A 139,769-nucleotide genomic window follows, 5' to 3' on the forward strand; every position below is an offset into this window, starting at 1 on the left:
ATTTCTTTATTGTTGTGTGATGAAATTGATTATTTTAAATTATTTAACTAGAATCTTATTAATAATTTACTATATGATTTTGATATTTTTGTATAACTAATATCTTGTTTTAAACTTGATATGAAAATATTATGATATAACTAGATAAGATTTTAAATTAGTATTTTATTAATGGTTGATAATTAGAAAATAAAACAAGGATAAATACATTTTTTAAATTTTATATCTTAGATTTAAGATGAATAAATATATTAAGTTAATTAATAATTTATTTAAAATGTTAAAATTTAATTTATAAAAATAATATTTTAAAAGAGAAGGGTTATAATAACATTGGTGTAATTTTTACTAAGTATTACATCGCTCAATAACTTTATATTAAATGTGAATTTTATAAATTCAACCGCTAGATTGAAAGTTTTTTACTCTTAGATCATATATACAAAATTTTATATGAATTCAAGATGATTTGATACTCATTCTTGTAAAACAAAATTGACGTAATATATACATTTCAAATAAAATATGAGCACTTTGATTACTTTTAAGTTTTTGCTCAATTTTAACAAAAATTGATGTCAACATATAAAGTGATATGAACTTTCAATCTAACGGTTGGATTTACAAAATTCACATTTAATATAAAGTTATTGAGCGGTGTAATACTTAGTAAAAGTTATATCAGTGTTATTATAACCCTTCTCACTTAAAATATATAAATTATTACTTAAACTTTTAAATTTATAATAAATAATTTAAATTGTATCATAATATTAATTTTAAATAGAAATAAGTAAATTATTAATTATAAAAGTAAGTATATATATAAATAAAGATTAATTAAATATAATATAATTATTACTATTAGTAATATAATTATTATATATATTATTATATATTTATAACGGTCCGGATACACCAAAATGAGAAAGATTCAAAGATAATATAAGTATGAGATTGGATAGTTAAGGATGATTTAAATGAATTAATTTGTATTATTTATACTAACAATATGCATCTGCTTTTTAGTAGCTTATCTCATCATAACTTCACAGTTTAGCCTGCTTGACTTGGAGTAATATAGGGATGGGTGACCTTTTGGAAAGTTTCCAGAAATTTTGTAATTAAGGACAAAACATGCTAAAAAGTTAAGTATTGTGAAATAGAATTCTTGAGAGGACAAATATGAGTGGTTCATAGCGACCAAATTTGCGACGTCTATAAAATTTAATAAAATAAAAAATAAATATTTAGCGACCGATTTATTCGGTCACTAATTTGGTCCCTTATACTTCAACGACCAAAATCATTGCAATCATTTTACGATCGAAATTTTCGGCCACTCAATAGTGACTGAAAATTTTTCCGTCGCTAAACAGCTTTGCGACCAGGGTTTTAGTGACTGCTTAAATTCGGTATCTAATTCCGTCGCTAAGGTAATTAAATAGCGACCAATTTTAGCAATTTAGCGATTGATTTTGGTGGTCGCTAAATGCCATATTTTTTGTAGTGATTTAAACGTTGACAATTTCAAGACACCATAAGCAAATGAGCATAACATTGATAATCCATTTTCTGGGTAGAGACTGAGTTACAAAGGCACGTTACCTATCCACCTTGTGAACATGGTGAAACATTTCCTCAGGCTTGTTCTTGTTAGCTGTGTCCTGAACCCTGCAATTAATTAGTTATAATAATATCAAATTCAGGAAACTCGCAAGAGACAAATGTTTCACCATATTATGTGTTTTTTCTTAAAAATTGAATGCTCATACCTTAATAGTTGCAAACGTCATTCGATTAGAGTATGTCCTTGTGTATCTGCATGGAAGAAGAGAAAAATATAGAAGTGAAATCAAGGTAATAATATGATTGAAAGAATACGGTGTATCTCCTTTTCTAATATTAATTTTTTCCTTGCAGTAAAGAGCGTTTTTTAGGTGTCCCAAAGTATATTGGAGAGGTCTTGGGACAGATAACATGTCGATTCCTAATTGCAAAAGTATTTGGAAGATCCAATATATATGTATTCGATTATCAACATGAGAGTTATCAGAAGCATAGCGGAGACTAATTCGATCAATGTTACACCCTCGTTACAATCATTACAAAGAGTAACATCTAACTGTTACAAAATAATAAAAGTTCTTGAATACATTTAATGATGAGATCCTCACTGATAACATTTTTTTACCTATAAATATACTTGCATTAGACTTTCATATGGTATGTAACATATACAATACACTCAATTACTCTTCAAATACTTGCTAACTTAAGTATGATAAGTCCTTTTATAGATACAAATCACTAGACATCTAGAAGTTGAGGATCGAGGACTTCCATTTGAAGACTTCTTGCACTAACTTTCCGATATGAACACAAAGTATACCTTAGCAAATGGTATTTTCTTTATACACAAACTTTTTACTCTGATGAGCACATATAAGTAATGTAACTCTAACGCATTTGCTATTTGATTTTGCTCATAAAACAAGTGAACATTTATTATATCAGGGCAAAAGTTTGATGCCTACCCTGCAATTTGTCCTTGTACAAGCCATGGCCTCCAATCTTCCATAATGGAGTAGTTTAGAGCCCTAATCCATGCTTGAGTCGATATGAAAGGAACAGCTGCATCATGATCCCCACTGTCAACCAAACATCAATTACCACATGAAATTAGATAGTTGTTAATAGTTTGATAAAATCTAAAAGAAAAACACTAAACACATTTAAACAACAATTTTTAAAGAATTAAAATCAAACTTGTGATAAAAAAAGGTAAACTTAGATGTGAAAAATCTTCACCTGTATATTAAGGAACGATATAGCCTTTTGCACTGAGATTTACATGAAACTCAAAGCTATTAGAAATCTGCTGCTTAAAATCAGTTAGGTAACAACGTTGCCATTCGCCTATAGTTCCCTGTAATGCATTCATATGTATGATCTCCATTAACTGCTAAGGCTTCTTTGGTGAATATTTGACCCGAATTTAAATATATAGAGTTGAAATTTGAAAGTAGACTTAAGTATTTGTTTGCCAATTAATGCAACAATACCAATCCACTTAATAGAATAAATAATATATTATGTCAAACCTCTCGAATATGCAATGACTTGCGAACACTCTCATAATTAGCCCATTGATCGGAAAGGGGATCATCAGAGATCTAAAATAAAGTAAAAAGCCAAAAATCAAATTTGAAGTATATTGGATAAAAAAATATGCAAGTCTATACAAGGTATGGAAAAGTTACTTTGCAAGAATCACTAGGTGGCAAACTTCTCAGCTCAGCTAGAGATCTCCTCCATTGAGCTTCGAGTTTCTTGGTAAAATCATCCTTGTGACAGTGTTCCAAAATGTTTTCCCAAATTAATATTTGAAAGGCACTGGGGATACGAAGTAATAGTTCACTATTCGGTGAAAGAACAATATGATCTAAATAACAAAGATATTGAAAAGATTATCATAATAAAAATGAGATGGTCATTAATTGCCTCATCAAAGTAGTTGATATCTCTTAAACATAGTTCATTTCTGGAATCTATATCCATATACTCACCTCTGCAATTTCTCTGTAGTGACTGTCCATAGGTATAGATAATCATGAAATTATTAGCATTTGTTCTAGCATTTCTTTTAATGAACTAACAGTACATAAAATTATTGATATGACTCCTTTGAAATATAAATGATAAGAAAATAATTTCATGCAAAATTTAAGTACAAACACATCAGCAGTCTAGGCCAACTTTATTAGAAAAAAAATACAATGTAATTAAGTAGCCTTATTAAACAGTTAAAAAAATATTGTCATTACCGCATAGAGTTCATCAGAAATAAGTCCCATTCCATGAGCGAACGGGATTTGATAATTCATTTCATTGTGTGTTGTTAAGGGGTTCCCTAGCAGATATCCCTGAAAATATCTTAAGATCAATTTAGGCTTCAAAATCCATAAGAGGAAATAATGACACAGAAATGGTGTCCAATATCAAAACCTACTTTCTAGAATTTTATTCTCTATAATAAAAGCATAAATAAAGAAATTGATTGCAAACCTGAAGATTTATCTGTGGTTGGAGACCTATTTCATTATCTGTTAATCAAGGAAATCGAAGAATATATCAATTAGTTTTATTAAAATTAGTATGAAAACAAGATAATTTGTGTCTTTTATATTTATCTTTTTAGAATATTTTGATAGAAAATATTAAAAAAAAAACTAAAATATGAAGATTTCAAAGTAATTGTATTGGATTCTTTTTATTATTATTATTATGATTATTATTATTATTATTATTATTGTAGAGAGTGAGTAGTTTTAAAAATTATAAAGTGATTAACACAAATTTAAGGGTACAAATGGTTTGATAAAAAAGTAAAGATAGTTATTAAATATTTCAGGTATAGATATTTTTTTAGGAGATTTTTGAGAAAAAATAATTATAACAAAAAAAACGAAGATTTAAAAGTAGATAATTTTATTGGATAGTTTTTTCTTTATTTTTTATTATTGTATAAAGTGATTATTTTTAAAAATTATAAAGTGATTTATATAAATTGAAGTGTAAAAGTGTTCATAAAAAAGTAAAAACTAAAAAGATAGTTATTAAATGGTATTCTCTTTGTAATAGGTATAAATAATATGCATGTTAAGTTTTTTTTTCTATGTTAATTATAGGTTAAATGATCAAGTTTGTATTCTTTTATTAAAGAAATCTGGTAGAAAATCTTCTTTCATTTTTGTAAATAATATTTATGATTGATGATTAATATATTTTTGAGAATGCGCGCAAAAGGAAATAATATTTGTAGATAAAACTGATGACTAAGTTCAACAATTAATTTATCATTTCATATAGTTTTGAAAATGATATAGGCCAAATCTTGATAGGTCGATGAAGGTCTATTGTTGAATCAAATACGTGTAGAACATCTAGTTCCTAAAACGCTTAAAGAACTCACTTGAATATCTCGTTTAAGCTAATAGTTTTAATTTACCAAAAAAATGTTTTTATAAAGGTTAAATGATTTAGTACATCATAAAGAGAACATCCAGTTACTTTTTCAAATAGTTTTTAAGTTTTTTTACATATTAACGGTCTAAGAAAGCAAGTACTTGCACGTTAACAAAAAATTTGCACTTTAATTATTTCAACTTATGAATTCGCGAAACTTAAAACAAATTTGTTCTAAGATTATAGATATAATTATTTTCTTAGTTTATAGGTGTAACGGATAAAGTCCGGAACCCCATGTTTGTAACTTTTCCTAGTCAAGCATTAGGGATATGTACGTAACTACAAAACCCTAAACTTGTGCGGTTCGACTAGAATATTCACATAGGTCGACTAGAATAATCATATCCGACTGTTACATAATAATCAAAGGTCTTGAATATACTTAAATGATTGAATTTTTAATGGTAGCACTTTCTCATCTATATATACTCTATTTCACCTTTAAACGATACATGACTTTTACACAAAGTACTTGAACACTTTGATTACTCATTGGCTTTGACATCAAAGACCCTTTTGTAGGTACAATCACCATGCCACTTGTAATCTTGAAGATCGAGAATCAGATACTAAGGACGAGGACCCAACCGAGGATCGAATACTAAGGACTGAGGAATTGGAGTTTGAGATTCTAAATCAATATTTCTGTACATTTGACGACCACTGTAAGACCGTAAAAAACTTATTCCTATGAATTCTTCTGACTAGAACTTAGGTGCTTGGAGTAGGATGATCACCCAATAAAAACCTGAATATGCCAAATAACATTCGTATGTTGGCTAATTTGTAGAAGGAGTTACAAAACTGGCACGAATAGAGTGAGATGCAATAAAAGAGACATGAGGAAGAGATTATGGGTGTTAGTTGGACCTGATCAATCCGACAAACCTGACAATTTGAATTAAAACAATTAAATTGGTTCAATTTTTTTTGTTTGAGTCCAACATGAACCAAACATGTTAAAATAGATGTTGATTAGTTTGGGTATCAGATTTACATATTTAAAATCCAAGTCAATTTGAACCAAATAAATTAATTTTATATTGTTATTTTTTATTGTTTATTTGGTTAACAATTAATATGTTTGTATTATTTTGAAGACTTTTTTTGTGTTACGATATGTAAATTTTTTAATTCCTTTTTTTAAATACTTAAAAGAAATTAAGAAGAATTATATTATAATATACTGAGTGTCACTATAGTGCACATTTGAAATCCTTAAGTAGGTTAAGAAAAGAAATCAAGAGAAACTATATTGCAAATCTACCAATTGAGTTAAGTTTTGACAATATATCAATTTAGTTAATGATGGAAACTATACTTTGAAAAAAATATTTTTAATTCAAGTTTTTAAAAAAAATCTATGGATATCCAATGATACGAATCGAACTAACCCAATCAACATCAGATTGGTTTCATATGGGTTAAGCAAAAAAATTTATGAAATCTAAACCAATCCAAATCAATTAAATTTAATTGGTTGGGATTGAATTTTCACTCAAACTCAAACCAACCTGACCCATGAACACCCCAAGAGGAGATGACCCTCCTTAGGCAACAGAGTTCTAAGTTGCGATACTTGATCGAGCAATCGCAGTCTAACACCAATATCATTACACCTAGCATATCGATCCCACCTGGCAACCAGGTTCATCTAACTCGTCTGATGATTCTATTTTCCCTTTCAAAATCCTAACAACTGAGGTGTTGTATACTAGGGGAGCTCGAGTTGCCCAAGCCTCTCAAGAAGATGGAACGTTGGCACCAATGTCTCAGCAACTGGGACATCGACACCAATGTCTTAGTTGACCGGTACATTGACACTTCGCTTTGCTGTTATACAAGAGGAATTCCATAAGCACCTTTTTGCTGATGAGATCATGAAGGTCCCTTTCCCAAGGGGGTGAAAGAACTTGGGGGTGGACTAGTATAATGGGTATAACAACCCGATTTTCACAAATTATATGAAGGCTCAAAGCCCAATAAGGGTGATTTAGTAGCCTAGAATGGGTCGTTCCAAACTGGAATGGGCCGTTCCAAATTACTAAAAAGGCCTATAAACCCTAGTTGGGAACGGGTCGTTCCAAACATGGCCGTTATGAGCTAAAACTCAACTCCAGAATGAGCCTTCCTGGTTTAAGAACGGGTCGTTCTAGATGCGAATTTAACACATGACGAATGAATCTAGAACGGGTCGTTCTAGATCCAAAACGGGCCGTTCTGGCCACTTCTGACGTCTATAAATAGCACACTCAACCACTGCTCCTTGACACACTCTTTGAAGACCAAGGAGAACCAAGAGAAGGAGATCAACTAGATTCTGCTCTAGCTTCATCTTCTACTTATCCAGGTAAGGGGGAGTGAGAAACCTCGCTCGGGAGTGTGAGAATAATTGTTGGGTAGCAGGATTGAACCCCAATCCCTTACCTGATAGGAACAGACACTTTATGAAAGTTTTCTATTTTTCTTTCTAAATGTTCTATTGCATTCCTTATGTGATATCGAGTGTAAATATGTGTTTAACTGTGAAAATAAACAAGTTTTGATATGAATTAGAGTGCTCTGTGGGTTCTTGAGAGAACCCTATGAGAAATAGGAAAAATTATAATGTTTTGTTTTACTTTCTGAGTTTTTTTGTTGTGTTTCCTAATGATTACTGAGCATGAATGTATATTTAATTTTGAGTTTCAATATGTTTTGATAGGAATTAGAGTGCTCTATGGAGATTATGTGAATATAATGAGACAATGTGAAATGTGAATATGAGATATGAAATATGATGATATGTGATAATGAGACATGATATATGAGTAACTATGACAAGTAAAGTGATGAGTCCATGAAGTGTGAATGTGTGTGACATGCTTCATGTGCATCTATGTGAAGGGTACGATATGGAGTATACAGTTAGGGAAGGCCCTCCTTGTGTAACAGCTTGGGGGAGTCCTAGGGCATAATGCGGTTAGGATGTCTCGATTTTGCCCGTTTGTGAGCACGAGACGTAACTTGTGCAGCTTTGTTATCTTGACCAGATCCTAGCAGTACATCCTTCTAGTTTAGAGTGTATAGGTAGCTCCCTACATGTACTTCTAGAATACCTTAGGTGTGTTGTTTAGGTAGCACACCAGTGATATGTAATATGTGATTGGCGCCACATGCATGCATTTATGAGTCGAGTCTATGACAACATTGCATGATAAATGAGTGTGCATGTGATACTGATTGTGTATGTGTATTGTTTACATGTGATTTGTGCTTGTGACTTGTATTATGTTTATTGTGTGTGTGTGTGTTATCTAACCTTTATTTCTTCACTTGAAACTGAGTGAGATGTTTCTCACTCCCTTGTTGTTCTATGTGTATTTTATTGTATTGCAGGTGATCATCAACATGAGGATGTTGGTGATGAGGCTTAGGCTTTTGTTGGGCGTGCTCTGATAAGATATGTTACATTGGAGCGTAGCTAGGCTTAGTTTAGAATTTCATTATTTTTATTTTGTTTTGGAAAATCTCGTGTTTCATTTTCTTATAAATTTCACATTTGACTATGATTTTAAGTTTACGAATGTGAATTCTCTGCTCTTGTGTTAGTGGAACCATTGTTTTAATTCTAAAGATTTTATTTAACCCAAGGAGATGTTTTTATAATTATTTAACCATTTAGTGGTATCAGAGCCTGGTTGATTCAAAATGGACGTGTGTGTTATGTGTTCATCATGATTCTTTTGTGTACTCTAACAGTGCTTTGCTTGTTGTGTACTCTGACGGTGTTTTGCTTTATGATGATGATGATGATGATAATGATGATGATGATGATGATGATGATGGTGATAATGATGATGATGTTTCCCTTGTGTTGTTGGTGTTGTGCTTAATTGTGTATTGTTTTCTCAGAATTTGGATGATTTGTGCTTGTGATTTGTATTATGTTTGTTGTTGTGTGTGTGATGTCTAACCTTTATTTCTGCACCTGAACCTGAGTGAGATGTTTCTCACTCCCTTGTTGTTCTATGTGTATTTTATTGTGTTACAGGTGATCATCAACATGAGGATGTTGGTGATGAGGCTTAGGCTTTAGTTGGGCGTGCTCTAATAGGATATGTGACATCGGGGCGTAGCTAGGCTAAGTTTAGGATTTCATTATTTTTATTTTGTTTTGGAAAAACTCATGTTTCATTTTCTTATAAATTCTGCATTGGACCATGATTTAAGTTTACGAATATGAATTCTCTACTCTTATGTTAGTGGAACCATTGCTTTAATTCTAAATATTTTATTTAACCCAAGGAGATGTTTTTATAATTATTATATATGTATGTTGGGGTAGAGGTTGTCAAAATGGGACCTCTATTCTAAATAGTCATGTTAACCTATATGTATCTCAAGTTAGCATGCTTATTAGTACTGATGTAATCATGTGCTAATTATTCTCTACTTCCTTGAAGAGGGCGGTGTTAATGTGGTTTACTCGTCTTCCATCTTGCTCGGTCAACTCCCTTTAAGTCTTAGTCTCTCAATTTACCATGTTGTTCAATATTAGATGACCTCATGCTATTACCTCGATCGCCCCTATCAATGTCAAGTGTAACGCCCAATTCTTACACTCAACAGTAAAAATTATAATATACTTATAATATTTCTGCAATTATAGCATTAACAAAAAAAAATAAAAGTAAAGAAAAGAATATCTTGTGAATTTAATAAATGACATATGGTTCTAAAATATATAGAATAACGTATTATTTTACACAGCATTTCTTTCTTTCAATTCTATTACAATAATAAATAAAATTATAACAGATTCATCAAATAGCCTCCACATTCTCATTTCCTTCCAAGAAAAAGCTATATCAACTGCAAAATGATCTGGAATCCCAAGTAGATCCATCTATTTTATAATATTTTTAATTTTAAAAACAAAGAAAAGAAAGGAGTAAGAACAATATCCAATAAATACAATAATTCGAACGAATAAACATAATTATTTATAAACAAAATTTTAACATATATATATATATATATATATAAATATATATACAGATTTAAATATTAGATTTTCTTGATACAATAAAATTTGAATTATACTTGTAGTGACTAGTCAGGATAAATGAGCATCATTATAATACCAACCAACAATAGGATATTTCACCTCCATTTCTTACTCATTTAAATCCCCAAGGTTAAACCTCCAGCTACAAATAATTCAAACTTTATCTTCTATGGCCATAGAACAATATTTATCTTCATAAATACGTGAAGAAATAATAACAATTTGAGTCAGAGAGACTTTAACAGAACTATGTCATAGTTGATAATAAATATATTTATTATAAAATAATTAAACAATATAAAATGTGAATATATTAATAATTATTATGGATAAGGATAATCATAGAATAAGTAATAGTAATTAAAGGTTAAACAAATATATGAGGTTAGAAACACCCCACGAAATAATAAAAATAATATAAATAAATAAACATAATAATTAAAAGTTAAGTGGTTAGATGAGGTTAGGAACACCTCACTGAATAAATATAACCATAACATAGATAAACATTATAATTAAAAGTTAAGTAGTTAAATGAGGTTAAGAACACCTCACTGAATAAATATATAAATATAGTAATTAAAAGTTAGGAATTAGATGAGGTTAGTAACACCTCACTAAATATAAGCAAATAGATGAGGTTAGGGATACCTCACTAAATAAATAAATAAATAAATATAGTGACATAAATAAATATACATAATAGTATATAAGATTTTAAAGAGATAAGGTTCTCCTCCCCCTTACCTAGATAAACAAGAGCTACCACTTGAGCAGAACCTCCTATGTTAGATTCCCTCTCTCTTTCCTCTCTCTATTTCTCCAGAATTTCCTTCTCTCTAGAATTCTAAATTTTCAAAACCTTAGGCCCCTATTTATAGAAATTTTGAAGTTACTATGCACTATGCACTATTCATTAAAATAATATTATAAATTACTATGTACTATGCACTATTCATTATTATATTCAAATTTATTATAAAATTTGAAACTCGTGTCCCTCGCAGCCGCCCCTTCACTGTGCAATTGCATAGTAAAATACTATTCATACATACGTATACATAAATAGTAAAATACGTATATATAAATAGTAAAAATATGTATATATAAATAGTAAAATACGTATACGTAAATAGTAAAATACGTATAAAAATATGATAAACCTTCTAATAATCTCAATACATAAAATAACCGTTTTCATAAAATTTTGGAATGTTACAGTATTCATAAATACGTATACATGAATAGTAAAATATGTATATGTGAATAGTAAAATACATAAATAAAATAAATACATAAAAAATATTTCTTTTCATTGACTAAAATTTGGGATGTTACAATTCTCCCCTCCTTTTAGAAATTTCGTCCCCGAAATTTTCTTGAAAATAAAAATAGGTATGCTCTTCGCATTTTGCTTCCTAATTCTCATATAACTTTATTGATGTACAATTCTATCAATCTTACCAAGAAATATCTAATATTAATAAATACAAGGTGAGCGAACCTATCCATTAAAATCCAAATAAGATCAAATTTCTTAAGCATATCAGATATAACTACAACTAAGTTCATAAAATCTTATTTTCAAATTATGACATCTAAAGACTGTAAAAATATCAAAAGATTCTAATGTTCCACCTTAAACTTTTGACATACTATATACTAATATACAATTTTTTTTTTTTTTTTTTTTCTCCTTAGATCATGCTTCCCCTGCGCTACTCTGATATATTTTAGTATTTCTAACTGAATGTTAAGAGTACTCTTATGTTATTTTTCTAAGATCATCTTCCTTAATTCGAAATTACTAGGCACATAGATTCCATCTTCAAACCTCAAAACACCATCAACTTCCAAGCGTAAAGGGTTATCTATACCTCTACCAATCTTTTCCACTTGGCTTATTAAGAAAAGATTTAACCCTTAAGTCCTCTAATCACACCCATTAATCTATTAGTCCTCTCAACATACTCAATTTAATGCTCCTAGGGGTGAACTTACACATCATGCTTAAGCTTCTAATCTCCTCAATCAAATTCAACCTTTACATTTTCAAAAATGAAAAATGAATGATCATCCTATTTAAGGCATTTGTCACCATATTACTTAAATTTTTTAAGACCCTCTCCAAGGATAAAGTACTTAAACGTAAGTTTACTAGATACGTATGATCAATCTCTAAGTCTTACCACCATATCTATATCCAAGGCAACCTCATATCTACTATCTTGTCTTATAATTTCATGTCTTGCCATCAAAATGAATCAACTAATTATGTTTCTCTAATTTCCTTCAATAGTCCATTCTCTACTCAAGTCATACCTAGTTTCACTCTACTAGAAGTAATCTCACAAATCAAACTTACAATCTTAATATGAGCTAAAAGATATCCCTTAACCATAAGAAGAGATATATAGAGTTTTTCTACTCAAAGTATCGACCATCACATTGACTCTTTCTGAATAACAACTGAGATTAAAATCTTAATCCTTAACAGTTTCTAACTATCTCTTCTGTCTCATATTTAATCCCTTTAAATCAAACAAATATGTGAAATTCTTATGATCACTAAATATCTCAAACTTAGAATCATACCAGTAATGTTTCCAAAATTTCAAGCGTAACTATTACAATTTCTAATTCAAGGTTATGAAAATAATTCACCCAAACCTGTCTTCAAAGCATTACTATATTACCACATAACACTTACTATTTCATAAAGGCAATTCTCTCTCCTTGGTTAATCCAGACACAGGTAATACTATCTTAGAAATTATCTCAATAAATCTCCTATATTAATTAATGCAACAAAGCTCCTAACCTAACTAATTGACCTAGGTATCTCCCACAACTTCTATCATAAATAGATCTACGTTATATCTCCACTAGAAATTACACAACCTAGAAAATTCACCTCATAAAAATTCATACTTAGATAACTTGGCATAAGCTGTCTTGAATATATTTTCATCCTCAATTATAATACGATGATATCACATCCTAAAGTCAATCTCACAACCTTCATTAATTCACTCCTAAGGTCGTCCATCCTCATATCAGCATACATGCATATCAAATCATATTAGAATACCTACTATAAATCTTCATATATACCATTCTTAAGCATGTATGAATCAATTACTGTTTACTCCGTATAGCCTGTACATGAACAACCTTTACCACATAACATCATACAACCTTAAAGAAACTTTTGATCCACAAGATAACACCTCAATATATTAGAATAAAATCGATTTCCTAATAACTCACAAATATCATGACAACATATATATCTCTTTAACAACTATCAAAGAAAATGATACATAGAAAATTATATAGGCTATCACCAAATGATCTCAAACCAATCACCAAATAATCCCAAACCTATCACCAAAAGAAAGCTAACAGGATAAGTTATCATTCTTATAAAGACTTGAAATTCTAAAATGATCATATACTTAACTAAAAATTTCAAAAATTGTAGTAGATTAAATCAGCACTTAACAGCTAGACTTTTGATCACTAAAATATTCATAACGAAAGTTCTAGATCTCCATTGTACCTGATTTTGGTGCCCTTGACAAGTAAACATCCAACTTACAACTTTTATGAAATTCATAAAATCCAACTCTGTCAATATAATACTTGTACTGGCATCACAAAACTGCAGCTAAAACATTCCCTGCATTGATCAGCAAAAGAGTGCACCAAAGTCTAAAGCCCCAAAAATACCTTAAGATACTTCCAAATCATTATTTAAATTTCTTCCTACAATCTTGAACCAAAATAACTTTCATATTTAGCACAAAGAACTTAGAAACTAAAATAAAATCCTCTTACAATCTAACCCATAAAAAAAATCAATATGTAAATATCAAATTTAATAAATCATTTAATAAGGTTTAAAAATAATAAAAGAAATATAAATTAATTCCAGTAAAGGTGGCAGTGCCTCCTAGTTAGGAATAATTTATAAATTCTAAATCATATAATAAAAATAACAAAGATTCACACTTTGATTTTTATCAAAAATATTTAAAACTCCAATTCGCAACATACATCCTCTTTGGATTTAATTACTGTAACTATAGACTTCATCTACCAAACAAGCATAGTAAACTCATAACTCACGGCCGATTGGATCGACCGCTCTGATACCATTAATGTAACGCCCAATTCTTACACTCAACAGTAAAAATTATAATATACTTATAATATTTCTGCAATTATAGCATTAACAAAAAAAAATAAAAGTAAAGAAAAGAATATCTTGTGAATTTAATAAATGACATATGGTTCTAAAATATATAGAATAACGTATTATTTTACACAGCATTTCTTTCTTTCAATTCTATTACAATAATAAATAAAATTATAACAGATTCATCAAATAGCCTCCACATTCTCATTTCCTTCCAAGAAAAAGCTATATCAACTGCAAAATGATCTGGAATCCCAAGTAGATCCATCTATTTTATAATATTTTTAATTTTAAAAACAAAGAAAAGAAAGGAGTAAGAACAATATCCAATAAATACAATAATTCGAACGAATAAACATAATTATTTATAAACAAAATTTTAACATATATATATATATATATATATATATATATATATATATAAATATATATACAGATTTAAATATTAGATTTTCTTGATACAATAAAATTTGAATTATACTTGTAGTGACTAGTCAGGATAAATGAGCATCATTATAATACCAACCAACAATAGGATATTTCACCTCCATTTCTTACTCATTTAAATCCCCAAGGTTAAACCTCCAGCTACAAATAATTCAAACTTTATCTTCTATGGCCATAGAACAATATTTATCTTCATAAATACGTGAAGAAATAATAACAATTTGAGTCAGAGAGACTTTAACAGAACTATGTCATAGTTGATAATAAATATATTTATTATAAAATAATTAAACAATATAAAATGTGAATATATTAATAATTATTATGGATAAGGATAATCATAGAATAAGTAATAGTAATTAAAGGTTAAACAAATATATGAGGTTAGAAACACCCCACGAAATAATAAAAATAATATAAATAAATAAACATAATAATTAAAAGTTAAGTGGTTAGATGAGGTTAGGAACACCTCACTGAATAAATATAACCATAACATAGATAAACATTATAATTAAAAGTTAAGTAGTTAAATGAGGTTAAGAACACCTCACTGAATAAATATATAAATATAGTAATTAAAAGTTAGGAATTAGATGAGGTTAGTAACACCTCACTAAATATAAGCAAATAGATGAGGTTAGGGATACCTCACTAAATAAATAAATAAATAAATATAGTGACATAAATAAATATACATAATAGTATATAAGATTTTAAAGAGATAAGGTTCTCCTCCCCCTTACCTAGATAAACAAGAGCTACCACTTGAGCAGAACCTCCTATGTTAGATTCCCTCTCTCTTTCCTCTCTCTATTTCTCCAGAATTTCCTTCTCTCTAGAATTCTAAATTTTCAAAACCTTAGGCCCCTATTTATAGAAATTTTGAAGTTACTATGCACTATGCACTATTCATTAAAATAATATTATAAATTACTATGCACTATGCACTATTCATTATTATATTCAAATTTATTATAAAATTTGAAACTCGTGTCCCTCGCAGCCGCCCCTTCACTGTGCAATTGCATAGTAAAATACTATTCATACATACGTATACATAAATAGTAAAATACGTATATATAAATAGTAAAAATATGTATATATAAATAGTAAAATACGTATACGTAAATAGTAAAATACGTATAAAAATATGATAAACCTTCTAATAATCTCAATACATAAAATAACCGTTTTCATAAAATTTTGGAATGTTACAGTATTCATAAATACGTATACATGAATAGTAAAATATGTATATGTGAATAGTAAAATACATAAATAAAATAAATACATAAAAAATATTTCTTTTCATTGACTAAAATTTGGGATGTTACATCAAGCAAGGTAATGACAAGTTTCTTAAGGCCTTCATGGATAAGTTTGGGAAAGTAGCTTTCAAAATTCCTAATCAAGGCGAGGAGGTTGCCTTGCATTAGATGTTGATAGCTTTAAGGTTGAGTCTTTCCCTAAATAGTCTATATAAGAAGTCAGCCCTTTTAATGGAAAAACTTCATAAAAGGGTTGCAAAGAATATGCAAATGGAGGAGCTTGTTAACTTTTGAGAATGTTTCAACAAGGAACAAAGCAAGGAGAAAATTGAGTCTTGAGGTGACAAGAGCTAGAGAGATCTATCTAGACGTATGCGGGAACACAAACAACCTAAATTTTCTCACTACACTCCTTTGAATGATAGTCAGTTAAGGATTTTGGATGAAACGTTGAGTAGTGATTTGATATCCCAGTCAAGTCAATCCCTACTCCTCAAAAGATCAATTGCAACAAGCATTATCAGTATCATCATAACAGACCATACCATTGAGGAGTATGAGGCCTTAAAAGATAAGATCGGAGAATTGATTCAATTTGGGCACTTACACAAGTTTGTGCAAAAAATCGATACCAGATCTCATGACCAAGATCAAAGATACAAACATCATGAAAGACGATATGATAAAAGTGATAAGCCTTGGAAAAGTCTTGAGCTAGCTCCTCAACAAGAAGACATTCTAATTCTAGGTTGTTCGAAGTGATCAACATAATTGCTAGGGGATTTGTTGGAGGTGGGTCAACCAATTCTACTAGGAAGTGACATCTTCATTTTTTTAAGGCAATGAATGTAGTAGCATGACAACATTTACGAAAGAGGTTGTCAATAACCTTTACTGACAAGGACTTCAATGGTTTGGATACTTGTCAAGATGAACCTATGATGATTATTATAGAGATGTTAAACTTTCCAGTAATGAACACCCTGGTAGACCAAGGTAGTTTTGTTGATAACTTGTATATTTCAACCTTTCGACAATCATAAATCCTTTAGTCAAGCATCAAGCCATATAACGACAAGATCGTTGGGTTCTCAAGGGAGCTAGTTTACATGAGAGGCTATGTTGATTTGCTTACTACCTTTGACAATGGCAAGAAGAAGATGAGGACGATCAGTATATGGTACATATTGGTTAACACTAACACCTCCTACAATGCTTTGCTAGGGCGACCCTTTCTTAATGAGTTGGGAGCTATAGTTTTAATACTACACCTAGCAATGAAGTTTCCTTCCTCGATTGGAAGGATCATGACTATCCATGTCGACTAGAAAATAACACGGAAATGTTATGATCATGCCTTTGGTAAGTCAAGTTAATTTTGACAACCCACCTACCCAGGCTAATGAACCCACATCCTTGGGAAGAAAGAAGATAAACTTAATGGAGTTATATGCTAGAGTAATTGATGAAGCTCGACTGAAATCGATTGAAGAGACTAAAAAATTTTGGTTGGGACATATAGAAGGCTAGTGTACTGACATTGGTACACAACTCAACGTAAAAGATAAAGCCTTATTTATCAACACATTGAAGGAGAATGTTGAGTTATTTGCATGGTAAGCTTTTGACATGTTGAGCATTGATCCCACTTTTCATTACCATCACTTATTAATTTGTTGTGAAGCCCATCCAATAGCCCAAAAGAAAAAAATGGATGAAGGAAGAAAGGTGGTTGTGAAGACTAAAGTGTTTGAGTTGTTGAAAGTTGGTTTTATTCAAGAGGTGTAGTACACCACTTGGATGGCCAATGCAATTTTGGTCAAGAAGAGCAATGACAAGTGGAGAATGTGTATTAACTACACTGATTTCAATAAGGCTTGCCCTAAAGATACTCACCCTTTGTCGAGTATCAACAGAATTGTGGACGGGGTTGTTAGGTATCAAGTACTAAATGCCCTGGATATGTGTACTTGGGATATAATCAAATTACCATCTACCCTTTCAACAAGGTGAAGATTGCCTTCATGAAAGGAGGCTAATTTTTGTTATCATGTGATGTCTTTCAAACTTAAGAATTCGGGTGTTACTTATTAATAGTTGATGGACAAAGTCTTTCAAAAGAAAATTGGGAAAAATTTGGAGGTATGTGTTGATGATATGGTAGTCAAGTTAAATAGCATGGCTAAACGCATGAACAATCTTGTTGAAGTGTTCTCTAGGGTGAAGAAAAACATAGTATGCACTTAAATCCTGAAAAGCGTGTGTTTGGCGTAAATGGAGGAAATTTTATAGGCTTTTATTTTAACTGTGAGAGCTATTAGCCCAACCTTAACATGTGTCACGTAGTCATTGGCATGAAAAGCCTAACCAATTTAATAAAAGTTCAATGACTAACTGCCAAGCTAACTTCTTTTTCTTGTTTCATGCGTGTTTGGTTGACAAGGTCAAACCCATGTTTACTTTGTTGAAGAAAAAGAATGCTTTTGAGTGGATGTCAGATTGTGAAGTGGTTTTCCAGGGGTTAAAGGAAATCTTGTCAGCACCACTAATTTTAGCAAAGCCCAATCGAGATCCACCTCTTCTTCTTTACTTGTCTGCTTCATATGAGTCTATTAGTGTTGTTGTTGACTAGGAAAGAGAAGGGGGCAAGTGCTTGTCTATTACATTAGTTGAGTACTAGAAGGTGTTAAACAAAGGTGCTAGAAGGTAGATATTTTTGCTTTAACTTTGGTGACGATGACAAGAAGTTTAAGGCCAGATTTTTTAAGTCACCAAATGATTGTCAAGACTGACTACCCTATAACCAAAACCCTTAAAAATTTAGAGCTTGTAGGAAGAATGATCATTTGGTCTGTGGAATTATTAGAGTTTGACCTGACATACAAACAAAGAGGTCTAATACAAGCATAGTGCCTAGTCGACTTTATAAATGAAATGACCATTGGACCTTTATGAAGGCCAATACGGACATTGTTTATTGATGCTTCATCCAGTAAGAGGTAGCGGAGATGAAATTCTCTTGGAGGGACCAAAGAGCTTAGTCATTAAGAAATCTCTTTAGTTCGAATTCCAAGCTTTAAATAATCAAGTTGAGTATACAACAATTATCATGGGTATCAAATTAGCTTTGGAGAAGGGGGTTGAACACTTGTTTTGCAAGATTATTCGCAATTATTGTAAGATAATTGAAAGGTGAGTATCAACCCAAAGATGCTCAGCTTTTAAAATATTATCTTGTGGTTGATAAATTGAAGGGCAACTTCTTTGAATTTTGGATTGAGCATATATTTGATAGTGCACTTGGGACACATATTTTAATGCATTAATTTGGAATGATTTGGCATTTAATAGTGTAAATAATTAAAATAATATATGTGATGTGTATTAGTGGGTTTATTTAGTAATGTTTGTAAATTATTATTAATTTGCACAATTTGACCCACTATTACGCTCTATTCTTGTTATTGGTGTCCCTAAAAAGATAAAAGAGAATTCTACAACTTCTCATTTGGGAGCAAAGGCCAATTCGAATGTTAAGTGACCCAAAAATGTATTGCAATGTTGCATCCTTGCACAATATTTTATTTTTATTTTTAGAATGTAATGTTAAGATTTGTTTAGTGATGTAATTAGTTGATTTAGTGGGTTAGGCCTTGTAAATATTCTGATTAGGCCTAATACATTTCTCTATAATAGGTGTTGTGAGACTTATCATGTACACTTTACACTCAATTTTCAATTTTTAGAGTTGTTTCCTCTACAGGTTTCTCTAAAATCTCATTTTTTCTCTCACAGAATTTTCTCTTTACATTTTCCTATATGAAGGATTTGCAATATCTTGATGAAGATGAGTGACTAATTTGTTCATTCGATTCAAGGTTGTCAGAACTCAAAAAATTTCGATCTTGCCCACAAATGGTTTGGACTTCCATTTTGAAAATCTCATCAATTAAGGAATACTTGGAGAATAAATTAATCCTTAATTAATGGATTTGAAAAGAGTTTGAAGGAGTCGCCACTGATGTTTTACTTAACATCAGAAAAAAAATATTTTCAAAAATACCAAAAATGGCCTTCATAGCCAAAATTAGGCTCGGGGGTTGGTTTTGTGTAAGAAAGGTGTTAGACATCCTACAATGCCCTAAATCGGTACCTTATGATGAAATTAGTGCGATAGAGGATAATAGTTTAAATATTTGGTTCCCTTTATTAATGGTTATTTACATGCTTAAATTTAAATTACACAATTGGCCTTAAGACGTCTACATGATTTTTTTTATTTATGACAATAATTAAAATAGATATGGTAGATGATAGAGAAAGAATTTGATGAAATACTTCTTGAACGAGCTTTATAAGATGTACTTCCAATGTGGTGGGTTTCAGACACTTTTTGGTTGTCTTACACATTACAAATTGTCTCACAAATTTCAAGAAATACAAAATGAGGGAGAGAGAGAGAGAGAATTTTGAGCCATCTAGGACTCTAGTAAGTAATTTTTTGGTCTCATTCTGGTCCTTGAGCACTATGCATGAGGGTCGTATTTATAGGCATCAAACCTGATCGGAATGAGTTGTTCCAATCATCAAAACGGGACGTTTTAGACTAGTTGGTTATGAGTAATTTTTGAATCTGGAACGGCCCGTTTCGAAATTGTAACGACCCGTTTTTGATTTAACATTATCTTGTAACAACCTGGGTCAAAACAGTCCATTCTAGATTAGGAATGCCCCATTTTGATCTAGGATTTTCTGGCTTTTTTAGCAGTTTGGAATGACCTGTTCTGAGATCCTAATTCATCCTTTTGGTTTTTGGGCCTTTTGACATCTTGTTGGCCCGTTCTATCGTATTTGGGCCTTTGGGATCTTCTTTGTCTTGTGTTTAAAGGTCCATTTCTTTGTTTTCATGTCCGGACGAAATTAGGTGTCTACAAAGGTTTCATGAATTACGATAAAATTCAAGTTCTCCATCTACTTTTATTGTACAAATGCTCTTCGTCTTCTTCTCTGTTTTAGATCTATTTTTTGCTCTTCATGATTGTAGACACCCAATTTCGTCTGGGGGGGTATATAAACAACAAGATAGGACATCAGAGGGCCCAAAAGCCCAAATCAACTATTTTTAGTGGCCTAGAACGGGCCGTTCCAACATCGGAACGGGCCGTTCCCAGGTCCGGAACGGGCCGTTCTCGAATTGCCATTCTAAGACTTCTAAAAGGCCTAAAAATTTTAGGTTGGAATGGGCCGTTCTAGACCAGAACGGGCCGTTCCATACCAATCAAATGGCCTAAAATTTGTACCCCAGAACGGGCTGTTCTGAAAGCAAAACGAGTCGTTCTGGTTCCCTGGAATGGGCCGTTCTGATTTCAGAACGAGCCGTTCTAGGGTACAAAATAATACATAACGTTCGAATTCGGAACGGGCCGTTCCGGCCCATATCTGATGCCTATAAATAGAAATCTCATCCACAATTCTCCAGACCCCAAAAATTTCGTCCAAGACTCCTTAGAGCACGAAATTTCTCTCTCTTTCTCTCCTATTGTATTTTTTGAGATTTGTGAGGCATATTGTAGTGTGAAAGGTTTCCATAAAGCACCTAAAACCTCCATAGTTGAAGATCCAATAAAGCTTGTTACGAGGTATTACTCATCAATCTCTTATTCTATCTTTTTCTTCTTTTATTTTACATATTACTATAATAAACTCAATTATGTAGATATCTTAGGGGTTCAGCGTGTAATTTAATTTTCATGTAAATAATCATTAATAAAGGGGATTAAATATTCAAACTATTAATTCTTATTACGTTATCTTCATCATAGGGTATCGATTTAGGACGTTGTAGGGGTACTTAATACCTTGCCTACACGTAACCGACCCCCGAACCCAATTCTAGTTATCAAGGCCATTATTGGACTTTTAAAAATCTTTTCTTTTTCCAATGTTTTGAGTAAAACATTGGTGGCAACTCCATGAACTTATTTTCAAAACCATTGATTAAGGATTAGTCTGGCGTCCGGGCATTCCTTAATTGATGAGATTTTTAAAAGGATGTCTAAACCATTAGACGCGAGATCATAAATTTTTGGGTTGCGACAGATGGCGACTCCACTAGGGACGTTTTAAGAGGGTCAGGCCCATTTAATTGATGAAGTTAATAAAATAAAAATAATAGTTTAAATATTTTTCTCCTTTACTTTGTTTGCTTTATTTGTTTGGCTTTAATATCTATTTGCTTGTTTAAATTTTGCACTTTTTGAGATAAAAATTGTACACAATCCTTTGCACACAATAGTTCCCCCTACACCCGGAGGCATGAGGGTAATAAACATAGGGAGTGGTTGACGTACGACCGGCCCAAGTTTGGCCTTGGAGCCTGCGAGCCTTGTCAGAAATCACACTCAAGGTGATAACCGGTTACTCTAGCCCGAAATACTGCGACAGACCTTAGAGTTTGCCAGGTGACGGCGACAGAGATACTGGGTCCCTATAATGGGGGCACCTTTGGGGCCTTAAGACCAATGAGATTAGAACTATCCTATACAATGCACTTTTTTTGCAGGGACCACAGACCAAGGATTTAAACGTGACTGTTCACGGGTGTATATTTGTTTGAGCATATGTGTGTTGCATTTGTGGTGTTTTCTTTTTGTTCATTTCAAATAGAGAGGAATTATAAACAAATAGATATTAATAAAAAAAATATGATAAAAAATTTAACTCCCTTCTATATACCCTAACTCTAAAGCATCATATAGGGTAGTCTATTTAAAAAAAAAACAAAAAATATAGCAAAAAAGAATCATGCATCGTAACCCTTAGTCAAAAACATGATAAAATTTAGGTAAAAAATAAAAATCATGCATCTCCTAGGATAGTGCATTAGCATACATTCATTAGAAATGGAAGGCACATATAATAGTATGCAAAGAATGTTCTCTAAATAAAAATCAATGAGAATGATATCCGTTGAATTACTCATGTGTCTTTGCATCTTATTTTACGTTTCATATAGATAACACGCCCTCCTTGTAAATAATAAATAAGAATAAAAAGGAAAATCTAATTTGTGCGTGTTAGCCGAATAATGGAAATTACTGTAATCAAATACGAACCTTGACACATCAAATCGGGGAACACTTATTAGTAATTGGGGGCATCACACGCCCAAATCGATGACTCAAACGCGAAGACTTTCCCATACGGAAATGACAATTGCCGAGATAGGAAGAATGATCAATAATGGATGAATCCTTGCTTCTAGGGAATTACAAGACAAAACCAATTAAAGAATAAAGGCATTGCATGACAAAAACCCGCTAGGATGAAAACCCGTAAAGGGTGTCTTAGGCAAAAATTAGGGTGAAGAAAAAAGAATCAAAATCCCGATAGGATACGTCCTATGCAAAAGTTACGGACATATAAAAATAAGAAATGTCTATCTAAGTTGGAATCGAAAGGTGGCTCGTGTATTCCCTTTAGAAAGCAAGAATTCATAAAGGTTTCACTCCGAAGTCAAAACACCCACATTCAAGCGAGTGAGAATGCGTTCTTAACGTAGTTCAACCAATCGTCAACCATGCCTCTCTAGGGGGCAACCTCGGTTAATCTCTCTGTGTATGAATCACGAACTCGGGGCATGCCCGGGCCTTCGAGCTTTGTTAAAGGGGTACGTGTAAATTGAAAATTCTGTTTTAATGCCATACACTTTTCTACTTCATTTCTTTTCTCCCTTTTATCTACTCTAAGCCTCGTCAACAAACCTTAAATGAACAAGTACATTTGAAATAAGGACGTCATCAGAAACAATGGCTTAATACGCAATAAAAAACACATAAAGATCAATCAAATTGGGCATGACTTGTGGATAAAAGTCCAAATGAAATCAGCACAAGGGGCATCCCCCTTTAATGAAGGAATGAAAGATGATCACAAATGCTGCAAAGACAAAAGCCTGGCAAGAAACCCACTAAGGGGGCTGCGCAAAAATTAGGGCAAGGTCCGCTAGAAGACTCACAAACAAAAAAGAGTAGCCTAGGCAAAAGGGAGGATCAAAATAAAATGTTCGCTAGGGAACACATCTCAAGTAACCCAGGCAAAAGTTAGGACAAAGCAGCATCACGAGCTGAAAACTGAAAGGCGGCTCGGGAAGATCATTTAATCAATATGAAATCCCAAGTCATCGCTTAACTTTAAAGGAAATAATAAGCCAACGTGGAAAATGATTTCCTCACTTTGAATGTGCTTGTTCATCAGCCTAAACCACTAGCCTACCTCGACCAGTCATTCTTCTAAAATCATTTTTGAAAAAAAATCCTTTCTAAAAAAAATTCTGCAAAAAAATATATGTATATATCCTCTTCCTCTCTTTCCTCTTGACCTATATGGCATTAAGATAAATTTGAAAGATATACAAAAAATGCACAGTGAATACTCACAGAGGGAAGGCTGAGATGTCCTCAAACAGAGGTTAGAGACGCTTGACCACACATCGACTGGATAGTCAAGGAGCCACTGAAGCTTGGGCTCAAAAGAACATATCCCGACAGTAATCAAGATTGGCATGGATAGAAAGAAATTGTCAACATTAACCTTAACACGTACAGGTTAATTTCTCGACAAAATAAGTGTGCGCACTTTCTTCCTATCAAGAGGTAGTCCTTGGAGAGGCTTGCACAATTGTATATCAGAGAGATAGTACAGTTGCATGGAGTACCTTCCAGTATTATTTCTGACAAAGATCCAAGGTTTACTTCCAGGTTGGCAGACTCTGCATCAGGCTTTGGGGACGAGGTTGATGTTGAGCTTTGCTTATCATCCACAGATAGATGGTCAGTCGGAGAGGACAATTCAGTCACTGGAGAATCTCTTGAGAGCTTGTGTGTTGGATCATCTAGGTAGCTGGGAGGAGGTGTTACCATTGGTAGAGTTCACCCACAATAACAGTTATCACTCGAGTATTGGCATGGTGCCTTTTGAGGCTTTGTATGGCAGAGGTGTAGGACTCTATTATGTTGGTATCAGGAGGGTGAGTCAGTAGTGGTTGGTCTAGAGTTAGTTCGTTAGACTACTGAGATGGTGAGATAGATTTAGAAAAGGTTGAGAGCTACCCAGAGTCGACAAAAGTCTTAGCTGATAGGAGGAGGAGACCTCTAGAGTTTGAAGAGGGAGAGCATGTGTTTCACGTTTCACAGTTGAGGAAGTACATCAGAGACCCGAGTCAAGTGGTAGAGATGGATGAGTTTCAAGTTAGAGAGAACTTGACCTATGAGAAGAGACTGGTAGCTGTGGTTAATCACAAGTTGAAGGAGCTTCGTGGCAAGTCCATCAGCTTGGTGAAGATTCTTTGGGATACAGCTACTGGTGAGGCTACCTGGGAGGTGGAGAGTCAGTTCAAGGAACAATATCCATTCCTCTTTTCAGGTAAGCCTATTTTCGGGGATGAAAATTCCTGTTTGTTGGGGGGTATTCTAACGTAGTAAGTTATTTCAAAAGGCCCAAAAGCCCAATATGGGTGATTTAGTAGCCTAGAACAGGCCGTTCTGGAGGGAGAACGGACCGTTCCAAACCCCAAAGCGGGGTGTTCTGGAGGGAGTACGGAACTTTTATAAATAAGGGTTGTGTGGTTGAGGAGAAAGTGAAGTTTTTAGAGAGAAGTTTTAGAGAGAAGGACTCTGGATTAAGAAGCTTGCTTTGGGAGGATTGAAGTTTCGGGTTGAGCTTCGGAAGGGAATTTTACTTCTTCTCAGTTATTGGCTATTTTGAGCCAATCTTCAGGTGAGGGAAGCTAGAATGTTTGTTGTTTAAGTTGCATGTGAGTTTAGAAACACAATTGGTGCATGAAAGTTGAGGATCCATGGCTGGATCGGAGAATTCGCTCATTTTTCGGGGTTTTTGGTGAATTTGATGCATCAGATGGGTGCATGTTGATTTTGAGTTTGTTTTGTGTTGTATGGAACTTATGCATTGTGTTTTTTGTGTTTGCATATGGTTGGATTTGTTAGTTTGGATGAGAGTTTTGAACTCTCTGACTGGGATTAGGCTAGATGCAGGTTGAGCGCGTCAGGCGTGGAAGAGCTTAGGGCTCTCGAATTGGATGTTAGGCCAGGCGTGATTTGGTTGCATCAGGCGTGGAGACTCTTAGTAGTCTCTGTCCCAAGGACACCGAGCGTGAGTTGAACGCGCCGGGCGTGAATATGTTTATGAATGAAATGATGATAATGCATGTTAAGTTGAAGTTTTGGATCATGTATGTATGATATATGATGTATGGTGAGGTGTGATTCATATGTATGCATAGTGATGATATATATGAATGTTTAAATATGATATGGCATGAGTATATGTTCATATGTGTATGATTGTTGATCATAATGGTGGGTAGACCATATATGATGTATGATGCATTATCGCATGTGATGTCTTATGACATGTGTATGATTGTTGATCATGGTGGTGGGCAGACCATGTATGATGTGTGATGCATAATTGCATTGATGCCTTATGGCATGAGTTTAGCCTAGGACTTGAGGAGAGGAAAAATATTTTCGAACTGGAAGAGCTCACATAGAGTCTCTTGAGAGTGGTGCTTGGATAGGCCACTGATATATGAGAGTGGTGCTCAGGTAGGCCACTGGATTTGGGAGAGTGGTGCTCAGGTAGGCCACTAGGTTGGGTGAGTCTCCTCTAAGTCCTTAGCTAGTGTTGGAGCGGGGTATGAGGTCGAGGGTTATTCCCTTAACCAAGTACTCGGGAAGGTGCGTGGATCCTTGCGGATAGTCGGTGGGCGAACTCCACAATTGACTTGGTTATGCATGCCAAGGTCATGGTAAGCCCGTACCCAACTGTGTTATGCCTGACGGTGGATCTGGACTTCCAATTGTGCAAGTGACATCATCCGAGTAAACCCGAGTGAGGATTATATCCTGTTTAGCTGTGACCGAGCGGGCGCATTGGGCGTGAAAACGGTTGGGGTGGTTTTGGTAGGATGGGATGTCACTTATACAACTTTGTTGTTAGGGAGATCTCCTAGGTGTATGCGTGACGACGCATTAGATGATTGATATGCATTGATATCTGTCATGAGATGCATTTATTGCATGATTGTTAATATGATGAAGTGTGTGTGGTGTCTGGCTTCATGATTGGTGGATTGTATTTTATGCATGAGTAGTATTGGATAGAGTGTATGTTGTGACTCTATGAATATGATTAATAGTTGGATGATTGTGTAGTATAGATTATTGTTCTATACTTGTATAATTGATTTTTGAACTCTAGCTTACCCTTCTGTTTCCATGTGGATGGACTGTGATGATCATACCTTGTATGGGAGCAGGTCAGGGCTAGCTTGGAGTTGAGGTGACCGCTGCGAGACGGAGAGTTTGATCCTCGTGTTAGAGTTACCATTTTGGGTAACAGTTTTGTCTGTGCTTGACCGGTACTAGGGAATATTGCTTTTGGGATGACTGTATATATATGGTGTTTTATTTTATAACCAGAAACTTAGTTATTTTCATTCTTATTTATACCTGTATGTATGAGTTATCCAGCTTAATATTTCTCTTAGTTCACTAGTAGTAGTGCGATTCCACTAAGTGTAGAAACCATGGCGGGTCGTTACAAATAATGCTCTCTATGATGACTATTGCTTCCTCTGGTGTCTTATAGTTAATGTTGCTCCTAGTTGAGACATTTAGGATAAGCTTTGTGTCAAATAAGAGTCCATCCAAAAAGGTACACATATGATCCATTTTGTCTAACCCATGACTCAAGTACTTCTTCAATAGATTATGATATCTATCCCACACTTCTGATAGTGACTCATCTGCCTTTTGTCGAAAGTTATTGATAACCCATCTTGGTTTGCTTGACTTTCTTGAGAAGGAAGTATTTCTCCAAAAAAATTTTGGCTAACTCTTCCCATGTAGCAAAATTGTTGGGTGAGAAAGATTGCATGCCCCAATAGCTCGCTCTCCTAGAGAGTAAGAAAGGGAACATTACGAATATGATAGTGCTATCTAGAACACCTTGATATTGCATAGTGTTGCAAAACATGATGAACTTAGATAGATGGGTATGAGAATCTTCATTGTTGGCTCTAGAAAAGTGATTCCCCCTTATCATGTTAAGTAATGCTAGCTTAATTCTGAACTGAGTGGCTGCGGTTCTTGCAATGTTATTAAACTTGAGGGGACCATGTGCCATGTGGTCATCCATTGTCTTCCTCACTGATGGTGGTGGCGGAGGAGGAAGATATGCTTTTTCTTATGCCATTAATTTAGGTACTATGATGTCTCGAATACTTGTTGTTGTCTCCTTCACAGAGTGTTATTTCTTCTGTAAGTCCTTTCAATCTCTAGATCGTAGTACAGTTCTACAATCACAGTTTCACCTCGCACGACAAATTTTAGGCTAGAAAAGAGTAGGTGAGATGTAATAAAAATTAAAATAACAAAATCAAGAAAAACATAAATTAAGAACCTAATTTAGTACTATATTATAATTAAACAATTACACACAAGTCTATGTAGATTTGATAAGTTGGGCTTCTATCTAATTTATTACTTACGATAATTGATATATTTGCTAAATGTATAACAAGTACTCAAAAGGGTTAATTCAAAAAATGTGGTTATTCTTGAATTATTGGACACTCAAGAAAATAATGTTCACAACTTCAACAATTATGATCAATGTGTTTTTTTAGATGTATTTTCTTTAATAATAATAAGAAATATATATTTATTTATTTGTAATTTATATTATTTAAACTTATTTTGACCTTTAAATTTAATTTATACTTTAATCCTTTTTTAACAATATTATACTATACTCATATATATATATATACATTAAAAAGTATTTTTATAAATTAAAAAAATAAGAAAACTTGTTGAGAAGTGAACCCCGTACCCAATTTCTCAACGTAATATAAACTGTGACATTTTGAAAAATGTTTCATAAAAGTGGCATTATGAAGTTTAAAAATATTGATTGCAACATTCTGACAAAAAAATTCATTAATTGATCTAGTTCAATTGCATAAACGGTCGAGCAAACCGTTACTCATTTCTTCCGTAGGAATATGAACAAATGCTATGCGTCAAAAGAATCCTCGATAGACCATTATAATGTTTATCTTTGACCTAAATTTCTTTACATCATTTAAACGAGTTTAATGATTTGAACTTAATAAACCAAAAGCCTAATACATTTTGAGCAAACCCAAACGACAGCCAACATATACAACGACAACAAATGTAATTGAAACACATAGGAAGACTATCAATTTTTTTTTTCTTCCCAAATTAATGAAACATATAGCCTATTCAATTTCTTGGTTGAGAACTAATTAAGTTGAACTTAAATAAGGTTTAAAAAAAAATCTACACACAAACCTTTATTTTTTTCATCAGAATGCGTGTTTTTCAGTTGATTTTAAACTGATATACACTTTATCTTCTCAACATGTGATTTTGGACTTTGGCTGCAGTCATTCTCCATTTATCAACATAAATTATATGCAAGGAAAGCCAATTGTATTGGAGCACCTTTCTAACCTCTACCAGATTATATGCATGAGTACAAAATAGGTTTTTTTTTTTTTTTTTTTTTTTTGTTCTAATTCTCATTAAATTTTTAAGAAAGTAAATTGGAACCTAAGTCAATTTGGCATTTGTGAATGGTCGATAATGAGATGATAGTAGGTGACTTAATAAGTTCAACAATATTCATTAAAATAGATTTTTATATATTTTGATATCATTTTTAAAAAGTGCAATGGATTAGAGTTTAACTTAATGCATATTTAGAACAGAGTTGAGAATGTGGATTCAAATCTCTCTCTCTTCATATCTGAATAAGAAAATATATAAAAATAATTATATATAACTTTTTTTAGATGCAAAAAATCACGTCATTGACGTGCAGTGACGGATCTAGAAATTTTAGATAGTGGGGACAATAATTATTTATATATTTATAGTACTAAAAATTTTACATGCAATTTTTAAAAGTATAAATATATATTATAATTATTTTTTACAAACTTTTATATCTATGCTTATGATTAATGATAAAAATAAGTTAGGTCAGACTATGTTATATTACAATTTAGTAGGTTTGAACTTAATTTTTTTTAAAATACATGTCCTAAATATAACTTATTTATCTATCATAGACATTTTTTAAATGTTTGATTAGAATTACAATCCTAAAACTATACTTTATAATAATTTAATACTAATAAAAACATAAAAATAAATATGTTAAATTGTATAAAAATCAAGTTTAATTTATTTATAATATAAACATATTTTTAATATCTAATATAATATTTTAGATGAATACTTATTTCAAAACATATTTTATAATAAAAATTCTAAATAGAATATAAATCTTCCAAAATCTTTCCCATTTTGATTTTTTTAATCAAAATATACAATCTTACAATTTTTACTATTTTAATTTTTTTAAATCGATGTATGCGTAAATAAAAGTACAAAAGGTAAATATATATGCTACAAATTTTATTTTATCAAAAGTTAAACTTTTTAAAAAAATTAATTCGTTATATTAAGGAGTATTCTTTATCACATATAAGAACTAATCTCCTTCGAAAGTTTGATAAATATCAAATAAATAAACAAATCCTTTAAATTTATATTTTATACATATGATTTAAATATATATATATTTATTTTGTTATAATATAACTTTTATTTTTAAAAATATTATTTTTTATATAAAAAATATGTGTGTCAAATGCCCACTCTCTTCTACATGGGTCCATCTCTGTTGACGTAAACATATTTTTAATCTTATAAAATTGATTTGTAAGTTGCTTCTCACTTATATATATTATTATGATTTTAATTTTATATGAAGTGAGATCTTCAACATATTTTTTTATTATTATCATAAAAAAAGTGTTCAGAAAAAAAAAAACCAACCCGAAGAAATTGTATGAGCGGGATATGCTTTTCTTATTTAGAACGAGTGACACGCGAAGAGATTTATGTATATAGAATTGAAGATTCGATTACATTTTTAAATCCAACCTGCTACACGTATATATAAAATTTAACAACCACCTTTGTTTTTGTTCAATATCCCATTTGCCACTTCTAAAACTTCACAAGAAAATTCAGCTTCTGGAAATAAGCATCATTTCTAATGTGTTGGAATTTGCACCTTATTCTTCTACTTGCTCTTGCACTTTTCATACAGATATCATCTCAGCTTGGAACCTCTCGTTCAAAGGTAGAAGTGCTTCCTGGCTTTGAAGGGCCTCTTCCTTTTGAACTTGAAACAGGGTAAGAAACAGCAATTCTCCTTTTGGTCTAAAGAAGTTGGCAAAACATATATAAATTCCAAGTCAAGATTGGATTTATTAATCTAATTTGTTCACTAATTATACTTAAATTTTTTACTCCACCAGTCTCACAATAACTGTAGTTTAAGATTTGTACACATATATTAAAGATTAAAGATGACAATAAATATAGTGCTTTTTGACACAATTTTTCTAAAATATACCACCCTTTCAATAAATGCATTATTTTGAATTGTAGTAGTTAAATAATTTATTAAAGGAAAAATTAGGAAAAAAACTAATTAATATTATACTAAAAAGTGAAAAAATCATTCATTTCGGGACATTTTCTAAATGCTAAAACTTATGTCATTGTAGGATAGAGAAAGTATTTAATAATCCTAATTTGTTCTTTTTTGACTTGTTCTATGTTAAACTTTTGACAAGTGTGTCAATTGTCGTAAATAATAAAATAATAAAATAGATAGAAATTCGAATATCAAATTCATAGAGAACTGTGCTACAATTAATTAATCTAAAAAATGCTAATTAGGGGAGTATATAAAAGATTTGTTTGAAGTACACATAATAGTAGAGAACATATTTTTAGGATTTCAATATTAGAAAACAGATTAAAAAGATAGTTATAAATTAATAAAATATGTCAAAGAATGATATCATTGACCTTTCTCAAATAATTTTTCAATTTCAGTTATTATTATATTAATTTAACAACCAATGAAAGTATTTTAACCCAATACCTTAGCTAAGAAATTTTAGGTTTCTTAATAAACATCTCAATTACTTGGTGAAGTTAATTAAACAACTTACATTAAGAGTAGAGGTTTAAAATATCAACTAATAATTTTTATCCTATTTCTAGTAATAAGTATTATTAGTGATGTTAGATTTTTGTTTTAAAAGAATTTCCTTATCTTAATCAATTCTATGAGATCATGTAATGGGTGATCAAGCAATTGAAGACATGAACAAGTATTAAGATAAGAAAAACAACAATTTACTAAATAAAAACTATCATTGAATAAGAATAAGAAGAATTACATGTAATCAATGTAATCAAAGTCAACTACGTCAAATCCAAATAATAGGATGAACTAGTCACTCATGGCTAACAAAATTGCTCAAAAGAAAGAAAGAAGACGTTAAAGAACTTTGTGATGTCTCTCATTTCTCACTTTGCTCTCTCTAATCCAACTTCAAATGCTTTGTGAATGAATGAATTCTCTCTTTATATGAAGTCGCTTTTATATAAATTTTCCGATGGAATTTTTCCTCATTTCGACTCATTTAAGCGAGCTCATTGATAAACTTTATAAGTGCTTGATGTGTTGGCTTGCTTGAGCAAACATTTTTGTTTTGTGGCTACTTTATAAGTGTTTCAACCTCTACTTGCTCAAGCGACCATGGTGGGTCGCTCAAGCAAGCAATAACTTTAGACCCTCACTCTAAGTGAAAGGTCTCGATATTTCTTGAATCATCTAAACCTTCCCTCGTTCAAGCGACGATGATGATTGGCTTTGAGCGAGGCCCTTATTGAAGTCTTTGACTAGTCTTTTCTTCCTTCTTGCTTTCCTAAGTCTATACCACAAAAAACCTAAAACTAAAAGAATGCTATTAAGATAAATTAAACTAATCTTTAATATTTATTTTGACAAAAATAGGACTAAAACCATAATATATGTTTAATAATTACCTAAATTAATCAAAAGTTATAAACATATTTGACGATAATCATTATGCCCTGTAGACCCCTAAAATTGTCCTGGTCGGAAATAAAGCTTGAAGACTCTCGAAGACTGAAGGAAGATCAGCTAGAAGGGCTCCTGGAAGGCCCTAGGAGGGTTCTCTGTAGGTCTAGAGGTCTTAGAATAGCTCAAAATAAGGAAGTGGAGGGAATGAAGCCCAATACGGCCGTACTGAACTTAATACGGCCGTATTGAAGCTTCAATACGGCCGCAGTGAACTCAATACGGCGTATTGAAGTTTCTGAAACTTCAATACGGCCGTACTGAAATCAATACGCCCGTATTGAAGCTTCAATACACCCGCAGTGAACTCAATACGGGCGCATTGAAATTTCTGAATTTCAATACGGCCGTATTGATTCTGTAGGCCGTATTGCGCCTATTCCCTATAAATATGACGTCAATTGGACGTCATTCCACACTTTTTCACACAGTTTCAACTCTCTCCTTGAGTATTCTGGGGTTTTTGAGCAGTGTTCTGCCCTAGAAATCACTCAGAGAGTTGATCCGACGAAGTTCTTGAGCCCCGAGCCATTTTGCTTGAGGATCGAACCTAGTCGAAGGGAAATCCTCCGGATTTCCGTAGTCAAAAGTTTTTAGGAAGGAGCGAGCGAGCTTGTAGAGCGAGGGAACGCCAAAAAGCTTCCCAGTTTTACGAAATATATAAAAGCACGCTTCAAAGGTTTCTTCTTAAAGTCCTTCCTTTTACTGCTTTCTGTGTGCATATTTAAACTGTCATCATGTAGATAGTTAATTTATAATTGCTTAGAATAAATAGGGGTAATTTAGTAATTTTGCACTGTTATTTTAGAAATAATCTGTCATAGGGAACCCGAAAGGGGCGCTGTGGGGTGCTAACACCTTCCCCACGCGTAACCGACTCCCTTACCCAACTCTGGTTATAATGGCCAAAGTTGATTTATAAAATCAATTGCCTTATCCCTTTTTCCAATGTTTTGAGTAAAACATTGGTGGCGACTCCACGAACCCCTTTACTACGAAAACCACTAATCCATGGAGGGTCCCGCTTGGGATTAACATGGATTGGTGAGACTTTTAATAAATAAATTGGATAAGATCGACAAGGTCTCAGTTTGAGAACAAGTCATTCTAATAATCCAATACATTTTCAAAACTAAAATAAAAGCGAGCTCGACCGTCTTCGCGACCGCCGAGGCCCGTTTGGGCCGGTGGTGACAGATGGCGACTCCGCTGGGGAATCTTCGAGAGTCAGTCCCATTTAGTGACAGATTATTTTTAACAAATAATAGTTAAAAATTACTTTATTACCCCTCACTTGTATGATAACATGTTTATCTATTTGGCTTTAATAACTGTTGTATTTTTAAATTTACGCAATTGTTTGAAATAAAAACTGCACACAAACCTTTGCACACAACAGTTCCCTCTATACCAGGGGGCATGAGTGATTAACCATAGGGAGTGGATGTTAGTACGGCCGGTTGTCGAATGGGTCTATAGGTGCCCGTAGACCGTTGTCGGAAAACATCACTCAAGGTGATAACCATGAACTTGAGTCCGACGGTGCGTTGGAGCTTTCCATCGACCTACGATGAGAGGAATTGGGTCCCTATAATGGGGGCACCTTGGGGGCCTTGGACTGGTGAGAACAGTTAGAACCTACCTTGAATATGCACCTTTCTGCAGGATACCCCTACCTCGTGATTCGCTCGTGACTGTTCGTGGATGAGTGAATTGTGTGTGCATTTTTTATGTGACATTGTATGAGCATATATTTGCACCTTTTAAACATACAACATTCTTGTTTACAAAAAAAATAAATAGAAATAAAGATTTTCTAGTACATGGTGTTAACATCTGCCTCCATTGCATTCATATAGGTAGTTTCCCTTTTCACCCAAAATATACAAAAAAAAAATACAAAATAACTCAAAAAGAAAAAATACGTATTTATCCAAACCAAGCAATATCATGCATCATCTTAGGAATATCCCGAAAACATGATAATGCTTAGTTGAATAAACACTATGCATGCATATTCATCGCCATCATCTCATATCATGCATTGTATTGTAGATTATGGAGAGGTCTAGGGAGGTGCAAAGGCCATTAAAGAAAGTGGACTTCCTATTATACCGTGCTGAGAGGTTGGATCACCTCTGTACCTTGATGTCAAGAGAGGCCCGCGTCGAGTTTGAGAAATCTTATGGGCGAGTTCTCGATTTGATGAGGATTTGTGTGGATCCAGCTTTTCTGAGAGCATTGGTTCACTTCTGGAGTCCCGATCTGCACTGTTTTGAGTTCCCCCAGTTTGACCTGGTTCCTACTCTAGAGGAGTACGAGCTCATGTTACGGTGGCCTAAATCAGCTGGGGTCTACCTTTTTCAGGGGAACCATGTGGCCGTAGAGAGAGTAGCCACTCAGGTCAAACTACCACTACGATCAGCTGCCTTAGTAGGGAACGGCAGTATCAAGGGTTGGAAGCTTGCTATGATCGAAGACCACCTTTCTTCCTTGGCTAGTGAGGGAGATTGGTTAGCTTTCAATAAGACTCTTGCGTTAGCCGTGTTTGGGACGATCCTATTCCCCTTTCACGCTAACACAGTGGACCATGCTGCGATGGACGCTTTCTTTGCTTAGGACGTGCATATGAAGAGTCCCGTGCCCGCTATTCTTGCCGACACCTTGCTATCTGTTCATCTGTCTCAACAGAAGCAAGGGAAGATCATCCGATGCTGCACCTCCTTGTTATATGTGTGGGGCATCACACATTTCTACGCCTCTAGTCACATGGGGACTTTTCCCGATCCGTTAAGAAGCTTCTCAAAGATCCCCGTCTGCCGCCGATATGCTTCCGAGTGGAAGGATGAGATGGAACAGTGGAGCATCGAGCACTTCACGTGGGTTTGCCCTTGGTTCCGTCCGAGCCATGTATTGACAAGATGCGGCAGTTATTCGAGCATACCGTTGATGGGCCTCAGAGGTTGCATAACCTACTCACCTAAATTGGTCATGAGGCAACTAATGAGGACCCAAATCGTTCCTACCATAGAGGAGCTGGGAGGGTTTTATTTCTCTTTCGATCCCGAGCATCAGAGAGATATGCACGCTGTTATAAGAGCGTGGGAGAGACCAACCTATGAGGGAGATCTCGAGCTTGAAAAGCCTCGGGTGTCCGTTTCCATTGATTACGAGAAATGGAGGAATGAGAGGGGGGTGTCACAACCATCCACCTTTTGTGCAACCACGACTACAAGGAGGGTGTTGCAAGAACAGGTCGACGCCTTGACCAAGAAACTGGAAATCATGGGAGCTCAGATGAGAGTTCTTGAAGAGAAAAACGAAGAATCCAGTTTCACCATTGATGGTCTTCAAAGGCAATGCAAGAAGAAGGACCATGAGATAGAGCGGCTCAAAGATGAGTGTGCTAACCTCAACGAGGAGACTACTCGGGCATCCAAAATGCCAAAAGTTGAACCGAGTAGTCAACTCCAAGAAGTCAATGTGAAGATAGCACGCCTTGAAGCTGAGCATGCAAAGCAGGCACAGTTGATCAAGGACATGGAAGATGATTTGTTTCTGACTCGATCCGACGCACAGCAATGGCGGGAAGTCGCTCAACGACAAGCCGCAAACCTTTCCGATTTCCGCAGAAAGGAAAGGGAAGGATTGGCACAAATGGCCAAACTCCAAGAGGAGAAGGATCGAGCCGAAGACGAGCTTAATGAGCTACAGGCCATGATCAACTACTATACTCAGAAAGCGAAGGAGGCTCAGAAAATCAGTGACGATATGAGCCAAGCGGTCCATACGCAGATTGAAGCAATGGGTCGTCATGTCGAGGAAGCCGAAGATGAATGGCAAAGAAATATGAACCCGCCTGTGGGTTTTTACCGGCTTTTCTCTTATTGTAAAAAATTGCTTCAAAGCATTGTATAAAAGTTGAACACTTTCTTTAATGAATAAAATCGTATTTTTGAGATTTATTGCCCTTGCATCTCATTAGTCATTCATTTTGCATTTATCTCTCCTGGTAATTAATAATAAAGATTGATAAAAAGAAAGAATTAATCGATGCGTATGTTCAGAATGGATCGCACGCCATTTGTGATAAAATGCAAACCAACAACTGCGCAAAGCGAACACACGATGACGCCGTTGTTGGTAATCAAGACAGAAAAAGGGGAAGGTCCCACGCCGTTAAGGATCGTCGCTCCAAGACCTTTCCCTTACGAATCGAATAAGGCTGTGCCATGGATATACGACATCCATACTTCTGCCGACAGTGATATCTCCAATATCACTGGACTTGGGGGCATGACCAGGAGTGGCAGGATATACACTCCCGAAGATCTTCATGATAAAACTCCCAAGAATAAAGAAAAAGGAAAAGATAAAACCGAGGAAAAAGAATCCGAGGAGGAGACTGATGAGCTGTTAAAATTCATCAGACAGAGCGAGTACTCCATTGTGGATCAACTTCACAAGACACCAGCGAAGATCACTTTGTTGTCGTTGATCCTAAGCTCCGAACCGCATCGGCAAGCTCTGTTGAAAGTCTTGAACGAGGCGTATGTATCACACACCATATCCCAAGACAAATTTGAGGGGATTGTTAGTCACATCACGGCTAGTGATCACCTCATCTTCACAGATGAAGAGATCCCCACCGAGGGACCGCACCATAACAAGCCCTTGCACATCTCTGTAAAGTGCAAGGAGTATCACATCGCGAAGGTCTTGGTGGATAATGGATCTTCCTTGAACGTGATGCCAAAAAGAACGTTCGATCAAATGGCAATCAAGGGAGTCCAAATGCGCCCAAGCAACATGATCGTTCGAGCTTTCGACGGTTCTAAAAGAGAAGTGGTGGGAGAAGTCAGTCTTCCAATCCAAATCGGACCCACTATCTTTAACGTCGAATTTCAAATAATGGACATTACTCCTGCATACAGCTGTCTCCTCGGCCGACCTTGGATTCATGATGCGAAAGCTGTACCCTCTACGCTCCATCAGAAAGTCAAGTTCATCGTGGGTGACAAACTGGTGACCGTGCAAGCTGAAGATGACATACTCATCAGTAAGCCATCCAACATACCTTATGTGGATGCAGCAGAGGAAGCTTTGGAAACCGCCTTCCAAGCATTGGAAATCGCCAATGTTGAGATATTTCCCCGAGAAATGAAGAAGGTAGCTCATATGCTCACAAAGAACGGATACTTGCCAGGACAAGGATTAGGCAAGGACTCCCAAGGGATCCTGGAGCTACCTATTATCAAGGACAATCCGGGGAAACAAGGGTTAGGATACAACCCTGTTAATGATCAAAGAACGAAGAGAAATCAAGATCCTTCTCGACGTTCTTTAAGCCAGATCTTTAGGAAGGCTGGTTCACAAACGTCAAGGCCAGTTGTCGTCATCAAGTGTCATTTTCCTTCTAATAGGGATGTGTAAATTCAGTGACTATTAGAGATCACTCCTCGGGGACAGCCCGACCCCCGAGCCTCGACAGGGCACATGTTTCCACTATGATTATAATAAAATCATTCATTATTATTTCTTATTGCTTCTTTTCTCGCTTGCAATAAAATTCTAGACCGCGTTATTTAACCCTGTTTGAATAAACATGAATGAGGTTAAAATCGTCTTAATATTCAATAAATCCGCATCATTTTTATGCGGAAGTGTGCGTGACAACTTAGAGCACCTTTCCTTGGCCTCAATAAGTGCCGTCATGGATAAAAAGAAATCCATTCAGGACAAAAATCCTAAGAAACAAAAAGCTCAGCAGGAAACCCAAAAAAGGGGACTGCGCAAAAATAAGAGCAAAAGACCCGCTAGGAATCCCACAAAAAGGGTGACCTAGGCAAAAATTAGGGTTACAAAATAATGAACAAAAACAAAAGCCCGCTAAAACTCCACAAATGGGTGTTTTAGGCAAAAGTTAGGGCAATCGAAAAACAGAATAAATCCATGATGGTACCACCAATTGAATTCAACAAAGGGGCTCAAGAAAAGCTATCCAAGTTGTCAAAACACAAATGTTAATAACCAAGACGTGCTTAACTTCATAAGTGTTTAATCGAACTAACCTAAACACTTGAGCCTACCATTGGCCAGCCATTCTTTCAAAATCCATTTTTCGAAAATAAAATAATCCCCTCTAAAACACAAACTTTTGAAAACATATATCCTTTCCTTCTCTTCTCCCTTGTCCCAAAGATTTTTGAATAATCTAGTGGAAACATGGAGATATAGTGGTCAATAGGAGGGTTGACACATCTTCTAAAGAAAGGAAAGAATTATTTGGTTGATGACACCAAATCCCAAAATCAAATACGCATCATTCCTCGGTAACAGAAATCGGCAGCGCACAACCCATCTAGAGGAATGGCAAAATCCAAAAACGCATCGGTTAATTCTTTTGAAAAAATGAATCAAATAGAATTAGGTGCATCATACTGCATACATGCATACAGATGATAGGTGTACTGGAAGATCACTTATTCTCTGTTTTTCTAAAAAAAAAAAAAAAAAAAAAAAATCATCATCAATGCGCCCGTATTGCATTTAATACGGGCGTATCAAGGTTAACGTTGAAAGCAACGTTTCGTATTCAATACGACCGTATTACACACAATACGGGCGTATTGACATTCAATACGGCTGTATTCCATTCAATACGAGCCGTATTGATTGCCATATTTGTACAATAACGGTAAAGCCAATACGGCCGTATTGAATTCAATACGGCCGTATTGGCGAAAATTTCTCTATAAATAAGCCTCCCCCCCTCTCATTTTTGCATACCAATCTTCATTCTCTGCATATTTTGTTTGTGAGTGCACCCTAGATAGCTTCCCAGAAATGGCAGAGTCATCCCGAAAAAGACAGAGAGCCCCAGCTCGACGTGAGATGACGGATCGACACAGGCAACGGCTGGAGCTCATAGAGACATTCAACTTCGAGCCGTCAAGGGTGCTCGACTTTGACCTTCTCCGAGCAGTGGGCTTGGAGGATGACGTCAGGGGTTACTTTGGCAGCATAGGATGGGGATTTCTCCTTGATTCCCCTTCTCAGCTGTACTTGACAGCCACGAAGGAGTTCCTGGCCTCCGTCGGTGTTACTGAGTCGACGAACAGTTATGGGGAAGATGTCTGCTCGGTCGACTTCTGGATGAATCAGGGATACCGCTCCTTGACTTTGGACGAGTTCAACGTCCAGGCAGGATTTTTCAGCCGCACTGATCAGCTGGAATTTCGTGATGCCATATGCGAGTGGCCTCATCAGTGGACTCCGGTTGACATGTGGAGATTGCTCACTGGCCGAGAGGATTACCATTCAGGGGTAAAGGGCTCCCGGCTTCCGACCGCTCTTCGGATCTGCCACAAGATCCTTACCAGTACTATCCATGGCAGGTCCAAGAGCCCCGAGTCGATTACTCGTCCGGACCTGCTGGCATTATATTGCATGGCCACCGGACGGAAGGCCAACCCTGGATACTTCTTCCTCGAGCATGTGAAGAAGCTGGGGACACGAGAGGGAGGAGAGTCTAGACAGGGGTATATCTTGGTCGCTCCACTCCTTTCACAGCTGGCTGAGACATGGGGATGCCCCGACGGCGAAGAGCCAAGGGCGCTGGCGCCAAAGCTGATCGGTGCTACCACTTTGATTAGCATGAGGATCATTACTAGATCAGCTGGGGGGTTTGTACGAGTAGATGGCCCCGATGCCTATGCCGACATCCTCAATGACCTCGAATTTGAGGGCGATGGCAGCCCACAGCCAGAGGCTGGCACCTCGCAGTCGGATAGGGCCTACTTTGATGCCCGCTTTGACGCTTTACAGCAAAGCATCGATACTCGATTCGATGCTTTTCAGCATAGCATCGGCACATGGCAACAGAGTACCGATGTTCGACTAGATACCTTGGTGCAGGGGTTCGACAACCTCTCCGTCTGGATGCATCGCCGCTTCCCGGACCCGCCACAGGACCCGCCGGCAGAGGAGTGAAGACCGGCTTCTGTTTTCTTGCTTTTTCATGCATTAGTTTGATTGGGCTTAGCCCCATTTCTCAAATTTTCCTTGTACAAATTCATTTTTAGTAATGAAATTTGCCACTTTTGAATTCAAAATTCTTTAGCACTTTTTATTTCTGTACAGCAAAAGCCAGAATTAACAAAAAAGGCAAAAATACAGAAAAAGCCGAAAATAAAAAAGGCAAGGATATAGAAAATCCAACAAACAGTTTATACAGAATAACTGAGCCTGGAGAGGCTTGCCGAAACAATACTCATCAGTTTGTACAGAATAACTGAGCCTGGAGAGGCTTGCCAAAATACTCCTCATCCTCCACATCAAAGAACAACTGAGCCTGGAGAGGCTCGCAGAAATAATACTCCCCAGAGGGAACCTCAACTCATGCTCTTGGACTCAAAATCCCCAGCAAGAGCTATCAAGCAAGATCGTCAAAAATGGAAGCACGATCGCCCAAGAAGAATATCCAAGTCAAAGGACTTTAAGTCTTCCTCAGTGAAGATAGCTCTTCAACTCAGGCGTTGAGTGAGGCTAAGCCTGCAGAGGCTTCCTAAAAAATACTCTGGGATACATAAGATCCCCAAATCCCCAACCGCCTACTCAAGAGGCATCCCTGCAAAAAGAGAAAAATCAAAAAATATCAATAAATATTCCCCAAGCGGAATCCGGCACTCAGCCGAACACTGAACCCCATTCCCCAGTCGCCTACATAGGAGGCACTCCTTCAAAAGGAAAAATCATAAAAAGATCAATGATCATTCCCCAAGTGGAATCTGGCTCTCAGCCAATCATTGAACATCAAGGTGATATGCCTAACAGAAGAGGCTAATCAAAATCAACGACAAAATCCCCCAGTGGATAATAGCCTACACAGAGGCAGCAAAATCAGAAAACCAAAAGAGACACCCGAACAAGGATAACCGGGATACTCCACCAACGTCGAAAGGACGTCAGCCAATCATAAGGCACCGCTCACATCAGAAAGAGCATCTTTGTGTCTGCACCCCAAAGGAATCAGAAATTCCCCAGTGGGCACCAACTACGCAATGGAAAGTTGGGACTCAAGAACCTATGAGTAACTGCACATCCCCTAGACGGATCCCTGCGTTATCCAGCCCTCAGTGGCACAAAAATCAAAAAACAACCGTCAAAGCAGCATCGTGGACTGTGAAGACAAAATCATCACAAATCCCCGGAAAGGAGATATTCACGCTACCCCGTCGTCACAAACACGGAGGTATGCAGCTTCCGGCTCGAGCAATGAGCGAAGCTATCTCTGGAAAGGAGGTACTCACTGCTCACCGTCGTCACAAGGGTACTTAGCTTCCGGCTCGAACAAAGAGCGAAGCTAAGCCTGGAGAGGCGGTACTCACAGCTTCCAGCTTGGGCAGCAAGCAAAGCAAAGCCTGGAGAGGTGAAACTCACACTGCTCACCGTCGTCACAAAGGTGCTTAGTTTCCGGCTCGAACAAAGAGCGAGACTAAGCCTCGAGAGGCGAAACTCACACTGCTCACCGTCGTCACAAAGGTGCTTAGTTTCCGGCTCGAACAAAGAGCGAGACTAAGCCTCGAGAGGCGAAACTCACACTGCTCACCGTCGTCACAAAGGTGCTTAGTTTCCGGCTCGAACAAAGAGCGAGACTAAGCCTTGAGAGGCGAAACTCACACTGCTACCGTTGTCACAAGGGTACTTAGCTTCCGGCTCGAACAAAGAGTGAAGCTAAGCCTGGAGAGGCGGTACTCACAGCTTCCAGCTTGGACAGCAAGCAAAGCAAAACCTGGAGAGGCTACTCGACAATTTTCCACCGGAAGACGCTACAAGTCAGAAGGTCGGCGCATCACCCGGACAATTGGGTCAACTCCTTTACTTGTCAGCCGGTACACCAAAAGGCCGTCCGACTAAGTAAAGGGGGGGCAGCTGTAGACCCCTAAAATTGTCCGGGTCGGAAATAAAGCTTGAAGACTCTCGAAGACTGAAGGAAGATCAGCCAGAAGGGCTCCTGGAAGGCCCTAGGAGGGTTCTCTGTAGGTCTAGAGGTCTTAGAATAGCTCAAAATAAGGAAGTGGAGGGAATGAAGCCCAATACGGCCGTACTGAACTTAATACGGCCGTATTGAAGCTTCAATACGGCCGCAGTGAACTCAATACGGCGTATTGAAGTTTCTGAAACTTCAATACGGCCGTACTGAAATCAATACGCCCGTATTGAAGCTTCAATACACCCGCAGTGAACTCAATACGGGCGCATTGAAATTTCTGAATTTCAATACGGCCGTATTGAACTCAATACGACCGTATTGAAGTTCAAAAATTTCAATACGGCCGTATTGATTCTGTAGGCCGTATTGCGCCTATTCCCTATAAATATGACGTCAATTGGACGTCATTCCACACTTTTTCACACAGTTTCAACTCTCTCCTTGAGTATTCTGGGGTTTTTGAGCAGTGTTCTGCCCTAGAAATCACTCAGAGAGTTGATCCGACGAAGTTCTTGAGCCCCGAGCCATTTTGCTTGAGGATCGAACCTAGTCGAAGGGAAATCCTCCGGATTTCCGTAGTCAAAAGTTTTTAGGAAGGAGCGAGCGAGCTTGTAGAGCGAGGGAACGCCAAAAAGCTTCCCAGTTTTACGAAATATATAAAAGCACGCTTCAAAGGTTTCTTCTTAAAGTCCTTCCTTTTACTGCTTTCTGTGTGCATATTTAAACTGTCATCATGTAGATAGTTAATTTATAATTGCTTAGAATAAATAGGGGTAATTTAGTAATTTTGCACTGTTATTTTAGAAATAATCTGTCATAGGGAACCCGAAAGGGGCGCTGTGGGGTGCTAACACCTTCCCCACGCGTAACCGACTCCCTTACCCAACTCTGGTTATAATGGCCAAAGTTGATTTATAAAATCAATTGCCTTATCCCTTTTTCCAATGTTTTGAGTAAAACATTGGTGGCGACTCCACGAACCCCTTTACTACGAAAACCACTAATCCATGGAGGGTCCCGCTTGGGATTAACATGGATTGGTGAGACTTTTAATAAATAAATTGGATAAGATCGACAAGGTCTCAGTTTGAGAACAAGTCATTCTAATAATCCAATACATTTTCAAAACTAAAATAAAAGCGAGCTCGACCGTCTTCGCGACCGCCGAGGCCCGTTTGGGCCGGTGGCGACATGCCCCTTTGAAATTCAACAAAAAATTATCCGGCTGAAAGAGCAAAATTTTGTCAATGGCGGGAAGAGTTTGTCTTATAAATTCTATCCTAACAAATCTACCACTATACTACCTTTCTTTTTTCAAGATGCCGAAAAAGGTAGTAAGAAAGATTGTCACACTCCAAAGGAATTTCTTATGGGGAGCAAAGGAAGGTAACCGTAAAATATCTTGGGTGAGTTGGAGGAAAGTATGCCAATCAAAGAAACAAGGAGGGTTGGGGGTGAAGGACATTGAAATATTCAATGATGCACTACTAGGTAAGTGGCGATGGGGGTTATTCCATCAACACCAATCACTATGGAGTAGAATTTTAAATTCCAGATATGATGGATGGAGAAACCTGCAAGACAGGAAACCCAACCCCGCATCGTCTATATGGTGGAAGGATCTCTCTAAGGTATGTGGGGTTGAACAACAAAACAACTGGTTTGACAAAGGAATAGAATGGATCATTGGTCAAGGAGAACACACAAGGTTTTGGCTTGATCCTTGGGTTGGGAACCAATCCTTAATTTACAAGTTTCCTAGATTATTCCTGAACTCGATCCAACAGAATAACACAATAGCGTCAATGGGAGTATGGGTGGACAATGGTTGGAAATGGGATTTACTATGGAGGAGAGAGTGGTTTGGCAGGGAAATGCAGAATTGGGAGGAACTACAACAACTGTTACAGACGAAAGTTCCTCAGAAGGAAACAGTACCTACATGGAAATGGGTACATGAATCAAATGACATGTACTCTGTCAGTTCAGCATACAGAACTATAAAGTCTACCCAAAGTATACCAGGGGATAACCTATTCCTTAATGCTGTGTGGAACATCAACATTCCACCAAAAGTTGTAATTTTTTGTTGGAGGCTATACCACAATGCTTTAGCTACGGTAGACAACCTTAGGAGAAGAAATATAATGTTGGAGGAGGAAAACAACACGTGTGTATTTTGCAGGAATGCGGAGGAAACAACCACTCACATCCTATTTACATGCCCAACAATAGATATAATATGAATGGTATGGGTGGGTGGCTAGTACAACTGTCCTCCCACAAGATCCGGTTCAACATTTCCTCCAAGGACCTTATACAATGCAATCTAATACAGAAAGGAAAAGATGGCAAGTAGTGTGGAGTGCAATAGCTTGGAACATTTGGAAGCAAAGAAACAAGTGCAGATTCCAACGGGAAACATTCAATTTACAAACTCTACAAAGCCAGATACAGTCATTTGCTTGGGCTTGGTTAAGGATGGAGAAGTCATTTCACTATAGCTTTCAACAGTGGGTAAATAACCCAGGGGCATGCATTATATATTAGATACCACATGGCAATCCATTGATATGTGCATTTGTTATTCTCGATCTTGAAGGGGACAACTGACACATTTTATTTACATTGGGTCGAGTAGGTGAGGATGTTGAGTAAAGTAGGGAGTGTAACATTCTAGGGTTGAGTACATGTTTAGCCAATAATATGCTTCTTTCACAAAGTAAATTATGGCTAACAATGAATCAGAGGATCTATATGATGTTATTTATGTAAAAGACTTAAAGGTATTTCTTATACCTCATCAATATATAATTTTTTGCTGTTCAAAAAAAAATTATGCCCCTTTGAAACTTGGTATAAAGAAAAATGAAATAAATAAAAAATATTATACACACTATTTCATAACACCTAGCTTTGGAGTTTGAGTCCTTTAAAAAATAATTCTAGAGTACAATGAGTACAATTACACCGATCGCTTGTTGTACATGAGAAAAACAAGCAAATGCACAGATATGTTTTGCTTAACATAAACTTGATAAACCTAACCGTTATTCTTTAATTTCCTTGATTAACAGGAAATGAAATAGGTCTCCAACCACGGATAAATATCCAGGTTTGCAATCAATTTCTCTTTCTACGCTTTTACTTCAGAAAAAAGAAAATTGTACAAAGGTTTTTTGATAATGGAATCCAATTTTCAAAACTCCAAAACATTCAACCAAGCTTTTCACCTTTTCAAGGTTGTTATGTTATCAACTCTTCTTTATGAACAATGAAGACTAAATTGATGTTACGATATTTCCAGGGATATCTGCTAGGGAACCCCGTAACAACACGAAAAGAAAACAATTATCAAATCCCATTTGCTCATGGAATGGGACTTATTTCTGATGAACTCTATGCGGTAAAGTAGTACATTTTTCCAGTTTAATAAGGCTACTTACATTGTATTTTCTAATAAAGTTAAATTTTGCATGAAAATATTTAGGTATCATTTTAGTTTCAGCAGAGTCTGACGTATATAGTTTCTTTAAAAAAAGTTAAAAAGAAATGTCAATGATTCTTAGTCATCTACCATCTATGGACAGACACTGCAGAGAAATTGTAAAGGAGAGTATATAGATGTTGATTCCAGAAATGAATTGTGTTTAAGAGATCTCAACTACTTTGAGGAGGCAAGTTATGACCTTCCCATTTTTGTTATGATAATTCTTTCTGCCCTTGTTATTCAAAGCAGTTCAGTTTATTCAGCATATTTGTAAACTCTTATTTCTTATTTTCAGTGCCTTTCAGAAATTAATTTATCGAACATTTTGATTAGATGTGACAAAGATGATTTGCCTAATAAACATGAAGCTCAGTGGAGGAGATCTCTGAATCAGAAGTTTGATGCCGCTCTTACCCACATCTTTTGTCCACAATGTTCCAAATTTGATTCTCCATTTTACATTATTGTAGATTTATGTTGATTTCTTTTCCGCTCAATGGGCCAATGATGAGAGTGTTCGCAAGTCGCTGCATATTCGAGAGGTTTGATATAAACATCTAGTTCATTATGTTTATTGGATTGGTAATACAGCATCACAATTAACAGCAAATACTTTATTATATGTTCAGTTCTAAATGAGTTTAAATTTGAGTCAGACATTGACCAAAGTAGCCTTAGCAGTTAAAGGATATAATACAGATTAATGTACATACCTTAATATATTGCAGGGAACTATAGGAAAATGGGAACGCTGTTACAAAACTGATTTTGAGTTTCAGATCTCTAGTAGCTTTGACATTCATGTAAATCTCAGTGCAAAAGGATATCGTTCGTTAATATACAGGTGAATGAATATTTTCACATCTAAGTTTTGTTTTAGTTCTCTGAAAACTGTTTTTTTCTTTCTTGTATTTTCTTTTAGCTATCTCTTGGCTATCAAGAACCAGCTGATTTTACAAGGCAATTTGTGTTTTGTTGACATTGACAGTGGGGATCATGACGCAATAGTGCCTTTCATGGCAACTCAAGCATGGATAAAGGCTTTAAACTATTCCATTGTGGAAGATTGGAGGCCATGGTTTGTGAAAGGTCAAGTTGCAGGGTAGGCATGAAACTTTAGCCTTTATATCATAAATATTTAGTTGTTTTACATTCAAAATTATATCATGCATCAGAATCTGATCATTACTCACACATTTGCATGTGTTGGTCCTAGTGGAAAACCTTGGGTCCCTTAGCATATGGGACCACGAGTTTGACCCAAAATTTAAGTGCAGAGAGAAAATACCCAAATTTTATGCTCTATTGCCAATTTAGATTCCATCTTAAAGTCAATCAGCATGAAATGGTGTTGTCTAACAGATATACAAGTTACACTCTAAGAATTGAGACATGCATTATAAAATTTTCCAACATTCTCCTTTAGGTAATGTCTACTAGAATAGGCAAACCATGAAAATGTGCTATATAGGTTTGAATGTCAAGAAGTTTTGGCTTTTTGCCTTGTGTGGTTTTATTCTATTCTATAACCCTTAATTGCACATTAATTTTAATTTCTAAAATCATGATACAATTATTAGGTAACAATAATAACTGTTATATTATTCCTAATTTTTAGATATTTAAAATTTAAATATGAAATGAGTTTTACATCAATTAAAATTAAAAATATATTCATATGTTGAGATTTTTAAATTAAATTTTATAAAAATAAATATTAGCTAATTTTTAAATATTTAATAATTTTAAAAATTAATATTAGATAATATTTAATAATTTTAAAAATATTTTTGAATATTTAATAATTAAAAACATGAAGAGATAAGAGATAAGATAAAATATATAAGTGAAATAAGAAAAAAAATATGAGGAATTTCAAATTTTTACTCTTTTGAGAGAATTTGAAATTCTACTATTTCAAGAAATTTCACAAATGCTTGAATTTCAAATTTCTTATAAATTCCTCATCCAAACAAGGTATTTCACCTCAAAGAAATTGAAATTCTTCAAATAAATGAATTACTCCATTTAAATTCTCAATCTAAACACACTATAAGACAAGAAGCATGTGTCCAAATCTTTGTGAATAATTTTCATTTTATGCAGATACACAAGAACTTACTCGAATCAAATGACTTTTGCAACTGTGAAGGTAAGATCTTTCAAATTTTAACAATTGTACCTCTTTGTTCTTTTTCTTTTTTTTAAGAAAAATGCATTATGTGGTGAAATATTTATCTCATGTAGGCTTGTCTAAATTTGATGTTATTGTAATTAATTGCAGGGTTCAGGACACACAGTTTCCAGGTACACGCCCGAGGAAGGTTTTGGCATGTTCACAAGGTGGATAGCTAATTTACCTTTGTAACTCCGCACCTATGTTGGCAGAAACAAGGTTATCAATGTTACGCTCATTTCTCTATCATATTTTTTGAATTATCAATGTTTAAAGATTCTGTATAATAAATGAGCAATGCAATGGCAAATGATTGTCTTGTAATGTCTCTAACATTTAATTCTTTTTCATTTCTCTTGATCTGAATTTCCATATTCTTCTAGAGAATGGTATCAACAGGAAATATATATAATTCCTACTTTATGAGGAGAATGGGGAATATTTACTAATTTTAATCAGACTATTATCATTACCAACTATAGAGAAGAAATACTAAAATATTCGGAGAGTATTCCTTTCCCTCTTTTCAAAATCACGATTATCATAGTTGAATAGAAGGAAGTGGTCGCATTATTGTAACTTTTTATATAAACTACAAGTATGTTTTACCGAAATTATTAATAAAATTATGTTAAATACAACTGTTGTTTTAGTGATGCACATCTTAGTCTATAAAGTTCTCATTTTGCTCCCAAAATAAATAAATATATATATATATATATATATATATAGATATATAGATATATACATGGTTGTCAATCTCTAGTGATAACTCGTAAACTCGTACGAGTTTACGAGATTAGGATAGCTTACCTGTATAACTCGGGAGTAAACTCGTTTTTGAGTAATCTCGGTGATCTCGTGTAATCTCGTGTAATATCACGAGATCGGTCCCGAGTTTAAGAGATCACATTTTTTTTTGTTCTCCATAAAACATTCGTTTTGGTTAGGGCTAAAACATAGTAATCAATAGCAGTTTTCACGGCCACAATCGCAGCGCGTCAGAGCACAACGACTCTGTTGCGGAGCGGCCGCGAAAGTGGCTGAGCGTGGCAGTGCGATCAAGGGTGGGCGACGAACCTTCTATTCTTTTTCTGGCAGATCTTCGCCGATCTGTCTTCTTCGGCAGATCTCCGTCGATCTGTCCTCTCTGACAGTGGCTCTATCTTCTCCGACGGTGGCTCTGTCTTCTCCGGCATCTGCATATCTGTCTTCTGCTAAGAAGGAAGGTAGCGGCGACAGCTTGAGGAAGGGTTGCAGAAAAAATAATTAGGATTGTAATATGGGCCAAATGGGCCAAGTTTTATTTTGTGTAATTAGGGTTGGAATATGGGCCAAGTTTTAGTTTTTTGTTTTGATTTGGTTAAGGGGGTTTTTACTTTATTATTTTTTTTAAAAAGTAACTTCACTTTATTATTAATTATTAATTATTATTAAAATTTAGATAATATTTTAAGTAATACAAAATTTAATATAAGACCTTAAATATTTTGTTTTCTTAATTTTTTTATTTTTTTTAACTACTGTATAAATTGTTATGTTTTTATTTTTATATGTATATTATTAATTATTTGTATTATAAATTATTTAATATTTTTATATATATATATATATAAATAAATTAGAATAGTGTAATCCTGTAATGTGTAGTTCTGCAATATTTAATAAATTATTTTATTATTAATATAATTTATTATTTTACTCTTTAATATAAAGTTAAAATGTTTAATTATTATGTAATTTTTAATTATTTTTATAATTTTGTTTATTGAGTAATCTCTTACGAGTTTACGATACGAGTTTACGATACGAGTTTACGGAACCTCCACGAGATCACGTAAACTTTCGAGATTGACAACCTTGGATATATATATTCTTTTAAAGTAATTATTGTACTAATATAAAAAATTTATCTTAAAAAGTAGTGATTAATCTCTCACAGAATCGTAAGTGCTTACAAAATAAATATTTTTTTTAACATAATTTATTTTATATATAAGAATCAAGTTTGAAAGATAAATATTATAATTAAAAAAATAATTGCTGCTACTTTTGCTAAGTACATATATATATATATATATATATATATATATATATATATATATATATATATATAGTACATACATACATATATATATATATATATATATATAATTATAAATACAATTTCTGAAACTCAAACTGTTAAACTGCTATATCAGAGCAACTCTAATAGGAGTTGCTTGTCCCATGAAGTAACTCAAGCCTCGATTTCTTGTTATTGGAGGACTCTGATGTGGCAACATGAGTTGCTTGAGGAAGAAAGAGAGTTGTTTCCTCAAGCAACCGTTCCTTACCAGATTTTAAACAGATTTTATTGAACATATTTGGGAACATTTTGGAAATAATAATGATGAAAATTAATTTTGTATAATGTTTATGTATTTACTATTGCTTTATTTTATTTTTAATATCTACTTATTGTGTATTTTTTCTCGTAATTTATTTTCTTTCATTGTCATACAATTATCCTTTTTAATAAAAATTTAAAATTAGTTCATAAATGATTAGAAAAAAAATTCTAAAAGTTGAATTTCTTAAAGTTTCTTACCATTGAAGTAAATTTGTGTTTGAGTTGCTTAATATTGATATAACACACTAGAAATCACTTTTTTCATTTTTCAATGCATGAAGCAACTCAAATGAGTTCTATTGGAGATGCTCTCAGGACTCTATTATGCCGCCATCTCAATATAATTAGTTAATTGATATTATTTGCGCCATGTAGACATTTTGGCATAGATATGTTTTATTCTCATTATTACTTTTGCTAAAGGGAGAGAACATAGACCCGAAGAGAATATTTGCCTATGATTTGCTTATGACGCCATTAAGGTGCATGCAATAATGGTTGACAAAAGATGTCAACTAAATAAAACTACATGCACAATTCTGGTTTAAGGGTTTGTTTTCTCTGGTTTATTTATTCATTTATTTATTTTTTAGTTTACTTTTTAGTTTAAAATAGATATATTTATTTTTTATATTTATCCTTTTCAATTATTTTTAGTTTTAATAATTTTTTATATTTTCTTTTTAGCTTACTGTTATCTCGTTTGGCAAGTGTACCAAATCGTATAAGTAGTTCAATGAAAGTATGAGTATCGTCTTCCAAGGGACTTGCGCAACACTTTGCAATTTCACTTGTTATACTAACTAAGCTACCAAAAAGCAATAAGAGTTTGATTTGCTGCAGTAAATAATGTAAACAAGCAATAACAATTCTTTTTAGAATTTTGGTAAACACTTAGAGTGCAAAACTCGATTCTAATGCAATATTTATAAATTGTTGGGGTTTGACTTCACTAAACCTTCCTCTCATGTTTATCACTAAGTTCACAATAGTTATTGTTCAGAATTTATCAATCACTCTCAAAAGTAACCAACCCTAATCTCTTACAAGTTGGCATCTAAGTTGCTAACTTAAACTATCAATCTCTTGCATAGTTTAACCAAGCAACCAACTTTAAAAACAAGAGCTTAAGAAAGACCAATTGCATTTACTCTATCTCTAGCAATAAGCACCATTAGCTGCTCTATTTCAAGTCAAAGGTTTAAAATCATTTCTCAATCTCTTAAAAACCTTAAGTTCAAGTTAAGGGTGATCAAGCCATAACAAGCATTATGCACAGAAAAAGAGCAATAAAACTGAATAAAAACTTATACTGATAGCTTAGAGTTTACACATGAGAATGGGTTTAGTTACATCAAACCCCAACAAGGGTGAGTTTAGCTACACATAGACATGTAGAACTCTACAAATGATGAAGAAAGGAAGAAGCTTGATCTTGAAGGTTCTAGAGCTCTCCAGCCGCCACACACACTCCAAGAATGATCCTCTTTGCTTCTCTCCTCCAAAATCCCACTTTTAGGTCATAAAAGCTTTTGTCTTATGTGAATAATGACATGTCAGCACAATCCACGATAAGCGTGAGAAGCCACGCTAAGCGTGAGAAGCCACGCTAAGCGTGAGAAGCCAGGCTAAGCTTGAGGATAGGTCTGGAGTGAAATGAGGTTCTGGGACTCTCACGCTCAGCTCAGTTCCACGCTCAGCGTGGGGATCAAAATTTTGTTCCAGGGATTCACCGCCATGCTGAGGCTAAGCGTGGATCTGGGGCTTAGCCTTGGGACTTAACCAAAAATTCCTTCAACTTCAAATTCACCACTTTGTGCTTGACTTCCTTCCTTCTTTCCTAGCTTTCTCCTAAACTACAAAACAACAATCAAATACTTGTAAGTTACCTAAAAACATGATTCAAAGACAAAATGTGATCACCTAATAATTTAGATATGTTTTGAGTTAAAAACAAGGTCTAAAGCAAGGAAAATTGATATAAGTACTTCAAACTAGGCCATAAACTTAATGAAATCATAGCACTTATCACTTACATTACATGGCTTCTTTTTTTTTTTTAATCTTTTAATGTTTCAGTTTTTAATTTTTGACTTGGTCAATAAGTGATTCTACACTTCACTAACAAGTAGTTACTTATCTAAGATTGCTAAAATCTTGGTAACACGTCAGTTTTTTCTGATCTAGTTGAAAGATTATAAATGTGTTGTTAATCAATAAAATAATTTACTACTCATTCAAATTCTTATGTGTATTATAACTTCTCTATTTTTTTTTTCTATAAAACTTACAATTGGTATCAAGAGTTATCTTCTTACAGGACATGTAAAAAAAATGAAAATTGAAACATGTTTTTCACAGTTGCTCTACCCATCTTTGTTGGAGAGAGCTATGAACTTTGAGTTGTGATGATGGAGTCCTACTTGGAAGCTATAGATCTATGGGATGTTGTGGAATAGGATTATCAAGTGACTCCACTGCCTAATAATCCTACTCTGTCCAAATTAGACATCACAAGGAAAGAAAAACAAAGAAAACAAAGGCGAAATTGAGTTTATTTGTTGGTGTTTCACAAACCATTTTAACTCGAATTATGACCCTCAAAACACCAAAGGAAATATGAGACCATTTAAAGGAAGAGTATATTGGGGATGAACGAATTCGAGGTATGCAAGTTTTGAATTTGATGAGGGAATTCGGGTTTCAAAAAATGAAAGAATTTGAGATAATCATTGGTTACTTAGACAGATTACTAAGCATTACTAATAAGGGTTAGATTGTTGGGTATTACATTTGCTGATTCCATAATTGTCAAAAAATTTATGCTTACAATGCCTGAAAGGTATGAAGCATCAATAATTGCCTTGGAAAATACAAAGGATTTGTCCATGATCACTTTGGGAGAAGTGCTACATGCCTTTCAAGCATAAGAGCAACATAAGCTTATGAGGAAAGATTATATGGTTGAAGGAGCATTACCAGCTAAGCATAATGAAGTTGAAACTACTACAAACAACCAAAGTAAGGGTAATGGTAAAAGAAAAAATTACCCACCTTGTCAACATTGTCGAAAAATGGGTCACCCACCATTCAAATGTTAGAGAAGACCGTATGCAAAGTGTAGCAAATGCAATTAGTTTGGATAAGAAGTTGTGATTTGCAAAGGATAATTTCAATAACAAGAAGTTAATGCCCAAGTTGTTGAGGAAGATGAAAAAGATTAGATTTTTGTAGCAATGTGTTCTTTAGTTATGAGTAACTCTGAATGTTAGTTGATTGTCAATGATTGTACAAACCACATGACATATGACAAAACTCTTTTCAAGGATATGAACCCTACTAAAGTCTCAAAAGTCAAAATTGGGAATGGTGGTTATATTTCTATGAAAGGAAAAGGAACCATTGTAATTTCAACAAACTCAGGTACAAAAACAATCTTAGATGTTCAATATATACCTGATATCGATCAAAATTTGCTGAGCTCGAGTCAATTGATTGAAAAAGGATTTGTAAGACCAAAAAGAAGTTTGTAGAATCAAAAGATGATCTTGAATCCCTTGAGTAGCTATGAGTTTTTATGATAACAAACAAATTTTCTCAAGAGACTATATCAGACAAAGAAAATGTCGTATTTTGTCCATAATGTGAAGTTCACTTGATGAAGTGTATCATTTGGATTAATGCCACATTTAGTTCTTGTTAAAATAACATAATAGTCTTTAAGAAACATTAACTCTTTATTCCTTAATAGACCAAATGAACAAAAGCTTCCTCAAAGATAACAAAAGCTTTCAAAAGGAAACGTCAAATCATTGCGTCAGGAAAGAAGGAGAAAAATCCCATCCCATATTTCATGGAAAAGACACTATAAAGACTATTCTGCGCCAACCTCAACTACTCTACTCTAACAATACCTCTGCTATGCTCAAAATAAAAGGAAATGACGATAAGTAGCTGTTTGAATCAGATAAGAGATACACATTTCACTAATAAGAATTTAACGCTCGTATAAAATGCATCAACGATAATCTCTAGGATTAACAAGGAAGACAAATGAATTAACTTGTGAAGATATTTGAATATTTAAATCCAACATTGTTGTAACGGTCATTTTCTTTGAAGCTACTATTTAAGGGACAAGCCTTCAAACAACAAAACAGAGACATCACAAATAAAAGAGAGAAATGTTGTAAATAGAGAAAATCATCACAGAGAATCATATTGAACTTACAAAGCTAAAGTACTACAAAGAAACCTTTTCATTAAAATTCTTGTACGTAGGTCTTTGTAGCCTATTTATGTTGTATTTTAATAGCATCATGTCTAGAAGAGACAAAACAATCATTATAACTCTTATCAAATTTATTTGCAAGGGATGAGCCTGGAAAGGCTTGTGGATAAGAATACTTAATGTTGAGTCTATAAAGAGGCTTGTTCAAAAAGAGAGTAAATAGAAAATCAAACAGAACAACGGCACCTTCAACAAAGAACAAAGTAGAGTAAATAGAAAATCAAACAGAACAACGGCACCTTCAACAAAGAACAAAGTAGAGTAAATAGAAAATCAAATAGAACAACGGCAAGGGATTGAGATTACATAATCATTTATTATTTTCAACAAGAAATAAAATAGAGCAAACAGAAAATAAGACAGAACAACGGCAAGGGATTGGGGGCCAATCCGACAAACAAACTATCCAACAATTATCCCCACACCCCTGAGCGAGGTTTCTCACTCCCCCCTTACCTGGATAAGCGGAGTTGAAACTTGGGCAGGGCCTCCTCCTCTGGATTCCCTCCTTCTTTCCCTCTCTTTCTCTCTCTCTCTCTCTCTCTCTCTCCCCCTCTCTCTCTAGAATTTTTACTTTTCACTCAGTTATAATTTTTCACCCCCAGTCTCTATTTATAGGCATCTTGGGGTCCCCGGAACGGCCCGTACTGATTTCGGAACGGCCCGTTCCAGAGCCTTCAAACGTGGGCAAAATTGTCAACTGGAACGGCCCGTTCCGAAACCAGAATGGCCCGTTCCAAAACCCAGTAGAACGGCATGTCTGCTTTCAGAATGGCCCGTTCTCCCTTCCAGAACGGGCCGTTCCAGGCTCGTTCTGGGACTTTGAAAAACAGCATATTCCCTCTTTTCGAACGGCCAGTTCTGCATTTGGAACGACTCGTTCCGACCCCCAGAAATACCCTTATTCTTTTATTAAAATTACGAAAATGCCATCAATAATTACGAAAATGCCATCAATAAAAAAAAACTAGGTGTTACACAATGTATATTGATTGAGCAACCAAATTATAAATTAGTTGAACAATATAAATTAATATATAATTAAATTATACTAACAAAAAAATATTTTAGCATGTTTTGTTCTTACTTACACACATTTTGGAAAATTTTCCAGAAAGTCATTCATTCCTAAATTGCTTCAAGCCAAACACACTTAACTATTAAATTCTTAGGTGATGAGTTACCGAAAAGTATATGCATCTTGTTGGTATAGGTAATAAAAATTAATTCCTTTAAACTATCATCAATTGCACAGTCTCACACATGTACAACTTATGAATCCCCCTCATTTTGGTGTGTTTGGACTATTACAAGCCTATCAACTTTCACTTGACTCTTCTCTGACCCACACCGTAATAGGAGAGAGGACCAGCTTTCATACCATTTATATCCCTCAGATTTGACGTCTTAGTGGATCTACTCAACCATACTTCACGCAACTGCTTCTTGGTCAAAACTCTTCACCAATCAGAACCCTTTGTGTGTAGCTTTTTTTGAGATGTCCATCTGCTTTAAGGATCAACAACATTGATCCCACAAACCAACTATAATTTTAAAATATAATTTTAAAATATTAAAAATATTTTAAAAATCATTACATGAAATTATAAAATTATAAAATTAAATAGTTGTAAAATATGTACTGAAATAAGAAGAATATAAAGTTTGTATGTAAAAAAATGTAGAAAAAAAATGATATAATTACATTTACTTTACATATGAGTGAATTAATAATATCTTAAATGAAACATGAGATATATAATAATGATTGAATTTTTATGTTAAAATGATATTACTTTATTATAAAATAGATGAATACAATTGTGACAAATTTAGTGACGAAACTTGCTCTTTTATATCATTGATATAATTAAGTGTCAAAATATTTTTAGCGACATTTTTAAAATGAAGTGTAAATTATTTTATCACTAAAGATAATTTTTGTATTTAATAAATTTTATGTAACAGCGTACACTACAAGAAAAACGCTGATTTCCGACGGAAATAGGTAAATTTCCGACAGATTTTGCTTTTTTTGACGGATTTCTGACGGATTTCAATCCGTCAGAAAAAGTGGCGTCGAAAAAAAAATCCGTCGAAAATAATTTTTCCAACGAAATTTTCCGACAGAAAATTCCATCAGAAAATTCTGTCGAAAATTTCCGACGGAAAAATTTGTCGGAAATTGCTATCAAAATTTCTGACGAAAAAATCCGTCAAAAATTGCTGTCAAAATTTCCGACGAAAAAATCCGTCGGAAATTATAATTTTTTTTTAATTTTAATAAATTTATTAATGTAACAACTCTCATATTTGGCCTCTCAAGGATTCTATTTCACAATATTTCACTATTTAGCGTGTTTTATCCTTACTTGTGCAATTTCTGGGAGACTTCCCAGAAGGTCACCCATCCCAGTACTACTCCAGGTCAAGCACGCTTAAATGTGAGGTTCTGATGAGTAAGCTACCGAAATGTCTATGTATGTTGTCAGTATAACTTGTACAAATTAATTCATTTAAGTCATCCTCAAATATACAATCTCATATTTGTACTATAATAATAACATATAATAATTTTATATTACGAATAATAATAATAATAATAATAATAATAATAATAATATATTTAATTATTCTTTATTTATATGTACTTACTTTTATAATTTATACTATTGAGCGATATAAAACTTAGTAAAATTTATACCATTGTAATTATAACCCCCCTCATATATATATATATGTGTGTGTGTGTGTGTGTCTATATATATATATGATTTAAGAGTAAAAAATTTTCAATTTAACGGTTGAATTTACAAAATTCACATTTAATATAAAGTTATTGAGCGGTGTAACACTTAGTAAAATTTATACCATTGTAATTATAACCCCCCTCATATATATATATATATATATATATATATATATATATATTAAATGCGACTTTTACAATGTATTACACCGCTCAATAACTTTATATTAAATGTGAATTTGGTAAATCCAACTGTTAGATTGAAAGTTCATATCTCTTATAGATTATATATACAAAACTTTATATTAATCCAAGATGATTTGATACTTCATTTTTATAAAACAAAATTGATGTAATATATTCATTTCAAAATACACTAAAATATGAACACTTGGATTATCTTCCAGTTGTTGTTCAATTTTAACAAAATTTGATATACACGTATAAAGTGATATGAACTTTCAATTGAACGGTTGGATTTACAAAATTCACATTTAATATAAAGTTATAGAGCGGCATAATACTTAGTAAAAGTTACACCGGTATAATTATAACCCCCTATATTATATATATATATATATAATATATATATATATACACATACAAATATATACAGCTGCACGTTTGGAATAGTGAGGCACTTTCCCTCACTACTATTTGACATATACATAATTTTTTATCTAAAAAAATAATATATTTTAAAAAATAAAAATTATATTCTAATAAAATAAATATATAGATTCAGAAAAAATGTTTATTTATTTGATATCTGTCAAATTTTTGAAGGAAATTAATTCTCATGTGATAAAAAAATTTCTTAATAATGAATTAATTTTTAAAAAAAGTTTAATTTTAATATATATATGTATATATATATATGTCTTAATATTCACATATATAATGTAATATATTAAAACAAATAATTTTTTGATAAAATAAAATTTGTAGCATGTATGTTTTTCTTTTGTATTTTTTATTTATTGTATACGTTGATTGAAAAAATCAAAATAGTAAAATTGTATACATTGATTAAAAAAATCAAAATAAGAAAAATCATAAGATTTATATTCCATTTAGAATTGTTATTATAAGATATATTTTTAAATAAATTATCATCTAAAAATATATATTAGATATTAAAAACATATTTATATCATAAATAAATTAAACTTTATTTTTATAAATTTAACATATAGATTTTTATATTTTTAATAGTGTTAAATTATTATAAAATAAGTCTATATAGTATAGCCTAATTTATTTTCATCTTTAATACTAATCGTAGATATAAAAAACTTGTAATAAATAATTATAATATATATTTATACCTTTAAAAGATATATAAAATTTTTAACACTAAAATATATATAAGAAATTAAAAATAATAAATTAAAAATAAGAAATTAAAAAAAGAAATTAAAAATAATAATTAAAAATAAGATTTCCGACGGAAAATTTCGTCTGAAATTTTCGACAGAAAATTCTGTCAGAAATTTTTGACAGAATATTCTGTCAAAAATTTTCTGGCAGAAATTTCTGACAAATTTATTTTTCTGTCAGAAATTTCTGACAGAATTTTCCATCGAAAAGTTTCTGTCGGAAATTTCTGACAGATTTATGTTTCTGTCAGAAATTTCCGACGGAAAATTTCTGACGAAAAATTTTGTCAAAAATTTTCGACGAAAATGTAAATCCGTCAGAAATTTCTGACAGATCCATATCCGTCGGAAATTTTCCGTCGAAAATTTACATTTTTCTTGTAGTGATAGGTTGAGAGCAAGTTTGAGAGTGTTGAGGGTTTAGTGACCTTAGGGAAAAAAAAGGTATTTAATGTTCTGTTTTGAGTTGGGGCTCGTTATCTCTAAACTCAACAGAGCCTAGAGAGAAGTTTGAGAGAGAAAGTGTAACGACCTGTTATGGTCCTTACAGTCAGAGGAATTGCATGAACTACACTAGTCGACTTAGATAAAATATTAAATTGGATAACAATATATATATATATATATGTGTGTGTGTGTCTGTGTGTGTGTGTGTGTGTAATGATAAAACCACGTATTTATGTACAAAATAGAATACTATGTATATACAGTTATTCAAAATAATATTGCCCTAGTTCCGGTCAAACACACCTAACCAATTACTCTAATTGTAAGTTCGACACTAGGACAAAACCCCAACACCTCCGCAACAGCCACAATCGCTCCAACCTAACCCTAACCTACTCTTATACATAATATGATCATAACAGTCCATCCACATGGAAAGCAGAAGGGTAAACTATAGTTCAATAAAAAACTATACAAGCACAAGAATCAACATCCATGTTACTCAATCATCAAATCACCAATCATAAAGTTAAGTACCATACACTTCATCATAACCACAATCATGCAATTATGCAACACATGAAAGATACCAATGCATATTAATCATCTAATCACTAGTGCAAAAAGGGGCTACTACGTCTCCTCATTTACGTCGGAAACTGGAACAGCCGACGTTGTAAAAATGTGGTGGTAGTTCCGTAAATATAGAGGGGAAATTTACGTCAGACATATGGGGTTCCGACGTAAATTAGACAATTTACGTCGGACTATTTTGTAGCCGACGTAGATTGGCTAATTTACGTCGGACCCCCCTTGTCCGACGTCAATTTCTCCATATAACTCACGATTCCAGAGCTCGTTGGGTTAGTGGTTAGGGTTTCCGGCCTCCTTCTTACTACTTCTCCCTTCGTCCCTCTCTTTACTTCTACGCTTCCCTTCTACGCTTCTTCTTGCTACCACGATTCCAGTATGTGAAGGGTTCTTTCATATTTCCTTCTTCTTGCTTCCCTTCATCCCTCTGCCTTCTAATTTTTTAGACTTACTTTTTTTGTTTTCATTACTTTTTGTGCCTTGATAGTTGATCTAGATGCTACGTCTTCAAGAGGTGTGGTTTTTATTACGTCTTCTCATTTTTCTGTTTGTGATTTTAGATGCTAGAAATAAGGAGGAGGAAAAGCGAGAAGAAAAGCCAAGTCTGGGTTCCAGAACGGGCCGTTCTGCTTGGAGAACGGCCCGTTCTCCGTGCAGAACGGGTTATTCTGGTTGGAGAACGGCCCGTTCTCCTTGTAGAACGGGACGTTCTCCAAGCAGAACGGCCCGTTCTGCATGGAGGCCTGCAGTCGTTTTTCTTTTTTTTTAAATTTTTTGCAACTTTTTACGTCGGACCTTGTAATCTCCGACGTAAATTTACGTCGGTTTTCGAGCCCCGACGTAAATTTACGTCTCCCGCTTCTACGTCGCATCTTTTTTCGACGTAAAACCCCCTAAAATGACCGACGTGATATGTATATTCTGTACTAGTGAATGTGTCGTCACAAATTCACTTAGGAGATCTCCATATCAACAGAGCAGTATAAGTGACATATCATCCTACCGAAATCATCCTAATCGTTTTCATATCCAATGCACCTGCTCAGTCACAACAAACTGGGATATCAAATCCCCTCTAAAATTTACTCAAATCGTGTCACTTACACTAATGGAAGTCTGGTTTCATCGTCAAGTATAGTACAATTGGGTACAAACTTACCACGACCTTGATATGCATTATCAAGTCACTTGTGAAGTTCGCCCACCGATTATTTGCAAGGAACCATGCAACCTTCCTAGGTACTTGGTTAAGGGAAGAACCCTTGACCTCCTACCTCACTCCCACACTAGCTAAAGACTTAGAGGAGACCCACCTTAGCCAAAACCCACTCCAAGAGACTTACCTCTCTAAGAGGGTTTTCAAATCAGTGGCCTATCTAAGCATCACTCTCAAGAGACTCTATGTGAGCTCTTCAAGATTCAAAATATTTTTTTTCTCTCAATTCTTAGGCTAGACACATGTCATAAGACATAATATGCAACAATGCATCACATACATGGTCAATTCACCATCCTATTCATCATCATCCTCATATTAACATACATGCATACCAAATCATGTTAGAATATGTTTAAACATTCATATATATATATATATATATATATATATATATATATATATATCATCCCCAAGCATATATATGAATCAATCACTTGTTTACATCATATAACATGTACATGAACCAACTTTACAACATAGTATCATACAACTTTAAACAAATTTTTAATCCACATGATAATACTTTAGAACATCATAACAAAATCAATTTTCATCATTACATTGCATAATAACTCAAAAACATCATAACAACATGTATCTCCCTTCAATAACTGTCAAAGAAAATAACACGTAGAGAATTATACTCATCCAAATAACCTCAAACCTATCTCAAAAGAAATCTAAGAGAATAAGCTACAACTCTTATGAAGACATGAAATTTTGAAATGATCATCTACTTAGCTAAAAATATTAGAAAATGCAACAAATATAATCAGCGTTGGCAAATTGTCATCTACACACTAAAATAATCATAACTGGAGTTCTAGACCTCCATTTTAAATTATTATGGTGGCATTGGAAAACTAACATCCAAGGGTACAACTTTTATGAAGATCAAAAAATCTAATTCTGTCAATAAAGCACATTTACGGGCACGACAAAAGTGCAGCTTAAACATGCCCTACACCAGAAAGCAAAAGAGTGTACCATCGTCAAGGCAATCAAAATGCCTTAAACACTTCCAAACTCACTCCTTTCCACCCCAAATTTATATCCAACTTCTCGCTAAAATCCTAAACCAAAACAACTCATATACGCAACACGAGACTCAAAAACTGAAATAAAACCCACATGCAACCCAAACTTGACACTACATATATATGATAACAAAACACCCATAGATCATTGAACAAAACTAGCCCATTTTCAATTTCTAACACCAATTAGACATGCAATTTCACTAAACAACCACATCGAATACAGAAACCAGTCTTTGGGCACTTCAAAATATCCAAAATTAACACATGTAACAACAAATGAGACCAAAACATCCAATTTCCGCATCTAACCATGAAAACGACCAGAACCTTTGACACATGAATCCCAAATTTGGATCCTTCAAAATTTTGCCCCCCACCCCGTAAACAACAAGGAACATAAGAATCACATGCTCAAAATCAAACTACAACCATTCTAGCTTCCTTCACCTTAATCCAAGCCTAGAATAGCCATGAGAAGGAGGAGAAGGGAGAAACTCGCCAACCCAGAAACAACACCACAACGTTCTCAACCATGATAATTCAAGCTCCTAAGCTTGAATTCAAGGGAAGAAAGAAGAGATCAGGAATGTAGAGAAGAAAATGAATCAAAACAGAGAAGTTTTGGGGAGAATAAAGTTCATGGACCCAGAACCCTTCTCTCTAAAATACTATTTTAATATATTAATGATATAAAATATTTTAATTAATATTTTAATATAGTAATGATTTAATAATAATGTATAATTAAACAATTATTCTTAATATTTTTATAAGGTATATTATACATTTAAGAGGATTATAATCAAATTAAAATTTTATAATAAATAACTTATTAATAAATAATCAATTCGGACAATTGCACCACAATAAAACATATAATAATTATATTAAAATTTGAATTGAGTAATTAGTATTTAGAAATCTTAATTTATATGTGATATTGCTATAATTTGCTATCAGTAATTAATAATTTAAAATTTTCAAAATTAATAGTTATATATTAATAATTAATTTGTAATTAAGGAATTCAATTTGATTGATCTGTCAATTATAAGAAAATTAAATCAATAAATATTATTAAGTTTTATGCTTATTAGAATCATGAAGTTCTATGCTTGATTTGCAAAAAATAAAAATTAACTTTCTTTTAACATTTGTTGATTTGCTAAATGATGCAATACTGATTTTGATACTAATATTATAATAATGTACAATTAAAATAAATAGTGATTGTTTATTTATCCAATGATTAAGGTGTTGTATTAATTATTAAATTCAAATTTATTTTAAAATAGAAACTAATTTATTTTTGTTTGACAGCTAAAATAGCAACTAATTTAAATTAATTTAATGACATGCATATCAGTATATGTATCATTATCATATATTAAGGTGGATGATAAAAAAAAATTTAAAGTTTGTAATAAATATTTAATTAACAAAAAAATATATTATACAATTAAGTCGTAATGAAACATAATAATTGTATTAAAATTTGTTTTAAGTAACTGATATTTTAAAATTAAAGTTTAATAAATATTTAATTAAAAACAATTAATTTCGAAAATTATGTAATAATGAAATGCAATAATTAATAATTATTGTTGATTATTAATTTTTATTTATTTATTAAATAATGAAAATCAAATAATTTTATTTATTTATTGATAATTGAACATTTTATTATTTATAATTTTTTCTCATGACTTTTTGAGATGTCTCATCATCTACTCTCTTTAACACCAAACATTTCTTACTTAGTGAAAAAAGTTTAGAAAAATTTAAAAGAAAAGAAAATATAATAGATATTAGAGAAAGACTAAGTAATAAAATATGACTAAACCTATGAACCACAAGGAGTGAATGCATCGTAATTTATGATATTCGCACCACCTAAATAGCACAATCCGAAAGAGAAAAAAAGTTATGAAAATTTATTCATAATTACAAATAGATATATTTAAATTATGGAGAAATAAGAGGGAAATTACAAATTTTGAAACGTGAAGGAATAAATACTACCAACAATTAAAATGAAAGGTAATGACATTTAAAATATTTTTTTATTCAATTTATAATATATAAAGAAAAATATATATTTATAATTTTAAAAATAGAGTTTCAATATGTAATTCTAAAACTCTTCTAAACAAAGAAAAATATACATAAGATAATGTAGAAAATTTTTAAAGATGAAGAAAAAATTCAATTCCATGATTCTTCCAAAGTGTGAAGTTGAGTTCCATATACCCCAAAGTCTGAAGTTCAATTTCGTGCGAGATCTCATAATGTGCTGTTGTCTTATTCACCAGAGTTTGCAATGTTATCCCATCTATCAACGATCCACAATCCAATTCCATGAGAGATATGTGCAGATCTTGAGTGTAGGGTTGTCTCATCCACCAAGAATCTCATATGTTATCTCATCCGTATAATAAGTTAAGAAGATATTTAAGAATAAGTCATTTGTACACTACAAAAAAATAGGTAGTTATTGGCGGTTTTTTTTTGCGGTTTCCATAAACCGCCAAAAAATGTTACATTTGTAGAAAGGATGACAAATGCTACAAATTATTGACACTTTCTGGCGGTTTTAAACCGCAGGAATGATAATCGTTACTGTGTTGACACTTTCTGGCGGTTTAAAACCACCAGAACGTTCAATAATTTTTTATTTAATTAATTATACGTGCCTTAGTTCTTTTATGAAATTAAAAAAAAAACTTATAAAATCAATTTAAAATAAAGAAAAAAAACAATTTCTAGTTCAGCCTCACGAACCCGCCATCCTCTTTGCTTTCGCGCGTCCATGTGCTTCAGCACCCCTCGAAGACAAGGTTTGTTCATCCTCTCTTCGCCTTCTTCATCTCACCCTCACCTTTACAATTTTAGTTCAAAATAATCAACCTAAACGACCGCAATATTACTGTTCAAGCTCCTTCGTCTCTATCATTACTGTTCGTGAGGAGCTTCTCTTTTCTACTCGATTAATCCATTCATGGTGAGTTTTCAATCATCCAAGGGCATTAAATCTGTTCTATTTTCTTCGACTCATACTTACAATTTGCCATTCTCTAATGAGAATCAAAACCTAGGTTACGAAACCTGCCCGCGGGAAATGTATGCATTCAATTGATCTTAGGGTAGGATTTCATATACAATTTGTTTCTGTCTAAGTCAATTTGTTTCTGTCTAAGCTATCATTTCCTGTTCTCTTGAATTTTGCAGATGGTTGTATTGTCCATGTAGCTTCGAATCGGACAGCGAAATTTGCTAGGAGAGTTTCAATTTCAAATCCTGTCGGGAATTCATTTGGTATTGCACTCGCGTTTCTCTTTCTCTATTTTCGTCGGAAATTATGGTTTTACATTTCTAGAGGTGGTTTTTATGCATAAGTCAATTATGGGTTCCTAACTGATAAATAGAAGAAATGAATTAAATAGATAGATAAGAGTTTCTGCTCAAACTATGAAACTATAACCACAATGTTCAAGCCCATGAACCAGTTCAACAAGTTGAGCATGAGGGAGGCTGGTTTGGCTTCCAAAACTTACATAAAGTACTGATCCCCTTGAACCATATTAAATCATACCTGCATCCTGGTTTTTTTAGAAATGCCGCATATCTGTAAAAAAGGTTTTAATTTTTGCTTGTTGCATGGTTGAAGGTGGGAAATCACTTTCTAATTGCTTTTCTAGTTCCCAAAGCTTCTGGAACTGAGGAATAAAAATATAAAGCCATAGGTATCTGCAACACTGCAACTTCAGTTTGTAAACCTCCTTTCTGACTTTTTAAGTGGCTATGGCTAGTTTTTTTTTTTTTTACAAGCATATAGCAACTTTAGAGAATTTATATGATCAAGGAAGGTAGTGGGAGTGGCCAATGTCTAGTATTAACTATAATTAAACTATTAAAAAGCTTCTAGATTCTTGTACTGCTCCCCTACTGCATCTTTTGTTTGCCGATGCCATCGGAACTGCCTTTATTAGGCCTTAGTTCTGTTTTTTTACTTTTCATACACATTAAAAACTATTAAAAAGGTGCTGAATTTACTGTTTCACTATTAGCTATCAAGTGGGTGAAGATTTTTGATTTTTTGTGACTATATACAAGTTATAGATGCATCATTTATATTTCAGATTTTGAATATTAATTTTGTTTTTACCTATTAAGTTTATATAAATAAAAGCTTAAGTTCATGCTTTGTTTACAGATTTGTATTTGTAGAACTTCTGGAAATACGCAAAGAAGTTCAATGTCCAATTTGCCTTGGTATGTGTTTGTTTTTTTCTTGTTTGGTTGTTCTTGGTATAATAACTCTGCAATTAAATTATATGTGCAATTTATTTTTGCTACTGTTAGTGCATAGAAGAGCGCTGGAGGCATAGGTAGTGAAAGTAGATTGTGTAGTTTTTAACCATGTGAAAGAAGGGTAGAGGGAGAGTAAGAATGACATTGAATGATATTATCAAAAGGAATCTCATGGTGAATAATATTCCCAAGAATTTGGTTTCTTACTGAGACTAATGGCATCATGTGATCTATGTGCCTGATGTCACTTAGTGGGATAAAGCTATTATTGTTATTGTTGTTTCCATTGTTGGTGCATCATGCTAAACTTGCATTCCATATATACAGTCTCTTCCGAACATGAAGGTAAATCACAACTCTGTCCAAATATATCCGGGATTCCATCCCAATTATTCTTTTCTCTTGTTTCCCAATAGCCACCAGTATATCGATAACAACCATCCTCATCCTTCTTAAACCATTTCGGTTGCCATCCTCTTTCTTGCATTTTTCTTGCCTGAATTATGAATCAACCATAAGTTAAAAGAATTTTCAATAAAAGCTTCTCATGTACTAAAAATCATGATTCTTAGGCACCCATAATTCTCCCAACAGATTGCTGATAAAATTAAACCAAACAAGTATGGGAGATCCAAGGAGACATGGAAAATAAAAGGTGATTATTTGCGAACAAATGGCAACTATATCATGGTGGGGAAAATATAATACTACAAGGCTATGTAAAAATCGTCTCCAATACACACTAGATTCAATGGAGCAAAAATTGAAAGTTGTGGGTGATTTACCTGTCTCTGCCACTGTTCAAGTCTTAGTTTCTCTGCATTTGCCAGCTCATACTCTCCATTCTCTAGATGTCTTTGATCTGGTCTCAACCTCGAGTCAGTTGGAGGCAACTTCTCTAATAGACCAGGTAATATTTCATTCAAGTAAATTGCAAAAGGAGAGAGGTTGTATCTTGTCTTGGTTACATGGTTGTCCCTTTCCCACAATAATGCAGCTTCTGTCATCGGATCATAACCTTTTGGCTTGGTGGTTGGATCCCCAAGTACATAGTACATTGCTTCATCCCACTTCCCAATTAACATTGCTACCTTCTCTCCAGTTCTGTTGTCTTGAACAAACCCATGAACCTGTTAATATATGATTAATAGTTATCTCAGTCTTGAAATACTCGAAAGAAGAAAAGTAGATTGATCAATCCAAACTACTAAATAAACCTATTTTCTAATACACAAAATAGGCAAAACTTAAATTGAAATACATTTTTGCTCTGATAAAATAAAAGTAATATGAATTCTACTAGTAATAAAATTGATCAGAAAGTAGGGATTCCTTGCCATAGAGTTTATGATGGTACCTCAGTTTATTCGTACTGTGTGTTGAAGTGTCAGAAACACTACAATTCTGAACTGAATATGTACAAGTGTGTTAGAAAGTTCATTAGGAAGTTAGTGATTAGTTGGTCAGTTAGAAAATGCATCTCTTTGTCTGCTTGTAACGACTCTTGTATGTACAAGAACCACAAAACTTCTTTATCAATCAAAACAACTATTCTCAAATATCATTCTCTCTCTTAATTCTCTGTTTTCTCTTTCTTTTTACTATTTTTCTGCAACCATAGACTCTAATTGGTATCATGTGCTTCTTCTGTCCCTTAGCCATATCTTCATCAAATCTGTCTCAAACCTCAGCTGGCTTATGTTCACATTCTTCCTCAGTTCCTGTGTCTGAACCTGTGACTTTGTCTTACTCCAGTGTGGTTTGTCTAATTCCTAAGATCAGAATGAGTCATGTCCATACCTGATGACTTATAGAATCTTTCTTGTTTAACTTCTCTAAAAACTGATTTAACAATATAAACACTTGAATAAAAGATATAACAATATAAAGTCAGTTCCTATGTAGCAGAGAAAGTTTATAAGAAAATAACAAAATACTATTGAAATAGGAAGCATACATATGAAACAAACTGTAGCGGTAGAATCAATATCAGGAAAAATATTATATGCCTCCATAACATATTTGAGAAATTAGGTATAGTTTAAAACAATGAGACAATGAGTCAGGATAAATATGATTAAGCCCACAGTAAAAATGACCTCCAATACAGGGCATTGGCTTAAAACTACATCTTCCAGGAATTGAAATTCCCATGCAATGAATAAAAATAAAAATAATCAGCAATAGCCGAATTTAAAACTACATTTTGGCATATAAATTTAATTCATGTATGTCAATTTTTAATTAATTAATTTGTATATAAATTTAAACTAAAGCAGGTTCTTGTTCTCTTGGATTAACTAAAAAGCTTCTCCAAATTTACTTCACTTGCATTACCTAAGTGCTTCATCTCAGGTAAGCATGATTTGTTTTAAAATTACTTATCTAATTCCTTTTATATATATATATATATATATATTAAATTACTTATCTAGTTTTCATTTTTATATATGCCATTTTTAAAATTAATTTACTTATCTAGTTTTCATTTTTATATATGCTATTTTTTAAAATTAATTTACTTATCTAGTTTTCATTTTTATATATGCCATTTTTTAAATTAATTTACTTATCTAGTTTTTTCTTCTTCTTGAACCTAGTCAGATGGATGTAGTAATGGATAAATCATGGATTGATATGCTAAGGAATACAATAGAATATCTAGATGGATTAAATAAATTCTTAGATTTTTCTTTTGAAAATCGATCTGTCAATGGTGCAATAAGGTGTCCATGTCCTAAATGTCATTTTAGTAAATGGAAAACTAGAGATGTTGTTTTTGACCACTTGATTTGTAAGCAATTTCCAAAAAATTACAAAGTTTGGATATGGCATGGTGAAGCATATGAAACAATGGCATCAAGGGACACTGAAGTAATAGATGAGCCATTGGAAAATGAAAATCCAGTGTTAAATATGATAAATGATGCATTTTATATAGGGCACTGTTCATGGTGACAGCCAAACCTCCAAATTGCAGACCAAAGAACTTGAATAGAGAGAAACATAAGTAGCATCTCAGCTTTAGGATTATGAAAGAAGAAAAAAAGAAGAAGAAAAGTTTACCTTGCATCATTGAATTAAAACATTATCAGCCAATACAGATGAAAATAAGTTGAAATTCAATTCTAAACACGCAGATGAAAGAAAGTAGCTAGGACTAGGAAACATATCTGTTTCAGTTCTTTTTTATACCTATATTATGTAATAAAATTCCCAAAACAATAATAAATATCAATTTAATTACAAACAACCCTTCCGAAGCAAAACTTGTGTTATACATCAACTTAGTTTTAGTATATAGTTTACCTTAAACAATCATAGTTGTGAAGACAGACTTAGATGAATAGCTAAATTCTCTCGATAAAAATTAATTATCACAAAATTGATAAATATTTTATACTAACAATATAATTAAAAATAACTTAAAATACCGGAATCACCAAAAAAAAAAATGAATTATATAGTACTAATTATGCTCCACAAAGGTTCCCTGAAAATGAATTGACTGATAGGGATGATTGAATCCAACTATTAAATTTTGCATTTTAGAAAAGTAAAATTACCATGATTTCAACTAGGCATATTTGGTATGTATCAGGTACAAGTAAATGTTATTAGTTATGCCTGGACACTACTTTTTTTCCCATAAAAAAGTTGGTATGTAAAAACTCCAATTATAGTTGTAGTTTGAGATATAGCCAAGTTTGCAAATTAAGCTGGAACATTAGTCTATGCAAATTTTTATTTGTTTAATTTTTAGTAAACTGCTTCTAAAATTGAAGAAACAAATGAAAATGACTTTAAGAACTTATTCATGTTTCTTTCAGGAGAAGATGTCAACAGAAATGAGTCAAAGTGACAACTCTAATGAAATTTCAACTAATGATAGTCTTAGTAAAGTGTTGGGAAAGGATCATGTTGGACGTGTACGTTGCTTGGGTTTAGGAGGTCTACATAGTGTGGCATTTCAATCATCCACAAGATTTAGTGGTGTAGGGTGCAGTTCTTCAAATTTTGATTCCACTGAAAATTCTCAATTGAAAAAGGAAGTAATTAGTTTGAAGGGTGAATTGGCAACTTCTCAAGAAAATGTCAAGACATTAAAAAATCATGCTTGCTTACATACAAATGAAGGAAGGACATATTCCTACGGAGTTAGAGGCTATGTTTGGTAGTAGTAGTAATAATGTAGTGGTAAGTGTTTTATATTTTGCACTAAATTAAATTATATTAATACTTAATTGAAGTTTAATATTTTATGCATATTTTATTAATAAGGATAACATTAAACAATTTGTATTTTATAGGATGAAGGGAGTGGACACGACATGACAACACCACAAGGAGGATCTTCATTAGATAGTAATGTTCATGGAGTTTGACATTATTATTGTTTTGTTTAGACATGATGAACTCATGAATTTGAACCTATGTTTTTATATTTGAAGCAAGATTAATTTTGGGACAATTTACATATTTTACTTTTGAGCATTGATCATGAATTTGATTTTGAGTTACTTAATATGTTGGATATGTTTTAAAATTGATGGATGTTAATATCTTAATAATAAAAATTATGTCATGCTAGACCTATGGCTAGATGTTGTCTTGATTTTTTTTTTATAATGTTAAAAGTTGTTAATTTAATGTATCTTTATGTAATTATATTTGAACAAGAAACATACAAAACACATAAATATTATTATAATTATAGGTATAATTTATTAAAATAAGTGATCCTAGAAATTTGACAAGTAAAATTTTTATTTATAAGTTACTTGAATTAAATAACAATATAATATAGTCATTATTAATTTTTAATGATTAATATGGTTAGTGATAATTTTAAATAATAATTTGATAAATTTCTAAAATATACCGAATATTATTTGTCAATTTATAATAAAAATGTGCTTTTAAAATAATTCCAAATATATTTTAAAAATAAAAAATTATCGTAAAATAAAGTGTATTTTTGACGGTTTAAAATTGTTAGAAAATGCGACAAATGGCAATCTAAAACCACTAGAAAATGTAAACAACAAAAAATAATAATAATTTTGTGGAGGGTTAAAAATCGTCAGAAATCTTGAATTGGGTAGAATTAAAATGAATATTGTGGCGGTTTCAAACCGCCAGAAAATGATGATCAAGTCAAACAGAACAGCAATTTTGTGGCAGTTTTGGACCGCCAGAAAATGTTAAACAAGTCAAACCAAAATGCATTTTGTGGCAGTTTCAAACCGCCAGAAAAAGATTAAATTTTCTAGCGCACAAAACCAGCGTTTACAAAATATCCGCCACAAACGATTTTTGGCGACCGTAGATCCGGCGGTTATTAATGACGCCGGTAATGCAATTTGTGGCAGTTTTTAACCGCCAGAAACTACCAAAATAATCGCCACAAATCACACATTTTTTTGTAGTGGTAAAACTAAAAGAGAATGAATAAAATATATAAAAAAAATAGGAGACCTCTTATCTCATCAAGAAGGCCTTAGGATCAATTGACATACATTTCCTTATTGAGTGCAGTGTTTAGAGTCTCCCTCACAGTAATCTACATATTTTATTTTCCCTTCCAAAATATGAAATAATGGAAATACAAAAATAATAATAATAACTTATAGAGAAGAGAGGAATACCTCTTTAGTGACACGAAGAGAATAAGATGATAAAGGTTCATCTCGAAAATTAGTCTTGATAAGATAAAAGTTCAAGAATATTCATCATTGATGATTGGATTGTCAAAGATTTTCCACCAGCAAAGGGAATGCCATCGTGACCCCTTAACAAATGGGGATAAAAGCTCTTGAAATTACCCTCATAACTTGATCAAGCAAAAATAACTCAAACCGTCAACAAATTGAATGTTAAAGACCCCTTTCGCACACAAATGAAAAAACAAAAAAATGTTAAGAGATTATTACCATTTGATAGAGCAGAGGAATAACTCTTGCAGCTAGCAAGCATGAAAATTCAAACACACCAAGGAAATAAAAATTACATGATGACATTATTTCAACCATGAAGAAGATGCATTTTTATGAGAAAGCAAGGAAAGTAGTGTTACTCACAGATACGATGAAGATTCACCTATCTGAGATGAGCGATATAGTGTGCTCAGTTGAATCCGGATTGCATTTGTGATGACATTGCGGGAGTCTAGGATTTAGGATTTAAGGTTTAGAGTAACTCAACTTTTATATTATAAATAGAAGTTGAATCGGGTTACGACATCATGTCGTGTCTGCGACGACAGGCGTCGCGCATTTATAGATATAGGATTTTGTTAGTTTATGAATTATCAAATAGAAAAAACTTATTTGATTAGTAGAAGGAATGGGGGCAAATTTATAATGATAGGCTTAGTTGAGAGGAAAACTAGTTTAGAGGAATAGTTGGAATAGATCTGAGTAGTGGAAATGACTTACTAGTTGCTTGGTAAATGTTGAGTACATGACCTATTTATAGGCCTCAACACATCATTCATGTTTTATGTAGAAAACTCTAGAAATATCTATTCTAGAGTTTTCTATCTATATGTAATTATCTACATAATTCTAGAGTTTGTATCATCTAGTAGTTACTAGCATACATCTATGTATTTTCTATAATGATCTAGCTTATTCTAGAAGTTTGTATCACATTTTAACACTCCGCCTTGATACAAATTTATTTAACTCCTATCATAGTGCGAAACTGTTCGAATCTTGTTCTTGGTAGTGCCTTTGTGAATATGTCAGCAACTTGCTCTTCAGTCTTACAATACTGCATCTTGATTTCTTTAGTTGTTTCTGCTTCTCTGATGAAGTGATATTTAATTGCAATGTGTTTTTTCCTGCTATGATGTACTGGATTTTTTGTCATTGCGATTGTTGATTTATTGTCGCAGTTGATTGTAGTAGGCCCATCTTGTTGTTCTCCAATTTCTGCAAGTATTCTTTGTAGCCAAATTGCTTGACTTGTAGCTTCAGCCGCTGCAACATATTCTGCCTCTACGGTTGATTGTGCAACTGTTGCTTGCTTTTTTGATGCCCAAGAAAATATTCCTGATCCAAGTGAGAAGGCATAGCCTGAGGTGCTCTTCATGTCATCTACCGATCCTGCCTAATCACTGTCGATGTATCCGAGCAAACTTGAGTTGGTCATTGTTTTGTACCAAATACCAAACTCCTTCGTGCCCTGTAGGTATCTTGGAATTCTTTTAGCTGCTCCAAAGTGAATTTGGCTTGGTTTTTGCATAAACCTTGATAAAAGGCTTACATCATACATTATGTCTGGTCGTGTGGCTGTTAAATATAGTAAGCTTCCAATCAAACTTCTGTAGCGAGATGCATCAACATCTGGTGCTCCATCATCTTTCTGTAGCTTCTCCTTTGTCACAAGCGGAGTAGTGACAGTCTTGAAACCACTCATCTTGAACTTCTTCACGAGCGCTTTAGTGTATTTCTTTTGACAAATGAATATCCCTTTCTTCTTTTGACTTACCTCAATACCAAGGAAGTAGTTCATCAAGCCAAGGTCCGTCATTTCAAATGTCTTCATCATGTCTTCTTTGAATTCTGTCATCATCTTCATATTGTTCCCTGTGTAGATAAGATCATCTACATATAAGGAGATGATGAGTGTGTCATATTGAACTTGGGTCTTGATGTATAGTGTTGGCTTACTCTTACTCCTCCTGAATCCATGATCGGTGAAGTATTGATCTATTCTGCTATACCATGCTCGAGGAGCTTGCTTCAAACCATATAAAGCTTTTTTGAGCCTTAGTACTTTGTCTTCATTGCCCTTGCTTATGAAACCTTGTGGTTGCTCTACATAGATATCTTCTTGTAGTACTTGTCGCCACCCGCCGAAACGGACACTAGCATTCGCGACGATGGTTGGACTCTTTTTAAAGTTTGGAAAAATGATGGATTGTTAGAGCGACTTATTCTCAAACTGAGACCTCATCGAACTAACAATATTTATTAAATGATTCTCACCAACCTATGTTAATCCCAAACGGGACCCTCCATAGATTAGCGGTTTTCGTAAAAAGAAGGGTTCTTGGAGTCGCCACCAATATTTTACTCAAAACATTGGAAAAAGATATAAGGCAATTGATTTTCGTAAATCAACTTTGGCCATTACAACCAGAGTCGGGTAAGGGAGTCGGTTACGTGCGAGGAAGGTGTTAGCACCCCACAACGCCCCTTTCGGGTTCCCTATGACGGATTATTTCATAAATAATAGTGTAAAGTTACTAAATTACCCCTATTTATTAGAAACGATTATAGATAAAATATTTACATGACGAAAGCTCTAAACATGCAATGTAATAATCAAAAAGCAATAAATAAGAGCAGTAAAAGAAAGGATTTAGAAAGAAACCTTCGAAGCGGGCTTTTATATATTCAAAACGAAGTTTAGGAGGCTTTTTGGCGCTCCTTCCCACTACACGTCCGCTCGCTCCTTTCCCCTAAAGATAATTTTTACTATGGAAATCAAAGAGATTTCCCTTCGACTTGTTCGAATCTCAAGCTAATGGCTCATGACTCAAGAACTTCGTCGGATCGGCTCCCGGAGAGATATCTAGGGCAGAGAATAGCTCAAAAACCCAAGAATACTCAGCAGGAGGGTTGAGGAATGTGTCAAAAGTCTGGGAGGACGTGCAAATGACGTCCTATTTATAGGATTGAGGCGCAATACGGCCTGGGAGGTCAATACAGCCCGTACTGGGTTTTTGAACTACAGTACGGCCGTATTGAATTTGGTACGGCCGTACTGAAGTTCAAAAACTTCAGTACGGCCGTATTGATTTCACTACGGCCCGTACTGAGCCATTTTGAACTACAGTACGGCCGTATTGAATTTGGTACAGCCGTACTGAAGTTCAAAAACTTCAGTACGGCCGTATTGATTTCACTACGGCCGTATTGTAGTTCAAATGGCTCAGTACGGCCGTACTGAACCTCTAGGAGGGCGTATTGGGCTCCAATCCTCACACACCCTTATTCTAAGCTACTCTAAGACTTCTAGACCTACAAAGAATCATCCTAGGGTCTTCCAGGAGTCCTTCCGGCTGACTTTCCTTCGGTCTTTGAGAGTCTTCGAGCTTTATTTCCGACCCGGACAATTTTAGGGGTCTACAGCTGCCCCCCCTTTACTTAGTGAAACGACTTTTTGGTGTACAGGTTGACAAGTAAAGGAGTTGACCCAATTGTCTGGGGAACAGGCCACCCTTCCGACTTGTAGTGTCTTCAGGTGGGAAAACTGTTGAGTAGCCTCTCCAGGTTGAGTATTAGTCGTCGCCTCTCCAGGCTCGTTGCATACTTCGGTGTTTCTGACAACCTCGGTAGCGTGAGTTTGCCCTCTCCAGGGTTTGCATGCCTCCATGTTTCTGACGATGTTGGCAGCTGCATACCTCCGTGTTTCTGACGACGGGGTAGCTGAGTATTAGTCGTCGCCTCTCCAGGCTCGTGCATACCTTGGTGTTTCTGACAACCTCGGCAGCTGCATACCTCCGTGTTTCTGACGACGGGGTAGCTGAGTATTAGTCGTCGCCTCTCCAGGCTCGTGCATACCTCAGTGTTTCTGATCACTTTGGCAACTTGAGTTTGCCCTCTCCAGGGTCTGCGGTTTGCCCTCCCCAGGGTTGCATGCCTCCGTGTTTCTGACGACGTTGGCAGCGTGAGTTTGCCCTCTCCAGGGTCTGCGGTTTGCCCTCCCCAGGGTTGCATACCTCCGTGCTTCTGGTCACTTTGGTAGCGTGAGTTTGCCCTCTCCAGGGATTTGAGATGATTTTATCTCCACAGTCCACGATGCTGTTTCGACGGTTGTTTTCGATTTGGGTGCCGCTGAGGGCTGGATAACGCAGGGATCCGTCTAGGGGATGTGCAGTTACTCATAGGTTCTTGTGTCCCAACTTTCCATTGCGTAGTTGGTGCCCACTGGGGAAATTCTGATTCCTTGGGGATGTAGACACAAAGATGCTCTTTCTGATGTGAGCGATGCCTTATGATTGGCTGACGTCCTTTCGACGCTTGTGGAGTATCCCGGTTATCCTTATTCGGGTGACTCTTTTTTTGATTTTCTGGTTTTGTTGCCTCTGCGTAGGCTGTTATCCGCTGGGGGATTCTGTCATTTTGATCTTTTCTGATTTTCCTTTTTTTGAAGGAGTGCCTCTGAGTAGGCGAATGGGAATTGAGTATCTTGTGTATCCCAGAGTATTATTTAGAAAGCCTCTTCAGGCTTAGCTTCACTCGTCGCTTGAGTTGGAAAGCCATCTTCCACTGAGGAAGTCTAAGTCCTTTGACTCGGATGCTTTGTTTGGACGATCATGCTTCCGTTGAGGAATCTTGCTGATCTTGCCCTGATAGCTTTCACTGGGAATTCGGCCCAAGAGTGCAAGCCGAGATGTCTCTGGGGAGTATTATTTCGGCAAGCCTCTCCAGGCTCAGTTATTCTGTATTTTCTGAATTTTGCCTTTTCTCTTTTTTTGTCGATTTTGGCCTTTTTTTTTCGGCATCGGAGGGATCTCAAACACACTCACAGATAAAGTATGCAGAGGAATGAAGATGTTGTTGATGTACAAAAGAATGGGCCAATACGGGCCGTATTGAATTCAATACGCCCGTATTGGTGTGGACGTTATGGCCAATGCTGCCGTATTCATTTCAGTACGCCCGTATTGAGTTGAAAATTTGTTCATAACCCTAATTTTAGTACGGGTGTACTGAACATGGTACGGGCGCATTGTTTTTTCTGAAGTTTATTTTTTTGTTTTTTGTTTGTTTTTTCAATAAACAGAGAATAAGTGATCTTCCAGTACACCTATCATCTGTATGCATGTATGCGGTATGATGCACCTAATTCTATTTGATTTATTTTTCAAAAGAATTAACCGATGCGTTTCTTTGCTTGGATTTTGCCATTCCTCTTAGACGGGCTGTGCGCTGCCGATTTCTGTAACCGAGGAATGATGCGTGTTATATCGAGATTGGTGTCATCAACCCAGTGATCCTTCCCTTCCTTTAGAAGACGTATCAACCCTCCTATTGACCACTATATCTCCATGTTTCCACTAGATTATTCTAAAATCGTTTGGGACAAGAGAAAGAAAGGAAAGATATTTTTGTTCAAAAGTTTGTGTTTTAGAGGGGATTATTATTGTTTTGAAAACGGTTTTTGTAAGAATGGCTGGCCAAGGTAGGCTCATGTGTTTAGGCTTGTTTGATTAAACACTTATGAAGTTAAGAAAGTCTTGTTATCGACGTTGTGATTCGACAACTTAGATAGTTTCCCTTGAACCTTTCTTTTTGAAATCAGCTCATGGTACCATCACGGATTTCTTTTGCTTTTTGATTGTCCTTATTTTTTTGCCTAAAACACCCTTTTGTGGCGTCTCAGCGGACCTTTGTTTTTGTTTATTTTTGCAACCCTAACTTTTGCCTAGGTCACCCTTTCGTGGGATTCCTAGCGGGTTCTTTGCTCTTATTTTTGCGCAGCCCCCTTTTTGGGTTTCCTGCCGAGCTTTTTTTTGTTTTTAGGATTTTGTCCTTACAGGATTTCTTTTTTATCCATGATGGCACTTGTCGAGGCCAAGGAATGGTGCTCCAAGTTATCACACCCACTTTCACATAAAAATGATGCGGGTTTATTGTTATTAAGACGATTTTAACCTCATTCATGCTTATTCAAACAGGGTTAAAAATAACGTGGTCTAGAAATTTATTGTAAGCAAGAAGAGAAGCAGTAAGAATTAATAAAGAATGATTTTATTATAATTCTAACGGAAACATGTGCCCTATCGAGGCTCGGGGGTCGGGCTGTCCCCGAGGAGTGATCTCTAATAGTCATCAGGTCTATACATCCCTATCGGAAGAAGAAGAACACTTGATGACGACGACCGGCCTTGACGCTTGTGAACCGGCCTTCCTAAAGATCTGGCTTAAAGAACGTCGAGAAGGATCTTGGTTCCTCTTCGTCCTTTGATCTTTATCCTCAGACTCTTTATTTTCCTCGGTTTTTTTTTCTTTTCTTTTTCCTTTCCTTTATTCTTGGGAGCTTTATCATGAAGATCTTCGGGAGTGTAGATCCTGCCACTCCTAGTCATGCCCCCAAGTCCAGCGACGTTAGAGATATCGCTGTCGGCAGAAGAATGGATGTCGTATATCCATGGCACAGCCTTATTCGATTCGTAGGGAAAAGGTCTTGGAGCAGTGATCCTTAACGGTATCGGACCTTCCCCTTTATTCGTCTTGATTACCAACAACGGAGTTGATGTGCGTTCGCTTGGCGCGGTTGTTGGCTTACATTTGATAACGAACGGCGTGCGATCCATTCTGAACATACGCATCGATTAATCCTTTCTTTTTATTAATGTTATTAATAAATTACTAGGAGGGATGTATGCGAATGAATGACTATGAAATGCAAAGGCAATTGAAAGATTCCATAGATCTCAAAAATTCAATTTATTAATCAAGGAAAGTGTACAACTTGTTATACAATGCTTTGAAGCAATTTTTTACAAAATGAGAAGAGCCGATAGAAACCCACAGGCGGGTTCATGTTTCTTCTCCATTCATCTTCGGCTTCCTCTACATGACGGGCCATTGCCTCAACTTGCGTATGGACTGCTTGGCTCATATCATCACTAATCTTTTGAGCGTCCTTCGCCTTTTGAATGTGGTAGTTGATCATGGCTTGTAGCTCATTAAGCTCGTCTTCGGCTCGATCCTTCTCCTCTTGGAGCTTAACCATATGTGCTAGTCCTTCCTTTTCCTTCTTGCGAAAATCAGAAAGGCTTGCGGTTTGTTGTTAAGCAACTTCCCGCCATTGCTGCGCATTGGATCGAGTCAAGAGTAAGTCATCCTGCATGTACTTGATCAACTGTGCCTGCCTTGCGTACTCGGCTTCAAGGTGTGCTATCTTTGCGTCAACATCTCGGAGTTGACTACTCGGTTCAACCTTTGGCATTTTGGATGCCCGAGTAGCCTTCTCATTAAGGTTAGCACACTCGTCCTTGAGCCGCTCTATCTCATGGTCTTTTTTCTTGCACTGCCTTTGTAGACCGTCAATGGAGAAACTGGATTCTTCGTTTTTCTCTTCAAGAACTCTCATCTGAGCTCCCATGATTTCCAGCTTCTTGGTCAAGGCATCGACTTGTTCTTGTAGCACCCTCCTTGTGACTGCGGTTGCGCAAGAGGTGGATGGTTGGGGCACCCCCCTCTCGCTCCTCCAAATCTCGTAGTCGGTGGAGACGGATACCCGAGGCTTTCCAAGCTCTCGATCTTCCTCGTAGATTGGTCTCTCCCACGCTCTAATGACAGCGTGCATGTCCCTCTGATGCTCGGAATCAAAGGAGAAACACAATCCTCCAAGCTCCTCTTTGGTAGGAACAATCTGAGTCCTCATAAGTTGTCTCATAGCCAATCTAGGTGAATAAGCTATGCAACCTCTGAGGCCCATCAAGGGTATGCTTGGGTAACTGCCGCATCTCATCAATACATTGCTCGGACGGAACCAAGGACAAACCCATGTGAAGTGCTCAATGCTCCACTGTTCCATCTCTTCCTTCCATTCGGAAGCATAACGGCGGCATACGGGGATCTTTGAAAAATTCCTCAACGGATCGGGCAAAGTCCCCATGTGACTAGAGGCATAGAAGTGTGTGATGCTCCACACATATAATAAGGAGGTGCAACATCGGATAATCTTCCCTTGCTTCTGCTGAGACATGTTGACAGAAAGCAAGGTGTCTGCAAGAATGGCAGGCACGGGACTCTTCATGTGCACGTCCCATGCGAAGAAAGCATCCATAGCGGCATGGTCCACTGTGTTAGCGTGAAAGGGGAATAGGATTGTCCCAAACACAGCTAACGCTAGAGTCTTGTTGAAAGCTGACCAATCTCCCTCACCAGCTAAGGAAGAAAGGTGATCCTCGATCATAGCGAGCTTCCAACCTTTGATATTGCCGTTCCCCACTAAGACAGATGATCGTGATGGTAGTTTGACTTGAGTAGCGACCCTCTCCACGGCCACATAATTACCATGAAAGACATAGACCCCTGCTGATTTGGGCCATCGCAGCATGAGCTCGTACTCCTCGAGAGTAGGAACTAAGTCAAACTGGGGGAACTCGAAGCAATGCAGATCGGGACTCCAAAAGTGAACTAATGCTCTCAGAAAGGCCGGATCCACACATATCTTCATCAAATCGAGGACTCGTCCATATGATTTCTCGAACTCAACACGAGCCTCACGTGGCATCAAAGAACAGAGGTGATCCAACCTCTCAGCACGGTATAATAAGAAGTCCACTTTCTTCAACTGCCCTTGTATTCCCCTAGATCCCTCCATGATCTACGATAAAAATGCATGATATGAGATGATGGCGTTGAATATGCATGCATTGTGTTTATTCAACTAAGCATTATCATGTTTTCGGGATGCTCCTAAGATGATGCATGATATTGCTTGGTTTGGATAAATATTTTTTTTTTTTTTTTTGGGTATTTTTTGTATTTTTTGGGGTGAAAATGGAAACTACCTACATGAATGTGATGAAGATAGATGTTAACACCATGTAATGGAAGATTCTTATTCCTATTTATTCTTATTTTAAAAGGGAATGTTGTATGTTTAAAGAATGCAATGTATGCTCAAACAATGTCACATAAATAATGCACAAACAATTCACTCATCCACGAACAGTCACGAGCGAATCACGAGGTAGGGGTATCCTGCAGAAAAGTGCATATTCAAGGAGGTTCTAACTGTTCTCACCGGTCCAAGGCCCCCAAGGTGCCCCCATTATAGGGACCCAATTCCTCTCGTCATAAGTCGATGGAAAGCTCCAACGCACTATCGGACTCGAGTTCATGGTTTTCACCTTGAGTGATGTTTTCCGACAGCGGTCTACGGGCACCTATAGACCCATTCGACAACCGGCCGTACTAACATCCACTCCTTATGGCTTTCCACTCATGCCCCCGGGTATAGAGGGAACTGTTGTGTGCAAAGGTTCGTGTGCAGTTTATATTTCAAACGATTGCGGAAATTTAAACATCCAACAGTTATTAAAGCCAACTAGGTAAAACATGTTATCATACAAGCGAGGGGTAACGAAGTAATTTTAAACTATTATTTTAGAAATAATCCATCACTAAATGGGACTGACTCTCGAGGCTTCCCCAGTGGAGTCGCCATCTGTCGCCACCCGCCGAAACGGACACTGGCATTCGCGACGATGGTTGGACTCTTTTTAAAGTTTGGAAAAATGATGGATTGTTAGAGCGACTTGTTCTCAAACTGAGACCTCATCGAACTAACAATATTTATTAAATGTTTCTCACCAACCTATGTTAATCCCAAACGGGACCCTCCATGGATTAGCGGTTTTCGTAAAAAGAAGGGTTCTTGGAGTCGCCACCAATATTTTACTCAAAACATTGGAAAAAGATATAAGGCAATTGATTTTCGTAAATCAACTTTGGCCATTACAACCAGAGTCGGGTAAGGGAGTCGGTTACGTGCGAGGAAGGTGTTAGCACCCCACAACGCCCCTTTCGGGTTCCCTATGACGGATTATTTCATAAATAACAGTGTAAAGTTACTAAATTACCCCTATTTATTAGAAACGATTATAGATAAAATATTTACATGACAAAAGCTCTAAACATGCAATGCAATAATCAAAAAGCAATAAATAAGAGCAGTAAAAGAAAGGATTTAGAAAGAAACCTTCGAAGTGGGCTTTTATATATTCAAAACGAAGTTTAGGAGGCTTTTTGGCGCTCCTTCCCACTACACGTCCGCTCGCTCCTTTCCCCTAAAGATAATTTTTACTATGGAAATCAAAGAGATTTCCCTTCGACTTGTTCAAATCTCAAGCTAATGGCTCATGACTCAAGAACTTCGTCGGATCGGCTCCCGGAGAGATATCTAGGGCATAGAATAGCTCAAAAACCCAAGAATACTCAGCATGAGGGTTGAGGAATGTGTCAAAAGTCTGGGAGGATGTGAAAATGACGTCCTATTTATAGGATTGAGGCGCAATACGGCCTGGGAGGTCAATACGGCCCGTACTGGGTTTTTGAACTACAGTACGGCCGTATTGAATTTGGTACGGCCGTACTGAAGTTCAAAAACTTCAGTACGGCCGTATTGATTTCACTACGGCCCGTACTGAGCCATTTTGAACTACAGTACGGCCGTATTGAATTTGGTACGGCCGTGCTGAAGTTCAAAAACTTCAGTACGGCCGTATTGATTTCACTACGGCCGTATTGTAGTTCAAATGGCTCAGTACGGCCGTACTGAACCTTTGGGAGGGCGTATTGGGCTCCAATCCTCACACACCCTTATTCTAAGCTACTCTAAGACTTCTAGACCTACAAAGAATCATCCTAGGGTCTTCCAGGAGTCCTTCCGGCTGACTTTCCTTCGGTCTTTGAGAGTCTTCGAGCTTTATTTCCGACCCGGACAATTTTAGGGGTCTACAGCACTCCATTGAGAAAAGCGGACTTGACATCTAACTGGAAGATATTCCATCCTTTTTCTGCCGCAAGAGCTATTAGAGCTCTAATTGTATCTAGGTGTGCTACTAGGGCAAATGTCTCGTTGTAGTTGACTCCAGGTTGTTGTGAATAGCCCTTAGCTACCAACCTTGCCTTGTGCTTTTGTATGGTGCCGTCCGGATTGAGCTTTGTCTTGTAAATCCATTTTACCCCGATGATATCTTGGTCTTTTGGATAGTCTACTAGATCCCATGTGTTATTTTTCTCAATCATTTTTGATGGGTTCCTTCTCCATGAAATGATGTAGGGATGAAGGAGAGGAAGCCTTGCCCTTGATCTAGGTTCAACAAGGTGGACAAAAGGAGGATATATGGTGAAGGAAAGGAGGTTGGCGTGAAAAGGGAGGTGTTTGGGCGGAAGCTATTTAGGAGATGGTGTTTGGTGATTTAGGTTGGCTCACTCCAAGGTAGGTGGAGGCCACTCTAGGTATCACTCTCCAAGGGTGGAGAATGAAGGAAGGCTAGCCGAAGCAACCTAGGGACTAAGGATAGGATTTGAGGCAAAGAAATGCTCTCTCAAATTCATATAATTCAAAGTGTTTACAAGTGGTGGGGTGTGGGGTTTTTATAGGAGGAATTGCATTTAGGGTTGCATGGCCGAAAATGCCAAGGCCAAATGCACTCCAAATGCAATGCCAAATTAACCCTAGATGCAACTTGGTGGCCAAGTTTGGAATCTATGGGTTTAGATTGGCTATAACAAGGTGCATGATAAGACCATGCAACCTTTGCCCTCCACTTGGGCCTAAGCCTTTCTAACACCAAAAATAGGTCCAAACTTTGCCAAAAATTGCGTCACCTCCTCTAAAACACCCTAGCCCAAAAATTGAAAACCCTAATTATCTAAAGCACCCCATAATACAAGGGTAAAATAGGAAATACAAAGAAAATAAATCCTATGACTAAAATACCCCAAAATACAAGGGTAAAATTGGAATAAACCAAATAAATCCTACACTACTCAAAATTAGTCATAGCATTGGACCATGTGATGGGTTTCACATGAAGTACCATGGATGGTCCTCCATCATACCCTCCTTCTTGAGAAGGATTTGACCACAAATCTTCAAGCTCTTCCACTCCATTGATCCTTCAAAAGAAGTGAAACCACAATTAGGGGAGTAAAATATTAAAACTTAACTATGCAATCCTTAAGTACACAATTTGTTGAATGACAGTGCTTAGGGCAAAGGGGAGAGCCAAAGAGGCATCACCATTTAAATTATTGGCCCCATACAATTCATTAACCAAATTATCGATCTTAGGGATTGGGTGCCTTTTATGCAATGATGGCTTTTAAAAAGGTGCTCATCCTCCATTGCCATCTTTCTTTGGCACCAAAAGAAGGAGGATGGCACAAGGGTTAAGGTTCACTTGAACCTAACCCTTTTTCTTCAAAGGAAAAATTCTTTTTTTCTTTTCTTTTCTTTTTGTTTTTGTTTTTGCTTTTCTCTTCATCATCTTTCTTAGCCTTTAGTTTGAGTTGGTCCTCATTCACTCGAGAGGGTGATAGAGGACACCACACAAACTTCTTACCTAAGTGTTGGAAACTTATTTTATTGGTGAGGCCATCATGGATTATGTGCTTGTCAAATTGCCATGGCCTCCCAAGCAAGACATGACTAACCTCTAATGGCACTATGTCACACAAAACATTTTCTTTATAGTTGCCAATAGAGATTGGTATGCTTGCTTGTTGGTTAACTACAACACCTCTTTCTTCATTGATCCATTGCATTTTGTAAGGTTTAGGATGAGGTTTTGTAGTTAAGGCTAGCTTATCAACCAATCTAGTACTACAACAATTAGAAGTAGACCCACTATCGACAATGAGAGAACAAGTACTTTTTAAGACCTTGCATTTTGTTTGAAACAAGTTCTCTCTTTGTGATTGATCAATTTCACTAGATTGATTGTTAAGGAGCCTTCTAACCAACAATAGGTCTCCTTCACAAGGTAAAATTTCTTCCTCGGAATCTATGGCTTCTCCTTCACTACTAGAGGAAGAAGAAGTAGCTTCATCAAGGCTACTATAGTGGTCTTGGGCTTTTAAAACCATAGTTTTCTTTGTAGGACATTGGGAAGCAATATGTCCTCTTCCAAGACACTTGAAGCACTTGATTTCACTTGACTTAGACTCTTTGGAAGGTGCTTTAAAAGATGATTTTTCTTTTTCTTTTTCTTTTTCTTTTTCTTCCTTGGGATAAGGTAGGGAAGAGTGGCCCTCCTTCTTAAAATTCTTGGAATAAGAGGGAGTGGATTCTTTTCGAAAAGTTTTTCTTGTAAGTTGATGCTCCACTCTTGAACAAAGTTGAACTAGTTCGTTTAAATCCCTATAAGGTAAAAGTTCAACTTTGTCTCTTATCTCAAGATTAAGACCACTTTGAAATCTAGAGATTGTGGTCCTCTCTTCCTCCCTAATCCCAGCCCTCATCATTAGCAACTCCATAGATTGCCTATATTCTTCCACACTAGAGGACCCTTGTTTCAATCTTTGAAGCTTATCCATAAGCTCTCGGTCATAGTATGGAGGAATATGCCTCCTTCTTAAGGCACTACGGAGCTCATTCCAATATTGGATTGGGGGCTCATGATTTATTCTCCTTTCTTTTTCTAAGGAGGTCCACCAATACATAGCATGCCCTTGGAAGCTAAGGGTTGCTAAAGAAACCTTCCTATCTTCACTTATTCCATGGCAAGAGAAAAGTTGCTCAACTTTCATTTCCCAATCTAAATAATTTTCAACATTATCCTTGCCATGAAATGGGGGAAGATTGATGTTAGGTTCCCTATTGGAGGACTCCCTATTTCTATGATGTCTTGGGGGCCTTTGATAGTAATCATCATTGTGATGACTACTAAAGAAGATATCACTTGGAGGTTGGGTATGATGCCCTTCCTCCTCATGAGCACTTGCATACATATGCCCCTTTCCTCTTGAGGGTTGAGGAGAAGTGACTTTTGGTCTTGAACCACTAGCCTCTCCTCCCACAACTAATCTTTCAAGTAATCTTTTTATTTCCTCATTGTTTCTTTCAAACTCTTTTTCTTTCCTTTTCAATTCTTCTTCTCTTTTTATATTTTCCTCTTCTTTTTTTCTTAGGTACTCTTTCAATTCCCTAAGTTCATCCCTAACACTAGACCTAGTGCTACGAGAATTATGACCATGGACACTAGAATGATCACTCATCTTTGATCAAGAAAAAGGTTTTCACAAATTGTTTTTCAAAAAAAGGGATTGAAAATGGTTTTCACAAAGAGTGAGTGATAAAAGGTTTTCACAAAAAGGTTTTCAAGGTGCAAGATAGGTAGGAAAGGCCTAAGTGCACAAAGTGAACTTTCAAGGGGAGGTGGACTACAATGAATCACTTAATAACCAAGCCCTATCAAGTAAAAATCACTAAGCCTTTTGCTACTTTTCTTACAAAAACGAATTGGCACAATCAAAGGTGAGTGTGTGCACGTTACCCCTAGTAGGCAAAACAAGCCTTCTAAACGTAATTGCACAAAGATAAAGTCCTAAGTAATTATACTACTAAAAGCTTTAAAACATGCAAAAGGAAAGCACTTAAAACATGTTCTAGTCGAGGTCCTAGGTGAAGGTTTTCAAATCACCTTCAACTACACGAACTAAAACCAAGTTGAAGAGGTTTAATAATGGCCAAATTACAAACCAAAATAAAGAAGCTAAGGCCAAAAACACAAAGAGGCCGAGAGAGAAAAAATTAAGCAAAAATCAAGTAAAACAAAGATTCAAGTCTTCAAACTCCTCCAAATGGGTTCCTTCACAATGAACAAACGTGTTAGACCTCTCCAAGTGTTTGTTCACTCCTTTATGTGTGGTGTAAGTCCCTCCAAAGGCTAGGCTTGGATTCGGTTCACCCCTCCACTCAAATCCACCAAAGGTGTGAAAAATGACTAGAGTGGGTTTTGACCTACAATGAAATTAAAACCAACCCAAAGCAAGAGTCCAAGAAATAAAAACTGAAAAGCACAATTAAGAAAGGCTAAACTCAAAGAGAATTTAAGATGACAAAACAAAAGAGGCCAAGAAAGACAAGCAAAAAATTAAGACTCAATCAAAGAAAGGAAGCACACAAAGAGTAATCCTAGAAAGGCACTAGAATTAGGTTAGTGTTTAGTCCACTTGATTAAGTTCTTTTTGTTTTTCGGTCCAGCCAAAGGAAAGTCCCAAAAATAAGGTCAAATTGTCATAAGTCCAACTCCCAAATGCATAGGTATTTGTCCAAGTCCACAAGTCTAGCAACAAGTCCTTTTTGGTCCAAGAATTTTTTTTGTTCTAGTCTTTTTCTTTCTTTTCACGGCAATTTTTCTTTTATATGTCTTGGGTCCGAAATTTTTTTGTTAAATTAAGCCCAAATGTTGCTTAGGTTTTGCACTTGTGGATGGTCAAAAATTAGGTTAAACTTTAGGAGAGAAAGAGTAGGACAAGTGGCGTGAATTTAGAGGTCCTTAGGGAATATTTTTGAGTGGAATTGGTTTTGTTCTTTTTAGCACAAGTTGTTATACACCAAATTTCATCACACCTCTTAGATTCTTTTAGGGTTTCTTTTGGCATAGAAAGACAACCAAATCAAGTGAGAATGCAAGGGAGAGTGGGCGGTTATGCATGTGCAAGGAAATGTTTACACATGGAAATCACAAAATCACTTAGAACATGCTAGGACTAAATAGCATGCATGAATGACTCCTAGATGGTTCATATATGTCACGCCCACTATGTAATGCAAGATGGCATATTTTGTTGATGTGTTTCATGCAAAGTGTTTGGCACATACATAGAATTTATATGGACAAAATATAGGAAACATACAAAGACAAAACTTTAGGTGGATTCAAAAATCAAAAAGCATGTTCATGGCATTTTCATATGAGACTCAAGAAAAATGAAAAACATGGCAACCCTAAAAACATGGAAACCTAAAATTGCAAGGAAGGCTCACAAAGAACAAGGTGTGAACCCCAAAGCTATTCGGCCACACAAAGAAAACAAGAAGAAGGAAAGTGACCGAAAGCAAAAAGACTCAAAGGAGACACAAAAAGATTAGATGTTACCCTTGTAGAACCTTGGCTCTTGATACCACTTGATGGGTTCCTTCTCCATGAAATGATGTAGGGATGAAGGAGAGGAAGCCTTGCCCTTGATCTAGGTTCAACAAGGTGGACAAAAGGAGGATATATGGTGAAGGAAAGGAGGTTGGCGTGAAAAGGGAGGTGTTTGGGCGGAAGCTATTTAGGAGATGGTGTTTGGTGATTTAGGTTGGCTCACTCCAAGGTAGGTGGAGGCCACTCTAGGTATCACTCTCCAAGGGTGGAGAATGAAGGAAGGCTAGCCGAAGCAACCTAGGGACTAAGGATAGGATTTGAGGCAAAGAAATGCTCTCTCAAATTCATATAATCCAAAGTGTTTACAAGTGGTGGGGTGTGGGGTTTTTATAGGAGGAGTTGCATTTAGGGTTGCATGGCCGAAAATGCCAAGGCCAAATGCACTCCAAATGCAATGCCAAATTAACCCTAGATGCAACTTGGTGGCCAAGTTTGGAATCTATGGGTTTAGATTGGCTATAACAAGGTGCATGATAAGACCATGCAACCTTTGCCCTCCACTTGGGCCTAAGCCTTTCTAACACCAAAAATAGGTCCAAACTTTGCCAAAAATTGCGTCACCTCCTCTAAAACACCCTAGCCCAAAAATGGAAAACCCTAATTATCTAAAGCACCCCATAATACAAGGGTAAAATAGGAAATACAAAGAAAATAAATCCTATGACTAAAATACCCCAAAATACAAGGGTAAAATTGGAATAAACCAAATAAATCCTACACTACTCAAAATTAGTCATAGCATTGGACCATGTGATGGGTTTCACATGAAGTACCATGGATGGTCCTCCATCATGCTTCAGCCCAAAACGTGTTTGGTAATCCTTTCTCCTTGATCATTGATCTAGCCATCTCCATTACTGTGCGGTTTTTCCTTTCAGATACTCCATTTTGTTGTGGAGAATATGCAACTGTAAGTTGTCGCTCAATGCCTTCATCTTCGCAAAATTTATCAAACTCATGGGAAGTGTATTCTTTGCCACGATCACTTCTAAGTACTTTTATTTGTTTTCCACTTTGCTTTTCGACAAGGGTCTTAAACTTCTTGAAAATACCAAAGACTTCTGATTTTGCTTTTATAAAGTAGAACCAAGTCATTCTAGAAAAATCATCTATGAAGAGAATGAAATACCTGTTGTTATGGAGTGACAACGTCCGCATTGGTCCAGATATATCTGTATCAGATCCAACAAGTCCTTTGCTCTCCATGCTTTGCCTGTTGAAAATGACAGTCGATGTTGCTTGCCAAGGAGACATCCTTCACAAGCTTCACTATTCTCTTTTAGGCATGGGAGATCTCTCATCATATTTTTTTGATATAATAACTTTAAGGTATGTGTATTAAAGTGGCCAAATCTTCAATGCCACAGCCATGAGTCGTCTACTTCTGCTTTCATGGCAATGTTAGGGCCTTGTCTCAGGCTTATAGGGAAACTTCTATTCCTCTCCTCCATTTTTACTCGGCCAATTTCTAGTTTTTTATTATCATATATTTTACATGTGTCTCCTTCGAAATGGAGAGTATAACCTTTCTCTCCATCATTTGGCCAATGCTCAAGAGATTTTCTTTAAGATTGGGAACTAGTAGAACACCAGTAATAAATCTCATACCTTTCTTCATCTCTACCATAACTGTGCCTTTGCCTTTTGATTCAACGACAGTGTCGTTCCCCATTCAGACTTTCACTTTGATGGATTCGTCAATATCCTTGAAGATGCTTGCATCTTTGGCCATATGATTGCTGCAGCCACTATCCAAGTACCAACTTCCACTTGTTTCACTATTGGAATCTTGGCTAGCATAGAAAAGATGTTGCTCACCATGTTTCTCTTCAGCAAAGTTTGCTTGATACTTATTTTTGTTGCGGCAATACTTCTCCATATGTCCAAATTTTTTGCAGTGGCGGCATTGTGGCTTTCCACGATATCGACAGTCTTTCTTGGCATGATTTGTCCTCTTGCAAATGCCGCATGGAGGATATTCATTTTGATAATTTCTAGAGAAGTTTCTAGAATTCTCTTTATTTCTAGAAGTTTCTCCATTATTCCTTTTATCTTTATTTTGAGACCGTAATTTGAGCTTTGATTGAAAGGCATTTTCAGTTGAGTCTTCATCATGCCTATTCAACCTTTGCTCATAAGCTTCAAGTGACCCCATCAACTCTGTTACTAATAAGGTAGATAGATCTTTTGTTTGCTCAATTGTTGTCACGATTGGATCATATTTACGGGGAACACTAATTAGAATTTTCTCCATAATTTTCTTGTCAAGAATATTTTTCCCGTACGCTCTCATTTGGTTAACTATTTCTTTTATCTTAGAATAGTAGTCCTTTACGGTCTCAGATTCCTTCATATTTAACAATTCAAAGTTACGCCGTAGAGTTTGTAATTTTACAGCACGTACCTTTTCACTTCCTTCGAACTCCTCCTGCAGCGTAGTCCATGCTTCTTTGGCTGTTGTTGCACCCATTATTCTCGGAAAAATTGTGTCGGTCACAGCTTGTTGCAAAATGAATAACGCCTTTGAATTCTTTTGTTTGTTCTCTTTTAACTCCTTTTTTTGAGCCGCAGTAAGGGCTGAGGTGTCTTCTAGAGTAGAAAATCCTTCTTCTATCGTGTCCCATAAATCTTGGAAGGTGAAATATGTCTTCATTTTTGTACTCCAAAAATCATAATTTTCACCATTAAAAATGGGAATAGGGATAGATGATGGTTGAATGGTGTTAGCCATGGATTAGAATTTGTTTTTTTGAAAGTGGGTAGAATATTGGGAAATTTTTTTTCGGAAGTAGTGGGGTAATATTTCTACCCCCAGTAGATGATCGAACGTAGCTCTGGTACCACTGTTAGTTTATGAATTATCAAATAGAAAAAACTTATCTAATTAGTAGAAGGAATGGGGGGCAAATTTATAATGATAGGCTTAGTTAAGAGGAAAACTAGTTTAGAGGAATAGTTGGAATAGATTTGAGTAGTGCAAATGACTTACTAGTTGCTTGGTACGAATGTTGAGTACATGGCATATTTATAGGCCTCAACACATCATTCATGTTTTATGTAGAAAACTCTAGAAATATCTATTCTAGAGTTTTCTATCTATATGTAATTATCTACATAATTCTAGAGTTTGTATCATCTAGTAGTTACTAGCATACATCTTGTATTTTCTATAATGATCTAGCTTATTCTAGAAGTTTGTATCACATTTTAACAGATTTGTATAAAATAAAGAAAATAGAGTTCCTTGAAAAGAGATATCATGATTTGTAGTTATGCAATTATATCAAAATAAGATAGACAATGGCAATATAGAATGACATCACAACAATTTAGAGATATTTTAAACTAACGTGTCGACGTAATATAGAGTAACTCAACTTTTATATTATAAATAGATAGATTGGTTTAGTGTTTAGAGTTAGAGTACTTTACACAGATTCTTAAATTTGAAGTTTTGGAATCCCTTTCTGACAAAGAAAAAAACACATTAATTGAGAAAAGTAATTAATATGTTTGTTTATGTGGAAAACAATATCTTTATTTATGTTAAAAAATAATTTAATTTCCTACTATGACTTCCGTTATCATTTCTCTCTCTTATGAAATGGAAAATATTTAAAAATTGGATAGAGATAAAGGCATAACTAAATATAGTAATCATTTGAACAATTTTTTTTACAGAAATAAATAAATAAAAAGGTACAGTGGTTGTATTGTTCAAAAGAAGCTGAACCAAAAATGCTCCTACTCCTACCCTTGTCATATACCAAGCCATAATCAGTGATGGACCCAACAACTTTAAAAAAAATTTCAGATAAAGGAGTACAAACTGGTTTAAACTAATTTATTCTGAAATTCTCGAGCACCTTGTCAACATATTTGCTCTGTTATTGAGATATTGCCCCAACAATTCTGTTTCTTATGATTTCCAATATGTTATAACATTTGTACTACACCAAGATCTTTTATCAGAAACTCGCCAACATATAACATAAGATTAATAAATAAACCGTCTAAGAGCTTCTTATGATACACACAACACCTAACATGATGTCTTTGTCAGTGTGAAAGTTTCAGAGAGAGAGAAAAGTTAAAATGAATTCTTTTCTGTTATTATTTTCTATTCATCTCTAAAAATGACAGAGAATGAATTATATAGACAAACCAAACTTACAAAGGAAGGCACACTCAAAACTAATATGCTGACGTGACAAAGCCACTCAGCTTACAAAAGAATACAAAACATACAAATAAAGCAATGCTACCTAATACTCTATTACTCCCCCACAAACTCAGGTTGGGACGAACCAAGAACCTTGAGTTTGTCTCTAAAATTGCAGAATTGAACTTTAGAGAGAGGCTTGGTAAGTATATCAGCAATTTGAGCTTGAGTTGGCACATAGGAGACAATTAAAGATTTGTTGAGAACCTTTTCTCTAACAAAGAAAATATCAAGTTCCATATGCTTAGTTCTGGAATGAAGAAATGGATTATAGCTGAGAGATATAGTACTCTGATTATCACAGTAATGAATTGGAGTTGGAATCTGAACTTGTAATTCATTAAGCAAAGATTGAATCCATAAAATTTCAGAAGTAGCCAACGCTAAACTGCGATACTCAGCTTCAGCAGTAGAGCGAGCTACAAGAGTTTGCTTCTTAGACCACCATGAAATAAGGTTGGGACCAAAAAATATACAAGCCCCAGATGTAGAGCATCTATCATCCACGTCAGAAGCCCAATCAAAATCTGAAAAACCCTGCAAAGATAGAAGAGCAGTAGCAGAAGCAGATTGAAAATGCAGGCCAAAATCAACAGTTCCACGAAGATATCGTAGAATACGTTTTACAGCACTCCAATGAGAAGTAAGAGGTTGTGCCATAAATTGACACACTTTATTAACAGCATATCCAATTTCTGGCCGAGTAATAGTAACATATTGAAGAGCACCAACTATGGATCTGTAAGCTACAAGATCATCAAAATAATCAGACCCATACTTTGAAAGCTTAAGTTTGGCTTGTTGAGGAGTAGAGATGCCCTTGGCATTATACATATCAGTTCGCTGCAGAAGATTTCTGATGTATTTAGCTTGATTAAGAATAACAGAACCTGAATTTGTGCGTTTGACTTCAATACCCAGAAAATAATCCAAGTCACCAAGTTGCTTAAGAGCAAAAACACCATTCAGCTTGGAGATAAAAGACTGCACTAGAGAATGAGAATTTCCCGTGACAATTATATCATCAACGTAGATCAACATATAAATGCACACTTGAGACTGCTTGTAAATAAGTAAGGAGGGATCACAACGACTTTGAACAAAGCCAAAACCAAGTAACGTTTTAGTCAGCCTATCATACCAGGCGCGAGGAGCCTGCTTTAAGCCATAAATGGCTTTATTTAACTTACATACAAGAGTTTTATCTGAAACCTCAAAGCCAGGTGGTTGCATCATATAAACATCTTCTTCCAAAAATCCATTAAGGAAAGCATTGTTGATATCAACTTGTTTAATAGGCCAATGATATGTGACATCAAGAGTTAGGATAACTCGAATAGTAATTGGTTTAATGACAGGTGAAAAAGTTTCACTATAGTCACAACCAAACTTTTGATGAAATCCTTTAGCTACAAGGCGAGCTTTATACTTATTGATAGTTCCATCCTGATTTTCCTTTATACGATAAACCCATTTGCAGCCAACAACAGTACGGTTAGAAGGTAAGGGAACAAGTGTCCATGTTTGATTTTTTATTAGAGCATCATATTCAAGAGACATAGCAGTTTTCCATGATGGAGATGATAAAGCTTGTTTAAGAGATGTAGGTTCAGTAGTAGTAAGTAAAAGTGTGGGGTGCAGTTTAGGTCTAACAATTCCAGACTTGGATCTAGTTTGCATAGGATGAACATTGGAGGTTGATGGTTGTAAAGTAGGAGTAGAGAGTGGTGACAAACTAGACGATGAATTTGAAGTAGAAGTAGAGGCAACATCATTAGAGGACAAAACCCCAAGTGGAAAATTAGTGGAACTGTTTGAAACAAATGTAGTAGATGGTATGAGATGTTGATATGGGAAACGTTACTCATTGAAAATAACATCTTTGGAAATAAACAAACGACCATTGGTATCAAGACACTTATATCCCTTGTGAGAAGAAGAGTATCCCAGGAAGACACACTCTGTTGACCGAAAGTGAAGTTTATTTGTGTTATATGGTGTGAGTAAAGGATAACAAGCACACCCAAACACCTTAAGAAAGGTGTAATCCAAATCTTTACTATACAAAACCTGATAGGGAACAGTTTTGTTGTTAGATAAAGATGGTAATCTGTTAATAAGATATACAGCAGTGTGAAAGGCATGATCCCAATATTTCATAGGCAAGGATGCTTGAGAGAGAAGAGTTAATCCCATTTCAACAATATGCCTATGCTTTCTTTCAACAACACCATTTTGATGATGTGTATGAGGACAGATTAATCTATGAGTTATACCCAAACTGGTTAAAAACTGAGTAAATGGTCGAAATTCACCACCCCAATCAGACTGAACAGATTTGATTTTATGATTAAATTGAAACTGGTTAAGCCGATTTTGTGACTGTTGTGGAGGAATTACATTAGTAACAAATGCTTGAGGTGATGAGGCAGGAGCAGAAGAAGTAACATTCTGCTGTGGTCGAACATATTGAAAATGATTCTTCATAAAGCCAACAGGATAAGGCTGATAGGTATAATTCATCTGTTGAGGCATGAAGGTTGATTGTTGAGGCATAAAATTTGGATAACTAGGTGCATAAGCCGGATTAAATCTGTGATAACAGTAGGAAGCCTCATGACCAAACTTGTAGCAAACTTGACACTGAATATTTCCTCTACCTGAACGTCCACCACTACCACCTCTGCGACCAAATCTACCACCTCGACTTGCTTGAAATCCATGAGAGTGTTGAGAACCATCACTTGCAAATTGAGGTGCAGTACCAGTTACATTTACCTGAGGTGTAGTATTTGATACTAACACATTCTGTAAAGAAGCTGATTCAGGTAATTTGGATTGTGTTAAATTCAAAGTGGAAACAGAATCAACAATGTCCTTCTATTTATTAACACGAGATTCTTGAGCTAAAAGCAAGGATTCAACATCATCAAATTCAAACCACTCAGGCTTGCTATTCACTAATGTAACCAAAGATTCATACTCAGTAGGTAAACCATCAAGAAGCGCATCAAGTTTCTCTTGTGGTGAAATAGTTTCTCCAATTGAAAGAAGAGAATCAGAGATCGATTTGATGCGAGTGAGAACATGTGAAACTGATTGATCACCTTTTTTGATATTTCGAAGCTCAGAACGTAAATGTCGAGCTTGAGCTTTAGTCTTTGAATGAAAATAATGATGAACTTTCTCCCAAAGTTGCCATGAATATCGACATCCAATAACTTTCGGTAGAATCGACGACGAAAGCTGGATTGAAGCCATGCAAGAAGAAGTTGATCTTGCAACTCCCAGGCTACGAATGCAAGATTCTCAATATCAGCAAGACAATCCTCTTCAGTAAGATAGCGACTCGGAATTTCTAGTGATACACAAAAACGATGCAATCTATGCGTGCGAAGAACAGGTTCAATTTGTTGAAGCCAGACAAGATAATTGTCATCTGATAATTTCTCTGTAATCGGAAACGAAAAAGAAGCAAAGTGTGACGAAAGAGATGCGGAAGAATTAGGTTTTGGATCGAAAGCCATCTGAGACTTCAGGAAGCTCTGATACCATGTGAAAGTTTCAGAGAGAGAGAAAAGTTAAAATGAATTCTCTTCTGTTATTATTTTCTATTCATCTCTAAAAATGACAGAGAGTGAATTATATAGACAAACCAAACTTACAAAGGAAGGCACACTCAAAACTAATATGCTGACGTGGCAAAGCCACTCAGCTTACAAAAGAATACAAAACATACAAATAAAGCAATGCTACCTAATACTCTATTAGTCAGCACAAGTATTTCCCATGAGAATTGAGAACCTTTAAACCTTAGCTCCATTTATTTTCTAAAATGTGGTTAATCAGTTGTGTACATGTGATAGGAACATCCTGGCCAATGGCCTGTGGCCACTCAGCAATTTTGATACTCAAATAATTGTTTAACTCCAGTCATTCAATTGGTTCAGCTCTATCTACCGTACTATCATGTATCCAGTTGGTACATAGTAGTCACATTTTTCGCTGCTGATAACTTGGCCATATGTGAACTCAGGCTACAAGTTGCTTCAGCTAATGTTATTTTGTTTTGAGTTATAGATGTGGAAATATCTGTATTTTAAGTCAACTTATTATTATTTTTTATCTAATTGAAATACCATAATATAGCCAGTTTGGCATAGATTTGCATCAGACAGAAATCATTCTGCTGCAAAATATTGACACCACTGTTGTGTTTTCACTATTTTCCCATGTTTGTTTTACTTTTTCACTACAATTGAGTTGATCCTACAAAAAGTGATTCAGTTAATAACTTTCCCAGACTGAATGACTTTTGTCATCAATTGAGTGTAAATAGGTCCACTTGCACTCCAAACTGAGGCATATGATGGGAGCATGCCAAATTTGATCTTGAGGCCACAGTCCTGGACTAAGGTATATAGGTTACAGAATGCATCCTCATGAACTTGACATTGATTTTGTTTGTTAAAGTTAAACACAAAATTTATAAAAATAATTATTAAGCATGGGATTGTAATGTGTTGAGACAACTGTATAGAGAGTAATACTTGTTACATGATTTTGTTTAATATTTTGTTACTGGAGGATGATGTGGTGCCACTAATGTAAATGTTTTGTTTTGTAAGGTATGTAGCATTATTTTTGCAGATTTTCCTTTTGGGTCTGGCTTCTCGTATGCAAAAAATCTCACTGCTCAACGGAGTGACTGGAAATTAGTTCACCATACCCATCAATTTCTTAGGAGGGTACACTCACTATCATCATATTTCGTGCATAGTCGTTCTTTCTCTCCTTTCTTTATAGCTTACTTTAGGAGAATCAATCTCCTAACCATTCTGAAAACAAGCTATATAATTTTGGTCATTTTATTAGTAAGCTTTAATTTTTTATATGGTAATCTCTGTAGTGGTTGATTGATCACTCGAAATTTCTTTTAAATGAATTTTACATCGGAGGTGATTCATATTCTGGCATACCTGCCCCTGGTATTGTTCAAGAAATTTCAAATGGTAAGAAATTTTAAAAGGTTTAATTGGTAATATGAATCAGTTATTCAATTAATAGCTAATGTCTTTACAACTTATTATAACAATGTAGTAGAAAATGTTTCATAATCATTTTATCTAATATTCTCACACTCATATACTAATTATTTGGATTCTTGTTCGGTGTGTGGAAGTTAGCAAAACAGAAATTCCAAGTCAAGAGAGGAAGTATTAATTTATTTTTTTTACTCACTATACTCAAATTAATTATTTAATTACTTCCTTATATTCGTTTCTGTCTTGTTCTGTCACTTTTGAAACTCGGTATAAAGAAAAATGAAATTGTTACAGATATTGTGAATATATTACAGATATTGTGGATACATATATTATGGGCTATTATCCTCACTATCAATTAGGGATATGATTAGATTAGTTTCCATAATATTAGAGATTAGTATCTCTATCATTTATTGTATTCACTCTATAAATAAGATTAGTATGTGTACAACAATACACACAATTCCTGAATCATAACATGGTATCTAGAGCTTAGGTTCTTTTCTTTTAAAATATATTTTTCTCTCTTCTTGCAAAGGCCCTTGCTGCCACCACCGGCTACCGCCGGCCGCCGACCACCGCTTCCGGTCGCCCACTCTAACCGTCGTCGGTCGCTGCGCCGGCGGCTACCACCTCCGGTCGTCGCACCGCCGACCGCCGCCTCTGGTCATCGTGCCGCCAGTTGCCACGTTGCTGACCGTCGCCTCTGGTTGCTGCCTTCAGTTGTCGCCTCCGACCACCACCTTGGGTCGTCACACCGCCGCCACAGGTCGCTTCCTGTCGCCGCCTCCAACTGCCGCTTCAGATTGCCACCTCTGACTGCCACTTCCGGTCGCCAACTCCGACCGCCGCCTCCAGTCATCGCCTCTGGTCGCCGACTCCGACCGCCGCTTCCGATCGCCGACTCCAACCGCCACTTCCGGTCGCCGCTTCTGGTCGCCAACTCCGACCGCCGCTTCCGGTCGCCACCTACAACCGCTTCCAGTCGCTGACTCCGACCGTCGCTTCAGGTGGTCGTCACCTCCGATCGCCACTTTTGGTCGCTGCCTCCGATCGCCGCCTCTGACTGCTGCCTCCGGCTGCCTCCGGTGACCAGTTAGTAGATATGTTCACAAAAATCGCTTAAAGGACCTCGAATTGATTACATTTGTAACAAGCTTGGTGCATATGATATATATGCTCTAGCTTGAGGGGGAGTGTTACAGATATTGTGAATATATGTTTGTACTTACGTTTAATAAAGCTATTTACGTTGTATTTTCTACTAAAGTTGGTAAAGACAGCTTATATGTTTGTACTTAAATTTTGCATGAAAATATTTGAGTATCCTTGTTCACTAAAAGAATGTTAAAATGAAATGCCAATGATTCTTAGTCATCTACTGTCTTTGGACAGTCACTGCAGAGAAATTGTAAAGGAGAGTATATCGATATTGATTCCAGAAACGAATTGTGTTTAAGAGATATGAACTACTTTGAAGAGGCAAGTAATGAACATCCCATTTTTCTTATGATAATTCTTTCTACCCTTGCTATTCAGATCAGTTCGGTTTATTCAGCATATTAGTAAACTGTTATTTCTTATCTTCAGTGCCTTTCAGAAATTGATATAGGAAACATTTTGGAACACTGCTGCAAAGTTGATTTGCCTAAGAAACATGAAGCTCCGTGGAGGAGATATCTGTATCAAAAGTTTGAGGCCTCTCTTAATTCTTATTATACGAGAGAGCCAAACTTATGCTGCAATGTAACTTTTGCATATCTTGTATAGACTCTTTCACACATCTTTTGTCCACAATGTTCCAAATTTGATTTTCTCCATTTTACGTTATTGTAGATTTTTAGTGACTTCATTTCCGCTCAATGGGCCAATGATGAGAGTGTTCGCAAGTCGCTGCATACTCGAGAGGTTTGGTATAATATATACTTCATTATGCTTAGCGGATTGGTAATGCAACACCACAATTAGCAACAAATACTTAATTCTATGTTCAGTTCTAAATGGGTTGAAATTTGAGTCAGAGATTGATCAAAGTAGCCTTAAGAGTTAATGGATATCATACACATATTAATGTACATACCTTAATATATATTGCAGGGAACTATAGGCAAATGGGAACGCTGTTACAAAACTGATTTTAAGTTTCAGATCTCTAGTAGCTTCGATATTCATGTAAATCTTAGTGCGAAAGGATACCGTTCATTAATATACAGGTGAAGATTTTCACATCTTAAGTTAAATTTTAGTTTTCTGAAAACTGTTGTTTTTTTTTTTTTTTTCTTTTAGCTATCTCGTGGCTATCAGGAGCCAGCTGATTTCACAAGGCAATCGGTGTTTTGTTGTTGACAGCGGAGATCATGATGCAATTGTTCCTTTCATATCGACGCAAGCATGGATTAGGGCTCTAAACTACTCCATTGTGGAAGATTGGAGGCCATGGCTTATAGAAGGACAAGTTGCAGGGTAGGCATTAAACTTTAGCCTTTATATAATAATTGTTTGCTTTTTTTACATTCAAAACTACATAGCAGATCATGGATCAAAATCAGACTTTACTCGTACACTGCATGTGTTGGTCCAAGTCTACGTGTACAAGTAGAATGGGCTCTTCTACTTCAAAAATGGGTCGTTCTGCTTCCAGAACGGGTCGTTCTAGTTCCAAGATTCGCGCAATCTGGGCCACAAAAAAAAAATTAAAAATTACTCAGAATTTGGTTCTCGGGAAATCGAATTCTGATCACAAAAAAAAATAAAAAAATTGAAGCTCAGAATTCGGTTTCCCGGGAACCGAATTCTGAGTATGAACAGTGAATGGTGCTAGATGTATAAATAAAGTGTAACAGGTGCATTTTTGGTAATTTTTTTTAAAAAAATTCCACTTCCGTAAAAAATTCGCATATGTGACCATGAGTTTGACCCAAAATTTATGTGCATTGAGAAAATACCAAACGATCTTATATTGGTATATAGTTTAGGGGACATATTTAATGCTAGAAAAGGAGATGCACCTTCTTGCAATCCCATTTTACCTAATTATATAAAATTTCTACATAATTCCTAAAATCATATAAAACTGCTATATTATTCCTAATTGTCAGTCCAGCGAAATTGTTGGGTCAATTAATTAAGATATTGTGATCCAATTATTTAAATAATTATAATTAATATATTATCATATCTTTTAGATATTAAAGATATTTATTTATAGGCTTAATTGCAGTTTTGATCTTTCAAGTATTGTAATTGTGCAATTTTGATCTCTAAGATTTTAATTGGGTAATTTTAGTCCCTAAAAAATTGTAATTGTGCAATTTTAGTCCTTCAATTTTTAATTGAACAATTGTAGTCCCTCAAATATCATAATTGTACGATTTTAGTCTCTCATTAAAAATTTAATAATTTTAATATATATATATATACAATATTTTAAAATTATACAATTATTTGTCTATTCAAGTTAACATATATTATAATTTTCATTAATGTATCAAATGATATATATTTATTATTCCTAAATAAATAAAATTTATATATTATTATTTTTATAATATTACTAATAAATTAATATCTATAATATTATTAATATATTTATAGATAAACTAATAATTTGATAAATGTAACTTATCATATATTACTATACTTTTACAAAAATATAAGTATATTAATTAGAAATATACATATCTTATCTAATATATTTATATTTTTTGTAAAAGTATATTAATATATACTAAGTTATATTTATCAAATTATTAGTTTATCTATAAATATACTAAAAATATTATTGATATTAATTTATTAGCAATATTAAAATATTAATAATATATAAATTTTATTTATTTAGTAATAATAAATATATATTATTTGCTACATTAACAAAAATTATAATATGTGTTAACTTAAATAAGCAAATAATTGTATAATTTTAAATATTATATATATATATATATTAAAATTTTAAAATTATTAAATTTTTAATAGGAGAGATTAAAATCGTACAATTATGATATTTGAGGGACTAAAATTGTTCAATTAAAAATTGAAGGACTAAAATTGCACAACTTCAATCCTTTAAGGACTAAAATTATCTAATTAAAACCTTAGGGATCAAAATTGTACAATTGTAATACCTGAGGGGTCAAAACTGCAATTAAGCCTTATTTGTATCTTTTGGATATTTATCCATGCATATATCTATTGTACCGAAAATATTTGAAATAAGAAAACTTTATTTTGTTTTATTCTCTATATGGTATCAAATTAGCCTATTCGTTGTTGTTTCTCGATCCACCCATAACTTCCTTAACTACTATTGTGCTTGTAGAACTCACCACTGCATACATCTCCTATTAAACTCAATTTTAACAATCATCACAATTGACATACTCAAATAACTCATTTTTTACTAGCCTATGATCTTTACAAGTACATCATTGGTGACAAACCTTATCCCTCCAACTATTGGTGAAGGAAATGCGATCATTGTCAACCCTGCCTACACCATTGGATACGTGAAGATCACTATGTGTTTCTCACTCCTGTGGCCTTGATGCACAACTTGTCATGACCTCGATCACTTCTTCTGTTGTTGCATGGACGAGGTTAACCAAACACTATATGAACAAGTCTCGCACTCATGTAATGTCTCTAAAAGAACGTTTTTCATCTATTACCAAAGGCACCTCCCGTGTCAACGATTATTTGCATTCAATACCACTAATAGAAAATGAACTTGCTCTTATCGACCATCTTGTCGATGACTTGATCATGTCATTGCCACTCTCAATGGTCTTGGACCATCTTTTTGTGAATTCATAGCCTCAATTTGCACTAGAGACACTCCTTTATTGTTTGATGAACTTTTTGACAAATTAGTAGATTTTGAAATTCTCACCCAACGAGATGAACGTCAACTACAATCTTTTCCTGCCACTTCCAATTGTCGCAACCCAAAATTTTTTGATCTTGGAACCTATGGTTTATACATTCTTTTAAAGATCTCATCAATTAAGGAATGCCAGGACACCAGACTAATCCTTAATTAATGGTTTTGAAAAATGAGTTCACGGAGTCGCCACCAATGTTTTACTCAAAATATTGGAAAAAGAAAAGGTTTTTAAAAATCCAATAATGGCCTTGATAACCAGAATTGGGTTCGGGGGTCGATTACGTATAGGGAAGGTATTAAGCACCTCTACAACGCCCTCAATTGGTACCCTATGATGAAGTTAGCTTTATAAACAATAATAATATAAATATTAAATCCCCTTTTTATTAATAACTGTTTACATGCTTAAAATTTAAATTATACAATTGACCCTAAAATGTCTACATGATTGCTTTTATTATAAACAATATTTATCAAAGATAAGAAATAAAAGAGAGAGAAGAAAATTAACTGAAATACCTCTTGAATGAGCTCTATTAATCTTCAAATATGGAGATTTAGGTGCTTTGTGCCAACCTTTCACACTAAAATAAGCCTCACACAACTCAAGAAATACAATAAGAGAGAGAGAGAAAATTTTCAAGCTCTAAGGAGTGCTGGACGAAATTTTTGGGGGTCCAGAGAACTGTGCCCAAGCTATCTATTTATAGGCATCAGAAGGGTCCAGAACGGCCCGTTCCAAAATCGGAACGGCCCATTCTGGATCTGGCCATTATGTGTTAAATTCATAACTGGAATGACCCCTTCTGAAACTGGAACGGCCCGTTCCAGAGATAAGATTAACACACAATTTGGTAGACTGGAACTGGCGTTCCAAACAAGAGATTTTAGGCCATCTTGATATCTTGGAACGGCCCATTCCAGTTTAGGAACGACCCGTTCTGGTTAAGGTTTTTAACCCTTTTTTAGGAGCTTGGAACGACCCGTTCCAATTTTGGAACGGCCCGTTTTGGCTTAGGAACGGCCCGTTCCAGCCTATTATTTTGAGGCCTTTTAGGAGTCTCGAAACGGCCTGTTCCAATTCAAGAACGGCCCATTCCGGACTTGGGAACAACACGTTCTGATTTTGGAACGGCCCGTTCCGAGCCACTTAAAACAGTTGATTTGGGCTTTCGAGCCCTCTGATGTCCTATCTTGTTGTTAGTATGCCCCCGAACGAAATTGGGTATCTACACCAATTACACAAATATCTATCAAACAATATTTTTCATCAAATTGTAGTAGCTCCTCTTCTAGAGATAATAGTCAAGGCTCTAAATTCCTAACTCCTATCTATCAACATTGTGATCATAAAGGCCATATACTACTAGAAAAATGAAAATTTGTGCGAAAATTTGTGACGGATAAAATGTCGTCACTAATAGTGACGACTTTTGTGACGAAAATTTTATTTTTGTGACGGACTACTTATTTTTAGAGTTTGTGACGGATTTTGTGATGGAAAAATTTTCGTCTCTAACAATTCCGTCACAAACAGGGTCACTAATAAAAAAAATTGCGACAGATTTAGTGACGGATTTTGATTCCTCTCTAAATATTTCGTCACAAAAATTCGTAACAAAATTTAATGAATAATTTTGTGACGGATTCTGTGACGGAAAATTTTTAAAAATTGTATTCTGTCACAAATTTCGTCACAATCTGTGAGGGATTATGTATCCCTCTCAAAATAGAAAATTTTACGTTAAATACCTCTTTTCGTCCCTTATAATATTTTTTTGTTTCAATTTAGTCCCACTTTAATTTTTTGTTTCAATTTGGTCCCCAATAATTAAAATCATTGCAATTTGGGACTTCCGTCCAAATGATTTAAACGGAGTTAACTGTTGACCACGTGGATGCCACGTGGATGTGTACGTGGATGCCAAATTGCATGAATACACCTGGAACCAGAACGGCCCGTTCTGGATGCACTCTTGGTGTGTTAATTTTGCAACCGGAAAGGGCCGTTCCAAATGCAAATTTAACACAACATGAGTGCAGAAGAACGGGTCGTTCTGAAACCATAACGGGTCGTTCTGCTTCTAGAACGGGCCGTTCTGAATTCAGAACGGCCCATTCCCGAATGCCAAATTCATGTTTTTAATTGTATTTTTTTATTATATCTATATTAATAAAAATATAATAAATAAAAAATATAATAAATTAATATTCATTTATGAATAAAACTAAAAAAAATCAAATATGATAAGATCTTCTAAAATCCTTCTTTGATTTGAACTTATCCAGTTCAAAATCTTGACTAAAATGTCGCAATATGATTCAAAAATTGAAAATAAAAATTCTTAATATATCATAAATTCAAAGACAGAAACATGGTTCATAAACTGAAAACAAAAATTCAGAACATAATATATACTAAAATAGTTCAAAGAAATTATTGAGAAAGAAGATTATCTGGGTAATGCTGAAGGAAAACCCTAAATCACAAAAATTCAGGTTGTACCTCCTCAAGAACAGGTTGTTATTGTTGGGGTACATCGCCAATGACTTCAAGGGGAAACATCATTTCGTTTCATCCTTGACTGTATAGTGTCAATTTAGTAGTAAGTGGTTCACTCCAATTTGAATAACAATGAAATAAAACTTGTTACCATTGTCCTTAGTGATACACTGCATCGACCTTAATGATACACTGTATAGCCCAAATGTTTTGCAATTGAAATTATCAATCCCCATTAACAATATTACCAAATCTAGTGTTTGAAATTCTTTGTACTTTAGCAAATATTCGCCCGTGATAATTTTTATTTTCGATAACTTGGATTTTATTGAATTTTTTTTATTGGATTAGCAAAAATAAAATAAAAAATATATATATATATATAAACTAAAGATTAAATTCTGGAACCAGAATGGCCCGTTCTGGTTACATTGTTGGTGTGTTAATTTTGCACCTAGAACGGCCCGTTCCAGGTACAAAATTAACACACCAACAGTGTAACCAGAACGGGCCGCTATGGTTTCAGAACGGGCCGTTCTGGTTTCAGGTGTATTCCAGTATTTTGGGATCCACTTACATGGCATTTATGTGGCATCCACCTGGCATCCACGTAGCCATCAGTTAACTCCGTTTAAATCATTTAGACGGAAGTCCCAAATTGCAATGATTTAATTTATTGGGGACCAAATTGAGACCAAAAATTAAAGTGGGCCTAAATTGAAACAAAAAAATATTGTAAGGAACCAAAAGAGGTATTTAACCAAAATTTTTTTCTACAATTATTATATTTAAGAATTATGTATAAATAAAAAATATTTTGCTAAAAAAATAATTAAAAAATTATGAAACTAAAATATTTTTTTCATCAAAAGATTAAAAATTAAAACATAAGAAATGAATTAATTTAAATAATAAGTTGTCATTTTGAAGTATAAGAAATTAAAATATGAATTAGGAAAAATATTTTAATTTAAAAATACTTATGAAATTATAAGAAGACAATATTATTTTGCATTTTAACTAAAAAAGCTAAAAATAAATATATAAAAGTATATTTATAAATAATATATAATTATATATAACTATATATATATATATATAATGGTTGCCGCTAGAAAATTCATTGTGCTTAATCATTTAATAAAAAGTACAATTAAGTCTATCAATAAATATATAAAAATATTATCATCATATTTTATAATACACTTAAATGGAATAATTTAATATATATTATATATTTAATAAAAGGTGAAAAAAAAAATATATATATATATATATATATAATTAATTATAAAGTGTATTATATATATTATATAATACACTTTATAATTAATACTCATATATTAGAAAAAAAAGGTGAAAATAATATATATTATATAATTAATAAATCTGGAATAATTTAATTATTTTTTATTTAAAAATTTGTAAAAATAAAAAATTAGGATTTTGAATCCCTCACAATTTGTGACGGATTCTGTGACGGAAAATTTTTAAAAATTGTATTCCGTCACAAATTCCATCACAATTAGTGAGGGATTACGTATCCCTCTCAAAATAAAAAAATTTATTGCACAATTATTATATTTAAGAATTATGTATAAATAAAAAATATTTTGCTAAAAAAATAATTAAAAATTATGAAACTAAAATATTTTTTTCATCAAAAGATTAAAAATTAAAACATAAGAAATGAATTAATTTAAATAATAAGTTGTCATTTTGAAGTATAAGAAATTAAAATATGAATTAGGAAAAATATTTTAATTTAAAAATACTTATGAAATTATAAGAAGACAATATTATTTTGCATTTTAACTAAAAAAGCTAAAAATAAATATATAAAAGTATATTTATAAATAATATATAATTATATATAACTATATATATATATATATAATGGTTGCCGCTAGAAAATTCATTGTGCTTGATCATTTAATAAAAAGTACAATTAAGTCTATCAATAAATATATAAAAATATTATCATCATATTTTATAATACACTTAAATGGAATAATTTAATATATATTCTATATTTAATAAAAGGTGAAAAAAAAAAATATATATATATATATATAATTAATTATAAAGTGTATTATATATATTATATAATACACTTTATAATTAATACTCATATATTAGAAAAAAAAGGTGAAAATAATATATATTATATAATTAATAAATCTGGAATAATTTAATTATTTTTTATTTAAAAATTTGTAAAAATAAAAAATTAGGATTTTGAATCCCTCACAATTTGTGACGGATTCTGTGACGGAAAATTTTTAAAAATTGTATTCCGTCACAAATTTCATCACAATTAGTGAGGGATTACGTATCCCTCTCAAAATAAAAAAATTTATTGCACAATTATTATATTTAAGAATTATGTATAAATAAAAAATATTTTGCTAAAAAAATAATTAAAAATTATGAAACTAAAATATTTTTTTCATCAAAAGATTAAAAATTAAAACATAAGAAATGAATTAATTTAAATAATAAGTTGTCATTTTGAAGTATAAGAAATTAAAATATGAATTAGGAAAAATATTTTAATTTAAAAATACTTATGAAATTATAAGAAGACAATATTATTTTGCATTTTAACTAAAAAAGCTAAAAATAAATATATAAAAGTATATTTATAAATAATATATAATTATATATAACTATATATATATATATATATATATATATATATATATATAATGGTTGCCGCTAGAAAATTCATTGTGCTTGATCATTTAATAAAAAGTACAATTAAGTCTATCAATAAATATATAAAAATATTATCATCATATTTTATAATACACTTAAATGGAATAATTTAATATATATTATATAATTAATAAAAGGTGAAAAATATATATATATATATATATATATATAATTAATTATAAAGTGTATTATATATATTATATAATACACTTTATAATTAATACTCGTATATTAGAAAAAAAAGGTGAAAATAATATATATTATATAATTAATAAATCTGGAATAATTTAATTATTTTTTATTTAAAAATTTGTAAAAATAAAAAATTAGGATTTTGAATCCCTCACAATTTGTGACGGATTCTGAGACGGAAAATTTTTAAAAATTGTATTCCGTCACAAATTCCATCACAATTAGTGAGGGATTACGTATCCCTCTCAAAATAAAAAAATTTATTGCACAATTATTATATTTAAGAATTATGTATAAATAAAAAATATTTTGCTAAAAAAATAATTAAAAATTATGAAACTAAAATATTTTTTTCATCAAAAGATTAAAAATTAAAACATAAGAAATGAATTAATTTAAATAATAAGTTGTCATTTTGAAGTATAAGAAATTAAAATATGAATTAGGAAAAAACTTTTAATTTAAAAACACTTATGAAATTATAAAAAGACAATATTAATTTGTGTAACACCCTGAATTTTCTTGTTGATTATTATTTATTAATTAAAGGGGTTTTATGGAGGTTTGTATTAATTTAAAATTATTTATGAAAATTTTTATAAATTCTATTTTTTTAGGCTGGAACGGCCTGTTCCAAAAGTGGAACGGACCGTTCCAGATAATGAAAACAAGTTATTTTTTGAGGGACCAGAACGGGCCGTTCCAAAAGGGGAACGGGTCGTTCCAAAGAAGAAAATTACTCATTTTTGTATTTCCAGAACGGGCCGTTCCCAAAGGGAAACGGGCCGTTCCAAGGTTATGAAATTGCCTAAAGACCTTAGTTGGAAACGGGCCGTTCCAACTATGGTCAATCAGTGTTAACGTGAACTTCATATGAGGGAAGAAGAGAGAATCCAGAGGAGGAAGCCCTGCCCAAGTTCCAGCTCCTGCTTATCCAGGTAAGGGGGGAGTGAGAAACCTCGCTCAGGGGTGTGGGGATAATTGTTGGATAGTTTGTTTGTCGGATTGGCCCCCAATCCCTTGCCGTTGTTCTGTCTTATTTTCTGTTTGCTCTACTTTATTTCTTGTTGGAAATAATAAATGATTATGTAATCTCAATCCCTTGCTGTTGTTCTGTCTGATTTTCTATTTACTCTACTTTGCTCTTTGTTGAAGGTGTCGTTGTTCTGTTTGATTTTCTATTTACTCTACTTTGTTCTTTGTTGAAAGTAATAAATGAGAATGAAATTAATGTTAATAATAAATGAGTTTTAATATGAATAAGAATGCTCTCTGAATCTCTGTGAATACCTATGCGGACCTTATGAGGAGTATTTATGACATGACCATGTGAAATATGGACAAATGACATGAGACCTAAGAATGGACTATTGAGACAAACTATGATTATGAGACTATGACAAATGGGGACATGATGTACTAAATGAAATTCTGTAATAAGTTAAATGTTGAGTTAATGAAATAATGAATGTGTGACATGCATCATATGCATATATTACTCCAGGTGTGCCGTTGAGGCCGCATACCAGTGATGTAACTTGCTAACGAGGTGTACCTTAGGGTCACCAGTGATGTAACTTGCTAACGAGGTGTGCCTTAGGGTCACCAGCGATGTAACTTGCTAACAAGGTGTACCTTAGGGTCACCAGTGATGTAACCAGGTGTACCTTAGGGTCACCAGTGATGTAACCAGGTGTACCTTTGGGTCACCAGTGATGATATGTGAAACTTCCTTATGGCGCCACATGCATGCATTTATGAGTCAAGTTCATGACATTATTGCATGATAAATGAATGTATATGTGATATTGATGATGTATGTGTATTGTTTACATGTGACTTATATTTGTTGTGTGTGTGTGGGTGCTATCTAACCTTTATTTCTGCATCTGAAACTGAGTGAGATGTTTCTCACTCCCTTGTTGTTTTTGTATATGTTCAAATTATGTTGCAGGTGAACAACATCATGAGGATATTGGTGATGAGGCTTAAGGCTTCAGTTGGGCATGCTATGATAGGATGTGACATCGGGCATAGCTAGGCTTATTTTGGATGTTATTATTTTAAAAGCTTTAATTTTCTCTTCCTTTGTAATTTTGAACGTTCTTGAGAAAAGACCAAAATGTACATCTTTGTCATACTATTTTATTACATGATTTGAAAGTGATATATTAATTCCTAACTAGGAGGCACTGCCACCTTTACTGGAATTAATATATATTCTCCTTTATATGATTTCTTGAGTTTAATACTTATATTTGATTTTTTATGATTGATGAGTTACGAATGTGAATCTTCTACCTTATGAGATTTGAAACAATTGTTTTATACATGAAAGATGTTATTAAACTATGAAAGATTTTATTTACTCAAAAAGAAAAAGAAATTATTGTTTACATTTATTGTGTATTAACGTTGGGGTAGAGGGTGTCACAATTTGCATTTTAACTAAAAAGCTAAAAATAAATATATAAAAGTATGTTTATAAATTATGTATAATTATATATAACTATATATATATATATATATATATATATATAATGATTGACGCTAGAAAATTCATTGTGCTTGATCATTTAATAAAAAGTACAATTAATTCTATCAATAAATATATAAAAATATTATCATCATACTTTATAATACACTTAAATGGAATAATTTAATATATATTATATAATTAATAAAAGGTAAAAATATATATATAATTAATTATAAAGTGTATTATATATATATTATATAATACACTTTATAATTATCACTTGTATATTAGAAAAAAAGGTGAAAATAATATATATTATATAATTAATAAATCTGGAATAATTTAATTATTTTTATTTAAAAATTCGTAAAAATAAAAAATTAGGATTTTGTGACGGATTTTGAATCCCTCACAATTTTTTACGGATTTTGTGTCGGATAATTTTTAAAAATTGTATTCCGTCACAAATTCCGTCACAATATGTGAGGGATTATGTATCCCTCTCAAAATAGAAAATTTTATTGTACAATTATGTTAAAAGATAGATGAAAAAGAGAAGGATAATATATTTTTAATACAAAGATGAAACTATTACTTTGTAATACATTGTCATTTGCATTTATTTAAACTTCTTTTAATTTTTATAATTGGTTTAAAAAATATTTATGATAATTTATAATATATAATTTATAAAATAATATATGAAAGTAAAAACATTCCTTAATAAATTAATAAAGATGTGACTATAATATAGCAGATCAATATCTGTGAATGCAAGTAATGTAAAAATAATATATATATATGTATATATATATATATATATATATATATATATATATATATAGTTGATGCCGGAGAATTTATGGCACTTGATCATTATTTTGGATTTAAGTGTTACATGTATAATTTTAATAAATATTATAAAAAAATCATTATTTATAATATTTTTATTAATTAAAAAATTAGTTAAAGGATTATAAGTATTAGAATTAAAGTTAAATTTATAAAATCATCTAGTAATCGAATATAAGGTTTTAGTAATTGATTACAAGTTTCACAATCTGAACAACTATTTATTCTTTTCATTTTTCCTCATGTAACCGTTTCGAATAAATTGTTTTAATTTTCAAATTCTATTTATGCATTACAGTTTCGGAGTCTATTATCCTTTTCTTTTTGATGGAGGATATCACACTGAACTCAGTCCGTACGTATTGGGTAGTTTGGTCCAATCAACATTATTTTTTGGTCTTAATTTTTGGATGACTTAATTATCAAAAGGTTTGATCTTTTCTTTTTATTTTATTTTTTTTGGAAAAATAACGCAAACAAATATAAGTTTAGTTTTTTTTGAAAATTTTTACTTAAGTGGTGTTATGAGAGAAATAAATTTTAAAATATTTTTCATTTAATTATTTATAAAAATACTTTTATATTCAAATATTTACTAAAAATATACTTTCAATTAAAATATGTTAAAAATTTTGTTAATTCATTATCATTCATTCACTTGATTAAAAAGTGATAAAATATAATTAATTTTCAATTAATTTAATAAAATAAAAATTCTAAAATAAATTATATTATGATTTTAATTATGAATCTATTTTAAATTTATTAGTTTGATGTTTAATGATGTTTGATATTATTGTGATAAAAATTGATATTCTTTCATATTTATATATATATATTGTTAAATAAGTACTGAACTGATAAGGTAGCTCAAATGGCTGGAGAATGAGTGTTAAGGTTAGAATGAGTAGAAGGTAAGGGATTCGAATCTTACCACTGCCAATTATCTGAAAATTAATAGTTAATACTTATAGATTAGAAAAAAAAAAGTGAAAATAATATATAGTATAATTAATAAATCTGGAATAATTTAATTATTTTTTATTTAGAAATTCATAAAAATAAAAAATTAGGATTTTGTGACGGATTTTGAATCCCTCACAATTTGTGACGGATTTTGAATCCCTCATAGTTTGTGACGAATGCGTTCCCTCACAAATTGCGACGACTTCTTAGCCGTCACAAATTGCGACGGAATTTTACTCAAGTATTAACATTTATTTAAGTAATTTGTGACGGAAAATTTATTAGTTAGTGACGGAAAATTTATTAGTAGTGACGGCATATTTCCGTCACTAATTGTGAATGACTGAATTTTTCCGTCACTAAATATTTTGTGACGCCATTTTTTGTGACGACCCAAAATCCGTCACAAATTCCGTCACTAATAATTTTGTGATGGATTTTCTTTAATTTTGTGACGGATTCTTTCCGTCTCTAATTTTCATTTTTCTAGTAGTATACTACAAAAGCATGTTATCTATTACATGGTTTTTCAATTGATCATCCTTGCCGTCGAGCCAATCTTAGTCAACATGAGGTTCATTCTAACACCTCTTAGCTTCTAGACTATAGAGCATCTCACCATGTGACCAATGACATAAGTCATCTTTCAATCTCCAATGATTACACTAACCAGATCAACTTTATATTGCCAATGGTAAAGGTATTTCCATTACACATCACAACTCAACTGATCTACCCTAACCCTACCATTCCCTTTCATCTTTCCAATATCTTACATGTGTCCCTCTGTCACCCAAAATCTAATTTTAGTTTCTCAATTATGCAAAACTAACTTTGTATCTGTTGAATAAAGATGTGGCACTACAATCTTTGTCATCCTCACCTTCAAGTCCTCAAGCATACCTTTCCTTCCAATTGTGTCTCAATGCCTCTCACATGTTTAGAATGTTTATCCAATAAAAGTCATCAACTTCTTTTTTTCAACACTACGTTATCCAGTAATAAACCTCTTAAAATTATTTTCTCTAATGTATGGGGTCCTTTCTCAATCGAATCAATAAATGGAGCTTTTTATTGCAGTCTCTTTATTGATCATTTCTCTAAATATGTATGACTATATCCAATAGTTAAAATTTGATACTTCATTAAATTTTCGCACCTTTAAATCCCTCTTGTTGAAAACCAATTTGAAAGGAAAATCAAAACACTATATAATGATAATGGTGGAAAATTCATTAAACTAAAACCTTTCCTTCAAAAACATGAAATTTCTTACTTTACCACCCCACACTATACACACCCCAACATAACGGCTTATCCGAATGTAGATATCGTCACCTTGTTGAAACTGCTTGTGCACTCCTTTACCATACATCATTACCATTAACTTTTTGGTCCTATGTTTTATAAATTGCCACTTACTTAATAAACCGAAGGCCCAAACTTGTCCTCAAAATGCAATCTCCCTTTGAAATTTTATTTAATTGTAGTCTAAATTATATAAAATTACGTGTTTTTGGTTGTCTTCGTTTTCCATGGCTTGTCCCTTATACTAATAATAAACTTCAATCAAAATCTCAACCTTGTTTCTTTATTGGATATATCAATACACAAAGTGCCTATCTTTGTTTTTATATCACCCTTACAAAAGACCTATACATCCCGTTATGTTCAGTTTGTAGAAAACATGCTTCTTTGCTCCACCGAAAATGTCCATGCCAACCTAAACTTCCCTATGTCAAATTCAAATTCTATTACTCTTGATATCCAAAATCTACACCAATCATCGCCACCTAATATTCCCTTAAATAATCAAATCTCACCTATCCATATAACCCTTCTATCATTACATAATCAAATCACAGCTACCCTAATAATCCCTCCATTAATAAATAATCAAATCCTGCCTATCCTAGTAAGGTCTCCACCAATATATAATGAAATCCCAACTATCCAAATAACCCCTCCATCTTTAAATCATGAAATGTCACCTATCCCAATAATCCCTCCACCATTAAATGATCAAATCCCACCATCACCCAATCCTCAAACCAATCCTTCGAATTCAAATCAAATACCATCATCCCCAACTAAGATACAAACTAAACATCCAATTCAAATTCCTCACTCCAATCACCACATATTTTGAATGTCTCAAGATTGCAACTTGCACACTTCCTTTTCCAACACTCATTTCCTTGTTGAAGAACCACAACCACAATCCACCCACCTCATGGTTACATGCTCCAAAAATGGAATCTTTAAACCAAAACAATTATATACAACAACTAAATTCCTGATACCAGAACTAGTTGAAGAAAATCTTCTATCTTTGAAGAATTCATAGCACTCATGGCAAATGAGACTTGACATTGGTCCCAAAACAACATCACTTGAACAACATTGGCAACGAATGGGTATATTGTATCAAGAATAATATGGATGTCATCGTTGCTCATTACAAAGCTCGTTTAGTGGCCAAAGGCTTTCACCAACGTTAAGGAATTGACTACAAGGACACATTTAGCTCAATCATGAAACCACAAACAATAAAGCTGGCTTTTTGTGTGGCTCTCTTAAAAGGTTGGCACTTGAGCCAAATGGATGTCAACAACACTTTCTTTTGTTAGAAAAGAATGGCACAATCCAAGAGGGGGGTGAATTGGATTCTATGACCCTTTAAAAATTATCAGAGTATTTAGGATCTTTATTTCACTTTTAAACTTTTCTAAGACTGAATTTTCAAATGAAGCTCTTCTAAAGACTTGTTATGAAAATATGAATGCAATATGCTCACTTGATTACAACATAATGAGGTTCAACAATAATGCTCTAATTCAGATTTAAACTGACAAAATTCACATACACTTGTTAATCAAGTTTTATCTTCTTTAAAGTTCAACCAAGAAATTACACAATGTAAAAGATAAGGTAGAAGAAGATTGCACAAGTCTTTTATACTGGTTCAGCCACTCCACATGTGACCTACATCCAGTCCTTAATCAACACCTGATTAAGATTTGTTCCACTATCTTAAGCAAGAAGGTTTACAAGCACACACACATGCATATACTTCAACACAAAAGATAACCACTTTCTTGACCCCAAGAAAGCACCCCTTGTAGAACCCACTACAAGAAACCTTACCACTTGAGAAACCCTTCTCAAGATTTTTACAAAGATTCACAAAGAATAAAGGAACGAATTCACCTGGAATTCTTGAACAAATCTTTATCTTCCCCTTTCAAGAATATGATGATGATTATCTTCTCACAAGCTTTTCACAAACGTTTTCACTCTTGGATTTCACAAAGAAAACTCTCCAAGATGTCACAAAGACTCCACAAAACGTTTTTCACAAATTGATTATCAGTTCTAACTCTTGTCTGAAGTTTCTCAAAGTTCAAAACTATTTATAAAAGTTTCAGACATAGATAATCGATTATTTTAAAGAATAATCGATTATTTTGTTCTTCAGGTTTTCTGAAAACCAACCAAGAACAATATAATCGATTATTTTGCTGGATAATCGATTATTCCAGAAAGTTGTTCCTGGGATAATCGATTATTTTGGCAAATAATCGATTATTGCAGCAAGGCATCCCATTTTGCCTATTGCTGGAATAATCGATTATATTTAAAAATAATCGATTATTTTGAGTTAGTACTTAAAACTTCATTTTAAGTCTCAAAATAACTTTTCAATGTTTTAACTCATCATCATATACTCTCTACTTAGTTTAGATATAGATTTGATTATGCACAAAGCATACTAAGCACACACAATATAAAATCTCATTCAAAACAACTTAATTTCTAAACTCTATTACATTGCTCCATTACATAGCATGTTCTTGACTTTTCTTTGACTTTGTTTTTGTGCTTCCAAGTTGTAAGTTGTTGTTGTACACTTGTGTTGTGATCATAAAAACTTCTTTAGGCTTCAAGCTCTCCTAAGCTCAACATTTTTAAGGTACCATTGAGGAGGACATATACATGTGTCAACCTCCTAGTTTCGTCCACCCTCAATTCCCTAATCATGTCTACAAGCTTTGCAAAAGACTCTATGGCCTCAAGCAAGCCCCTTGGGCTTGGTTTCATGCATTAAAACAATTTCTATTGAGTTTTGGCTTCACAAATTCAAAGTTTGACAAGTCACTATTCATTTACAATAGTGGCTAGGTCATAACATCCTTTTCTATGTTGATGATCTCTTACTTACATGTAATGATTTGAAATTACTCACTTCTTTCAAGTGCTCTCTTACAAACAAGTTCTTTCTTAAAGACCTTGGCTCACTGATAAATCATAATTTGATATGTATCTTTTCCTTCAATTTAGCTATTTTACATTCCATCTATGGTTAATTATAGGATTTAGATAGATATGTGTGTTGTTGGGCCAACTTGGATAGTTGGGAATTATTATTCTAAATTTTCGCTGTTTTTGGGCTGATGAACATGTCTCGGTCTTCAGGGCTTAACTTGGGCTGTAGTGATCCAAATGGTGAAAACTCGGTGGCCCTGGAAAGCTGAGACAAAGACCTAGAACTTTGCAGAAGGAACCGTGTTCAAATTCGTTCATCTAGAAGGACAATTTCGGTGGTCAAAAATCGGTGCGGAAATGGCATCCAACTCATCCCACCAACAACACCAACTCATCCCATTTCGTTTTGTCTTAGCTTTTTCCCATTATTTTATATTTCTTTTGTATTAGATGAAGGCTATAAATAGGCCTTCACTTCTCCATTGTAAGACACCCCTCAATACACCTTCAAATAAGTTACTCTTGGGTGTTCTTCTTCCTCCCTTCTCTTTGTTTTCTTTGAGTTTATTTTTCTCTGTTGTAGTTGTAGTTTATGTTTTATTGTCCTTTCCTTTTGTATGCATTTTAATTCTGTTCTTTGCCTCCTCCATGGAAGGCTAGATTGTAGTACTCTTTAACTTGATTTAATGCATTTTCATTTTCCTTGCATTTTCATTTCTAGTTCAAATTTAATGGAAGGCTAAAACCATTGGGTTGGCTTCTTGTTATGGATTGTAATCTCTGTTTGAGGTTGGGTATGTTTGTGTGTCTCTGTTCTACTTTGTTCTTCTTCATTCAACCTCTATATTAGTATGTCCATGCTTAATGGGCTATGCTTAATGACACAGTTGCTTAATCTGTGAAGAGGTTGATGTTGTATACGTTTTCTTAATTCGTGTAGGGAAATCTTGAGTTAATCTTCGCTTAGTTGGTTAACTCGGATGGAACAAGGATTAAGTAGTTAATAGAGCAATCTTATTGTAAATCAAGGATAAGAGAGTTACAATCCGAACAAGGAGCCAATCTATTTTACTTATTGTGTTATCTGTATTTTATTGTGTTATAAACTTAAAATTTAAACAACCAAAATTCCCCCCCCCCACTTCGTGTGTTTAAGCCTTTGACAGAGAAAAATGGTCCTTGAGAGACGACCTAGGACAACTTCCTAGTACTACATTTAATTGTTTTTATTTGACCGGATACGACTTCGATCAAATTTGGCGCCGTTGCCGGGGATCATCAGTTTCTGTAAAAGGCTGTGCGTTTTTGTATTTGTTTTTGTGGTGTTTTGTTGTGTGTTTTGTGTTTTATGTTTTAGAGTCTTTGTCAATTTTTGTGTGTTTTGTTTTAGTGTATTAATGTGAATGTGAATAGTGCAGAATATTAGAATTCATTTTTGATTTTGACAGCTAGATTTATCATTTTGCCTCAATTCTTTTGTGGTAGTAGCTAATGATTTTAGGATAATATTGGTGCATTAGTTTTGTTGTTTTCTAAGTTTTCATAAAAATCCCCCTTTGTTCACTATTACTATAGTGGTGCATGTAGTGTATGACTAGGAACAGTCCACACACTTTGCATCCATTTGATCCTGAAATAGATAGAACATACCATAGATTAGTTAGAGAGCATATAGTCTCACCTGAGAGTGATACCCATAGTGTGAGTGTAGCATCTGAAGTTGACTCAACTGAAAACATGGCTGACCAACCTGGACCTCGAGAGAGAACACTTAGGGAAATGGCTGCACCTGATTTTACTTATGAGAGTTTATGCATTCAATACCCTGAGGAAGATGTTCCTTTTGTGCTTAAAACTGGACTAATCCATTTGCTGCCTAAGTTTCATGGTCGTGCAGGTGAAGACCCACATAAGCATCTCAAGGAGTTCCACATTGTTTGTTCCACCATGAGGCCACCTAATGTCCTTGAAGATCACATCTATCTGAAAGCATTCCCTTTTTCATTAGAGGATCTTGCTAAGGACTGGTTGTATTATCTGGCTCCTGGTTCAATAACAGGCTGGGATGACTTGAAGAGAGTATTCCTCGAAAAATTCTTCCCTGCATCCAGGGCCACTGCAATCCGGAAGGATATATCTGGAATTAGACAACTCATTGGGGAGAGCTTATATGAGTACTGGGAAAGATTCAAGAGGTTGTGTGCTAGCTGCCCTCACCATCAAATTTCTGAGCAGCTATTATTATAGTATTTCTATGAGGGGTTGAACATGATGGATAGAAGCATGATTGATGCAGCTAGTGGAGGAGCCTTAGGAGATATGACACCTGCTTCTGCTAGAGGGTTGATTGAAAAAATGGCGTCTAACTCACAACAATTCAATATGAGGAGTGATTCCATAGTTGTGAGGGGTGTGCATGATATGGTAGCCCCAGATTCCACTGAACACAAAAAGTTGGAGAGTAAGATTGATGCTCTCACCACCTTGGTCTCACAACTGGCTACAAATCAAAAGTCAGGTCCACCACCAGCAAAGGTATGTGGAATTTGCACTTCAATTAATCATCCAACTGATGCTTGTCCCTCCTTGCAAGACTCTTCTATAGGTCCTGATGCCCCACAAGCCTATGCTGCAAATATCTACAATAACAGACCAACACAGCAACAACAACAGCAAAGTTATGACCTCTCCAGCAATAGGTACAATCCAGGTTGGAGAAATCATCCTAATCTCAGATGGTCTAACCAGCAGCAGCAACAACAACAACCATCACCTCCCTTCCAAAACAATGCTGGTCCTAGCAGATATGTGCCTCCTCCTATCCTACAGCAGCAACAGAGACAACATGAAGCTCCTGCACCACCAGCTCCTCAACCATCTACTTCTGAACCTACATTGGAGGAGTTAGTGAGGCAGATGACTCTTCAAAACATGCAGTTCCAACAAGAGACCAGAGCTTCCATTCAAAGTTTGACAAACCAAATGGGGCAGATGGCCACTCAACTCAATCAAGCACAGTCCCAAAATTCAGACAAGCTACCTTCACAAACTGTGCAAAATCCGAAGAATGTAAGTGCCATCACCTTGAGGTCTGGCAAACAAATTGACATCCCAACACCACCTACAGTTGTTGTACCTCCACCTGAGCCTTCACTTGAGAAAGAGAGCCATGCAGGTAGTAGTAAAAATTTTCATGCAGGTGGACCTTCTTCTAGTGCATGCACTGATAATCTATATCAAGCTCCTGTTCCTCTTCCATTTCCGCCAAAATCAATTCCAAGCAAAAAGATGGAAGAGATGGATAAAGAAATATTGGAGACCTTCAGGAAGGTGGAGGTGAACATACCTTTGCTGGATGCCATCAAGCAAATTCCCAGATATGCTAAGTTTCTGAAGGAGTTGTGCACTCATAAGAGGAAGCTAAAGGGCAATGAGCGAATCAGCATGGGCAGGAATGTCTCAGCACTCATAGGTAAATCTGTTCCACACATTCCTGAGAAGTGTAAGGATCCAGGTACATTTTGTGTACCTTGCATTATTGGTAACAATAAGTTTGAAAATGCCATGCTTGATTTAGGTGCTTCATATAATGTCATGCCTCTGTCTATTTTCAATTCTTTGTCTCTTGGTACTTTGCAACCTACGGGTGTGGTCATCCAATTGGCCAATAGGAGTGTTGCCCACCCTACAGGTTTAATAGAGGATGTCTTAGTTCGGGTTGGTGAACTAATTTTTCCTGCTGATTTTTATGTGCTTGATATGGAAGATGGATTTTCCCATGGTTCTGCCCCAATCATTTTAGGTAGACCATTTTTAAAAACAGCCCGGACTAAGATTGATGTTTATGCTGGCACCTTGTCTATGGAATTTGGTGATATTGCTGTTCATTTTAATATATTGGATGCCATGAAATTTCCTTCTGAAGCTCATTCTGTTTTTCGTGCTGAATTGATTGATGATCTAGTTGATGAGCACTTTTATGGTTTAGATTCTCCTCATGCTAAGAAGCATTCATTTTCATCTGATTGGTATAACTATCTTCCATGTATTGAGTCTGAATCTGAATGTCAATCTGAATATCAATCTGAATGTGATTATGAGGCATCTGAACTTGATACTTTGGGTGTTGTACCTCTTGGTCTTGATTTTATACAGTCAGAATGCACTAACCATGTTGCAGGAAGTACGAAAGAATCTGACTTGCAGGTTGAGGTACAGGCTATGGAACCCCTTTTCCCTTCTTTGGTTTCTTCTAATGATCAACCAGCACCCACACCAGAATTGAAGCCTCTTCCAGAGAACCTCAAGTATGCTTACTTGGAAGATAATGAGAAGTTGCCAGTGATAATTTCCACCTCCCTTGATGTTGTTCAAGAGGAGAAATTGTTGCAGGTTCTAAAAAGGCATAAGAAAGCAATTGGTTGGACCCTGGCAGACATTCCTGGCATTAGCCCATCCACATGCATGCACAGGATATTACTGGAGGATAGAGCTAAACCAGTGAGACAGCCCCAGAGGCGACTCAACCCTATCATTTTGGATGTAGTGAAGAAGGAGGTGACCAAGCTTCTTCAAGCTGGGATCATTTATCCTATATCAGATAGTCAGTGGGTGAGTCCAGTCCAGGTAGTCCCCAAGAAGACAGGCCTCACTGTTGTTAAGAATGAGAAGGATGAGCTCATACCCACTAGAGTCCAAAATAGTTGGAGGGTCTGTATTGACTACCGGAGGCTAAACCAAGCAACCAGGAAGGATCATTTTCCTTTGCCTTTCATTGATCAAATGCTTGAGCGTCTGGCAGGTAAATCTCATTACTGTTTCCTTGATGGGTTCTCTGGTTATTTTCAGATTCATATTGCTCCCGAGGATCAGGAGAAGACCACATTCACCTGCCCTTTTGGCACTTTTGCTTATAGAAGGATGCCTTTTGGCCTATGCAATGCCCCTGGCACATTCCAGCGGTGCATGCTCAGTATTTTTAGTGATTTTTTAGAAAATTGCATAGAGGTGTTTATGGATGATTTTACTGTTTATGGATCCTCTTTTGATGCATGTTTGGATAGTTTGGATAGAGTTCTGAATAGATGCATTGAGACTAACCTTGTTCTTAATTTTGAGAAATGTCATTTCATGGTTGAGCAGGGTATAGTTTTAGGGCATATTATTTCTAGTAAGGGCATAGAAGTAGATCCTGCAAAAGTTTCTGTTATTTCACAGTTGCCTTACCCCTCTTGCGTGCGAGAGGTTCGATCTTTTCTTGGCCATGCAGGTTTCTATAGGCGATTTGTCAAAAAATTCAGCAAGAAGGCCCTTCCACTATCCAATCTACTACAAAAAGATGTTGATTTTGTTTTTGATGACAGGTGTAAGCAGGCTTTTGAATGCCTCAAGGAAGCACTCACCACCACTCCAATCATTCAGGCACCTGATTGGACAGTCCCATTTGAGCTGATGTGTGATGCATCTAATTATGCATTGGGGGCTGTTCTGGCACAAAGAGTTGACAAGTTGCCCAGAGTGATATATTATGCTTCCCGGACTTTGGACGCTGCTCAAGCAAACTACACTACCACAGAGAAAGAGCTTCTGGCCATTGTTTTTGCTCTTGATAAATTTAGATCTTATTTGCTTGGTTCTCGTGTTATTGTTTATACTGACCATGCAGCTCTGAAGTACCTGTTGAAAAAGGCTGACTCAAAGCCTAGGCTGATCAGATGGATGCTCTGGCTTCAAGAGTTTGACTTGGACATCCGTGATAGGAGCGGAGCACAAAACATGGTGGCAGACCATCTCAGCAGGATTGAGAGAGCTGAGAATAGTGCTGAAATCTTACACATCCAGGATAATTTTCCTGATGAAAATTTGTTAACTATTTCTTCTTCTACCACCCCTTGGTTTGCAAACATTGTTAATTTTTTAGTTGCTTCTGTTTTTCCTCCCTTAGCATCACGAGCTCAAATTGATAAAATTAAGAGTGATGCTAAGCATTATATTTGGGATGACCCCTATTTGTGGAAGTTGTGTAGTGACCAGGTCATTAGGAGATGCATACCAGATCATGAGATTGATTCGGTCCTGCAATTTTGTCACTCTTCTGCACCAGGTGGCCATCTAGGCATTCAGAGGACAGCTCGCAAGGTGCTTGATTGTGGTTTTTACTGGCCCACCATCTTCAGGGATGCGTGGAAGATTTGCAGCACTTGTGAGCAGTGTCAGCGAGCAGGAGGAGCCCTTTCTTTGAGACAGCAGATGCCTCAGCAACCCATGTTATTCTGTGAGGTGTTTGATGTCTGGGGTATAGATTTCATGGGTCCTTTTCCTGTCTCTTATGGTTTTTCATATATTCTCCTAGCTGTTGATTATGTTTCAAAATGGGTGGAAGCCAAAGCCACCAGAACTAATGATGCTCGGGTTGTTGTGGATTTTGTCAGATCTAACATATTTTGCAGGTTTGGAGTACCCAGAGCTATTGTTAGTGATCAGGGAACCCATTTTTGTAACAGATCCATGTAGGCTTTGCTCAAGAAGTATGGGGTAGTGCACAGAATTTCTACACCCTACCACCCCCAAACTAATGGGCAAGCTGAGATTTCAAATAGGGAGATCAAGAGGATCTTAGAGAAGATTGTGCAACCCAATAGGAAAGATTGGAGTAACAGGTTGGATGAAGCTCTCTGGGCACATAGGACTGCTTACAAAGCACCTATAGGGATGTCTCCTTATCGGGTTGTCTTTGGCAAAGCATGTCATCTTCCTGTAGAGATCGAGCATCGAGCCTACTGGGCTGTGAAGACCTGTAACTTCTCTATTGATCAGGCTGGAGAGGAAAGAAAGTTGCAACTGAGTGAGCTTGATGAGATCCGCCTTGAAGCCTATGAGAACTCTAAGTTCTACAAGGAGAAAACCAAGAAGTTCCATGACAGCTTGATAGCTCGGAAAGACTTCGTGGTTGGCCAGAAAGTTCTCTTGTACAATTCTCGGCTCGGACTCATGGGTGGTAAGTTACGTTCTAAGTGGATTGGACCTTTTGTCGTTACTAATGTTTATCCTTATGGTACAGTTGAAATCAAAAGTGAATCCACAGATAAGAGCTTTAAAGTTAATGGGCACCGTTTGAAGCCATTCCTCAGCAATCCATCTTTGTTGGATGTTGTTGTAGAGGAGACATCTCTACTCGACCCCGCTACTCTTCCACCATGACTTAGGGAGTTTTCTTTCCCGCTCTCCTTCTTTACTTTTATTGCACTTGTCCAGATTTATTAATTGTTCTGATTGCTCTGATCTTCTGTTTGAGCCACATTGGGACAATGTGTGATTTAAGTGTGGGGGGGAACTATTTTGGTTATATGCTTTCAGGGTTTATTTGTTATTTTAGGTTTGTGTTTTGTGCAGTTTTGCATGTTTCTCTTTGATTTCTGGATATTGATAGTGTGTAGACACTTACTTCATTCTTGGATAGGAGCTTCTTGATACAATATGGTTTGAAATCCCTGTTTTTCTCTGCTTGGAAAGATGATTTTAAGGTTTGAGAGGTTGTTTTAATTGTGACAGATATACCCTGTGTGAGGATTTGAGCCACTATCTATCCTTTTTTTTGTGTGTTATGCCTCTTGATTGCTTGCACAGTTGCCTTGTCTTGACTCTGTCTGATACTTCTTGATTCACATGCATGTTTGGATATGATTAAGGCATTTTTGTTCTTATAAGCCTCTGGCCAAATAAGCTTACCCTGAATTATCTCCTCTGATAACCCCTACTGAGCCTATTTCCCCTTCTTTGTTCGAAGCTCATTACAAGCCTTAAGCGAAAAACCATGATTATCTTAACCTTAGGGAGTTTTGGAGCTTTGGAATTGTTTTGGGAATAAGTTCTTGAATAAGTGTGGGGGTGTGCGTGTGTGTCATTGGATGATGTATTTTGGCTAGTTGGTCCTTTATGTTGTACACTTTACTCATTACAAATTTTCGTGGTTACTGTTCACTATGTACTGTTCATACTCAAAAAAAAAAAAAAAAAAAAAAAAAAAAAAGAAGAAGTTGTTTGAGGCAAGAGAAAGAGGATTCATCATCATGAAAATCATTAGAAATTTTTGGGTTTATTTCTTGTGCGTATTCTTGACTTATTCCCCATTGCTCCTCTATTTCCTCTGGTTTGCAGTTACTTATCCCATAAATTATCCTCTACCTTGTCCTTAGCCTCATTACAACCCTAAAAAGACCTTTTGATCCTTATGTGCATGTTTATTGGGTGTTGATTTTAGAAGCTTGCCAAGTCTATCTGTTGCTTGTTTTTCATGAGTGCTTTGAGAGTATACAGTTGCCTAGACACTTGAGAGAAACAGTGATATAGTGCATCTTGTGAGGCTCTGTTACTTTTGATTCACCTCTTGAGCTAATTAATTGTCTTGCCATGTCTTGAAATGCTTGGATGATTTCCATAAGTGTCTAGTTTCTCTGACTCTTTTTGTGTTGGATGTTGTCTACTCCTTTTCTTTTCCCAGGAGTCATTGAGAATTGTGTAAATCTGTTTGTTTTCTTGTGTGTATTGTTGTCTCTGTTTCTTCCTGTGTCATCACTTTCTTTGATATCTTTGGAATTGTTCTTTGCTTTGCTTTCTTGATTTTGCCCAGGAGTGCAAAAAGCTAAGTGTGGGGGTATTTGATAAATCATAATTTGATATGTATCTTTTCCTTCAATTTAGCTATTTTACATTCCATCTATGGTTAATTATAGGATTTAGATAGATATGTGTGTTGTTGGGCCAACTTGGATAGTTGGGAATTATTATTCTAAATTTTCGCTGTTTTTGGGCTGATGAACATGTCTCGGTCTTCAGGGCTTAACTTGGGCTGTAGTGATCCAAATGGTGAAAACTCGGTGGCCCTGGAAAGCTGAGACAAAGACCTAGAACTTTGCAGAAGGAACCGTGTTCAAATTCGTTCATCTAGAAGGACAATTTCGGTGGTCAAAAATCGGTGCGGAAATGGCATCCAACTCATCCCACCAACAACACCAACTCATCCCATTTCGTTTTGTCTTAGCTTTTTCCCATTATTTTATATTTCTTTTGTATTAGATGAAGGCTATAAATAGGCCTTCACTTCTCCATTGTAAGACACCCCTCAATACACCTTCAAATAAGTTACTCTTGGGTGTTCTTCTTCCTCCCTTCTCTTTGTTTTCTTTGAGTTTATTTTTCTCTGTTGTAGTTGTAGTTTATGTTTTATTGTCCTTTCCTTTTGTATGCATTTTAATTCTGTTCTTTGCCTCCTCCATGGAAGGCTAGATTGTAGTACTCTTTAACTTGATTTAATGCATTTTCATTTTCCTTGCATTTTCATTTCTAGTTCAAATTTAATGGAAGGCTAAAACCATTGGGTTGGCTTCTTGTTATGGATTGTAATCTCTGTTTGAGGTTGGGAATGTTTGTGTGTCTCTGTTCTACTTTGTTCTTCTTCATTCAACCTCTATATTAGTATGTCCATGCTTAATGGGCTATGCTTAATGACACAGTTGCTTAATCTGTGAAGAGGTTGATGTTGTATACGTTTTCTTAATTCGTGTAGGGAAAGCTTGAGTTAATCTTCGCTTAGTTGGTTAACTCGGATGGAACAAGGATTAAGTAGTTAATAGAGCAATCTTATTGTAAATCAAGGATAAGAGAGTTACAATCCGAACAAGGAGCCAATCTATTTTACTTATTGTGTTATCTGTATTTTATTGTGTTATAAACTTAAAATTTAAACAACCAAAATTCCCCCCCCCCCACTTCGTGTGTTTAAGCCTTTGACAGAGAAAAATGGTCCTTGAGAGACGACCTAGGACAACTTCCTAGTACTACATTTAATTGTTTTTATTTGACCGGATACGACTTCGATCACTCACCTAGTTATTTTCTCAACATTGATATGATTCCCACCCAAGACGACCTCTTCCTCACACAACACCATTACATATATGACATTTTGCAAAAATCCAATATGAAAGATTCTAAACCAATCTCAACGTTTATGTCTACCTCGAGTGATCTTGTTGCTTGTGGTGACACACCTTCATGTGACACACAAGAGTATCATCACCACATTGGCTCACTTCAATACCTTTCATTGGCTCAACCTGATGTTGCATATTCTATCTCCAAACTCTCACAGTATATGCACGCTCCAAAAGATATTCACCTATTGGATGTTAAAAGTTTCCTCCATTACCTCAAGGGCACTTTGGATTATAGTCTCCACCTTAGACATTCTTTTGGAATTCATTTATGGGCATTTTGTGACTCAAACCAGGGTGGAGACTTATCTGACATGAAATCAACTACAACCTACATCATCTACCTTGGTCCTAATGTTATCTATTGGTCTTGTAAAAAGAACAAAACATCATCCCACTAGTGCAAAAAGAGGCTTTTACGTCACCTACATGACGTCGGAACAAGGCACCACCGACGTTATAAAAACGCGGTGGCAGAATGGTAAATAATGGGAACTAATTTACGTCAGACAGAGGGGGGTCCGACATAAATTATCCCATTAACGTCGGAGCTCTCACTGTCCGACGTAAATTTACGTCGGACCCCAGTAGTCTGACGTAAATTTACGTCAGACAGTGAGAGCTCCGACGTTAATGGGATAATTTACATCGGGCCAACCCTCACCCGACGTAAATTAGTTCCCCTAAAATCAAACGCGCACTCCACCTTTCATTCCCGCGCTCCCTGTTTAGAAACTAATAATCCCTTTTCTCTCAATCTCTAAGTCTCTCAGTGCGTTTGTTTCTACACTGGACGTTTGTAACTCTCTAAGTGTCTGCACATTACACGTTTGAGGTTAGTTTCTTGTCTACGCAAATTTTTTTTATTTTCTGCTATTTAGTCATCTGGAACGGCCCGTTCTCCTTGCAGAACGACCCGTTCTCCTTGTAGAACGGCCCGTTCTCCTTGCAGAATGGCCCGTTCTGCTTAAATTTTTTGTATTGTAAATTGTTTATCTGGAACGGCCCGTTCTGATTTTAGTATGGGCTGTTCCAGATAGGTTTCTGTTTGTGAATTATTTGTTTTTTTATTAGTTATTTTGTTGCTATATTGTTATTATATTTTTTACTTTATTTGTCTATTCAGTTAATTCATTGTTTTAATAATGAAAGTTTAATTTTTTCAGGATTATGGAGGATTCTGGGTCTGGCAGTGGGAGGAGGGAAGGTAGATCTGTCACCCGATTGTCTGGGTTGACAGCTGGACGCATTGCCAAGGAGAGGACACAGGTTGAGGTGGATCCTCGTTCTGGCAAGGCATCAGGCCTAAATGCTGCCAAGTTTAAGAGCTATTTGGGAGTCCTAGCTCGACGACATGTTTCTATTATCATTCCATCATGGGATGACGTTCAGGAAGTTGACAAGAACCTCATGTGGCAGGATATTCAGGTATATACTTTCACATCCCTTGAATATTATATAACTTAAATACATTATTTATTAATTGTTGTTATTTTCATAGCAAAATTTTGACATTCCCAACACTGAGGTCATGAGGAGGAAGATGTTATCTGCCCTGGCCACCAGGTGGAGAGACTTCAAGACTTTCTTGACACGGGAGTATGTATTTGGAGAGCGACAAAATGAGACTCCCTATCTAAAGTACCAGATCACTGATGAGGAGTGGATGCAATTTCGTGCCACTCGATTGGACCCTTCGTGGCAGGTTAGTTATTGATAACTCTTACATTGACACAAATACTTAAGGTATATATTAATTAATCTCATTTTCTTTTTTGTATTATTGCAGGCTAAAAGAATAGCTGCCCAAGAACGACAGGCCAAGAATGATGCACCCCATCTATTGTCAAGAGGGGGATATGAAAGAAAAAAAAAGGAAATGAAGAAGGCTAGGGCAGAGGCAGCAGGGGTTGAGTCTGCTGACCGTGTGGAGTCACCTCCCCGCCATGAGATGTGGATAACAGCCCGGACAAAATCAGATGGGCAAATGACTTTTGAGTCTGCAAGGGTCGTTGCTGATAAAATAGTAAGTAAAAATATACAAACTAAGACTCTTCATTTCAACTCATTTAATTCATAAGTGTAGTTTAGGGTATACTTATTGTTAATATGTTGTAGGAGGGTTTAGTTGAGCAGAGCACCCAGGGCTCATTTGTTTCCGATGGTCGGGATGATATCCTCACAACGGCCATAGGAAGGCCAGAGCACGGAGGCCGTGTGTGTGGAATTGGTGGTTCTTGGAGCCACCGAGATTTCTTTGGTGCCCGATCATCGAGGAGCACTGTTGACTCTTGCAGTCAAGAGGTTATGCAGAGAATGGAGCAGAGATTGGAGATGCAGTTTGAAGAGAAATTGAAGAATATTCAAAAACAGTTTGAACAAAAGTTTGAACTTTTGGCTCGTTCTCAGCAACAGACTGCAGTTGCTCATGATGGTGTTCGAGTCAGCACTAAAGGGAGTTGTGCTGCTCCAGATCCCTCACCGGATCAGACTCACACTGATGTACCAAACCAGTGTGAGTTATATGTTGAGGATGACCCCCCACGGTTAGTGGCTATTGGCCGAGTATTTGAGGGTGGCTCAACCATCCATGGTGTCCCTCTACAGCCAGATTGGACACGGGTTGTGGTTGACCAAGTTCAAGATGCTGCTGCTCCAGTGCCTTTGCCCAATACAGAGGTTCAACTAGTGGGGCAGGCAACCGGCACATTCTTAGCTTGGCCAAAACGTTTGGTCATGCCACTTTCAGCACGGGCAAAGGTAATTATATTATTTCTCTTTTATATTCTTATAATTCTATTATTGTTTAACTAATTATGATTATTTCTTTAGGATTTTATCAATCGTGGTAAGGAGGTCATCAGAGAACCTCATGTTGATGATGCTAATATCGCAGCAGCTGAGGATGATCCCATATCTAAGCTTCTAATCATATTACCACGATTAAAGAAGAAGCCAATTCAATTGCAGTGGGACATTAGAGTTTTTGGAGTTGATAGCGCTGCTGTTCCACTATACATATCTATGCCTGATGCATTAGAGATTGTTGGGGGAAATTCCATGTTAAATATTTCTATCATACAGCTGTGGGCCATGTAAGTCATATTTTCTTTTATGAGTCTAAATTTACAATAATTACATTTAACTTATAATAATTATTTGTGTTAGGTACATGGAAAAATTGAGTGTGGAGCATGCACAAGCAGAAGTATATGGATTTATTGAGCCTCAATCCATCCAAAAATCAGGAAACACTCATGTCCAGATCCAGCAATATATGCAAACATGGATGAGTGACTCAAGAAGAGATATATACATGGCTCCATACATTGACGGGTTAGTTTTACGTCGGACATGGCTTGTCCGACGTAAATTTACGTCGGGCCTTGCAATGGCCGACGTAAATTTACGTCGGACAAGCCATGTCCGACGTAAAATTATGGCATGCTTTTTGTCCCTTTTTACGTCGGGCTGGGATAATGTCCGACGTAAATTTACGTCGCGTTTTAGAGGCGACGTAAATTTACGTCTCCCGTATTAACGTCAGAACCTTTTTCGACGTAAAAGGCTCAAAATACCCGATGTAAAAGACCCTTTATGTACTAGTGTCCACAGTGTGACACCCTCTACCCCAACACAAATATACAATATATATAACACATAACATTCTGAATAAATGAAAACTTTCAGTTAAAATAGTTGTTTTAAATAAAAAAGGAATAAAAGGTTCACATCCATAATTCATAAGCCAAATCTCAAATGCGGAATTACAAAGAATTAAAGTCAAGTTTTCCAAAACGAACAAAAGACAATGATTTCCTAAAATTAATCCTAACTAAGTCCCGATGTTACATGTCCTATTAGAGCATACCCGATAATAATGTCTAAGCCTCATCACCAACATTCTTATGTTGATGATCAATTGCAACACAATAAGACACACATAGAGCAAATAGGGGAGTGAGAAACATCTCGCTTGGGTTCAGGTGTAAAAATAACAGTTAGACAACACACACACAAATTATAATAAGTACAGTCATAGCTACACATTAACTAGGTGCAAATCCAAGTTACATATACAATAGTAACACATACACAGTCATTCATCATGTAATGATGTCATGGACTCGACTCATAAATGCATGTATGTGGCGCCAGTCACATATCACATATCACATCACTGGTGTGCTGCCTAAACAACACACCTAAGGTAGTCTAGGAGTACATGTAGGGAGCTACCGATACACTCTCAACTAGAAAGATGTACTACTAGGGTCTGGTTAGGATAGCGAAGTTGTGCAAGTTATCTTTCGTGCTCACAAACAAGCAAAATCAAGACATCTAAATTGTACTATCCCTTAGGACTCCCCAAAGATGTTACGCCACGAAGGCCTTCCCTAACGGTGTACTTCACATCATACTTGCCACATAGATGAATATGATGCATGTCACATATTCACACTTCATTGACTCATCATTTCACTTGTCACATATTCTCATATCTCATATCACGTTATTTCATAGTATCATGTCATAAGTAACATGTTCATTTTTCACATTTTCACATCATATTTACATAATCTTATACAAAAGGAACTTCTCATAGTCATTTACATCAGAATAACACATAAACCATACTAGGAAATTATACAACATCATATACATTCAATTCGCAATTCATAACATACGAAGTATAAGAGTCTTCGACCCAACTTCATGATTTCACGCATTTTTTTTACAATCAACTAGTTAATATATTATTTCAATCAATTAAAACATTCCAAATATTACCCAAAACACAAATCCATCATCAATTTTTCATATAATGCCTCATAATTCATCTAAAGATTATATCCCTAATTTCACTTTATAGGATTTCTCACAGGAATCCATAGAGCACTCAATTCATAACAAAACTTGTCTATTGTCAAAATTTATCACATATTCACATTTAGCAACCATCAAGGAACACAATATAAAACTCAAACATGAAAACAGGAAACATTTGAAAAGTTCCTTTTCTAACACTACTAGAATTTCTCTTATTACATGCGACTATGAAAAATTTGCAGGAAATGTTGTTCCTGCAAATTTTTCTGCGAAATTTTATCTGCAGGTAATACCTTCGTTGATAATATTTTTTTGCGAATTTTAAAATTCGCAGTAAATTTTCCTGCGAAATTTCTTACGAAAAAAATCCGCAGGAAAGTTTCTTGCAAAAAAAATTTCGTAGGAAAATTCCCAGGAAAGTTTCCTACGAATTTTTTTGTAAGAAATTTTGCAGGAATATTTTTTACGAAAAAAATAAAGAAATTATTATAAATTCTATCAATAATTTTTCAACTTTCAAATGCTCACAATGAATTCATCCGAAGCATTTGTTTCCATGCCTCCAACATGTGATACATAATCTTTTAAATTCTAAGATTGTAGATTATAAGTCTAACACTCAACCATACAAATAAACTTGTAAGGTAAGTGTTGCCCCAACTTATATACTCTTTAATTGCTTTAGTTTCAATCGATGTGGGACTTGAAGTTTTTTTAAAATATTAAACTTATAAATTTAAATATATTTTTTTATTAATTTGCAGGAAAATCTGCAGGAAAAGTTACCTGCAAAATGTTTCTACCATTTAGTAAACATTACTTGCGAATTTATTTTGGCAAGAAAATCTGCAAGAAACAAAATAAAATTCTTACAATATTTTCTGCAAATTTTTACCATAGAAAAATTTTCTATGATTATTAAAATTGTAGCCAAATTTGTAAGAAATATCTGTAAATTATTTTTTGCAAATAAATTCGCAAAAAATTTCTGCGAATATTTTTTTGCAGGAAAATTTGCAAAAAAAATTTGCGAATATTTTTTTGCAAGAAAACTCGCAAAAAATTTCTGCGAATATTTTTTTGCAGGAAAATTTGCAAGAAAATGAAACTTTTCTAGTAGTGTAAGAGCATGCATCTGGCAAGGGATTGGGGCCAATCTCGCTACCAAACATATCCATTATTGAAATTGAATACATATCCACACTCAGAATCACACAAGGAATGCAACAGAACAATTAGAAAGCAAAATAGAAAACTTTTATAAAGTGCCTATTCCTGTATGCATCCATCAGGCAAGGGATTGGGGCCCAATCGTATGAGCCAACAATTACTCCCACTTCCCCAAGTGAGGTCTCTCACTCTCCCTTTACCTTGATGAGAATATGAAGATGCACAAGCAGAATCTGATCGGTTCTCTTCTTCAGGTTCCTCTTTTTTCTTTAGAGGCGTAAGAATGAATGAAGTCAGGAGAGTGATGGTTACATAGAAATGATGTAAAAATGACTTAACTCCTGATAATTTCCTTAACCCTTCCCCTCATTTAATAAAATAATTAATAATAATAAAAATTAGCAAAAGACTATTACGTCCTCCCTTTCCTTAAAATAAACATAAATATAATTAAAATATATCTCTTCCCTATTAGTGAAATAAAGCATCATTAAATAAAATACATTTCATAAAATTACCTTCATAATACTAATCAAAATAATAATCATAAAATCATGTATTGTGCATAAAATATAATTTATATAATAGGTTAAATATAATATTTAAAACTCTAAAATAAATATATCAAATATTAAAATAATTTCTAAAATACTATTTATTATAAATTATGAAATCTAGGGTGTTACACACATAGGTAGAAGCAGAATATCGTATCATTGGATCAACTACAACTGAAATTCTTTAGATCAAGGAACTGTTTTAGGAACTTTAGCTTCCTATTGTTGGTGCCACTCATGTATTCTGACAATATTGGAGCAACATTTCTTTTTGCCAACCTGGCGTTCCACTCATGGTTAAAGCATATTTCCAATGATTGTGACTTAATTACGAAGAAGGAACTTGTAATGTCTCATGTTCCTTCTAGCTATCAGCTTCCATACCTACTTATCAAACCCCTTGGTGCTACACAACATAAGTGTTTAATGTCCAAGATTAGTGTTGTCTCTTCCACCGTCTTGTGGAAGCATGTTTGGATAATTAATTTAGATATTGTGATTCAATTATTCAAATAATTTTAATTTATATCTTATCATTTTTTTTATATTTATCCTTTATTCATATATATATATATATATATATATATATATATTATACTGAAAAATATTTGAAATTAGAAAATTTTATTGTATTTTATTCTCTTTAATGGAAGATTCCAGATTGAAATATAAAATATGGCAAAATTTTAAAGATAGAAAAAGGAGATGCACACTATTCTTTCAATCCTATTTTACCTTTGTTTCATTTTTATATTTTTCTTTTTCTCCCAATAAACCCTAAGACAACAAACATGTATCCAAATCTTTGTGAATAATTTTCATTTCATCCAGATAAACAAGGACTTACTCGAATCAAATGACTTTTGCAACTGTGAAGGTACGAGCATCCAATTTTTAATAATTGGTGCTATTTATCCTTTCTTGAAAAGTACATAATGTAGTGAAATATTTGTATCTTGTAAGGTTGTCTAAATTTCTATTATTGTAATTAATTGCAGGGTTCAGGACATATAGTTTCTGAGTACACGCCTGAGGAAGGTTTTGCCATGTTCACAAGGTGGATAGCTAATTTACCATTGTAACTCAACAAATATATATGTTAGCAGAAACAAGGTTATCAATGTTATGCTCATTTCTCTATCGTATTTTTTGAATTATCAATGTTTAAAGATTCTGTATAATAAATGAGCAATGTGGTGGCAAATGATTGCACTTTCTCAAACATTTGATTTCTTTTTCATTTCTCTTAATCTGAATCTCCATGTTCTTTTCGAGAATGGTCGCAGCAGGAATATAATTCCTATTTTATGAGGAGAATGGGGAATATTTACAAGTTTAAATCATACTATATCATTACCAACTACAGAGAAGAAATACTAAAATATCCGGAAGGTATTCTTTTCCTTTTCAAAATCAGGACATAGATGAATGGAAGGAAGTGGTATTATCGTAATTTTCTTTTACATAGACTAGAAGGATCTTTTATTGGAGACAATTCTTTATAGTTGTTTAGGACTATCATAGTTGAATCAAAATTCAGTATATTCAATTATTAATAAAATTATATTAAATATGATTTTTGTTTTAGGGAACCAATTATTAAAAAGAAGAGTGTATTAGATTAAGGTTTTAAAAGATTTTTTATTATAAAAAAGTCATATAATATTTAATTAAGATGATTAAAAAAAAATTTAGGAGTACGTCAAAATTTGATTGTATTCAATTAAGTTTTTTTCATTTAAAAAAGGTTTGTTGGTATTGAAGGACATATAAATTTTAATGAATTATTTTGAAAGACGAATTTTGTATATTTTTTTAATAAAATTTATATATAATTGACTATATAACAATTTTACCTAAATTTTTTTGAGATTTTATATGACTTTATTTTCTGTTTGTCTCTCTTGTGTATCTCTTCTTTTTATTTTCTTGTCTTTTCTTTATCTATCAAATTAACGTATAGTTTAACAATAATTATTTGAATTGTTAAATATTTTTATAGATAAAATTAGAATCAATTATTTATTAAAAATTTGAAAATATTATATGAATTTTTTTTTATTTAATTCTTATCATTTATGTTTAATTGTATTTTTTTTAATTTTTATATTATTTTTTTAAAATTTTATAAAATTCATTCAAATTTTATAAATTCTTATGATATAAATTCATTAAAATTTATATTAAAAAATTTTGATTACAAAAGTTTTTTTAAAATTTTTTTTATAATTTTTTAAAAAAATTTATTATATTTTCACAATTTTTAAAAAAAATTTACAAGACTTTTTCTTATTAAAATAGTCTTATAAAATTTGAATCCAGTGCAGTCTTCCTCTACAAAGTTCTCATTTGCTCCAAAATTTATCTATTTATAAATACAATCTCTGAAACTCAGACCGTTATACTGCTATATCAGCACTATATTATGCTGCGATCTCAATATCTTAGTTAATTGATATTATTTACGCCACGTACACATTTTGGCATAGATATTTTTTTTCTTCTTATCACTTTTGCTAATAGGAGAAAACATAGACCCCAAAGAAAATATTTGCCTATGATTTGCTTATGACGCCATTTAGGTGCATGCGATCATGGTTGACAAATGATGTCAACTAAATAAAACTACATACACATTGCTGGTTTAAGGGTTTGTTTTAGCTGGATGGTAAAATGATACAATGGAGGTAGCTATATATGTCTTGTGTTAATTTAATTGAAAGAGACTACATGCTAAGTAAATGTTTCAAACGAATCACATCAACTCAATCTAGTCTAATTTATATGGGTCAAGTCTTATTTTACACTAATAAAAATACATTAAAAATTAAATTTATTTTTTTTACAATGAAGATAAAAATAAAAATTATAATATGATTAATTAATTGATCTTATATACTAATTACAAATGAGCAGTTAGACAGTTACAGTCATATACTCTTTGGTAATTACAATTGTCCATACATTAGAAGTCAAAAATATTATACTCGAAATAGTAGTTAACACATTCTTTAACTTTTCTTAATCAGTTAAAAATATATTATTACAATTAACTGTTGAAATGTTTCTAGAATTGGGTTTAAAATTAGGATTTAACACTTTAGCCATTGCCTAAACCCTTTCAAATTCAGCATAATTATATGGAAAGTCATGCTTGATAATACACATAGCAAGTGCATCTCTAGCTATAAGTCTTAGGATAAAATTTTCACTGCTTAAACAAACTAGCTTTCACTACAAAAAATATTACATATAGTAACATAAAAAATGTCACTATAAATACAATATATGTAGGTATAAATTTATTTAACATATAACTACACAATTTAAGTGTTGATTTTGCATGAGATTAACATATATTGTGTGCAACTATAGACTATACCTACACTTTTTAACAATATACCATATATTTTATCTATATATAGTGTAGGTAAAATTAGTTCTAAGTGACACATGGTGTCACTAGCTATAGGGTGTGTGTCACTATTAGATTAAAAGATGATTTTGGATTCCTCTTGATATAAGTTTTAATGATAACAAACTTAAATACACATTTTCAAGAGAAAATTTTTTCAGAACATAATATAAGGCGAATCATGATAAACGATTAGTTATATAGACAAGTCTCTCATACGAACTACTTTATCTGTAAGGAAAAAGCATTTAATATACATCATTTATGTTTGGTACTCGCATTAGAAAAGGAATACAGACATGTTTTGCATTAGATAAAGGACAACCAAATCCCTTAAAGCATTTGAAGTCTTAGAAAAAGTCATTTTTGACTTACACATGTAACAATTCCTTACGTTAGGTACATTAAAGGTGATAAATAGTTTCTTTGATTAGATAATAAGTGATAATTTGGGAAATATATTTAATGTTCACGTTTAATGCACCAAAGGACACTTGTTCCACAAGGAACGAAGATGAAGACAGATGAAGCAATTCTGTGAGATACTCAAGGATTTGCAATAGTTATCTTCATGAAGCAAATATATAAAGAAGCTTGAAGATTCAAAAAGATGAGTGAATCAATTAAAGGAGAATATCAATTGTAAAAATTTTATACTCATTCTTTTTGTAAAAAGCCTTGTACTCAAAACTGGTTGTATCACGTCTTGATAATAAGACGAAACACTAAAGTGATTTCTTAGTCTTAACTTTGTGTTATTGCTTCGAGCTTGAAAATTCTTGAATATAAAAGAATAGTTGATTATTGAGCCTGAAAAGGTTTAACTGTAAAAAATACTTGGTTATCAAAGCCTAGAGAGGATTTGTGTACAAAGAATACTTGGGTAGTTGCTTGAAAAGGAAAGTCAAAGAATACTTAGGTTGAGTTAGAAGTGACTTGTGAAAGAATATTTGTATCTTTATAAAAGATAGTGAAACTTGATCATGTTGATCAAGAATTAGACGTAGTCTCGGTGTTTGAGACGAACTAGTATAAAAACATTGTGTATTATTTTCTCTTAACTATTTTTCTACACTCATAAGACTTTGAATACTACTTCATTGTTTCACAAAAGTGTTTTTTGATTGACACTAGCTATTCAACCCCCTTCCAGTGTCTTTCTTTTCTCCACAATTCAACATCAAAGCTTAGTCTTTGACAAGGTTGAGCATCTAATTATGTTAAAGGAAAAGATCCTAAGATGGGAAGTAGTAAAGGTTAATACCTACCTAAATGAGCTTCTCTTACAAGGCCACCAACCTTTAGTGGAGAAGACTACTATTGAAAGGACAAGATGGAAATGTTCATCAAGTCCACCCAATATCATCTCTAGAAGATTGTCGTAAGTGGTGATGTTCTTGTAACCAAGGGAAAAAGTGAATACACGCAAGATGACTATAACATCTTATAGCTTAACATAAAGGCAAGATACATCTTGGCTTGCTCTTTGTTAAGAATGGAGTACAACAAGTTCTATAGCTGTAAGATTGCTAAGGAAATGTGGGAAGTCATCAGGATAACTCATGAGGGTAGGCATAAGAGTCAAATGAGCTACTACTCTTTAAAGACACTATGAGTTATTCTCCATGAAGGAGAAAGAAACCATTGATGAAGTGTTTGGAAGGTTCCAAACCATTCTCAATGGGCTAAAATCCTTGGGAGTTGAGTTCTCCAAAGCTCAAAAAAATCTCAAGATCTTGGATAGTCTTCCAAAGATCTAGGGACCAAAGGCCATCACTATATCAGATGCTCGTGACCTTAAAACTCTTACTTACACTAGATGAGCTCTTCGGTGCCCCGAGAGTTCATGAAGTCCATTTGAACAAAAGGGATCATCAAAAAATAAAAGATTTTTTTGTTTTAAGGACTAGTTAAACCAACAAGAAGAGGGATCAAGGCAAAGCTCTAAGAGTTGAGTCTGAGCACAAAAGCTCAGATGAAAGTTTTGAAAACTCCACAACTTTGAAGAAGCACGGGAGATGGAGTGCCTACAAAAGGAGATGTCAATAGATGATGAATGGATTCCTCCTATCTATGACTCCAACAAAAGATCTTTCTTATTCAACTTTTAGGAGTATGAAGGAATGCATCTCAGTAGCAAAATTGAGATGCAACTTGTTAGAAGAGAGATAAACCTAAATTTCCTTCCCTTGTTGGATGGTTAGACTCTATAGATTGCCAAGCAACAATGGGACAAAATGCAAAATTCACTTAACTCTAGAGTTGCTATTGAATTGAGCATAGAAGGCACTTCTCAGAACTTCCCTTTCGTGCTTGATGAGTTATAGACCATGGATGATTCAACCTTGGACAAAGTTAGAGCTGTCAAAACGAGCCACCCCGGCCCATGTGGGCCGGCCCACTTTGGCCCACCTTAAAAACGGGCCAACCCAACCCGGCCCGGCCCACCACGAGTTGGTGGGTCAAACAGGCCAGCCCACCAACCCACCAAAAAATTAAAAAAAAAAATTAGAAACAAAATTTAAAATTTCAAATAACATAATAGTCATAAAATTAACATTATTAATAGTCATAAGTCATAACTCATAATATAAAATTAAATACAAACCATGATAAAAGTCCAAAATAAAAAGTATCAATGTTCCATCATACAAAATTAACTACAAACATAATCGAAGTCCAACTCCAAAATAAAAAGTTTCAATGTCTCATCATACAAAATTAACTACAAACCATAATCAAACTCCAAACTTCAAAATAAAAAGTTTCAATGTTTTATCATACGAAAGTATTGCAAAATAAACTTAATT

General features: G+C 34.5%; 4 protein-coding genes, 2 long non-coding RNA genes, 1 other non-coding gene and 1 pseudogene across 12 annotated transcripts; 5 read left to right on the forward strand and 3 right to left on the reverse strand.

Moving 5' to 3' along the window:
- Positions 1 to 1,656: 1,656 nt before the first annotated feature.
- LOC109792096 (serine carboxypeptidase-like 11) lies at positions 1,657 to 6,685 on the reverse strand (annotated as a pseudogene).
- Positions 6,686 to 46,338: 39,653 nt separating this feature from the next.
- Positions 46,339 to 100,616, forward strand: LOC109791836 (serine carboxypeptidase-like 19). Its single transcript, XM_083070502.1, has 6 exons — positions 46,339 to 46,485; positions 99,530 to 99,616; positions 99,725 to 99,880; positions 99,971 to 100,042; positions 100,232 to 100,347; positions 100,484 to 100,616. Exons 1-6 carry the CDS (start codon positions 46,354 to 46,356, stop codon positions 100,599 to 100,601), a joined length of 681 nt encoding a protein of 226 aa, XP_082926628.1. The 5' UTR covers positions 46,339 to 46,353; the 3' UTR covers positions 100,602 to 100,616.
- Positions 46,632 to 49,105, forward strand: LOC109792097 (putative serine carboxypeptidase-like 52). Its single transcript, XM_083071484.1, has 6 exons — positions 46,632 to 46,685; positions 47,040 to 47,111; positions 47,298 to 47,413; positions 47,558 to 47,671; positions 48,676 to 48,721; positions 48,854 to 49,105. Exons 1-6 carry the CDS (start codon positions 46,632 to 46,634, stop codon positions 48,935 to 48,937), a joined length of 486 nt encoding a protein of 161 aa, XP_082927610.1. The 3' UTR covers positions 48,938 to 49,105.
- On the forward strand, positions 56,240 to 98,417 carry LOC145955580 (uncharacterized). Its single transcript, XR_014432226.1, has 2 exons — positions 56,240 to 56,641; positions 97,426 to 98,417. It is a non-coding gene; the product is annotated as an uncharacterized LOC145955580 (long non-coding RNA).
- LOC114915385 (uncharacterized) lies at positions 65,514 to 72,041 on the forward strand. 6 transcript variants are annotated; one of them, XR_014432229.1, is made up of 8 exons: positions 65,514 to 65,690; positions 65,789 to 65,854; positions 65,949 to 65,996; positions 66,082 to 66,168; positions 67,067 to 67,125; positions 69,444 to 69,519; positions 70,995 to 71,361; positions 71,475 to 72,041. It is a non-coding gene; the product is annotated as an uncharacterized LOC114915385 (long non-coding RNA). The 6 variants fall into 6 exon arrangements; XR_014432230.1 differs by lacking the exon at positions 65,949 to 65,996 and having other exon boundaries at positions 65,517 to 65,690; XR_014432228.1 differs by having other exon boundaries at positions 65,518 to 65,854.
- LOC114915237 (oxysterol-binding protein-related protein 1D) lies at positions 67,100 to 68,327 on the reverse strand. The gene is made up of 2 exons (XM_029269648.2): positions 67,950 to 68,327; positions 67,100 to 67,660 (listed from the first exon to the last, which is right to left on the reverse strand). Exons 1-2 carry the CDS (start codon positions 68,247 to 68,249, stop codon positions 67,436 to 67,438), a joined length of 525 nt encoding a protein of 174 aa, XP_029125481.2. The 5' UTR covers positions 68,250 to 68,327; the 3' UTR covers positions 67,100 to 67,435.
- An 18,499-nt stretch (positions 100,617 to 119,115) lies between the features above and the next one.
- On the reverse strand, positions 119,116 to 119,220 carry LOC145956655 (small nucleolar RNA R71). Its single transcript, XR_014432894.1, has one exon. It is a non-coding gene; the product is annotated as a small nucleolar RNA R71 (small nucleolar RNA).
- Positions 119,221 to 127,629: 8,409 nt separating this feature from the next.
- LOC145956080 (uncharacterized) lies at positions 127,630 to 130,422 on the forward strand. Its single transcript, XM_083071640.1, has 7 exons — positions 127,630 to 128,415; positions 128,489 to 128,692; positions 128,777 to 129,013; positions 129,106 to 129,747; positions 129,820 to 130,082; positions 130,156 to 130,348; positions 130,408 to 130,422. Exons 1-7 carry the CDS (start codon positions 128,158 to 128,160, stop codon positions 130,420 to 130,422), a joined length of 1,812 nt encoding a protein of 603 aa, XP_082927766.1. The 5' UTR covers positions 127,630 to 128,157.
- The last annotated feature ends 9,347 nt before the right edge of the window (positions 130,423 to 139,769 follow it).

The sequence above is a fragment of the Cajanus cajan genome, chromosome 3 (assembly GCF_000230855.2).
Source record: "Cajanus cajan strain Asha chromosome 3, NIPB_CcT2T_4, whole genome shotgun sequence".
NCBI classification, from domain to species: domain Eukaryota; kingdom Viridiplantae; phylum Streptophyta; class Magnoliopsida; order Fabales; family Fabaceae; genus Cajanus; species Cajanus cajan.

What these genes read in the sequence shown, in the direction of transcription:
- LOC109791836 (XM_083070502.1), top strand. Translation starts at nt 46,354, where the DNA reads ATGAAGACTAAATTGATGTTACGATATTTCCAGGGATATCTGCTAGGG. An exon ending in ATATGAACTACTTTGAAGAG is followed by an intron (nt 99,617 to 99,724) that starts GCAAGTAATGAA and finishes TCTTATCTTCAG; the next exon opens with TGCCTTTCAGAAATTGATAT. An exon ending in AGCCAAACTTATGCTGCAAT is followed by an intron (nt 99,881 to 99,970) that starts GTAACTTTTGCA and finishes ACGTTATTGTAG; the next exon opens with ATTTTTAGTGACTTCATTTC.
- LOC109792097 (XM_083071484.1), top strand. Translation starts at nt 46,632, where the DNA reads ATGTCAATGATTCTTAGTCATCTACCATCTATGGACAGACACTGCAGA. An exon ending in GTGAAAGGTCAAGTTGCAGG is followed by an intron (nt 47,672 to 48,675) that starts GTAGGCATGAAA and finishes CATTTTATGCAG; the next exon opens with ATACACAAGAACTTACTCGA. An exon ending in TGACTTTTGCAACTGTGAAG is followed by an intron (nt 48,722 to 48,853) that starts GTAAGATCTTTC and finishes AATTAATTGCAG; the next exon opens with GGTTCAGGACACACAGTTTC.
- LOC114915237 (XM_029269648.2), bottom strand. Translation starts at nt 68,249, where the DNA reads ATGTTAATTGGGAAGTGGGATGAAGCAATGTACTATGTACTTGGGGAT. An exon ending in TTGAACAGTGGCAGAGACAG is followed by an intron (nt 67,661 to 67,949) that starts GTAAATCACCCA and finishes TTCATAATTCAG; the next exon opens with GCAAGAAAAATGCAAGAAAG.
- LOC145956080 (XM_083071640.1), top strand. Translation starts at nt 128,158, where the DNA reads ATGGAGGATTCTGGGTCTGGCAGTGGGAGGAGGGAAGGTAGATCTGTC. An exon ending in GGGTCGTTGCTGATAAAATA is followed by an intron (nt 129,014 to 129,105) that starts GTAAGTAAAAAT and finishes AATATGTTGTAG; the next exon opens with GAGGGTTTAGTTGAGCAGAG. An exon ending in ATCATACAGCTGTGGGCCAT is followed by an intron (nt 130,083 to 130,155) that starts GTAAGTCATATT and finishes TATTTGTGTTAG; the next exon opens with GTACATGGAAAAATTGAGTG.